Genomic DNA, 124,571 nt, shown 5'->3' on the forward strand with positions numbered 1-124,571 from the left:
CAGAGAAAAAATGTTCCCTGAAAAACATGGCTCTTCACATCCCTTAATATTCTAAATATGGCATGTAACATCATAACAATCGGGACGGATTTGTATGCCACCTGTTCGTGTAGTCCCATATACATATTTTTTGTGTACAGTTTTGTAAAAACTTTACCAAGAATGGGTCAAGTTTCTTATCATTTTGATTATTCCAGAACCTTGTAGTACACACCAATACTTATATGCTAGATGATCAACCTTTTCTGATCGATTCCACAACGTTTCTTTTACAGTGCAATCGCATGACAAGAAATCAACTTTATTTTTAAACCACTCGACTACGACACCTCTACGACAGATAAAATGAAACTTTTCCTATTGCTTCCAGACGGTCCCTTTGTTCTTGTAATGTACAATAACATTCATGTTTTTAATATCATTTATTTTGTAAAAATCACTGTGATATGTGAAAATGTGGAATATAGAACAGTCAACTGTAACAAATACCGAAAGTAAACTAAACATTATCAACCTAAATGTACTGAAGTTCTTAAACTTACCTTCTAGGGGTCTTTCACATGACCAGTGGGTAATATCTGCACTGATACCGTATTTCTGCAGATCAACGATTGGTGGACGAGGTATTTGCACAGCCTCTAACTGGATCTCATCATCCGCGATATCATCGTGAACAGTTGGACAGACGAATTTTGGACAGTCCCCGGATGCTTTTACTTGAGTAACAATAACTTAATGAGACAAAAATTGTACGAGTTATACAGTGTAACACCTATTGGGTAGAGATCTCCCCCAAATGAGCATGATGATGATAATAGTAGTGACAATGATGTTTTAATTTACTTCGATCAAAGCGCGACACCAATGAATATGCAAATTACATTTAAAGGTAAGTCCACCCTGAAATTTAAGGGATAGTTGAGTTCTGTTGCAGAGGGCACTACACAAAATAAATGTGCTGTGAGATAATGAAAAACTGAGGTTCATACAATTTAAATGACAAAAAAGACGGCTGAAATATCCATAAATATAACGATTTATAATACTTGTGTACCACCACAAATATTAGATAATTTGAAAAAGCCGTTGAAAAAACGAAATACGCCTTTTATGTCGTATTTCAATCAATGACAAAGATGGCTTTGTTGGGGCTTTTTTGTGTTTGTTATATTACGCACAACCAGCCGACCCATGTTTTGTTAATTTTGATTAAATAATTATAAACGGTCACCGTATTTTTTTTTTTTTAATGGAGCTGAATTGGAATGATCGTATTAGCTAAATTTCTTACATTTTGGGGTCTAAAATTACCTTTATAGCAATTTTAGTTTCTAAAAGGGCACTAGAAATGTCGTAGATAAGAATAAAGGCAATAACCAATCACTTTAAAGGCATTTGCGGTCTGAAAACAGAACTTAACTATCCCTTTAAGTTGGTTTTAATAAAAGCACGAAAAAACGAATGTCTTAGAAAAATCTGATCAGAAATAGGAAATTCATGAATTTTTGAAGTTGTCATTAATGGAACACACATATGCAACACTTATCTTGTGAGCTCCTCTCCAATTCGCTCTGTACAGAAAATGTCATAAACTTCCTATTTCTTGGTCATGACGGAATAGATTTGTTACATATATATTGGTTTTATAAAAACGTATTCGCGATAATTATATTCAAGATAAATGTATGATTAAAAAATTATCTTTAGTTTTGTATTACAGGACAAATGAGAGGGGACCTTGCAAGATACGTCACATAAATGCCAATAAGTATTTGATTGATCGCACCTTCCAAAATTCAAAACTTTCCCTTTTTTAATCCTTTTTGGCTCAAACTTTCGCTCACCTTTTTTTATTCATTTTTATAATTGTATTAAAACCCACTTAATAACAGGATGGGCTTCCACGTTGAAACATGACTCACATGATAATCTACAGGTAGCTATGAGCGTAATGATGTGACCGACCAACGGTGGGTAAATCTATGCCCAACGCGGACACTGAGCAATTCAACGATATATGTTTACTAGCCAATTATCATACAATTTGCGAAAACGGTAGATATATTGGAGTATCGAAATTAATTCAGTTTCAAATAAAATGGTTCAACGGGTTCTTTCATTTGTTTGTAGCATATGATGCATTTGGATTAATTCAATTCAAATTAACATTTATTTTCTTCCATTTAATTTGACAAGATAGTTGACATCTGTTCAAACAATACAATTTATACGAAGGAACATAACTATAATTTCAGGGCAAAAGAAGGTGACGATATTAGTCAGATCATCCAATCTTTCGGGAACATTATTTCACACCATATGGATGTAACAAGGATTACTGATCAGATGTTTGCATGACACAATAAACCTTTAAGAGCAAATCTATACAGGTCTATAAAAAGCTGACAAAAATCTCACGTCAGTTAGGCTACAAATAAGATCTGACTTTAGAATTATGCTAAGAAGTTGTTAAAGAAATAGCTTGAGCAGTAGTAGTAGCAGTAGTAGAATTAGGAATAGAATTAGTAGCATTATGATTCGTGGAAGTAGTTGGATTAGTAGTAGTAGTAGTAGTAGTAGTAGTAGAGTAGTAGTAGGAGTAGTAGTAGTAGTAGTAGTAGTAATTGAAGTAGTGATTGTAATAGTAGAGGTAGAAGTAGTAATAGTAGAATTTTAAGAGGAATGAATTATATATAATTATTTTGAACTTCCTACTTTGTATATCAATATGACGTCACACAAAATTTAGAGGAATGTGTATAAACTGTTATCATGGTAAGATCATTTTATAATCCATGATACTCCATTGATCTTTCCATAAAACAACTTTGATTATTTCCTTAAATCTTTTGCTAACTTTCTTTCTTCTTTTCATTCTAATCCAAATTGTAACTCTAATGGAACAAAAACAATTAACATTTGTTTAAAAATAGGGGAATGCAGATTATAATTTAATACTGACAGATATCATGAGTAATACTTTAATAACTCTGACTTGAAAGGGAAATAGAAGGAGAGAATGCAAAATGTCTACACTAATTGAGGCGAAAAATATATCTTACCGAAAAATGCAATGCAGATAAACAACATTTTCGTACAGTTAGCCATATTCATTGCGATGAACATTGTGTTTCGTTCTTGGTTCTACTCAGCTCCGAGTCTTTTGAAACATGGAACATATGATTTCCTCACCATGGACTCACGCACGACTGATGGTCTGTTGACCCATATTCATTGAATATCCGAAAATCGATGGTAGAAATGTTACAAAATTAGCTTCATCGCAGAGGATTGGAGAGCTTACAAAAACGAAACATTTGACATGTTTAAGAGAAGGTTTAATTTGTGCTGATAGATCTTCCGTTATCAATTCCGCAGACCAATTACCTTGCTCATTATGTTATCAGACAGTATTATGATTAATGTATGCATGGTTGCCTAGTTATATGGATATATTTTGTCTATTAATCGCTAACGAGATGAGGACAAACAGCATCTAATTGCCCATTCAGGTGAGCTGCGACATTAGGGACTGTAATAGGATGTACATGGCGTTATGTGTGTGGGCGTTCGTGTGTGCGCGTTCGTGCGCGGGTTTGTCTGAGTTTGGAGTGCAAATTTGTCCTTCGTGGAGGTGTTGTAGACAAGTGGATATGTCACTGGAATTTCGAGGACAAGGTCCGTGGTTCGAGTCCCGCCGCGGCACCAATGTCCTTTGACAATGTATTGATCTAGATTTGGCGCACTAGACCCAGGTGAGGGAATTGGGTACCAGGCAGGAATTCATTTCTTGAAATGTTAAAGCGCCGTAATGGCAGCCATGCTAAAGCCGGGGTAATCATTTCCAAAGCTCTTGGGAAGCGCAAAGAGACGTTATCATGCTCTATACAAGAACCGATTACTATTATTATTATTATTACTTCACATCTCACGCCTTGTCTGGAATGCGATTAGGATGGACACTTAAGCCTCCTCGACAAGGAGAGGTCGTTTAACTGTTGTTAAAAGACCCGTTTAGTAATGTATTTCAGTTAATGAAAGTTTTTCTCCTGTGCCCCCTGGTTACCATTTCGTTTACCTCATATGCATAACATGGCATATATGTATAAACGGAATCCACTTTGCATATACATTAGTTGCTACATTAGTTGATACAAGCATCTTACAAGCTTTTATGTTGGAAAGATATAACCTTGTTAGAAAGAAAAGACATAATTAGTAAACAATGCCATTGCCTTGAACTACCTAATGAGTAATCACGATAGGATTTTATAAAGATAAATAAATAAATGAATAAAATAATGAATAAAATAATAGAGCGAATATGAGGCATACCCTAACATAAAACCATCGTTTATGTTTATAACGTGTTAATGATGTTTAAATGAATCTACATCCTAAGACATAAATGTAGTTACTCTGCGAGGTTTATTGTATTCTTGTCATTAATCTACAAGAATTTCTATTTTGGTATTGTAAGCAAATTTTGTGCACACATCTTTGTTAAGTGCCTCGTCACACAATTTGTGTTTACCTCGTACATATATTTATATTTAAATGGTCATAATGCGAATTGCATGCCGAATACGTGTTTTTTGATACTGTCTGTCCTACCTACAACAATTATTGTTTGCAATTCATGCAATGCAGATAAACAACATTTTCGTACAGTTAGCCATATTCATTGCGATGAACATTGTGTTTCGTTCTTGGTTCTACTCAGCTCCGAGTCTTTTGAAACATTGAACATATGATTTCCTCGCCATGGACTCACGCACGAATGATGGTCCGTTGACCCTTATTCATTGAATATCCGAAACTCGATGGTAGAAATGTTAAAAAATTAGCTTCATCACAGAGGATTGAAGAGTTTACAAAAACGAAACAGTTGACATTGGTAAGGGAATATGTAATGTCACGTATGAATAGCATTGATCGAATACAGAGAAATGAATTTGTGCTGATAGATCTTCCGTTATCAATTCTGCAGACCAATTATTTCGCGAATTATGCTATCAGACAAGTCTTTCTATTATGATTAAATGTATACTTAGTTACCTGGTTATGGAAATGTTTTGTTTATTAATCGCTAACGAGATGAGGATAAACAGCATTTAATTGCCCATTTAGGTGAGCTGCGACATTTGGGACTGTAATAGGATGTACATGGCGTTGTTTGTGCGGGCGTCCGTGTGTGCGAGTGCGTGTGCGTGAGCGGGTTTGTATGAGTTTCGCGTGCAAGCTTCTGCCCTTCGTGGAGCTGTTTTCATACAGGGGTAATATTCTACAGCTGATAATTTTAAAGAGCTTTAAACTAATCAGCTTTAGATACAACATTTATTCACACACAGATAATTTCGGTGCGGTCGTTCGAGATTCTCTGCTCTTTAAACGCTCAGTAGGGCCATTGCGCATTTACGAGCAGTGAAATGCGCAATGGCCCTACTGAGTGTTTAAAGATTAGTGCCCGGTATAGTTAGGGACGTATATCCGTTTATCATACGAAATGAGGGTCGCTATCCTCTATTAAATCTCAAGTACCCGCAAAAACGCATTCCGTTTTATCTTGTTACTATGAATGTAAAGATAAATAAATAAATGAATAAAATAATATATAAAATATTATAGCGAATATGAGGCATACCCTGACATAAAACCATCGTTTATTTTAATAACGTGTTAATGAAGTTTAAATGAATCTACATCCTGAGAAAAAAAATAGTTATTATGCGAGGTTTCTTGTATTCTTGTCATTAATCTAAAAGAATATCTATTTTGGTATTGTAATCAAATTTTGTACACAAATCTGTGTTAAGTGCCTTGTCACAAAATGTGTGTTTACCTCTTACGAATAGTTGTATTTAAATAGTTAGAATGCGAATTGCATGCCGAATACGTGTTTTATACTGTCTGTCCTACCTACAACAATTATTGTTTGCAATTCACATTCTGACTATCGAAATAAAATTATCAATTGTCAAAACGCAAATTAGAGTACTATTACTGGGATTAAGGTTTCGCATGTCTGAAATAGACTTTACAACTGTTACATTCGAGAATGTTAAAAATATTGCCCCATGTTAATATATCTTTCACCAAATATATTTGTTACTTTCTATGACTTTCCATTATTGAAAACTCTATTTCGAACTGAGGGATAGTGGATGCCTCGCTTTAATGTAAGGCAGCCGTTTACTTGAATAAAACGCCTTGCTCCAATGTGTACATTCGATCCTCTCTCTCTCTCTCTCCCTTCCTCTCTCTCTCCCTCTCTCTCTCTCTTGTTTCCCAGCAGTTGTACAGTAGGAAATTGTTATTAGTTACATAGATTTTATTACATGTTAACCATTATTTTGTGACAGTCAATTATTTTCGACAATTATGTCTAGTACTGAATTACTGACAGCAATGAAAGAATTCTTAGTTAAACCGATTGCTGAACGTTTAAAACTCATCAGATAATTTAGTAAGTTGGCGATTAGTAAGAATTAGACTTTTTAGGATAATTTATCGTAAAGATCATAATGGTGAGAGCAACCAGTGGCATGAATGGCCTGCCATATACTTAAGGCCAACTTAAAGTCCATCTAAGTCTATGTAAAACTCTCCTCTTGGGTTTTGTTTCCAGTTCAAGATCCCGCAATTTCCAAAACGTTTCCTGACATGTTTTAATTACAGGATAGAGCACGCGATCTTTACTGGGTGTATGCCGATATTTCTTTACAAATCATACAGTGAAGATATATGTTTGGTTACATAATAATTACAGTACCTTAGTGTGAATAGTGATTGGTACCTTTACATCTTAGTAAGATAGCAGGATTAAAGAACAATCATCGTCTGGTTCTGTATTGAACACTTATCCGCGTCATCGCGCATTTAGATGGCTCGTAAAATAAACTTAATGCAATTTCAATAGATTTATCCTTCATCCTAAGAAATACGCGAACATTACGATGACGTTTTACGTAATCCTAACATGATGTCCATGTAACATACAATAGGGTATTCAAAAAAGCACTGAGTTGATTTTTCGAAAATAGTTGCGATCGTGTTTCAACTTCAATACACCAGTTTACGGTTGTGTGCGCCATTTTAAACAAAGCCAATGACCCAGAGGTCATGTATTTAGGCGTAAATTAAGATTGCGCCCATGCAAATTATGATGACATCAATGCCTACGCACTGCGTTGTGCGCGCACATCATCATTTGCATGGGCGCAATTTTATTTTACACATAAATACCACTGACCTCGGGTCATTGGCTTTGTTTCAAAGCCAATGACCCGAGGTCAACTGTCTGCGCATGCGCACTGATACAACTGTAAACTGGTGTATTTGTAAAGAGAGGAAAATAATTTAAGCTCCAACCCCTTCACTCACATTAGACCTCTATCTCTCTCTTTGGGTCGATGTATTTTACAGTTTACCAAACCTCCTCTTCTTTCATCCTTCCTTCTGTCAACCCTTTCTCTGGCATTAACCTATTCCCCCAAGTTATGATTCAACACAGGCGCGTACACAGGGGGGGGGGTTAAACCCCTCCCCCCCCCCCTTTGGTATTTTTTTATTTTATTTATTATTTTTTTTAATTTAAAAATAAAATAAAATAAAATAAATATTTCCCATGGCCGACCTCAAAAAGATGACCTTACCCCCCCCCCCCCCCCCCCAACGGAGCAAAATGTCAAATTTTCAAATTTCGATACCAAAAAAAAAAAAAAAAAAAAGTGTCCTCTAACTCTCTAAATTTTCGGGAGCAAAATATTTTGGGCCAGATTTTAAACCCCCCCCCCCCCTTGAAAAAATCCTGCGTACGCCCCTGATTCCACATCATCATACTGCACAGAGCCATCTATACACATCCTAATCAATGGCACTGGTACTGCACAAAGCCATCTATACACAGAGTTTGGCCACCTTGTTTTCACTGGGTCACAAGGTTGCGTATATTCTTTTGTTTGTACTTGCCCAACAAAGCAGTAATCGCCATATTGTGTAAAACTCGAACCGGGTTGGCTAAACTAATGTGTGGAGGGACCGCAATCTATACACGGAGCTTGGCCAACCCTGTTCGAGTTCGTTACAATATGACGACTATTTCTTTGTTGGGCAAGCACAAAACAAAAGGATATACGCCATGTAAGTGACCCATTGAAACCAAGTTGGCTAAACTCTCTTAAAGAGAAGATTCATTGATTTAAAAAACTAACTTTAATGTCATTATTGCAAAGGTGACACTTTGATTGGCCAAGGTTATCAAAAGCCAATGCTTAGACAACATTCAAAGTAATGATTATTAACAATTACAAAACGCTTAAGGCCCGGTCCCACTGCACTTACGGATGCAAAGAGGATGTAAAACGTAAAAAAAATCTTGCCATCCGTTGGAAAACCGGTGGAAAACGCTATGCATCCGTTGTGTACTCATTGCATACGTGTTTCATACGCTCTATCCATCGAGCATCCGTCCACTGTGATTTCATCCGCGCAAAAAGTTTTGAGCTGCACAAAACTTTTAGAACGGATGAACTTCCACCGTGTACGATGTAAATCCGCGACAAATACGAGCAACAAACGTTCTATGTCCGTTATCATCCGTTAAACGTCCGCTGTATCCTCTCTGCATCCTCTGGGCATCCTCGCAACTCACATCCGCTGCAGCTGAAAATGGAAAGAGGGAGGAAAGATAAGGTACATGGAACGTCTATACATCGTTAGTAGCACGGAAATAGAAAGGATGTAAGCGTATGCATCTCGTATGTAAAGTATTGAAAGCTGTCATCCACTTACATCCGCTTTCATCCGATAGGCTTCCGATGAACATCCGTTTAACATCCCCGCTACATACTACCCACGTCCGTTATTTTCCGTTCTGTTTTCGCAAATTTTTGGAAATTTTGTCCATTTCTGGAGCGGATGAAAACGGATGGAGCCACCCGCGAAATTTTGCTTGTCCGCTGTGTCCTTTATGCATACGTTTTGTGTCCATCGGCCAGTGGGACCGGGCCATTAGATACAGCCCCGACATAGCACCCGAAAAGCTCTCCGGTCGCTGCTGAGATATGACGTCACATGTTTGTGCACAAGCAGACGATGTCCCATGACATCTCACACAATTTAACTGCCTGTTTTGTCATCTTTTCTTCAGTTATTTCTCTTACTTCAATACCCTCAGGCGAAATGTTTAATCTATTGCCTCACTCTAAACCCCGTGCATGGTATTATTTGGGTGAAAAATGCAAGGAAAAAAGAAGGAGAAGGAATCTGTCGCTTGTAAACAAAATAGGACGCCATTGTATTTTCAGCTTCATACACCGCGGCATGTTCGGCGTTTCAAGAGGGAACAAATGACGTCCATGCTATCATTCCGGAGGTTTTTTAATTTGAAAGTGTGGTTTCTTTGATTGTTCATTACCCCCTATCCTGTGTATTTACAAACAAAAGAATTTAGTTTTCAGAATGGGGGTCATATCCCTTTTTGAATGATGTAAAATTCCATCAAATTTATATACACTAAACTCATTATAATTTGAGAAATAAAAGCATTGCAATTATGTTCATTCTTTATGGGGTGTCGTCTGCTTGGGCAGGGTTGGTTCATATTGTGACGGCATTAAAACATCGTTATTTTTCCGGCGAATCTCTCGCATATCCCAGATGCTATAGAGGTTGTTTTATTTGTATTTTTATAAATCACCCGATATGTAGTTGAACTAAAACTTGCACGATGGCCATCTGTTAGCTTACCAGTTTCTAGTAATACGCTATTTGCCATATTTGTGATTTTCTATGAATCCGCACTTTAATCAATGGCACTGGTACTGCATAGGCAACAGCGTCAGCTACGATACAGATCTGAAGTGGTAATTTCATTCAACATTTTACAAATAATGAATTAAACCATGATGTGCTCCATTGGAGAAAAAAAGAGAACATGTGAAACAAGAACAGTATTCTGGATTCTTTTGTTTTTAAATCATTTTATATGGTGTTTGTGTGGAGTGGGTGTGTGAAGTATAGGTCTACAGAAAAAGAGGAAGGACAAAACGATTCAAACGAACAGATGCTCTAATCATAGATATGATGTGCTTCGGCGCGCGCTAGCGAAAAGGCACAAACGTCTCGATTTTTACTCCCATTAAATTTGTGTAATATGTAATGCATTGTGAACCATAATATCGCGATTAAATTAAAATCGATAGATGATTTTATAAAGATTTCCATGGTTACACCGGCTTATAAAAAAGGAGAAAATGGATATATGCAATTCTAGACCAATTCCACTCAGGAATGCCTGACCTTTCAAAAACTCTGTACAGAATAATATACATAAGACTCCTAAATCTTCTGAATAAAAATAACGTAATCTCTCCTTTTCAGTTTGGCTTTCGGCGCAAATATCGTTCATCCCATGCTATACTTACCCTTGTCTAAAAAAAAAAGAAATTATCGACGAATTCAATCCTACTGTGAGTGTTTTTCTGGACCTCCCCAAGGCCTTTGATACCATCATAAAACACTTCTCTACAAATTGAACAATTACGGAATTCGTGGTAGGGCCTTGGAGTGATTCGGAAAACTACCTAACAAACTGGAAGCAATTCGTATGTATAAGTTACCAATGTTCTTCTATGCAAGATGTAGATTGTGGTGTCACATTTTCCATAATTTCCCTATAAACGATATCCAAAACTCCTATGATATCATCTCCTTTCTTTTATTTGCAGATGATTCGAATGTGCTCCTTTCACATCTAGATCCTTATATTTGACCAATACACTAAATATTGAATAAGATGAATTGTAATAATGGATAAGAGCTAATAAGTTATCAGCATATTAAAGTTCTTTAGCAATGTTATAGGTAACTTATCACATACTATTAAACTATAACCTGGCATAGAAGTTGTCATTCAATACAATTTTAAGGTCTGATAATAGACGATAAACTCTCACTGAAAGTTTATATTGGTAAAATTTGCCAAACAATTTCTCGCAATATAACCCCAACCTCCTCCCTGTTAATGCTTTACTCTACATTAAGTTTGCCCAACTTAAATTACGGAATTATTGTTAGGGGTAATACACACAATTATTATCTCCATAGAATACTACTTCTACAAAAGAAAGGTATGCGTGTTATTTGTAACACTTCCTGGAGATCTCATACTGATGTTTTGTTCATCGAAAATTAAATCTTGAAGATAATTATAAACTCGGTGAGTTTATGTACCAGTTAAATAACAATACGCTACCGTCAGTCTTCAATTTAATATTCAACAACGATTAAAATATACACAAATACCCGCCAAATTACCAATGTGACGAATTGAAAAAAATGTAAGTAAATACATTAATGACTAATGATTAAACATTTTGTTTCTTGGGAGGCCTTAAATTTTCATGTACCTGCAGTCGTTCGTAGAGGGCACTACTTCTGTTGTGCAATCGTTAAAAGGACATTGAAATTCTCCTGCTAATGACCATGTTTACTTAATAACTCATTTTTTTTTTTTACTTCAAACGTCATACATAAATATAAATTAAAACAATTGAAATAAAAAAATAATTGAGAGTTCTCTTCTTCACTTTGACAGGATTCAGTTTTATTTCTTCAAATAGTGAATTGAAAATTAAATTGTACAAACAAATGCAATAAAATATATACAAATAAAGCATCATAAATCGCGAATTCAAACTTAAAAATTAAACTAAGTGCAACACATTATTATACAAACAACAGCGGATTGCGCTAAAATGAATATATGTATATTGTGCTATACTGCGTTCCATGGAGCGACTGTTTTTATGTTATTTGATAACATGTTATCAGGGTAGTGAATTTCATCTTGACCGTTTTGCAAATTTAAAAAATGCCGAAGAGACGTGAAATTTTAGTTCCCACTTTGTTACCAACTAATGAAGAAAATGTGTTAATTTTGTAATATATATATATATATATATATATACATACACGTGGGTATGTAAATTAAAAATCTACATAAAAAGAGGAAGAAGAATGAAGAGGAGGAGAAAAGAAAAAAGAGGGGGAAAAGGAGGAAGGGGAGAAAGAGGAGAAGAAGATGACGAAAAAGAAGAAGCGGACGAAAAAAATACAAAGAAGAAGACAAAATAAAAGAGGAAGAAGAAATATAACAATTTACCATTGGGAATACCAGGGGTAATAATAGAAGCCCCAAATCCGTTGTCCCTACTGATGAATTAAAGAGTCAGAGATCCATTGTCTATCAAATTATAAACCTTTTGAGAAAAAAATTGAGAGTTAAACAGCCTGTTTTTTTTTTTGTTTTTTTTTGGAGGGGGGGGTTAAATGTTTCTACATTTGACCCTGGTATAAATCACGGTAACGTTAACCAACAGTTTCGGTATCATTGGTTGTCGGTCTCGTAAGATGTCAGACTGTATATCTCATTATGGCTGTTTGCGCTGGACCTTACAGTGATTTGCGTCACTTGACCATCGGTCGAGGAGCAGAAAGTGTCGAAAGTTGTTACGAAAACGCACATTTGTCGCAGCATATATGAATGGGTTGATGGTCGAGTTGCACCATGCTAAAACCTCTAAAACTTCCCATGTAACAGTTGATATGCAGTCGGTTCCACAGATCGAGAAGACCACGGTCATTACTTTGTAGGGCGTCCAGAACAGAACGAAACACCCTGTGAGGATGCTCAAAACGATAAAAGCTTTAAAATGTTTAGCTAGTCTAATCCTTTCTTTCTTGGCTTGTATGTCCAATCTGATCGTATCAGGGAAGGTCATTTCGATGTCGTCAGGAGCAGTTTCTTCTTTTTTGGACCCCGTATCCTCCGCGTTCTGAATCTCATCGATGGCCGGAGAAGTCTTGTTCTCTGGCTCTTGTTCTCGATTATTCGAACTTTTGGAAAAGCAGCAGGTCCATCTGGAGAGGGGTTTCTCGGTGGTAGTATCGAAGATCGGGGTTGGAATCTTTACGTTGCTATATGGGGAACTTCTGTGGCTCATGCCTCTTTTTGACCTTCTTCGGATATTAACGTATACGAAATAATTCATAATGGTCGTCATAATAAGTAAGGTGTCAAACGAAATAAGATTGATGAACACCGTAGCAATACTGCTATATATGAATTCCATTCTGCATGTTTGATCATAATCAACATTCGATTGTCCGGTCATGGAACTCCAGGCGAACGTTAGAAAGGAAAAGAAGATAATCCCGAGAGTCCAGACGAAGATGAGAATTGGTCCTACACGTTTCTTGGTCTGGTATGTCTTATATTTCAGACCCATACTGACTAGGCAGTATCGGTCCCAGCTGATAAGTCCCATTGTGATAACAGACACCCAGCTTGCCGTATAGTCCAGGACTAGCCATAACTTACAGATGATCTCACCAACGGGCCAAAAGCCCTTGATGAACCTCAAGAGATTGAAGGTTAGACTGAAAGCACCAATCAGAAAATCCGTTATAGCGAGGTTTAAAATGAAGAGATTGCCGACTTTCGTTCGAATACGCGAGTCGCGAATGTAAGCCAAAATCACAAAGACGTTTCCGATGACAGTTATAGTAATGATAAGTGCTTCAATCAGTGAAATTATGGCAGTTACCTCAACTGAGTAGGAAGGTACATTTCCTTCTGACGTGTCAACAACAGATTCATTTGATATTTCCATGATTCACCACACTCTAGGAACGAGAGATATCCTTATAGTATTCAGTACAGCACTGTTCCGCAGGATAATGAAACACATCACACATAGGTGTTTGACCCCCTTAAATCATATCATTTCGCTGTTCAGACCAAAGACTTCCGGTTTTACTCAGTTATATTTTCATCTAGTACGATTGTTTTAAATGATGCACTGGTTTTCAAATGTGAATTAGCGGTTGTTATACTGTCTCTATAGGAAAGATTCACAATCATACGAAGATGTATGTTGGATGATCACTTTACGGATTATGTTGTCCTTGGTATCAGCTGATGGTCTAGCTGGCAAAAGAAAGTGCTTTAAATCACATGATCTGAGACGGTCCTCCGGAAAAGAAGAAACAAAACAGCAACAAGAAATGTTTCGAATCATTAAATTTCCTATTTCACACAAAACAAACTTTAACTCACTGAGAAAGCTATGAATGTTAAGCAAATAAATAATAAAATAAAAATGCTGGTTTAGTCTTTAGTTGTCGTTTTCCAACATTATCCTACCGTTGGCAAAAGCTCCTCGTATAGTTAACGATTTGTTTTTTATTTAGGTTTCATTTTTAGATTATCTTCGGAATATTGATGATCGAAGTAATGACAAAATATCCACATAGAAATTTATTTACAAGATTCTACACACCACATACGCCTCACCCGAACGTTGAGACAACTTCGATTCCACTTCTTTCGTCTGTTGGTGGATCCTGTGAACTGTTTTCGGGTTAATTATCCCTCGTCCTGAAACGTTATTCCTTACACCTTACTGTCACTACGTGTTTGGACAATATCAAAAATCAAAATGAACGAGTCCGGAGAAACATCACGGCTGGCTGTTGTTGTGGCTACTCTCTAGTTGGGTTGCCATTGGTTGCTAATGTGTGCCTATACAAGTGCTACGCAGGCGCGGATTTAGGGGGGGGCCGAGCGGGCCTTGCCCCCCCCCCCCCCCGCCAAAAAGAAGGGAAAGAGAAAGAGGAGAGAAAGGGGGAAAAGAAGTGGAAGAAGAAAAGAAAAGAGGGAAGAAGGAGATCGGAGGGGGGGAGGACTTCCTTCCCAGACTGTTGCCTCCCCCCCCCCAAAAAAAAAAAATTTAAAAATCAAAAATCAAAAAGTAAAGGAGAAGGAAAGAGAGGGAAAGAAAAAAGAGGAAGAATAAAAGAAAAGAAGGGGGATATCAGTTGCAATTTTCCCGCCAACAAGTTGTGGATCGGGGGGGGGGGGGAGGGGGCAAAAGGCCCTTGCTCCCCCCCCCCCCCCCCCGTCCCCGCTAAAAAAAAGAGAGAAGAAATGAAAAGGAAAAGAGGAGAGCTAAAAGGGAACAAAAAGAGGAAGAAGAAAAGAAAAGGGAGAAAAGAAGGGGAGATCAGTTGCGGTTAATCCCGCCAACAATGTGTGGAGCGGGGTGGGGGTCAAAATGACCTTGCCCCCCCCCCCCCCAGGAAACCTAAAAGAGAGAGAGAAAAGGAACGGAATGGAAAGGGAAAGAGGAGAGAAAGGGAAAGAAGAAAAAAAGAGAATGAGGAAAGGTAAGGGATATCAGTTGCAATTTTCCCGCCAACAAGGTGTAGATCGAGGGTGGGGGGGGGGGGGGGGGCTTTGGGGAAATAAAATTCAAACGTGGTTTATTTCTAATTCCATAACGGTGGTTTACAAATAATGCTAAAATGACATAATTTTCCGAGATTTTTCCTCACTTTTAAGTAAATTATACTTTTTTATGCGTTTGTTGGAAAATGACAAATTCCTAAATTTACAGCCAGGCAAGAAAACGCTTCTTGAGATGCCTACATGTCCCGCGGAACGGCGGGGATCGGGATACTCGACCCCATACTCGACCCCCCCCCCCCCCCAACTTTTTTGAAAATATATTAAAGAGAAATAGAAAGAAAGATAGCAAGAAAGAAAAAATAGTTAACTGCCAGTGTCACATTATAATGAGGTATCAAAATATGCTCATCTGACCATGATTAATTGCCGAAAACCCTGAGGGCTCTGCCCCCTGGATTCCATCTAGGGCCATAAGGCGGGCTCTTAGATGCTCATCTGACGGTAATTTAATGCCTAAAACTCCTGATTTCTGGGGGCTCTGCCCCCTGAACCCCACGCCGAATGTTGTCCTGCCAGTGTCACAAAATAACAAGGTATCAAGAAATGCTCATCTGACCGTAATTAAACGCCTTAAACCCCTGAGCTTCAGGGGGCTCTGCCCCCTGGATCCAACCAAGAGCCCTAAGGCGGGCCCCTTGATACTCATCTGACCGTATTTGAGTGCCTAAAACCCTTGAGCTTCCGGGGGCTCCGCCCCCTGAACCCCACGCCAATTAGTGCCCTGCCAGTGTCACAATTAGGTATAAAAATAATGATCACCTGACCGTAATTAAATGGCTTAAACCCCTGAACTTCTTGGCTCTGCCCCTTGGGCCCCATCTAGGGCCCTAAGGCGGACCCCTGGATGCTACTCTGTCCGTAAATTATTGCCTTCAACCCTGAGCTTCCGGGGGCGGACAAGGTATCAACATATGTTCATCTGACCGCAGGCGCGTAGCCAGGGGGGGGGGGGGGAGGGTGAGGTGGTCCCCCCAAAAAAAGAGATGAGTGAAAAGGAAGAGGACGTAGGAAGAAAAGGGAGTAGACAAAGAACATTTTTGAAATTCAGACAGATTTAAGAGTCGAGAACGGTACAACGAATCGTCTTCTTTCTCTAATAATTTAATAAAACGTCAAAGCTTCCGCGCTTCGCGCAGGAAGGTGGGGGTGTAACTTAATTCAGACAAGGATTAAGAGTCGAGAACGGTAAAACGAATCGTATTCTTTCCCTAATGATTATGAAACGTAAAAGCTTCCGCGCTTCGCGTGGGAGGGGAGGGGGGGGGACTGAATTTAGACGAGGATTAAAAGTCATAACGGTACAACGAATCGTCTTCTTTCGCTTATGATTTATTGAAACAAAGGGAAGAGGACGTAGGAAAAAAAGGGAGTAGACAAAGAACATTTTTGAAATTCAGACAGATTTAAGAGTCGAGAACGGTACAACGAATCGTCTTCTTTCTCTAATAATTTAATAAAACGTCAAAGCTTCCGCGCTCCGCGCAGGAAGGTGGGGGTGGAACTTAATTCAGACAAGGATTAAGAGTCAAATGCCACTACTTTTGACAATATCACCTTTTCTTCTAAAAACAGTCTCAATCCAACTGGCTCACAAACTGATGTAAATTGGGCCCATACCTGTAAGTACTTCAGAACTCAAGATAAATTATTTAGCTGCCTTCCTAAAACAGGTATAAAAATATGTCACATTAATATAAATTCAATTGTACCAAAGTTATCTGAACTTAAAATTGTACTTCAAAATAATCCTTTCCATGTTGTTGCTGTCTCTGAAACCAAATGCGATGCTACCATATCTGATTCTGAATTAGACATTAAAAATTACAATATTTTCCGCAAAGACCGCAACCGGCATGGAGGGGGTGTGGCTCTGTACGTGAAAGATGACGTAAGTTGCCAGTATGAAAATAATATTACTTGCGACGATATTGAAGCTCTGTGGGTAAAATTATCGCCAAAACATTCATAAACACTTCTTATATGTGTTATCTACAGACCTCCAAATTCGTCGTCAAGTTACTTTGATTTATTGAACGGAATGTTAAGTCAAGCTGTCACCAATACAGATGTGGAAATTATATTACTCGGAGACTTAAATTGTGATATGTGTCCAAATAACATGGACTCTTTATCACGATCTCTCGAAGAGATGATGTCTGGTTTTCTTTTCGATCAACTGATTGATGTTCCAACACGAGTGACGACAACGTCGCAAACTATTATTGATCTTATATATTCCACTGACGTAGAAAATCACTCCTTGAATGGAGTGCTAAAAACATCATTTAGTGATCATTATATGATTTTCACCGTTTACGGTGATGCTGATATTACTCAAAAAGAAAATATCATAGAATGGAGAGATTTTAAGGGTTTTGAGTTTGCAGAATTCAACTTTTTACTTTCCCAAGTGCATTTTGAAGAAGTATATCAGTGTAAGGATGTAAACTGTGCATGGGATATATGGTACAATCCGATAATGGAAATTGTAAATATGTGTGCACCATACAAAAGAAAACGTCTAAGAAATAATCCATGTCCTTGGGTGACAGGTGACGTCATTAAATTGATGAACACGAGGGACTACCTTCGTGATAAAGCAATACAGCTCTTGTCATCAGATTTTTGGGAACAATATAAAAAATGCAGAAATCTTATCACACGTGAACTAAAAAATCTTAAAAAATCATACATTACTTCATTATTGAACGACAAATCAGGAAACGCAAATGCGTTATGGGATGTTATGCGACGTCTTACTAAGAAAAGTCAGTCTAAAAATATAATATTGAATGTAAACGATGTTGAAATATCAGACTTGAAGGAGGTTGTTGAATATTTTAATACCTATTTTGTTGACTCCGTTTCTGAACTCACTTAAGATTTTGAGCTCGAGACCGAAACTATCAAGAGATGTGAATCACTTGAAGAAAATCTTGAAAAACAAACAAACGGTGATTTACTTTACTTTTCAAATATCTCGATAGATTTCGTCATCAAACAGATAAAATCATATACTTGCAAAAAAGCAACTGGGTATGATGAACTCTACGTTAAAATACTGAAATATATCTGTGATATTCCTCATGTAATGGAAAGTTAAGTATATATACTCAATCTGTCTTTGCATTCTTCAGTATACCCTAATGCTTGGAAGATAGCCCGAGTCCAACCGATTTCCAAAGGAGGGGATACAACCGTAATGAAAAACTACAGACCCGTGTCTATATTGCCGATTTTATCTAAAATAATTGAAAGGGCAGTTTATTTAAATATCTTTGAATATCTGTCTCAGCATAATCTATTTTATAAGAACCAATTTGGATTTCGTCCTAAGCACTCATGTGAAACAGCCCTATTATGCATGGTTAACTAGTGGTCAGACAATGTAGACAAAGGGTATTTGAATGGTGTAGCTTTTATAGATCTCCGACGTGCATTCGATACAGTCAACCACTCTCTCCTCTTAAATAGATTGCATCAATATGGTTGCTCCCCGCATGTAATTAAATGGTTTGAATCATACTTGAAAAATCGCCAACAATTTGTCTCATTAGGGAAAGAAAAATCAACATTTAGAAATATAACAATGGGAGTTCCACAAGGGTCTATCCTGGCCCCGCTCCTTTTTACTCTATTTGTTAATGACCTCCCATGTTCCATCTCAAATGGCATTGTTTATATGTATGCGGATGATACTATTATTTCTGTATGTGGAAAAACTAAGCAAGAGGTAGAACTCAAACTGACAAAAGCTCTTGGTGAACTGAATTCTTGGCTGAATGAAAATAAGTTGATTTTGAATAGTGATAAAACCAAAACGATGCTGCTAGGATCAAAGCAAAAGCTTAGATCATTAGATAACAGTATGCTGTCGATTGAATTAAATAGATTTCAATTGGAATGTGTATATACATATAAATGTTTGGGAGTTATAATTGATAACAGTCTTCCCTTTAAAAAACATATCGAAAGTATTGCTTTAAATGTGAAACAGAAATTAGGCACTATTCGTCGATGTAAACATTATTTTGATAAAGCACAATTGAACAAACTGTACTGGGCTTTTGTAGTGCCCCATTTAATGTATTGTTGTACCGTTTGGTCTTGGAGATCTGAAGCAAACCATAGTAGACTGGAAAGATTACATAAGAGGGCAGCATATATGATATCTCGTTTTTCCTGGGAAACCCCATCTGAACAAGTGTTTGAAATTCTATCCTGGCCGAAAGTAGATCATCTGTTTTGTAGAGCATCTTGTTGCATGATTCACAAATGCTTACATAAAGCTGCACCTAAGGTACTAGGTGATAAGTTTATTTATATTGAAGTGATATCATCTCGAACAACAAGGAGCACAAATAAGATGCTAATAAGGATGCCACATGTTCGTACGACCTTTTATCAGAAGTCATTTCTTGTCACAGGTCCATCAAACTGGAATAAATTACCCGAACGTATTCGATTTATAAAAGATATGAAACCATTTAAACAAGAATTGGCAAAATGGCAAAAGACATCCACGTTTTAATATGATTATGGTTTGATATAACTCTTCTTTATCTCCTCTTTTTATATATTTTATCATATCTTCTTCTTGTTTTCTCTTGTTGGTTTTTTATTGTGGTTGTATGTTTTTTAATAACTTTTTACTGTTTGCTTCAATAGGATATATGGCATTTACATATTTGTATCATATACATTTTACTCATTTCGTTATTCTCTATGTTCAAATCCTTTTTTTATAACCTGGTTTGCAATTTTTGTTCGTTAAAATCGTATTTTGTAACTTTCAATATTTATTTATATTTTTATATTTGTATCATATACATTTTACTCATTTCGTTATTCTCTATGTTCAAATCCTTTTTTATAACCTGGTTTGCAATTTTTGTTCGTTAAAATCGTATTTTGTAACTTTCAATATTTATTAATATTTTTATATTTGTATCATATACATTTTACTCATTTCGTTATTCTCTATGTTCAAATCCTTTTTTATAACCTGGTTTGCAATTTTTGTTCGTTAAAATCGTATTTTGTAACTTTCAATATTTATTTATATTTTTATATTTGTATCATATACATTTTACTCATTTCGTTATTCTTTTTAATCAAATCCTTATTTATAACCTGGTTTGCAATTTCGTGTTTGTTAAAATCGTATTTTGTAATTTTCTATATTTATTTATATTTTGATATGTTGATGAAATGTATATACTTGTCTCTGTCATGAAGGGCCTCAACGAAAACCAGTATTTGTTTGCTGATTGGGCTACCCTTCTTTTTAAAGATGTGTTATAAATAAATAAATAAATAAATAAATAAACGAATCGTCTTCTTTCCCTAATGATTATGAAACGTAAAAGCTTCCGCGCTTCGCGTGGGAGGGGAGGGGGGAACTGAATTTAGACGAGGATTAAAATTCATAACGGTACAACGAATCGTCTTTTTTCGCTAATGATTTATTGAAACATAAAAACTTCCGCGCTTCGCGCGGGAGGGGGAAAATAAATTCACACGAGGCTTTATTTTCGAGAGCGGTACAACGAATCGTCTTCTTTCTCTAATAATTTAATGAAACGTCGAAGCTTCCGCGCTTCGCGCTGGTGGGGAGGGAACTGAATTTAGACAAGGGTTAAGAGTCAAGAACGGTACAACGAATCGTCTTCTTTCTCTAATGATTTAATGAAACGTAAAAGCTTCCGCGCTTCGCGCGGGATGGGGGGGGGGAACATAATTCAGACAAGGATTATTTTTGGGAACGGTACAACGAATCGCCTTCTTTCTTTAATAATTTATTGAAATGTCGAAGCTTCCGCGCTTCGGGGAGGAGGTAGGGGAAAAACTCGCCCCTCCCTGCACCCGCCCCCCCCCCATTACGTCACTGCTGGTCGCCATTGTGTACCAATATTTGGCTCCCATAATTTCAAATTTGGGCCTCCCCCCCCCCCCTAAGAAATCCTGGATCCGCGCCTGGTGCTACGGATGATCTGGAATGGGTGGGTGTCGTTAATGATTGATGAGCCTTAACATGTTTAAGGATATGCTTTATATACGAGATGACAAGATGACCCACAATCAAAAAATATTACGATGAAGAGTCAAAGTAAAGATTGATAAAGAAAACTATTAAACGTCACCTTTTCAAAGGTTGTGTTAGGAAAAAGCGCGTCATGCTAGAAAGTCACAGTTATCTTCAACACTGTTAATAATGATAACACTGACTAAATGTAATTTTGACTTTCTTATTATCTATAAAGGTGTATTTTAGCATATATGGTTTCAACGGTAACTTTTAGTACAAGAAATTATGACTTACTCGCATGAAAATATCAAAGGTAAATTGAAAGAATAATGTAACCTGAGTATAAGTTTGTTTTTTTTAAAATATATATATACAAAGAATCTTAGGTTAACTTGGTATCTTCCTTCAGTAAAAGAACGGGAAATGAAAAATAAGATTTAATCAGAGAGGACTGTTTTCGATCGACTTCTCAATGTTCTACGTTACGTGCCCAACGATTCAAAAATAAAAAGTGACTAAAGTTTCTACGAAAATGCACATTTGTCGCAGCATATATGAATGGGTTGATCGTCGAGTTGCACCAGGCTAAAACCTCTAAAACTTCCCATGTGACAGTTGATATGCAGTCGGTTCCACAGATCGAGAAGATCACAGTCATTACTTTGTAAGGCGTCCAGAACAGAACGAAACACCCTGTGAGGATGCATAAAATAATGGCTGCTTTCCGATGTCCTGCAAGATTCATTCTCTCCTTATTCTCGTCTACGGTTATTTCAATTTTGTTGTGGGACACTATTTCATTTTTACTAATTGTCCTTATTTGTCCATGATTCTCGACATTGTTAGTAGATTCTGGAGGTTGTGACTTTTCATATGTTTTAACATTATATCCACCAGGTAATTCTTTCGTAATATGATTAAGGTTCTGCGTAGAAAACTCTGATCTCATATTCGGGGGAGGTATATGTCTCACTGTAGATCTGCCACGAGATCTTCGTCTTATGTTAATGTAGACGTATAAATTCAATATTATCGCGATTGAAAGTAAAATTGCAAACGAAATCAAGTTGATAAACACGGTATAGTAGACATTAGATAAGAATTCCATCCTGCAGGCTTCAGTATAGTCAACACTATGTTGTCCGGTTATCGGTATCCAAGCAAACGCCAACGAGGAATGTAAACTGATCGCGATTGTCCAAACGAAGATCAGGATCATCCCCACACGCTTTTTAGTCTGGTACGTCTTATACTTTAGACCCATTCTGACCAGACAGTAGCGATCCCAGCTGATTAAGACCATTGTGATCATGGACACCCAGCACACAGTAGAGTCAAAGACACTCCATAGCTTACAGATGACCTCACCATGTGGCCAGAATCCCTTGATAAACCTTGAGAGATTTAAGGTCAGGCTAAAAGCGCCAACCGTAAAATCGGTTATCGCGAGGTTAACGATGAACAGATTACCCACATTCGCCCGAAGATGTGGGTCACGAATATATGCCAGAACCACGAGGATGTTTCCGATGACTGTCACAATGATTATGACTACAACGATCAATGAAATTATGGAGATTGAAGCTAGTGAATATCGGTGTTGATTCTCCTCTGCCGAAATATTGAAAGTAGAACCGTTTAATACTTCCATGTTCGCTACTTTAAACAAACGGGGCTAGCGAAAGAAAATGACAATTACTGTTCAGACGGAGAAGAGTCTATTCTCTTGTCTGTAATAAAATAGCTTCGTGTAAGTATTATGTGGTTCCATTCACAGGTTGGTGATCATATCTGAGTTACAGATGCACACTAACAGTTCCTTAAATTGCAAAAGGCCGTTTCTCTGTTCAGGCTATGTAGCAGCTAATGAGCTCTATATTAACCATTTCATAATTAAAAGTATGACATGCCGAATATTGAATAACTGGTCCAGTTTCTGAAATCGCCTTTGAGAGTTCGCCTTTTGCTGGTGCTGCTGATGCGTTTTGCGGTGATTAGAGCCAGTACTTCTGAGACTCAGGTCCTGTAAAAGAATGTGAAATAAATTGAGAACATAAACATTATCACCATCTCGTATACAGTTTTTAATTGTATTTTGAAATGACATTAAAATGTTTGCTGTCAATACCTTTTTGCGTGCAGTATGAATGACTGAATGCAACTATGTTTGGGCCCCAGTGGTATAGGAGCATCATGATATTTCAATGACACCACATTTATCACTACGGCTGCTCGCTAGAAACTTACTATGAAATGCCTAAAAACACTTAGACTAAGCATCATCAACCATGAGGAAAACATGCTCACCATGCGTAAATTGGCAGAAAACTGATACCTACATGTAAAGTGTAATGCTGGAGATGATGGAGCCTTGAAAAATTAAACAAAGCTATTATCACACTTCCTCAAGATGTCATGATGATCTAGAGGCTGACAGCATTATTAAACCATCCTTTACTTTCTTATCATTTTTTAAAGTATATTTCGCTACCAGAACTACAGATTATTTGCAAACGTCCACTGAGGGTGATTTTAGAAGAACTATTTTTAAAAATCGGCTATTATTTGTTTAAAATTATTTTAAACATCCTTTTCGTTTAAATTAAATATATGTTCGACTCTATCTATACTCACCCGTTTGATGTAGTCTCGTGGAAGAAGTATAATGGAATCACTTGGTGATCACAGCCAGGGCCAGACGAAGCAAATGACTTACATCATTTACATCAAGATCGTGCAGGATCGATGGGAAGCTGGATTTGCTTATGAAATTATGCTTCCCTGATTGATGTTATACGTGATAACATACTAGCTTCCAAGAGCAAATCTCTCCCCGATTTCACTTACCACTCAATCTTCTGGCATGAATAGAAACTATGGTGACTTAGTTCAAACCCATCAAAAAATATCTCAAGTTAGGAAAAAATAATTGGAATTCTGCTGATAATATTTGACAATAGATCACTTATCAGTCATGTGAAAGTGAAACATTTTACTCTATCCTGTTTATAAAGCACGGTGCTATCCACATGAAGACACTCACTCCTCCCCTAAACATAGAAATCTCCAGGGACCTTGGATGCTACGCTCCCTGTTAAGTGTGCACGTTCCCCTTCACTTTGTGACAATCATCAAAACCACTCATTGATGACAAGGCAGTTATTCATCAACCGTTACTTGAATATAATTTATCTTCACCAAAACTGTACTCGACTTTGCCTTTAACCAGCATAGCTACTCAAAGATCAATTACTCTTCACCAATGCCCTATTTGAAACTAAATTAATCCTCCCCAATACTAATTGAATAGTAAAATAAAGCTCTGTCTATTTCCAGGACAATACTAGAAGATATTCTTCAGCCACAACACTACTTATAAGAATATATTAATGATTATGATCAATGGTATATACCCTAACGTGACTTTTTAAAAATTTATTTCCTTGGTTGCCTCTTGGCTGATGTTATTTTCCATAAATTTTCTGCCAGTTTGTCAATAAAACAAACGACATTGTTTGATTAGCACCAATAGCCTTTTCTCGACTAAAATCATTTAAGACGTTGTATAATCTTCAAAGAAAGATATAGTTATTTTCAATTAATGCAAATTCAAAGTGACTAAATATCTATGATGATAAAACAATTATATTAGTAATAATGATGATAATAATGGTTTTAATACTATAGCTTTTCCCGCCCAACTTCGTTAACTTAGCGTCCGAATTAACGTTTGATACGTTTAGTCAAGTTCGTGCGAAATTGAATGACTATTTAGATCAACATTCAAAAAGCTAATTGCGTCATTCAATTTGATTTTGCAGCATGCGATTTCATACTATTGTAATGGAGACGTGCAAAGAGCATTCAAATTCGCCCTGGGCAGACGGTGGTATGTATTCGTGCATTCAATTTCGTGATTAGGCATAAATCATGTGACATGTGTGCATTGCTTTTCATTTGATGTTAATTTATCACTTTTTTAAGCACTAATTTAAGCAAAAGCTATATATAAACAGATTCTGGACAGATGTAGAATTCAGCTTTAATAGACATGGACATGATGGAAACAAAATACAATGATGAATAAAGAAAAAGATGTAACATGAAAAGAAAGAAAGGTTACCTACTCAATCAAGATTGATCAAAACAAACCATTTAAAATAAACTCGTTTGTAATGACAAATATGAACACATGTATAAAAACATGTTTCAACAAAAATAAAGATCGAAAGAAAGAGAAAACATTAAATGCAATATAAATCTATCAGACAAATAAGAAGATTGTATAATGTGAAATCATGTCAGAAAAGATCATAGATCAAAATAATGAAGATGAAAAAGTTATTTTTCGTACAAACATCGAGCCTCAAACAATGATTATAAAGTCTAGTTTAAATGAGAATGACACGATTGCGAAAGAATTTGCCCATAGACGAAAATGAAACCGCCAAAGAATTCCCCTCCCACTCAACATTGGCGATATTGAATGACGCTTATGCGTTTCCAAATTGACTGAACCAATCTTTAATTTGAATGTGCATGTTTAGAAAATTCAGTGACTCGAAACGAAATTGAATGCAACAAGTTTAAAAATGAAACAGGGGAGTAACGAGTGGAGAAAGTTTGCTCGAACACGAATGCACGTTAGTGAAATTGATCACTGCTTTGACGAAATTGGCCGTGAAAACATTACAAAAATCACCTCATTCATGATGAAAAGTAGGAAGATATTCATGTAGAGAGAGACCTTAAGAGAAAACTTAAAATGCGATATAAATATATCAGAAAAATAAGAAGTATAAGGAAAGAGAATAAATAAATGAACCTGAAAAGCTATACTACTAATTATAATAATAATAATTTGTAATTCTGCTTTCATACAAATGAATTCAGTACAAAAGTCAGATATCTCGTAAAACCCCCTAAGTGGTGTTGTTTTGATCAACACAGTCATTGATCTCGAAGAGGAAATAGGAAATGACGTGGTATTACAAAGAAAACGACCATGATTTGATGATTCGACGGATGACTGAACATATTCAAAGGCTTTGCAAACAAACAATTCCAAAACTGTTATGGTTTACAACACAAAAGAAACAAAACAACCGATATCAGCACGAGTTAGCACGAGCTAGCACCCATCTATACAATACGATGGAAATAACAAAAGGGTTTTTCCCATAAAACAATTTAATTTCATTGTTTATTCGAATGGAGTGGGCGGGCGATTCATTGCCATACCATACGAGGTTGTTTGAAAATTGTCGCATTTTAAATGTAATAGTGATCGGGAAGGGATTCGGTACCTTGTGCAGTACACTTTGGATTCATTTGGTACTAAAACATTTTGTCAGCGATCCTTTATCTCAACCTGCATGGATATGATTCTTAATCCGTTTTAAACCAGAACAATTCAACATCTGACATACGACATGGAGGGCGTACATGCATCTGGTGATAACATTTCTTTGGATGGGGAACAGCAACCTTATTCCCCTGCTTCACTTGCCATAATATCACTGATTATGGGGGTCATCATCGCCGTCACAATCATCGGTAACTTTTTCGTGATTTTAGCCTATATCCTCGATCCCCATGTCCGAGCGAACGTAGGCAATCTGCTTATACTAAACCTTGCAGTAACGGACTTTATGGTTGGTGTGTTTAGCCTAACGTTCAACCTCTCGTGGTTAGTAAAGGGTTTCTGGTCTCACGGTGAGATCATCTGTAAGCTGTGGCTAGTCCTGGACTATACTATATGCTGGGTGTCCCAGATCACAATGGTCCTAATCAGCTGGGATCGTTACTGCCTGGTCAGTATGGGTCTCAAGTATAAGACATACCAGACTAAGAAGCGCGTAGGACTCATTCTCGTCTTCGTCTGGACGATCATGCTCATTCTACTCTCTTTGCTCGCTTTTGCTTGGAGTCCCATAACAGGACATTCCAACATTGATTATGATCGAGTCTGCATCATGGAATTCATAGTTCTCCGGTATGCACCTCTAGCCATTAACTTGATTCCGTATGCCATTATGCTTGTTTGTATCGTTACCCTGAATACGTTTGTCTACATCAACATCTACCGGAGATCTAAGGTTAGACAATGTGGTCCAGCAAAGGTTGGTATGGGACATAAAACCCGGAACCTCGACGAAGGTACCATTGGATCTCCTAGCTCCGCATCGTGTGAAGTGCTATCATCAGGTCTACATGAACGCGGCGAAGACAACATAATGAACGCACCTGTCGCACCTACCGAGACTAACCCTGCAGAAGAAGGCCCACTGAAAGTCGTCGACGCAGAAAAAGTACGGATGACTCTCATCAGACATCGTAAAGCAGCCGTCGTTCTGAGCATCCTGACGGGTTGCTTTATCCTCTTCTGGCTGCCTTACATTATCACAACCGTGGTCTACTCCATCTGTGCAATGGAATGCGTGTCGAATGTCATCTGGGAACTCACTGAAGTTCTTGCGTGGTGCAATTCTGCGATTAATCCGTTTATTTACGCTGCCACTAATGTGCCATTTCGTAAAAATTTCCGACGATTTCTACTTCTTGATCGGTGGTCGTGTGGCTCAAAGCATTGTAACGGTGACGTATCCAGAAATTGATAATCGGGGTGGTACCTGAACAGCCTCGCAAATTAAAACACTGACTATAATTATTTAGTAGCCTATTGAGTAGGCCTATATCGTGTGTGCTTTTTCCCGATACGAATTTAAAGAGAAAGAAATTGTCACATTTTGTTTAACGAAGGCATGTTATTTGACATTGGGGAGACCCCACTCAGAGGTCGGAATGACCGCATGCGTGTTGCCAAAATGTCCGGTAAAGGGGTACTTTTCGTGCGACAAAGTCCGGCCCGAGAATTGTAAAAAAAGGGTGTATTTGACTTTTCACCCGGAGATTTCTTTAAAAAGGGGGTGTTTTTCTTTTTTTCTCTCATCTCTTTGGACTCCTGAGAAATTATTCCGAATTTAGGGGGGTATATTGAAAAATTTTCCTGATTTAGGGGGGTCTCCAAGGCAGGAAAAGCCCGCGAAAAGCCCGCGAAAGGGAGGTTCGGAAATGTTGGCAGTCCTCAGATAGGGGGTGCTTTCAAAAAGAGGGTACGAGCATATGCGTACCCTAAATAACACTGAGTGGGGGGGGGGGGGGCGGGAGGACTAGTGATTGAAAATGAGAAATGATCTCTCCGTCACAGTACGAAATTAAATGGGATTGTATATTTAGAAAACTAGTATGGTCTAGTCTTAGTTTAAGATTTTGTTTCCCCCAGACTCTCTCAATGATCAGATGACTGGGAAGAGACTTTTCTTCTTATTTGTGTTCCCATTTTAGCCAGCTTTTTCAACAGGTATTCAAATAGTATAAGCGCATCTGATGTTTGATCGAGGTAATATAATCTAGATTTTTGGATAATAATTGAGCTCACACTACAGACGTTATAGATCTCACCAATGGCGTAATGAGCAAATACAATTTGGGGTCAGAAAACAATCCGCACAACACCATATGGCATAAGGGGCAATTGTTTTTTAAGGGGGGTGAGGATGTTGATAATAATGGTCATGATGTTGGTCTATTGAATGTATAATTTATACCAACAAAGGAGAGAAAAAAGCCCAGAAAATCATGTCATTTCAGTAACATATTTTGTAAATCGCTGGTATCGACTTAGAAATAAATTACGTTTGACTTTTATGGGGCGGTATCTGCCCCCCCCCCCCATTAGTACGCCGATTGATCTCACACAAATAACCATTTATATGATACGATGTTATTTAGGAAACAATTAGAACTGCGACACATTTCATAAACAACATCTAAGAAGATATTCAGTTGATATCATTGACAAATTACGTTGAATGTGATGAATTTGGAGGGGGTGGGGTAAGATATTCCGTGCCTGCTACCTATTGCACAGCTGAAGCGGATATAATTTTCCCATGATATTTTGTTACTCCAAAATTATCAAGGAAAAAAGTCATCAGGATATCATAAAAAGTACAGGTACTCTTTACTTTATTTGGAATTCACAAGCTAGGCACTTACAAACTCTCGCATAAACAATAACATTCCACTTCCCCGTCCTACTTTCATACATATAGGTGTTATTTGTTCGATATTCTCAAATCATGTTTGTGTGTGTGTGTATGTGTGTGTTGGTAGCTGGTTGAATAACGATTTCCATATAGTAGACTTCTAATTAATGAAGCAATAGATTTCATAATTTATGTTATTATTTGATTAATTTATCTCTTTATGTGGAATCGATGATTAAATTTATTGGTTAGTAGGCCTATTGCCATAACAATACATTAAGCAATAGTTCTGATGTTTACGGGTTCAACGCACTTATTTTACTCCCTTCATATTAGCTTCCAAACACAAATGAGATGTATATACCTATTGTGCAGTGCTATATAGCTGGCTTGTATACCGCCAATGTCATTATAATTCATTGACGACTTTTGTTCGCATTTTGTTTGCGTTTTGTTAATGTCATGCTTGCAATTGTTCGCCGTACAGTTCTTTTCCTTATGCGTACACTTAATATGTACTTTTAGTATTGTGGAAACTTAGAGGCAAAGTTAAGTATTGGTATAGAAGGCGCTACACAAAATAATTTTGTTGTTAGATAATGAAAAACTGACTGTCAAATTTGATTTGATTTGATTTTCTTCTGCATTCGTATAAGTACACATTTTTTCGATATCAATAGTAATATAAAATACAATAAGTATTTTTCTGACTGTGAATTATTATGTAAGCAAATATATAACAGTTTTTATTTTCAAAAACGAAATGATAAACTGTCATAAAAACTAAATGTTATCAAACATTATACAACTATTTGCGGGAAAAGGACTGTCATTCCAAGCAGATTGCTTGAAAATTTGACAACCCCAGACAAAACTCATGACATAGATTGACACATTTATTAAGCAGAATGAATATTGACCATACAGGTGAAGATGGTGATGATGATGTTAATGGTATTGTTGATGTTGATGGTATTGTTGATGATGATTGTATTTTTGATGATGATGGTATTGTTGATGATGGTATTGTTGATGGTGATGGTATTTTTGATGATGATGGCATTGTTGATGGTGATGGTATTGTTGATGATGATGGTATTGTTGATGTTGATGGTATTGTTGATGATGATGGTATTGTTGATGATGATGGTATTTTTGATGATGATGGTATTGTTGATGGTGATGGTATTGTTGATGATGATGGTATTGTTGATGATGATGGTATTGTTGATGTTGATGGTATTGTTGATGATGATGGTATTGTTGATGATGGTGGTATTGTTGATGATGATGGTATTGTAATGATGATGCTGCTGATGATGATGATGGTAGTGTTAATGATGATGATGATGATAATGATGATGATGCTGCTGATGATGATGATGATGTTGATGATGATAATGATGATGATGGTGTTGATGATGATGATGAGGATGATGTTGATGATGGTGATGATGATGGTGATGCTGATGATGCTGATGATGATGCTGATGATGGTGATGATGATGGTGATGATGATGATGCTGATGATGATGCTGATAATGGTGATGATGATGGTGATGATGATGATGATGATGCTGATGATGATGATGATGGTGGTGATGATGGTGATGATGATGATGATGATGCTGATGATGATGATGATGGTGGTGATGATGGTGATGATGATGGTAGTGTTGATAATGATGATGATGATGATGCTGATGCTGATGACGATGATGATGATGATTCGAATGAAGGAAGAGATGATATCATGATAAAGATTGAAGACTTGACACATAAATGTTACCTTTGAAGCTTATCTGTACTAGTTTACAGGAAGTATTAGAGCACCCTGTAAGGTTACTGCACAGGTGGTTATTTCATCAACTCAGCTCTAAAAAAATATAAGAAAAAGAGGATCATGGGGGACCAATGGTCACCGATTAGGCATTGTTTTCTATATAGACGGAGCAAGGAGCTACAAGTAGGACGGTGTGGCTTTAATATTTTAAAATACCATCGTTTTTACTTTAGCCTTAAATGAGTAGAAGGAGCAACATGATTGAATAGATTCTGGGAGAGAGTTACATAGGTCTAGGCCTTGAATGTTTTATGGATCTATGAACAATGAGTAATTTTGGGTTGACTTGATGGACAATTGACAAATTACGGGTAGGGTAAGAGAGAATGACTTAATTTATAGTGTAAAAGTTTTGAAATGAAAGAGAGAGCATATCATTTAAATACTATAACATGATCAGTAAACTTTAGCGAATTTATGTCGAATACTGTTACGGTTTTCATTTGGTAAAAACTTGGACTTGTGTGTGCTAAATATTGTGAACCAGTACATATCTATGAAGGGCTTTCTTTTGCGATAAGTAAATAGCGTTGATTTTGCTTTTGGCGGTGGTGGCCCATACTAAATTGCAATATGTTATATACGGTTATATCAATGAATCATAAAGCAAAACAAGCGTAGTACATGGGATACATTTCTTCATGTTATATAATATACCAACATTCCTAGAAGTATAGAGAGCACACAATTTACATGACAAATTCGTCTTTGTTTGATTAAAATCAGCTCAGAGACGGCTGAAATATCCATAAATATATAGCTATTTCTAATATTTGTGGGGCCCCACAAATATTCGATAATTTTTAACCAGCCGTTGAAAGACCAAAACATGCTTACACTTTTCAAAAAGATGTTCTTTAAGTAGTTGTTGATGATCTCTTTATCTAATCATTATTTCAACAAAATATAACATGCACAATTTTATCATTAAAAATGGTTGGTTGAAACCAATGACTTTTTAGAGAATGCTCATGTGGTTTAATGCCCCTTGTTTACAGGCTTATTACTAAGTCGTTTGTAATGTTTGTATACCTTTCGAGCATGGTACAGTTAAAACTATATATGTAATGGTGCAGGTTTTGGATACTAAAGTTCAGTTTGACCAAAACTGTATTCTCTATACCAAAATTAAACTATCCCTTTAATGAACTCATAATAAAGGTATGCACTTAAAGAGGATATACAAACATTTCAAAAAACTTAGTAATAAGCCTGTAAACAAGATGCATTAAACCACATGAGAGCATTCTCTAAATGTTGATATTTGTTAACTAATGTAGATTTTCATTGTTCTTTTATGATTATGTATCTGTTTTTCATTTGCTCTATGTGTCAAATGTATAAAATGTATTTTCTTACCTTGTATATTCTTTTGGTTTTTAATGTGGAAAATAAATGAAATGAAATGAAATGAAATATAGATATAGTGATTATACGAAAGAAGGAGTTGGCTGATGGACGAGAGAGAGATACATTCAAAAAGTAAATGAAGAGACGGAAAAAGCCAGAAGGGAAGAAGAAGATATGGGTAGAGACACAGTTGGAGATATATATATAGAGAGAGAGAGAGAGAGAGAGAGGGGGGGGGGAAGAGAGAGCTAGAGAGAGAGAGAGAGGCTGCACCACAGAACCGACTGCACAAACGCATTTGTTGTTGTTGTTTTTATTGGCGTGTATCATTCATTTATGAATATTTACGCCGAATTCAAATTCAAATATAAAATATACTGTAGTCATTGCTAGACTATTTCAAGGCTTTTGTTTTTTCTCTGTTTTTCAAGACTGGCATAACTAACTGGTTTTAATCATAATGTTATTTTGGTGGTGGTTATTTTTTACCTGACTGCTAAGAAAGCATAAATGCTTGTAAGTAAGAGACGGCCGACGGCTTTAGGTCCTCTCCGAGGGACCTGGTAATGAGGATTAATGCTTTACCAAAGGGCACTAGCGCATCGACTTGGTTTTGAACCCGGGTCACTGGATTACGAGACCCCTGCTCTACCGACTAAGCTATCACGCCTCCTCCTGTTTTCATGTACAAGTACATTGTATTTTCTGTACGATTATAGATGTGTTGACATGTATCCCACATTTGCCCTCCATAATAGAATATCAACCCAGGGTAAAACACCTCCCTGATCAACCCATATCATTTTAGTTATATCGTATTGTACTCTGTTCGGTTCGCTTAGACTCGTTGTTGACAAACCTCTCAAATATTTCTTCTCTGTTTAATTTATTTCGAACTCTTTTCAGTAGAGAGGCCATGATTGTGAAAAGGTGCATCGAACCGTTTCCACCACAATAGAAATCCCCGATACGGTACGCACTTACACAAAGAAGTGGGTGTTGGTGTTCGATAGCGTCATCAGTGGATCCCACATATTGAACTGTTCTTTGTCTATCTGCTGTACGTTTATACAGGAGCTTGTGTTGTACGTTTAAATGCCACGACGAAGTTTTGTTTAAACTCTAATGCGGTGTACATATAATAATTCTACATCGAGTGCACTTGCTGTATTTTCATTCGGTGGGCCTAAATTCCGACGGACTTTTAGACTTATAATTGGAAAAGGGTAAGTTGATATATGTTTTGAAATATTTTGACAAATAGAGAAGTAAAAGTGAAAGTTAATACATATTGTTTAGAAGTGTTTTGCGATTCATATTAGTATAAGAAATACGAAACTATGCAATATCAACATTACTAAGTACTTATCATGGTCACTTGTGTGAATATTGCAAGGGTTCGCATTACGGAAACATGAGGCAAATATGTTTCGGTTGCGTCGGTATAATCAGGGTTAACAGTACTTTACCAACGTTAATATCAGCAGAGTCTCTCTCTCTCTCTCTCTCTCTCTCTCTCTCTCTCTCTCTCTCTCTCTCTCTCTCTCTCTATCTATCTATCTCTCCCTCTGTCTATCTCTCTCTCTCTTTCTCTCTCTATCTCTCTCTCTCTTTCTCTCTCTCTGTATCTATATATCTTTTTATCTCAGATTCTTTTGTTCCTTATATATCTATTTCATCTACGACGTGGTAGTGAACTTAGTAGTCTGCTTCCGAATACTTCGGAAAATAGAACAACTAAGTTGGATTTTTTAAAATAATACCTTTGAAGAGATGAAACTTTAAATATTAACATGTCCATGTACACTCTGCAAAAAAGTAAGTGGACAATAAATGTAATTTAGATTTTCAAACAAATATTTGATATGTACTTGTCTTTCATATATCAAAATAATATACATTAGTTGTCCTTGTAATTGGAATCATGTTTCGCGTATGAGTGAGCTTGTATTGCCATTAAACAATAAATGGGCCTCTGAAAGAAAAGTGCAAATATTGGGCATCTTGCCATTCAAATGAGGATGAGCATTTCCATCGTGTAGAATCACATTACAACAATGAAGGGAAAAAACAAACATTTCGAGAAACGTGAAAGGAGCCCGAGGCATCTTGACCGTGCTTGTCAAAACTATGCAGTCCCGAGATTGCTGATATCTGGAGCTCATTCCTCCTCATAGTTTCTCATCCAGATGCACACATTCATTAACATTTGAATGGCTACTCACCTCTTCTTCTTTTTTTTGGTGCAATTTTCCTAATCAGATCTCCTAAGGGTTAAATGAATATGCTCATTTAAGCGTGAAAGTTCAAATCTTGATTTTCATTAATGTTGTTGGAGTATTAATTTTCCTTTAGTTTGATACATATTTTATTATACTTATTTTGACGGTTTACATGAAAATTCTGGAGGACAAAGAGAGTTAATTGTCAATTACTTTCATTCTACTCTTGTTTTGTTGCTGATACGCCGTCTTTTCTCACTGCCGCGCCCTTTAAGATATTCATTTAAATTCTCATCATATTAATACAGGAATTGAAACATCATGAAGTTCTGGATGACTGTCCTCTCCTTGCTTGTAGCAATCATTCCTAATCTTGTCGCAGCCGATCCATTAGACAATATAAGTAAGTTTGTTCGTGTTTTTTTTTTTACTATATTTTGTTTTGGTTCATCTATTTTATAATATTGATGTATTGATAAATATTTATTTCATTCATCATAAAAAAACATTTGAAAGACAAAACATAGCGTACAAGTTAACGAGAAACATTTACAATAGAATACAACAACAACACAAATGTCATATGAATGTGGAGACAGCTAGGAAAGCCAAATGCTTTATTGGTGCTGCCACCGAAACAATAATACAGTATAATATCGTTGTTTAAAAGGGTGGTATGAAAAGCACTAAATAGAGGGGGATGGGATAGAAACGAAACAAAACTTGACCGTGTACAAATTAAATTCCCTAAGAAGAAACAACTGGAAGACTTGCAGGCGTCGGACTCCCTACTTTCGTATAATGCCGATGCTGATGCTGATGTTGATGATGCATTTCTTATTTAACTTTGGATTGACAAAATATATATCAAATGTTATCAAAGGAAACACGTGAAATAAGAATACTATTTCCGAATATGTCTATAATCTCGATCTACTTGCTGTTGGTATGTTCGGCGATCAATATGAAATATCATTTTATATTAAGTTTAACAATAATAAAGCTAGATAAAAGTTACCAAAATATTCGTACACGAAATGACGTATGTTCTTTTCAATAATAAGTAGGCCCATTATGTGCATTGTTACTGCAATAAAACTATCGACATTTTGAATAATGTAGGAATAGGAGATGAAAACGAAGAAAAGTACTTCAGTAGTAGTTCCTTGTTACACGTAGTATTATACAGCCAAGCCCAATTAATAAAAATATATGAATTAACATACATTTTGTATTTGTATTATACTTTTTTCACAGATGTTGTAGTTTCCTGATTTTTACTCTCCGTAATATAATAACAAACCAAAATAACACAATTTTGGTCCCTTTCCCTTCAATAGCAACTTTATATCTGAAGGAAATGAATGTTAGAGTGCCATAATTTCGTTATTTTATTGTATCATGTTTCTAAGCAATAATACAAATACTTGCATATCAATCTTCAACAATGTTATGAAAAGAATATGTTCTTTTATATTTTTTATATTTAATGACTCTTTAAAATACATGTATGCAATTTATATTTGTTGATGTACATGCGTTTTCTACAACTACTTCTTTTACTTCTTTTCTTCATGTTTCTCCTCTCCGTTTTCCTGACTTTATGTTATATTCTGTTTTCTTATTTTTGCTGCCCAAGCAATCTTATCATTTTAACTATATATATTTCAATATTGACAAATCAATTGTAACTGTATTTAATGTTTTAAATATACAATGAGTGTTTTAATTGTACACATGACCAATTCAGCCATTGGGCTAAGACACATGTTTTTGATAAACCTTGACTTGAATAAAGGAGTTTACAGATAGCACATGGTACAAATGACCCCAAATATCCACAGATCTTTCACACATGGAGAAGTTCCACTTTGAGCATCTTAGAATAATAACTGCCAAAGTCCTAGATGTTATTCATGAATACCTTTTGTTTGCCCTCTTGAAAAGAATACTTCCACCTGCGTATCTTAGAATGTACCGTTGGTGCATAAATGAATAATGTTACATAACTTTCATGAGCGCATATCCAGTATTCATCTCTGGTGGGTTTTACCTTTTTGGTACAAATGACCTTTATCTGCCCATGCGCAGATTGTATCTGTAAACTCCCTCATTGAATTGAATTGAATCACCCTATGCTTGTACCCTTACAGATAAACCAGCACTGGCCCTCATCCTCATCCCAGCATGTCTCATCTTCTTCATGATCTTTATTTACACCTCACCTTCAGATGATGACGAGAACGACAGGGATGATGACATCGAGAACCCGGCCGAACCCGACTACGAAAACACTTTCTTATAAAATTGTACATGGAAACCTGTATTCAAAAAATAATAATGATAAAAAAAAACGCCAAATGAAGACTCAAAAAGAGGTCTTTATCACTTGATCAGCAGGTGGTTATTAAAGACCAGTTTCCATTAACGTACTTATGTTTCAGTAAGAATCGCTCAAAGGATTACAAAAATGAGGTCTTTATACGCAGGTATTACTTCTATACTAGAAAGTAGATTTGACTGTGTATCTTCCCTGTGGTGTAACATCATACTTATAGGCGATAACCTTTGATCTTTAGCGTACATGCTTTCGTAAAAAGGTCTGCATTATCAAGTATATTTTCCTTCAAAAAAGACCCCTTTTGGTGTTTAAAACAAAAAAAGTTACGAAATGGGCTCTCCATGCAACCCTATAATGGCTTATCGAGAAGGCCAACACATCCACAAATAAAGTATTTTCGCAGAACAGAAACATACGCAAACTTCGTGAAAATGATTATTTTCGTGAAATGTCATGCTCTTACCCCCCACCCCCCCCCCCATACCCTCTTTTCAAATACTTCAACATGACCAAAATTACTCCTTTTGAAGAGAGAAAGTTTGAGGCTTCCATCTTTCTTATCATGAACATTGAAGGAAAACAGGTAGAATACAGAGTATGAAATCTGGCCCTATGATGAATACAATAAGTTGTAAATATAGTGCCAATTGTAAATATTTATTCCCTTTTAAAAAATATTATTCTTTGTTAGTACGAATCGAAATTCGTTATGCCAAATATGAAAAAAGAATATTGTGTAGTTTGACATCGCGTCTAATTATGGGACTTCGGACTAGGGTAGGGGTACGGGCGAGACCAAGGATGCCCCTTTAGTATTATCCATTATCTCCTTTCAATAAAGAGCTTTCCTATTTGAAACTAGCATTAACTCAGCCATATAAACCTATTAGCATGATTCCCAGGAAGCATATCAAATTGCCATTCTTTAATATTTTGAAGGTGTATTGTTTTTGGCACAAGCGACTAGTGAACCATTTCCGTATCTTAGCACCACCTACTCCCCCTCCAATCATTAAAAAAAGGGAATATATTCTTTAGGAATTGTATTCTGTATCATAGGCCTAATATGCATACAATGTAAATATTGTGTATATGTGCAGACTTATAGTTTTTTTTATATTTCATACTGTATTTTGTTTCATAATTTGTAATTGAATTAAAAAAAAAGAGAAATGTGATAGCTTTTAAATGTATACAATTGAATGTGAATAACATTAAAGGTTTATGTATATAACGATAAGATGAAATTTGTAGTATGTATCAAATAATTTGTAAAATAGATACAATGCATAATAAGAAGATGAGCAAGGCAACATATGAAGAAACAGCTATAAGAGAGAGAGAGAGAGAGAGAGAGAGAAGGGGGAGAGAGAGAGAGAGAGAGAGAGAGAAGGGGGAGAGAGAGGGGGGGGGGGGGTAGAGAGAGTCTGAGCTTCAAATAAAAGATCAAGAAAAAGAACTGAGATTGACAGATGGAGACAGGCAAGAGGAATTACTTGGAATTTGAAAAAAATGTAAGTTTACTGCTGAAAGATAGATCAATTAAATTAAAGTAAATGAATGTATAAAGATAGTGAAAGGATGAAGGGGAAGATGGAGACAGGAGTGTGAGCGTACATGACAGAGGAACAGAGGGTGGGAGAGGCGACAGGTGGAGAGATGATATAGGACAGAGAGGGAGAGAGAGCTCAGAATGAAAGATTAAGTATAAGAAATAGAGATTGACAGCTGGTAAGAGACATGTAATATAAACAAGAAAAGAGTACAGAGACACAGAGAGAGACAGAGAAAGAGAGAGGGAGAGAGAGAAAAAAAAGGGAAAGGGGAGAAAGATTGAAATAGACACAAGATAACTTGGTTCTTAATTGATAAAGATAAAATATTACAATAGAAAAACTAATCATCAAGCATCAATAATAAAGTGTTAATTTACCAGAGATAAAAATGAGCAAAGGGAATTATTTAGGGTTTTTTTTTTCTAAGGGGGAAAAAACAGATGACAGAAACATCTAAATAAAAACCAGAGGAAATATCAAAGGTCTAACTTATAGTAATATTTTATTTCCGGCACTAATCATATAACATGTCCGGATTCATCATATACAATTGCAATTACATATACAGCATACAATTATTTTTGTCTTCATATTCACATAATTGTGCCATATCGAGAAAAGAGATGGAATTACTGTTTCTATATGGATATATATTCTAAAATTATATACATAATCACCAAAGTAAATGTAAAGAAACAGTACAACATATCTAACATGCACGTGATTTGCATACACTTATGTACATTTGTTACCATCGGTACATGTTTACTTTCTACCTATTTTGTACATAATCATTCGTTCCTTGTTTCAGTAATGTATTTAAAACAAGAAAACACAAATATACTGTGAGTTGGCTTTAATACTGCTCTTAAACAATTAATTTCTGTTGTTGTATAGTTATAATACTAAAGACTACACAATGAGGTGACATCATAAATGTCTTGAACCACATAAACTGTTTTGGATATACATGTACAAAAGTTTCTAAATGTACTTGGAATTCTTTATTGGAAATGAAAGCATCCCATTGTGTACAAATCGCATTGTGGAAGAGTCTTTTCTTTACTTAAAGTTTAACCAGCCTGAATGTTAATTATTTCGTGAAAGAAATGCCACAGTGCAGTACACAATCGGTCAAAGAATTCAACACATTTACCAGAAATGTGCATAAATCTTGACCCCCCCCCCCCTTCTGCTTTATACAAACTCTACCAAAGCTAAAATCTCAGATTTGGTCTTTTACCAGCATTGTTTTGATGTTTGAGCCTAACTTGTGCAATAAATTAAATCTTTACAACTTTAATTTCATACTTGATACATCAACTGATGTTAATGGTCATGCATGAAATATGGCATTCAAAATTCTATCAAAGAAGCTGTGTAATTCTGCAACCACTTCCTGGTTCGTCCATGTACATTTCAGGCATTTATGGAATGCATTGGAGCATTGAATAATACATACATTTCATATCCAACGGCTCGCTGACATTGAAAACTGTCCACATTCCATGAGTTGTTTGTTTCACACCTTCACTTGTGTTCTAAATCCTTTTGATTCCATAACACTTGAAACTACTTAAAAATAGTTTATATTCATATCCTGTTTTCTGCTGGATACGAGCACTGTCACCTTGGCTAAATAAATAAAACAAAGTTCTTGCCAGCAGCAACAAAGTGCTGAAAGGGGAAGTAAATATTACTGCACTTTGTAGAGGTGTTGTGGTTTAGTGCATGGATACATCACCGGACTGTGGATCAATTGATTTGAGGTTTCAAGTCCCACCTTGTCACTGATGACCTGTAGCAAGACATTATTCTAAATTTGCCACTCCCCACCCAGGTGTTGAATGGGTACCAGGTAGGATGCAAACAAAGATGTTGTTGGATTGGCATGTGTGTGCACTTGTAAAATGGCTCCTGTCCAGAATACTCCCCCAGGGAGCGTAGTGTTTGCATGATCATGTGCAGATTGGCAATTTAATCCGACGACCGGGGTAATGAAATATTACAATGTAAAACTCTTAGAAACCTAGTATTAAGCCCAATACAAATGTGACTGTTATCATTATTACTAGACAGATTGAACCAAATAAATATCGTGCTAAAAGCGATAAACAGAAGAAATCATTACTCGTTACTAACAGACTAGCTTTTTAGAGGCCAGGTTAAAATCCTGAAGAAGTGGTTAGAACAAGGCCTTCTGATTTATAGAGTGCTACATGCCAATCTCTTCATCCCCTTCAAAACACCACAGCTCTTCAACTCAAAATTCAAAACATAAAAAAGTCAAACCATTGAAAAGTTAATTACTGTTTCACTTCATTTCTGAATATATTTTCTAGAACACAAATTTGTAATCTGTTGACTACTGAATTATCTCTGTCCCATAATAAATGCAGGATGTAAATGTAATCCTTGTAATTATAAAACAGAATCACTGACAATTCTTAAAAGCATTGTTTAACAATTTTAAATCTGAGATGCATGGCCCTACAAGTTATATGTAATGATGTACTATACAACATGTGAGAAATATGAAAATAAACTGAAACTGAAACTGAAACTGAACTGAAGTTATTAGTGTCTGTGATATGGTGTAATATTGAAACCCTACAAAAACTGCACTTCAAAATGATCATGAAGTGCCTCAAAAAAGTAAAAATCTTTGATTGACCGGTTTTTACCATACTCATTTTCCCCATTAAACTGTAGTGTTATAAAGACCGTTAGGAAAGCAAATTGTGAAATTTCGATTTCCAAACATAAATATCTTGATAATCAGACAGGCGATCGGCATGTAAAAGTCATGGGGTTCCTGATTGACATAAAGGTTTATAATTATCATTGCAGCATGAGCTAAATCCAGGATTTTGTTTCAGAATCTGAGACAAAGATACCCAATCCCTTTTAATAGATGGAGATGCTGACAGTAGGTGATCCATAACTTATTGGACTAAGGTTCAAATTTGACTTAGTCTGTTTTCCTGAATGTTCTATCATCTTCTATTAATAAGAGCATCTCAATACTTAATAACCTGTCAAGTCTCATTAACTTGTCGAGTGGTTTAAGGCGCTTGACTGGAGATGCGAAGGTTGAGGGTTCAAATCCCGAAACGGCACTAATATCCTTTGGCAAGATATAAACCTGCACTTGCTACTCTCCACCCAGGTGTTAAATGGGTACCCGGTAGGATGCGACCGTCATTGTCGGTCAAACAATTTTTGAGCGTCAAGTAACGCCTGGCTTGAATGCTCCCCAGGGAGTGGAGATTGTGCACACATTGTGTGCAGGCAAATATTGAATCCAATGACCGGGGTAATAGTATATTTGTAAAGCGCTTAGAGACATTTGTATTAAGCGCTATATAAAAGCTAAATATTATTATTATTATTATTATTAAAGCAATCATACGGCAAGATTAATGCATCACATCCGATACAAGTAGAACACCACGCATCAATAGTCAGTACTGCAGTCTGTATCATACAATATTTACAAGTGAATTAGATCATGATTTAAATCTTCATTTACAAGTCATATCATACAAGGTCCATGTTTTGGTCTCTGATTCTACAATCTAACTCCCATACACACAACCTGCAGCACAATACTTAAGGAGGTAGGAATCTCTAAGAGAGAACCAAAAATCAAAATTGTACCTATTTTTTTCCAAAATCAAATTGACAAGGATACTGGTTTGTTTTACTCAATTACCATGACAAGACCTTGCCATGTACATGCAGGAAAACCATATGTTTTGTAGAATATGGATCCTGCAAAAATGACTGAACAGAGAAAAGGGTCCAGCCTGAATTCATACAAAAAGGCCGGAAAAATAATGGTAGCCCTGATTTTAATTCCTGGATAACATTTGTACTTCATCCCCTGTAGGGAATATACTGAACAGAGAAACAAATGCGGAAGGCTCGTTGATATATACGGGTTAGACTAAGCACCATACAAGTTCTACATTTTATTAGTGATATCGTTCGTACTTATAAACATGTGTTTAGTACGTCCTGCCCTTTAAATCTGTTACGAAATTGAAAAAACAAACCAATTTTGGTTCTCCTTGTCCTTAACTGTTCACTGATCATATACCTTATCAATATATTTCTCAGGACAATTCAAATTGCATGATGGGCCGTGCAAACTAATCACTTCATCAGAAAATGCTTATTTAAAAGGGAAAAACAGGAAAAATGTATTGGTCATAGCGGACATACAGTGTAAGGAATAAAATAGCAATAGCATGGCATAGTCCATCATTGAATTTACAAAGGGATACAAAATAAGATTTTTTTTGTCATAATCCATGCAGTACATTTGACATAAATATTATTTTATAATATATCTATGTTCGTTAATAATACGTTGTTATTAGATGTGAGTCAGCTGTTTACTTATACAAAATAAAATACTGTCTTCTTTATGATAATAAAACAAAAAGCTAAGGTACATAGCAAAGGGTAAAAAATTAAATAAAGAGCCCCTTATGTAAAGCCAAAGTTAAAAACATGCTTTGCATACGATATAACAGTCATCTTCTTCCACAAACTGACTGTTACCTTTAAAGGACAAATGTAAGTCTTTTAAAATCAGGTTGGTCTAGTAATGAATGTCATACTGGTTTCTTTACAAGTTTGATGAGGCTATGATCAGCGATCAAGACTCTTGAAATCTTTATAAATTCATGGTGTCATTCCTATGATCAGAAATTGAAATCTCTTTTTCTATGATCGGAGAACAAGGTCAATAGATATTCAGAACTACTTTCTGAATCATAAAGTTCATATTCATTCATTGCACCAGGTATCCCACCTTGCAATGGCATGTCAATTACAGGATTTGACGAGACAGGGGTAGTGCTGTAGCTTGGATCCCACAACAGTCTCAAACTCACCCTTCTAAAAAGCTACTGAGCCGAGCCAATAAAAAACCAGACCAGGAGGCAAATCATGTCAGCTCGAGAACAAAGGTCCAGGTGATTTTTTAAGTAGCTCAGTATGATTTTTGTACTCGTAATAAATGTAAGTGAGAGAGATATACCCAAGAGAGCGAGATAAGAGTACTAATATATCTATGGGCCTATGATGCATCATATGATCATACATGGATTAAGCCTATTAAAGACATGGATAGACAGGGTCAGAAAAGGTCTTGGGAATAACCATTCTGATTATTGATCCAGCTGTGTCCCAAATTGATTCACCAGGCCAGTCAAGAACTAGAAATATTACGTTCTTAATCTACCCAGTAAGGATTTTTAAAGATTAGTGCAGGGATGCCATTTAGAATCAATCAGAGGGCCTGAAAATCACATAGAATTGATTATTTTGTACCTAAAAAAGGCTTTTTCTATGGCCTGAAGATAGATTCAAGGGCCTGAATTCAGGCTTTTGTCTGAAACTTGGCATCTTTAGTGAGCTGGACCAGGGGGGCGTTTCACAATACTTGTCATCAGTGACAAATGGCAGTTTGTGTTATAAGCTACTGAAATCCTTGCTTCTGATTGGTTATCAGCAGATTTATCACTGATTTTTGTCATTTGTCATTGAAAAAAGGCTTTGTGAAACAGGTCCCTGAACCGTGATTTGGCTACCTCGCTACAGCACTGGTTAGGGAGTTGTTCACCTTGACATGGGATCCCACACACCTAGTTTGCCGTCCTGGAATACAAGGTTCCTGGTGGGGTAGGGCAGGGTGGGGGACTGACTGCGCTGGGTTGATGATGGGGTCATGGCAGCATCGGCTGGCAAGTCGGGCACTACGGGCAAGTCCTGGAGGAGCAGAATGAACGAGAAATGGGTTAGAAAAGGCAAGTGAGAGAAATGGGGAAGGGGAAGAACAGAAAATAATAAATAATTATAGGCATTTCTATAGAACCGTCTATCTAGAAATTCTATTCCCAGGCGCATTATTACCCCGGCTTTAGCCTAGCTGCCATTACAGCGCTCTAGCATTTCAAGTAATTTATTCCTGCCAGGTACCATACCCATTTACATCACCTGGGTTGAGTGTGGCAAATGTATATCAATGTCTTGCCAAAGGACATTGTCGTGGCGGGACTCGAACCGCTGACCTTGTGATCCACAGACTGGTGACGTTTCCACTCGACCACCAAACCTCTACACTTTTCACCTTTTAAACTTTTTCATTTCTTACCTGTTGCCTAGCAATGAAGTTGAGCAGCTGCAGCGAAAGCTTTCGACTTGAATGAAGTAAGTACTCTAAGCTCTTCTTCTGGCACAGCCGCTTTTCAGCTATCCTCTGGCAAACCTCCTGATTGACGAACTCATCAAAGAGAGGGACACCAAAGCTAAGGTCCAGGAGAGCCCAGTTTGATTCCATCTCTTCTGAAAGGACCCTGTCATTCCCTTCAGGCACCTGAAGAATGAAAATCATAAAAACTATTAGTAATGAAAATAATAACTTTTTAAAAAAAATCTTCTAAAGTCCACTCCAAATTTTATTAAGTTAAACCGAAAATGGAATTTTTTTTTGCCTAATTGATCGTGAGCCACTGAGCAGCGCCAGATCAACGTTGCTCTATCCCTTATTGTTGAGTCATGCATTGATAACCACAACATTGATTGAGGAGATATTAGCAAATACAAAAAATGGTAGGAGAGAACCCCAGGTTGTTGTAATTACATTTGTTTTTCCCCTTCCAGAAATAAAAAATGCTAGATAAAAGAATAATTACATGCTGTACATGACAGTGAAAATTGATATTTGAATCAAAGTTTTGTAGTGACTTTTTTTTTTTCTCAAAAAGTGATAAAAATATAAAACATTTCTTTTAACTAGTAAAAAACTTCAAAGCATGAAACATTATGTTTTCCACAATATTGATATTTGAATCAAAGTTCTGTAGTGACTTTTTTTTCTCTCAAAGAGTGATAAAAACATCAACAATTTCTTTTAACCCGAAAATAACTTCAAAGCATGAAACATAACAAATAAATTAAGATGTTGGGGTTATCAAAGCTGTCTGTTAATAAAATAGACATTTGAACCCTTTGGGTCAACGAGTGAACAGTTAAAATGACGGTTAGCTTGGATGATCCCTTGATTTTGAATACATACCTCTCTCGTTTCCAATGGTAGCTGCATTAAATCTTTAGCCTTCTCTATATCCAGGCTCTCGCTCTCTGCTGCCTGTCCCCCTACTGCTTCCTCCAACCCCGGACTCTCCTCGTCATCCGCTGCCTCGCTGAGCTGCGATGCGGTCAACTGATTCTGAGCATCCTCATCATCCTTGCCTTCAGCCTTGGTCTCTTGGTTGCTAGGTAACGGGGTCGGGGCTGAGAGGCAGCCTGATCTGAGGAGGGTGATGTAGCCACAGGAATGTGTCAGGTCGAGCTCCTCCTCCAGTTTCTTGATTGTTTTGTGAGTGTGCATGGAGCTCCTTGTTAAGTGACCTGCAAAGCCGGGAGAAGAGGAACAAAAATAAATAGTATACAAGTATTGACTGCTTTGAGAGGCCTGGCTGTTTTAATAGGCTCCTCAAGGGGACATTGCATCCTGCCATGACCCTGAGACGCGCAATTCTTACCTTATCCTTTTCTTGAGTAACGATTGGTTAAAACATCACAGAAGATCGGAGACACTTGTCTGTTAATCTTAGCTGGAAAGATGACTGAATATTTCAATCATTTAGGAATCGCAGACAAAAAGCACTGTATGGTATCCGTGCTTGCACAAAGTAACTTTGAACATGTAAACCAATGGGAATCTCATCAAAATTTCACTATTTTCCCGGTACCCGGAATCTTCTGTACTGTGCCCTATAAAGACAAAGTCGAGGGGGATAGTGCAGTCCCAAGATCACCCGGGAGCTATATTTTTAAATGTGACCTGAAAAAGTAGGCAGTCATTATTTATTTTATATACTGCATTCCCCATTTTCAATTCTCAAAAAGAAAAATTTTAACAAAATATGTAGGTCAAAGTGTAATTATTTGTGGAGTTGAATGAAAATTTACCTTTCTAAACTAGAGCATTTATTCATTGCGCCGCAGCGCAGATCCATTGATAACTTTGGGTGCTACCATCGCATCCTTGCATCGTACGCACAAATAGAACTGTACCTGGTCAACAATTTTCGCTATACTGCCGTTTCGACCAATCAGAGGCCTAGGATCATAACATGTGGTATATCATAAATTGTAATAGACATTTGATCATTATCACCTTGCAACCCCTCATTCATATCTCTTCCCATCTTGAAAAATGAAAGAGTACATGTACTTTTCTTGAATTTCTTCTCACATCTCCAGTATCATGTTGGTCGATTCAAGAGGTTCTTTTGAAGTTCTTTGAGACTTTACTGTTAAGAGTTTATAATGTTTAAAGCACTCCAAAAGCAGAGTAGAGAAAGTGTGCCAAGATTACAGCATAGGCTACAGCCATTAGGTCTGTCCATCATAAAATGATGGATAAAATACAACTAAAGCACAAGAGTTACATGTATCTACATGTGTATGTACATACCCTTTCTTGTGCTTTCATCAAGAGGAAATGGAACACATATTGTCTCCCCATCTCTCAACCAGCCGTGTGCCTGGAAAAGAAAGTTAATTTATCATGGTCATCATCTTCCTCGTCCTCCTCATAATCATCATCAACAGTATCATCATAATATTGAAGTTACTACATACTGAAGGAAATTAAATGTAAGTACATCTGTCGACTAGCTTCAACATAAATAGCATTTGCAACCAGTAAAAAGTGTCTCTTTCTCCCTTTCTTCCTCCCACTCTCTCTCTCTCTCTCCCTCTCCCTCTCCCTCCTTCTCTCCCTCCCCCTCTCTCTCTATCTATTTTTCTCTCCCTCCCTCCCTCCTCACTCGCTCTCTCCCAATTTCTCTCCCTCTGTCCTTCCCTCTCTCTCTATCTCTTCCTCTCTCTCTCTCTCTCTCTCCCTCCCTCCTTCTCTCCCTCCCACTCTTTCTCCCTGATAGCTTTCATTCAGTCTGAATCATGTTTGTTGTACCTTAATCATTGTCCTACATGTATATCAACATTTATCAGCAGAAAATTATTGCTTTCGGAGCCCTTGAGAATTGTGGCCCTTTCTTGGGAAGAGATGTGAATTTTAGATGTTTAACCGTTAGTGACCAACATGAGTATATGTTATTATAAGATGATGACATGGATTTTATCAAATGATTGGTTGAAAGCATACACGTGACCAGACATTCATTTTGCCTAACGCCTAATTTGGATAATGACCTGTCAATATCCAATATTAATGACCGGTCATTAGTAAAATCATGTTAAAAAACATCGTTTTATAAAACAAATAAATCATAATCTTATAAAACAAATAATACACATAATTTTGTTCAGGCATTAGTAAAATTACCCACACTCGGTACCTTCAAAACAGTCCAAATACGTTCGGCTACTGCCTCGGGTGTGTTAGACTGTTCCTAAGGTACCTTGTGTGGGTAATTCTTACTAATGCCCTCACTGTTGTGTATTATTTGTATACTAGTTTACATGAAGAAAGGAACAGATGGACGTTTCAGGTTTCAATATAAAGCCTACACAAATAACTAAGATCAAAATTCTTTCTAAATAAAAAAATAAAGAAATTCATAGACTAAATCATTGAATACACTTAAAGGTAAAGACCAGTATTGGAAACGCTCCAATTTCAAAAAATGAAATGGAAGCTCTTATTACCAATCATGTGAAAGAATATGTTTTGAATATTACATGATGTTAAAAATGTTGACGGGAAACCGCCTACTAATTGATATATTTGGTAAATTAGTGTATCTCTTGCCTGTTGAGAGATATGAAATGCATGTGTCGCACACGTGTGTGTAGTCCCATATACATCTCTCTGTGTACAGTGCTTCTACCTTAATGAAGACTTGGCCAAATTTCTTATCATTTTGATGATTCCAGAACCTTGCAGTACATCTATGCTAGATGATCAACCTTTTCTGATCGATTTCACAATGTTTCTTTCACAATGCAATCGCATGACCATAACTGGTCTTTAGCTTTAAGGCTATTAGTTTACATGTACATTAAACATATCAATCAACAGGTAAAGAGCAATAAAAGGAAAGAGCACACTCAATTAGAAACTTAGAAACTTACCTGAATAAGTACAGCAGAGTGAGCGAGGGCGTCGTTTATGGTGAAGAGTGCGTTTGAGGTACTAACCAATCCTGGGTCATGACCCCACGTCGTGATGAGTAACCGGTCATACTCCTACATTCAAGAGGTAGAGAATTGGGAAGAATGGGTGAAAAGTTTATATTTATCAACGGCACTACTACCCGCTATCACTGCCACAATGTTTTTGGGGAAGATGACCTTTCGATCAACATATTCTCCCTTTCCATCATCTGGATCAAACTTCTCGAGTTACAGAACCCAAACTAATCTACGTCAAGACGTCATTGAGTTTCTAGATGTATATGAGCAAGTCGAACTTAGAGATAAGTTCAACTTAGGATCTTTGTGAAAAACCCCCCTGGATGGTTAATCATTTGCTGCCCCATTTGTTACCAATAAACCTCAAATTACATTAGAATTAAAATTTTACTTGATATCTAGCTTGATCCAAGCTCTTGGACAACTATCAACTTAAAAATATAATTATGGTAGTGGGCCCTCTATCATGGGGAATTTGACACCATTCGTTTGTTTACCCAATAACAGGTGTTGTCAATCACCAGGATTAGCCTTCAGTTTTACGACCAGCAGGCCTAATGCAATGTACTGCATTTTCCATCCATCCCCTCATATGGTAAGTCATTATCTTACATTTCCCTCACCCTAAGACTCTCTGAGAGACTAGGGGATATTTCTTGATGGGACCACACGTTTCCTGTGTGCAGACTTGTACGCCCATTAATGGTATTTCCACCAAGTCTGGTGTCAGCGAATAATGAACTTCTGCACAAGGAAACTGACGACCATCTCCCTTTAATATAACCATCAGCTACATTAATCCTGTAGACGTGGTCAATACCATAAGGCATGTCTTCATCAGCTTGAGATTGCTAAATAGCCCGCTATTTCTGATTTGGGAAATAAGCCCAAAGTTACAAATCACGTCTTCATCAGCTCAAGACTCCACCTTGAAACTCACGCTCATGAAATTAGCTCGAGATATTTTGCTAAGCGTTTGCGCATAGTGCGAACCTTCGGGGTGATGAAGACGCACTGGACAAATAGCGGGATATTTTGCAAACTAGCCCAAGATATCCTTGGATGATTATCTCGACCAAATATCCCGCTAATTGCAACTGCGGGCTGATGAAGACGCAAATTAGCTGGATAATTTTACAATCGGGATTGTTAAAATAGCAGGTTATCTGGCAATCTCGAACTGATGAAGTCAGGCCTATATGGGTAAATAGCTTGGACTTGCCTACACTGGAGTGCCTTACCTGAAACATCAGTGGTAGATATCTTAATCTGCTTCCTTTGACTAGAAGCAATGATGAAGGACCACTCTGTACCACGTGATATAGGTAGAGCTTGAACCACACTGAATTCACCTGGAGTAATTAAACACACACAACACAATATAACAAGGACTCTCTGAGAGAGTAGGAGTATTTCTTTATGGGACCACATGAACTACCTCGGAATGGACCTACATGTAAAGCCGTCGGTCCTCTGGTTGCTTACTAACAAGCATTTATGCTTTATTAGCAGTGAGGTAAAATAACCACTACTACTACAATCAATCAATGTAGCCTTTCATTGTCAAAAAGGGAAAATCTTATTCAAATTCAAAGCAGTATTTTTAGTTTGTCATATTAATGCATATTTTACAGTAACGGAATACATCCTATGAAGGCTGATCATTGGACCTACAATGTGTCTTAGATGTCTAACTTCCCTGTCTATCAAATAACCCACATGGCTGTATCGCATAAATATATCTACTCTCTAAGTTATCTTCCCGCCATGCAGACCTGGGCCTGTTGCAAAAAAACTTAGCATTGATGGTAACTTTGCCATCAATGGTAACTACCCTGGAAACCTTGATTTTGATTGGCTGTTGAGCCCTGTAACCGTGTTAGTTGCCATGGATGGCAAAGTTACCATCAATGCTAAGTTTTATGCAACGGGCCCCTGTACTTTCAAACAACGTCACACAGTATGTCCAAAAAATGATACCACAGCAAGTTTTCAGAGAATAAACATTGTCATTCCGTCTGCTAATAAAAGGATATATGTAATGAATAAAGATGAATACCTCTGGTATAGCTGGTCCTATATGTTGTGGGGTACAGCTACTGATTGGTCGGATCTCATTGCTAAGAGGAGCCATCGATACGAGAATACTGGAAACAATATCAAGACACGGAGATATCAAACAGGGAATATATACGTGTACATTATGTTCATGTGCTAAATTCTGTTTTTATTGATAATGTAGACACATGGCATAAATCTAAGCATTAACACTTTAGAAGAAAAAAAACTAAAAAGTATGTACAGTGTAAAAAGCATATAAAAATGTTGTGATAAATTTGAAAGAAGAAAAAAAAATAATGTGGTCAAAGAAACCTGTTAAAGACCGTCAATACTACTGGGCCAGAAGGGATTAGACCACACAGCGAGGTCACTGACAGGTGGCTATCTCAGCTCTCAACTAACATAAGAAAAAGAGGATCATGGGGGACCAACAGGCACCGATTGGGGAAGTTTTCTATATACAGGGAGCAAGTAGCTACAAGTAGGACAGTGGGGCTTTAAAACAAATACAAAATTGCAAGCAAAAAACGTTATTAATGACTGGGTGTTTTTTAATTGCAAAAGACTTGATATGATGTTACATGGTTTTGAACCCAGGACTGCCCGGTTTTGAGACCGCTGCTTTACCACTGAGCCATTGCGCCTCATTTGATAGTCTGCTGGAGATAAAGCTCCACATTATAGGGTGGACAAAAACAGGCAGAATCATAGGTGTAAATGTACATGGGCAATTCCATAAATTAGGGAAACACTTTGTGACATTTTTGGTGTCCCTGTTACATAAGGAACCAACCCCTAGTTGTGGCTCTGAGTAAAGACTTAATTAGTGGAGTGAGATTGTAAAGTGATTTTCAAGCATAATATTGCATCCTCATACCTGGAATCACTTAACAATCATACTCCACAGAGAAATAAGTCTTTACTCAGAGCCACAAACACGTGTTGGTTCCTTATGTAACAAAGTGGGTCCCTAATTTACGGAATTACCCACATCTGTACCACTTACACATGCTCAATACACGATGAACATGACAAACAAAGAAAGAGGACAAAATATACAGTTCCTCATTCTACCCTCAACAATTGCTATGGTAGGCAAAGGAACATCCCTCCACTGCTATTATGTAAAAATGTGTAGAACAGGTGTCACATGCATATTCACCTGTTCTACACATTTTTACATAATAGCAGTGAAGAGATGTTCCTTTGTCTCCCACTGCAATTGTTGAGGGTAGAATGAGGAACTGTATATTTTGTCCTCTTTCTTTGTCCGTCATATTCATAGTGATTGAACCTTCACTTACTCATAGTTCTTCTGCAGTACCCTGGCACATGTAGCTGGTTCTAGCCCCAGTAAACTCTCACATCTCAGCAGGTCTATACCCATACCCTTACTCATACCATCAGGGTCAGGGGATATGTCCTTATTGTATCTGAAAAATGAGGAAAAGAAGGATTTTGATAATGACGTTCAGTATTGACTACACTGCATGGGCCATGGGCACGCCTATAACTTACTTTCTGGGCCCCATTTCACAAAACTTGTCATCAGTGACAAATGATAGTTCATGTTGATAAGCTGGTGAAATCCTTACTTCTGATTGGTCATCACCAGATTTGTCACTGATTTTTGTCATTTTTCATTGAAAATAGGCTTTGTGAAACGGGTCCCTGGTCAGTAGCAAAAGCACAATGCAACACTTCCCATCTTATTCTCATTGTCCTTTATTGTCTTTGATATAAGCTTTGAACACTGCATGAAGGCAAATGAGTATTATAAGGTGATGATGTAGATCCTAATCAAATGATTGGTTGAGAGCGTACACATGACCAGTCATTTATTTAGCCTAACACATAGTATTGATAATGACCAGTCATTAGCAAAATTATGTTATAAAACATAATTTTATCAAACAAATGAAACATAATCTTATAAAACAAATAATGCCCTCAATGCTGTGTATTATTTGTATATCATCAAGAATGGTGAGTCAAACAAAAGGATGTTTTCAAATTGCTAATACATGTACCCTTATTTAATACAACAAATACTGCACGTAAATATACATATTGTACATTACCATCGTCCTAAATCAAATTCATTCAACATCTGCATATGGTGAAAGAAAACTCAAGGAAATTTGGGGTATATTGGTTCATATATTTGTCTCACATTGACCTTCCCTCCCATGTTATGTACTACAATCGCTGCCTGGCATCTGTTGAAGCCCTCGTATGTATCAATTATCAATTCACACAGAAATCGACTAATGTACAGTCAAACCTGCTTAAGCGACCACTTGTAAAGAAAGACCACCTGTCTGTAAAGACCACAATTTTTGTTTCCCCTGAATATAGTCTCTCAATGAAACTGGTACTAAAGGAAACTGTACATAAATACCACCTGTCTATAAAGACCACTTTCATGTTTCCCTTGAGTATTCTTCATATATAGGTTTCTGTATACATACCTTAGGAATGTGATTGTGTTTTTGAGAATGACAGCATGCTCAAAGTAGCGTTGAGCTTCTCCTTCTACCACACTATCCTTTGGAACCTGACAGAAGAAGATATTGAAGGATATGTTACATTACACAATGCACATTCATTGTTCCATACATGCATGTACATTGTACATGTATTAAATGTACTTGGGGAGAAAAATGGACACTTTTGATCATTATTACATGTGTATACATGTATCTGCTAGTTTATCATTTTGTTTTTTAAAACAATAATGTATATATATGTATTTGCTTACTTATGATTCACTGTCAGAAAAATACTTATTGTACTTTATATCATTATTGTTATTGAAAAGTTGTATACTTACATGAATGCAGAAGAAAATAAAATCAAAATCAAAAAAAGAAATGAAATTTGAACAACACAACAGTTTGCAAAAGATGCAAATCTGAAAGACCTCAAATCTACCAGGACTTAAACTAAGCATTTCAGCTGCAATCCTAGAGCAACTCTTGAAGCACCAAAAGTTGATGGAAATGACAGGTATGCTCTCTTTCTCAACATAATTCGGGGAAATCCCATGTAATTCACACTAAATTTTCCACCATAAAAGATTCTAAACAATGACAATTTATTACAAATGATTTCTACTTTACCCGATCTAGCTCAGCCAGAAAGCTGTCCAGCGACTCATCTGAGAGTTTACCAACCTCAAACATGGTGACTGCATGACTCTTTAAACCCTGGAGATAAGTGATCATGAAAAGGAGATGGGAGATCATTTCATGAGGGATACTTGATGACGAAACACAAGACATCAAAATAAAGACTTTGTATGAAACTGAGACTAATACAGGAACAACTGTTGGTTCAGGGATGCAGGGAACTTATCAATATTCTGAAGATCTATGATGGAAGGCTCAGGTCATATCATCCTCTGCAGAACAAAAGTGAACACGTAACTATGTATTTAAAACAATAATGGAAAGTTTTCTCTGGCTATTCATAATCATAACAAAGTAATAATACATTCTTTACAAGCACACAACACATCATAATATTAAACGTCTTCGGTGCTTCTAAGGAGCTTTAGAACAGGACGTACATGTAAATACCAATGCATTTCTTTTTTGTCAACTGTTACCAGGGCCCAGTGGACTTCAGGGCTTGAATCCTAGAATCTACTTATTTCTTCTAGGTAAGGGTGCAAAAAAGGAGATTAATGACTTGCGAAAGGGCAAAGAAGCTGTGCTGGACTCAGACCCAATGCTTGCATCCCTAATCAACTGTTTCGAACATTTGACTTTGACTAAAAAACAATTTTTTTTAGTGTTTTTATTCAATAGAAAAACTTTAACACAACAAAAAGTACAGGTTAGATAGCAGATGAAAACATATATATCTAAAAAGAAATACATCATACAATATATCTGCATATGACTTTGACTAAAATTACGGCTACACCAGAATAAAGAAAAAGGGAATTCTTCTAACCGGAGATAAGTTTCCCATCATGAGGAATGCTGTAAGGGTGGAATCAAAGAGGAATGCTATCCTCTTGGTATGACCTCCCGTCGCTGTGATCGATGATGACGTGACATCTGACTCGTCGACGCTGGCCATGTCGAGGGTGTCTATGGAGCCCTCGTTGGAGGGGGAGTTCTTCTCTGAGTTGCTCGTCTGTGCAGCTCCCCAATCAATCAGGAGAAGATCATCTTGAACTGTGGGCCTGATAATAATATAAAATACAGAGAGAGGGTAAGAGAGAGGGATAGAGAAAATAGTATGACAAAGAGAGGGGGAATGAGAGAGAGAGAGAGAGAGAGAGAGAGAGAGAGGGGGGGGGGGGTGAGAGAGAGGGGGATGAGAGAGAGGGGAAAAGAGTATGACAGAGAGAGAGGGGAATGAGTTTGACAGATAGAGGGGAAAGATAGAAAAAAAAGGATGAGAGAGAGGGGGGATGAGAGAGAGAGGGGGATAAGAGAGAGGGTGGAAGAGGTTGGCAGAGAGAGAGGGTGGAAGAGGTTGGCAGAGAGAGGGGGATGAGAGAGAGGGTGGAAGAGGTTGGCAGAGAGAGGGGGATGAGAGAGAGTGTGGATGAGAGAGCGAGGGGGATAAGAGAGAGAGAGAGAGAGAGAGAGAGAGGGGGAGAGTATGACAGAGAGAGGGGGATGAGAGAGAGGGTGGAAGAGGTTGGCAGAGAGAGGGTGGAAGAGGTTGGCAGAGAGAGGGGGATGAGGGAGAGGGGGAGAGTATGACAGAGAGAGGGGATGAGAGAGAGGGTGGAAGAGGTTGGCGGAGAGATGGGGATGAGAGAGAGGGGGGAAGAGAGAGAGAGGGGGATAAGAGAGAGAGAGGGGGGAGAGTATGACAGAGAGAGGGGGATGAGAGAGAGGGTGGAAGAGGTTGGCAGAGAGAGGGGGGTGAGGGAGAGGGGGAGAGTATGACAGAGAGAAGGGGATGAGAGAGAGGGTGGAAGAGGTTGGCAGAGAGAGGGGGGTGAGAGAGAGGGTGGAAGAGGTTGGCAGAGAGAGGGGATGAGAGAGAGCGGGGATGAGAGAGGGGGATAAGAGAGAGAGAGAGAGAGAGAGGGGGGGAGAGTATGACAGAGAGAGGGGGATGAGAGAGAGGGTGGAAAAGGTTGGCAGAGAGAGGGGGATGAGAGAGAGCGGGGATGAGAGAGGGGGATGAGAGAGAGGGTGGAAGAGGTTGGCAGAGAGAGGGGGATGAGAGAGAGCGGGGATGAGAGAGAGAGAGGGGGATAAGAGAGAGAGAGGGGGGGTAAAGAAAGAGAGAGAGAGAGGGGGAGAGTATGACAGAGAGAGGGGGATGAGAGAGAGGGTGGAAGAGGTTGGCAGAGAGAGGGGGATGAGAGAGAGAGCACATGGGAGGGTAAGTGATTGAGATATAACAGAAAATGTGGATAAAGCAAAAGGGGACAATCATCATGGAGGAAGAACACATACATGGAGAAAGGAGCAGTTAAAAGGACAGGATAACAAAAAAAAACATAGAGCACCACAAGAAAGAGATACCACAACATACAGTATAGTGTAAATAGAGGATGACAAACAGTACAAAATGGAGTGGGGATAGGGAGGGAACAAAGATAATGGTCAATCATCATGGAGAAAACAAGAGAATAAGGGAAGAGAGATATGAAAATGTTTTTTTTTAAACACAATAACTGTCCCTAAATGAGTGCACTTAGATAAAACACTGAATAAATAATTGACATTTAGGCCAAACAATACTGACATAAACATTGACATACTTTTTGGTGCCATTTGCCTGGAGAATGTCTTGCCATGAGGGATGTAAGGCTTCCATGTCTAAGTCTTGACCTTTCCTCCTAGCAAAGCCCAGTCTGCAGTACATTGAGACAGCATTCTTCACCAGGCCTAGGTCAATCTGTAGCACGTTGGAAAGCTGGAAGATCAAAGATAAAGCGGCAAAATGTAAATGAACAATATCAGTTGTTAAACTAACAAATACATAAATAAACTAGGGTAGATATATAATTCTCCAAAGTAGAGTATATGTAGAAAATATATGGGATTAGCTTGTGATAAATAAGACTACAGAATACTGTGGAGTAATAAATACGTATCACAAAAGTTATCAGTAACTGTACATGATATGTGAGAGTACACACTACAGTAACAATTAACATATGAGAGGGAGGGCTAAGAGAAAACAAGTCCCCTGCTAAACTTAATCTACCATCGGCTCTTGTGACAGCACTAGGGTGGAACACGCTTCACACTCGTCGACCAATGCACCCTTCTCTACAAGATCCATCACCGTCTTGTCTCCATACCTGCACCAACTATTGTCATCCCTGCTACATACTTCGGAAGACACGACAACAACCTGAAGTATGTAATTCCTGTTGCAACTATCGACTCCTTCAAGTTCTCATACTACCCAAGAACAATACGGATCTGGAACCATCTGCCAGGCTCAGCAGTCAATGCAACAGGAATAACCAACTTCAAGGAGGCTGATCTAGCCTCCATCAGAATGATGCAGCCCCCTGTTGGTTCTCACATCATATAAGCTTACTAAATACTAGCTTGGTTTTTACTTGCACTGGACTTAGTATATTTTACTGTAAATTAACGAGTGCTTTGTCCACACACTATTCCCGCAATTCATGACACTCCTTGTAGTTACTCGCCTCACCTACCACCCCAGTATAGCTTCCTGAGTGAGCTGCCAAAGGGATTACCCAACCAAGTACCAAGTACCATACTTTTTGACACCCCACACTCCATTGTAAAAATGTGCCCAAATATGTACTTGTGTATCCAAAGCTAAATTTTAGAACTGTTTTTTTTTTCTTTCTTCTGTTGCTTTTAAGACACTCATGTCGCCCCTTTTTCAGACAAGCCCACTCACAACCCCCCCCCCTTCCTCCTCCCCTTTTCTCTTATTTTGCCTTACCTCTGCTACTGTTGTATGTTCATCGATGGAGACAAAGATTTTGTAGAGGAGCTTCTCAAAGTAATCTCCTTGGAGACGATTCATAACAAAGCCTTCGAGAGGAGGTACTGTATGCGATCATGAATTATAAAAGATGAAAAACTATTTGGTAAGAACATCAACAGAAAGTTGAAAATTACAGATTGTGTTTAGCCCTTGTGTTAAGAGTACAAACATTAAATTAAAATATGCTGCACACAATATGGAATTACATAATTTAATGGGTGACATATCAACTATAATTAAATGTACAACTCTTGATGAAGAATGGTGACAAATAGATAAATAACGTGTTAATTAATGTCAATTGTCTTTATGATGGATCAATACTGCAGTTAAACCTGAATATAGAATTTCTTGATGGAATAAAATGCCAACTATCTAAGGAAAGGCGATCTTTTTTTTCAGCTTCTCTTTCTTAGTTTAAAATTAACAACACCACCCAATCGTAAGTGCATCATTTAATGTATTATGATTAACAGTATCCATTTCTAAAGGACAGAATATTACCATGTACATGAATTATGAACGCAATACAATAAATGTTGAATGTATTGAAATCAAGTTTCCACAATACCTGAGATATAGTCATCATCTTCTATTGGTACATCCACATACACAAGACCTTTCAAATACAATTCTGTAAAGAAAAAAAAAGTTAGCAGCAGTGACATCAAACATATAAATAATGAAAAACTAAATTAAAATTCTGATTATTACAAGGGTTATGTTTCATCCATACAATTGAATTACTATCCAACAAAATAATAATAATAATCTGGATTTATATAGCGCTGTACAGATATTATTACCCCAGTCATAGGATTCATTCACGCACAATGTGCACCATCTCCACTCCCAGGGGAGTATTCCTACCATAAAGTCACCGTGACGGCATAGGCAATTACTAATACAAATGTTTTCATCATCCCCCTAGGTCTCCATTTCTCTGTTGGGTATTAGGGTGGCAAATGTAGATCAATGCCTTGCCAAAGGACATTAGTGCCGTGTCAGGGATCGAACAAGAACCTTTGAATTATAAGTCAAGTGCTTAAACCACTCGACTACGACACTTCACAATCTATTCAACTATACAATGTACTTACTATGCACAACATAATAATCCATTGCACCAGCCGGCTGTGAACCTGTATCAATGATACGGTCTATGGCATTCTTCTCAGCTATCGATACAGTCTGGTCAAAGATATGAAGAAAAGAAACGATATAGAGAGTCAATCACAAGGAATGGTGACACAAGTTTATAGAGAAAAGATAGAGCATAGCATTTATTGTGATGAAATATCCATAACATGAAGATACAAATACAATAATAAAAACAGGGAGTTGAAGTCTAGAGCGAGTCTGATACTGGGTTGATGTCTTGAATGTACTCTCTAAAATGTCTATTGAATATCTGTCTGGAATCCAAGAAAAAACTTTTCATAAAAGGTATTAAAACCCTCTACTGGGAGTTGGTCAACCTAGAGTCCTTGACAAAATAAGGTAAATTACAACCAAACTTTTACTTAGTAGTGGGGAGTGAGTCTATCATCTAGAAGGAGTGAAGTTGTGATTAGGAAGACCATGACTTGACCAGTGCATCTCGAACTTAATACTTGGATGTTACATAGTTTTGAAGAAATGTGAAGTTTGTCAACATTTTAACTCCCTGTTATGATTTCCTGCAGAAGCATTAATAAAGTTTTGATAAAGTATTCATGAACAATTTATCATAACATAACACTAACCAAACTCATAACTTTCACCCAGCACCAAACACCATCCCTAGCCTGAACTTTCATTAAAAACCTGTCCTTTCATGTAAAACACTATTCATGTACACCAAACTAAATACGCCTTCTCATCCTTAAAGTGACTACATGTATGTCCTATTTGCAGGCAATAACAATAAAAAGGTTAAATTCCAATTTGATTTGGAGGACAATGCTAATTTAGAAGTTCCCTCAAAACGAAAGGACTTGAAAATGGCTTTTAGTGGGAAAATAAAGACCATTAGTTGGCAAATCGACTTAAGTGATTGCAATCACCTAAGTAATGGTCTGATTTTCAGACCCTTTTACCGAATGGTTGTATGTTTTGTGCTGCACAAGATTCAATCAATTTAATTTTGGCCATTACAAGTAGTGGATTATTGATGTAGACAAATGTACCTGTCTCAGCTCATTCTATGTATGTTATTACCTTATTTTCATCAACTGTACATGTACATGACATATTCATAATCCCTGCAAAGTTCTACAGAATTTGATGTTGGCTGCAACAGGGACATATTATCTTTAAAACTTGGCTTCTTACCCTTATATCATCCTCTGTGATGTAGCCAGCTTGCACCATCCACCATGCTTCCACAGACACATCTTCTATTGGCTTGCCAGGCAGCAGGTCACGAATCGGTTTCCTCCGGAAGAATTTCTGCAAAACAACACAAGCCCAGGTGATTATTTACGTAATGTGTTATAGAGGATGAGACATGCCCTGATTACACATGCTCTGCCAGAAATTACTCTGTGATCAAAACTATTTGATTTCCTTCAACCTTGGACCCAATTTATACTTAACCCTAACTATAAACCTAAACATACTCTAAACAAATAATATCAACAATAAGTCTAACCCGATATCATTGATGAAATGCAGCCAAGAATGAATACGGGATACTTGAAACAAACCCATTGTTGACACTATACATTTACCCAATCAATCTATAATTAATATCAGTAGATCATGAGTTGGTTAAGTGACCGAGATCGGACGAGAGATGCATGACACACACAAACATCATCCGCTGGTATTATACAGTGCTATCTCCTCCTGTAATTCTCCATGTACATCACAAATATTTGGAAAGTCATTTTTTTCTTTTTTTCTGAAACAATGAATGTATAATTTTGGAAGCTTTGTGGCTATAACGGTTTGAATTTTACTTGAATGGAATTAATGTTGACTTTTAGAAGTCCTTTCACCTGTAGTTCTAATTGTATACAAGTAGAAACATGTTTATTGCATTCTAATCAGTCAATCTGTCTGCAGATATTTTAATAATTTCTTCATGTAAATGCTATCAGAACTGGATGCATACAACAAGAAATACACATTGATCACACTTTTGTACTTTATAGGCTTGCATGTCAACAAACTCGGGGACAAACTTGCATACACTTCCATAGACCACATGCACGAAAATGGGGCAAGAGCTGTTACAGTATTCTCTATATTGTGCAACAATAATTATATTGGGTGACACAGATGTTAAAGGAGAACTAACCCCAAAGAATATAGGTATTCTGAAAAACAAGATAAATTCCTGCCTTTTGATGTACAATAAATCTTACAAACGTGTTATCAGTGAACAAATAAACGGGGGCTCGGGGCGAAATAGCCCCCGATATGCCCAAAAGAGCCCCCGAAATGCCCAAAAGAGACCCCATAAATTTACATGGAGTTCTATGGAAAACAACTTTTAGATGTTATTTTCAGGCAGGCAAGCTTGAAAAGTAGCCCCCGAAAAATAAATATTATTTTTTTCCTTACATGTTATTGTACGAGTGTAAGAGATATATAAATGAATATTTCTTAGCATAATGCCTTTTAGCATGACATGGGCGCAGCAATGTTCTTGAAAATGTGACGTACCAGGCGGAATTGTTCATGTATCATGTATCATGCACCAAGCTTTAATTGGAAAGAGTACCTACATGTGCACAATGTATACAGTGGGATCTAACAGAAAACCCTTTCTATGATGGGCTAGTAAACTTCATGTTATAAATGTAACATATGTTTGCACTAAAAAGATTTTTGTTTAAATGCTTAAATCTGAAATAGACTCATTTGTTGTGTATTTGTTCCCATGGATATACATGTATAACTAATGGCATCCTGTAAGTCCCCTTTAATAATTGTCTGTAACTGAGTTTCACAGGTAAAGTCACTTCTGCAGGTACCAGGATTTGACCCAATACATTCAGTACAGTTAACACTGAATATATTTTGAGCAAACGGTACATTTCCAAATCTACCTTACTGCATGAGCATTGAGTAGTATTAGTAATGACGAAGTCATTCATTCTAATGAATTCTAAAGGCAATGTTATTTTCACATTTCCATACCTACATTACTGCACGAGTAGTGAGGAGTATTAGTAATGAGTTAGTCATTCATCTTCAAAATGCAATGTTATTGTTTTCACTGAATTTAAAAGAAGAAAAAATCAAATTGCAAAAAAAAAAGGCAGGAAAGCATAACATTTCCTATTTTTATAACCAAAAATAAAACAAATTTAGTGTGTCTACCGGAAGACCAAATTTGGATAATACACTGTATTTGTAGAAGTAAGAGAGGTATAGAAATGTATGCTTACTTTGTGATTTCCACTACATGTTTGCAAAATTTACACATGCATGTACATCTCTCTTTTTTTCCTTTTTGTTTTGACTATATCAAACACCATATTACAAATACAGGAATGGACGGTCTTACATGCATGTACAAGCAACAACAAAATACTTTTTGTGTGAGTTGTTAGTTTTTTCTTACTTCAGATAGCAGTTAAGCAAGATTAATCTTTAACATCAAAACAAACACCAGATTCTGCAAAGTACAAAATGCTTCGAGCTGGTAAATACAGGTATAGACATTCAATCATCATTGTTTGATTTGTTTCCAATGTGCAATGTATTACTTCCAGTCATTAAATTAGTCACAAAAAAGGAAATTAGTAGCTGCATGGACGAGTATTTGCTCACAAAGAAAACATAACATGTTATAAAATTTTAAAAATTTCATTTGAAAGTCTACAAAAATGTGCACTAAACAGCCAACTGCAATTAATGTACAAACAAAATTAATTCTTGATGTGCAATATTTTATATTTTATAGAGTTAAAACTAAATGTATCTTAGATGTTGATTAATTTGTGCTGAGGGTGCAAAACTTACTTGAATACTACCAGAACGATTAAGGGAAGGCTATATATGAAGTAACAGGAAAATGTAAAACACTTAACGATTATAGTTATTACATTAGTATTACAAATAATGACATGGTATGAAACTTGAATGATCTGTATTTAATCTGAAATAAAATAAAGTTCAAAATAGTGTGCATGAAAACGAACATCTTTTCCATGGATTTTCAAGATGGTAATAATGATCACTTGGATTTAATTGAGAAGTATCAATAACCATGCAAATAATGATCTCAAATACGGAAACCTGAGATTATGAGTTGGACTAAATAGTTGGAACATGAAGCATGATTATATATTGAAACTGTCTCAGCTTCTAAGAAATATTTTTAAAATCAATGAACCAAAACTCATATCTACATGTAAGATGCTCAGTTAGTTTCAATGCTTCCCTTTATGCATTCAAAGACACAGCACTTTCAATCTCAATAAGTCTCAAAACTCAATACAATTTGGCAAAAATTCTGAAATGTGAAAGCCAAAAATTATCTGCAAATTTTACCTTTGAGGACCTGCACTGATTCATGATTTCAATATACTGGTTCCTGCCAATACCAAGTAATCTTAAACCTGAAAGGCAAGAAGAAAAAAAACAGTATGATTTGAAGAAGTTTCATTTTTTACGAAAAACTAAAATTCCTTGGGAAATTGATCGATTATTAACTAGAATTTGCATTGTTTTACATAAGTATTGCAAAAAATGCACATAAAAATAACTGAAAAGACAATGTGACTCATCTTTCTACACCTCAGAACTGAAATGCATTTGACTTTGAGGTATCCTGCTTTCAATTGTAACTTTTAATGCAACATGCCCCAATTACCTAAAATTACCCGTAACATTGTGTCTGTGTATTTTAATATTAAAGATATATTGTGTGCAGTGCACGTACAAAAAAAGAGAACATTCCGAATGAAGAAGAGTCTTCCAAAGGACAAACATGGATTACTTCATCCATCTCCCATTAACTCCATGAATGCTGAATTATTTAATCCCTAGATGCTTACTACAGGAATCATCAGGTTTCCAAAGGAAATGGGTTAACTTACAATCAGCAGCTGTGAAGTTGGGCAGTGAGTCGTAGCTCTTTTCGCTGGACATGATATCATGCATCATGCTCAGATAGTAAGAGAAGGGCGTTATCCTCAGCCCTTTGACGGTGATGTCTGATAGGTGATAGGGGTATAACATCAAGTGATCTCGGCTGTACTTGAGCAGGTCTTCATAGTACTTGCGATCATCCTTCTTAACTTGCCGTACTGGGTGCAAAAAAAGGAAAATACCAGTAAAACCAAATTTTTAAAATAAAATAAATTATATACATGTAAATAATAAGTCAAATGATGGAAAGAGAGGGAATGCTTTGTCTTCTATTTAAAGTTCAGGCTTAGTACTATGTAACAAGTTTCATAGCTCTTTCAAGTGCAATGGGGCAATTGTATAAGATGAAAAAAGCAAAGCGCTTAGAGACATTGTAAATAAAAAAGGCTAAGCGCTTTGAGACATTGTAAATGTAATAAGCGCCGAAGCAGAATGTTATTATAATTTATTATCAAAACAGGAAAAAAAAGCAATTAATGAAGAATGATATTGATAACCAACCATCAAATTGATACATGATCTGCATTAGTAATTGCAATGTTGTTTTAAAGCCATAATAAAATGAGATTCATGTCTTACGTTTACTTTTCTGACAATGGTTTAAATATTTACAATAAAACTTGTTTTGTTTGTTCTTGTTTTGTTTTTGTTTTTATAAGGTTTTTTGCAATTTGGGGGGTTTGGTCTGAAGAGCGCTGTCTTCAATGAACAACAAAATAAAACACTTTTCTTCTTATTCTTATAAAGTCTGCAAGTACTTACTGAGATTGCCTTTGAAACGAAGCTGGTTTTTGATGCTGTAGCCGGATACACATTTCTCATACTCCTTAGGGGAATGACCCAGTAACTGCAATGAGCATAAGAAAGGATATTGCCAATAATCAGTAAAAATTTAAATGGGACAATAACAAAAATGTTTTAATAACAAAAGAAGGTCATGATGGTTAAGCTGAACTTCTTGAAGCAAGAAAAAGCCTAACTCCAGGGACCCCCCCCCCCCTACTCATCTGACATCGAGCGAATCACTGCTTTGCATCTGCACTGACTTTCATTTCTGCATTTCTTCCTTGGCCTCCAACTTCCAGCAATTCACTGCTTAGCCCTGTAGCGCCACCCTTCTTCACTTCTCTTCTCGTCCGAGAGCATCAATATCTTCAAGAGCCTTCGCGTCAACATCGCGTTCTTCACGGCTTTTTAGCCACGAGTCGCGTCTCCGCCTTCAAGCCTCTGCATCATCGAGAAAGCCCCTTTTTTGCTCATCCACCATCATCATTTCCATTGGCATTGGACTTTCTATGTCATTTCTACTTTGTAGTGTACTGTAGTAGACCCCAACTAAGCTTAATTTATTCACTGCATTTATTCGTGTACCAATTTATCTTTGTAAAAACTGACATGTCAATATTGCACAGTGCAATATCCTTGATTCTCATGCATGTCATTTCTGATACATTCATTTGCCTGACTATACACTTGCTGTATTTATACCTCAATAAAATAACGCAAAGGGAATCAATTTATCATCATGTGATGATGCGTTTTATTTAATTGTCTAGATCTAGACTAGCAACCTTGCAAGTTGCATCCTCATCGTAGATCTAGAGTAAAGGAGCCCGTTTTCGGCCACTTAAGACAAAATCCTATTTTTAGGACCCTTTACTTCCTATTTATTATCATTTTTTGTTCAAATCATGAAGCAAATATTATTATTATTTAAACAAACAAGAATCCCAGAAAAAAATCACGAATTGCCATGACAATATTCATTTCAATTTTCACTGTTTCGGAGTCAGTTTTCGGCATAGCGTACCAGTTTTCGGCCGCATGTACAAAGTCAATAGGAAGCGCGAACACGCGCCGTGCGTTTCCGCGCTGATCTATAGCACTAGTGGGCGGAGCAGATTTCCCACGCCGGAGCTCCCCGGAGCTCGCCAGGCCGAAAACTAATACTGTGGTGATCGGATATTGGAATCTGAATTAGACAGAGATATCGTGTGTGCGTTGCGGTGTGCGGCTGCATTGATTTAATACATGCGATGAGATACTTTTGAGCTTGCGACTAGCACAAAATTGGGCTCTAAATCTGAAAAATACTTGAAATAAAGCTCATTTTATGGTACCCATATTTCTTACAGTAATACAGACACGCGTAAGATACTCAATTTTTCAGATTCGAGTAGCGGGACCGCCGATTACATCGCTAAAATGTGATATTTTAGGATATATTTTTCATTGCAAATGTGGTTCTTCAGTGACACTGGCATGGTATGGTATGTGTGGGATATGTGTTATGCTATTATGCGATGTATTTTAGAGTGATTTTACCTAGACCGAAAGCTTCAGTCTCTATACCGTCGGTTGTTCCACTGAGACTACGTCTGGCTCCACTAGACCTCCGGTTATAGAGACTGAACGATCGCCTATGCCAGCCTATGTTGACGATATCACGGCTATATTTTAGCCGTTAGGCCCCTCCCACAAACATGAACAAACTTGCCACGGCCGTATTGTTATGCTCCCAAAATCCCCCAAAATGTCATTTTACCTCGTGCATATCCAATTTTACATTAGGCGTAGGCTATAATACATCGGTTCCACTTACTAACTTGATTGAAATAATCCGTTTAATGGTCCCTTTTAAGGAAATTATGGGTCAAAATCGACATCCATGTTGAAAATCTTGCAAGCCGTGTTAAACTCTCGCTGCCGTCAATCTCATCCCTTCTAGTCTACGCCGAAGGCAAAATGACTATGAAGGAAAAACTGTGCGCCATCTACACGTTCGTAATGGCGTTATCACAGTTTTTCCTTCATAATCATTTTTGCCTTCGGCGTAGACTAGAAGGGATGAGATTGACGGCAGCGAGAGTTTAACACGGCTTGCAAGATTTTCAACATGGATGTCGATTTTGACCCATAATTTCCTTAAAAGGGACCATTAAACGGATTATTTCAATCAAGTTAGTAAGTGGAACCGATGTATTATAGCCTACGCCTAATGTAAAATTGGATATGCACGAGGTAAAATGACATTTTGGGGGATTTTGGGAGCATAACAATACGGCCGTGGCAAGTTTGTTCATGTTTGTGGGAGGGGCCTTACGGCTAAAATCTAGCCGTGATATCTTCAACATAGGCTGGCATAGGCGATCGTTCAGTCTCTATAACCGGAGGTCTCGTGGAGCCAGACGTAGTCTCAGTGGAACAACCGACGGTATAGAGACTGAAGCTTTCGGTCTAGATTTTACCTTGCATCCAACCAATCGGCCGAAAACTGGAGCTGGCCGATTACCGGCTCCTTTACTCTACTTCTCTAGCTAATAGAGTTACGTTGTGTGATCAATGAACATGCTTGACAATCACATTCACAACACTACCTCACATGGTAATTCTATAACTGCACTGTTAGTACTGTGCAATGTTGCATGTTGGTGCATGGTGATCGATGGTGAAACTGAAGCCCGGAAAGATACATTGGAAAGCAAACATATAATTCAACGTGTGGGACTCCAATAATAAGAAAGATGGACTGACCTGCTTAATGTTTGCCGGAAGTTTCCCCCAAGGGTAGTTGTTTCTGATGTGAAATTCTACTTCTGAATTCATCGCTGTAATCTTTCATAACATATTGTGACTTTTAATAAACAAAAGTGACACATTTGGTTAAAAAGATGGTTTTAATCAGCTAAATACTTATGATGTCGTACGGATTGAGTATTGCTGAATTTATGTCAATATGTGAAAATAATGATTAATACATTTTAGGTAACATTTCTCTATCATTTTGATAAAATTTCAATTGAAATTTTTTATTTTAGAGTTAAATTAATTTTTTTTTAACGGAATATTAGATTAATGATTTTGTTAAACTTAAAATTATTAAACATATAATTAAAAGTATGGACAACTTATTGAGCTTAATAGTTCGTTGACCTGTTTGTTTTACCTCTGTTTTCATGTAACGGGCAAAAATCTAAATCCAAGCGGGCCTTTCAAATTAATAGGAGTTCCAGCTCATCTTTCCAGCTTGAATTCCAGCTTGAATCTTTCATGTCTTTGGAGAATTACATTGACAGTAAGGATTCAAAATTGGTCATTTCGCCGATTTCGGGTTGCTGTGCAGTTCGAGAAAGTATATGCACAGTTGAAATCACGAATTTTATCCTGAATATCACATATTATGGTGTAACCTGCTACTGAATTTAATGATTATAATTTAGTCAACAGTCAACACGTTTAAAGTTGAATGCGAAATGGAAACGGAAGAAGTTGAGCCAGCGCCAGGCGAAAACAAGAACAAAATGGGGAAGGAAGAGGAGGACCCGGAGGAGGATCATGAATCGCCTTTTAAAAATTGCACATTCAACGTTTTTGATGCAGTCTTTGTACTGATTTCAATGGGACTTCTCGTTGCTGATCTTGTTACAGGTGAGTTTATTAGACTTATTTTTAAATGCTTTAAAAAATTAGGGTGGGGGAGGGGGGGGGGGGGTAAGAGAAAGACAAAGAGCACTTTCATTGGGCCGGGGGGGGGGGGTGGGGCTGAGGGGGTTTAAGTTTTTTGGTTTATAAATGGTAAAATTAATGTTATCATACTCATTCTCATAGTCTAGATCTATTACCAAAACCAGTTTTATTTGATGGGGGGGGGGGGGGGGGTTGGGCCAATCATTTCCCAATTTGTCATTTATTTATTTTCCACTGATTTTCTCTATTTTCCCCAATTTTCTCACTCAAAAGGGGAAATGTTGTTAGATGTCATCCTCCCCCTCCCCCCCCCCCCCCCCTCCCCCTTTTGAATCCTCTTTCTTTCGTTTTTAACTCAAGGGGGGGGCGTGGTTGAGGGGTGGGAACCTTTTTTTTTTAGTGCTCACTATCACCCCTGAGTAAGTAAAAGGGATTAAATGATATATCCCTAATTTTTCTTGAAATGTAATTCTTTACATTCATTGTTAAATTTGTTGTTATTGTTCCCCATCCAGACATGATCGTGACATGCAAGTATTTCACAGGAGGAGACATGACCTGGGGCGCCCTCACTCTAGGCTTCATCCTGGTGCCCTCGATCATCCTCCAAGTCTTCAGCATCAGATGGTACCTGGTAGACGATGAAATGTCCGCTCTGAAGTGGATCACACATATCTGTCAAGCAGGACCCTTGCACAGGTACTACCCTTTCATCGCCTTAGCCCTTAGGCTCAGGCTTTTTAGAATTTGAATGTACAAAATATAATTGTTTTAATATATATTTCAATCACTTATTCAGGGTCTATTGGTACCTCCTCCTTGATTATCCTCCTCCTCCTCCTCCTCCTCCTCCTCCTCCTCCTCCTCCTCCTCCTCCTCCTCCACTCCCCATCCCTCCCACTTCTTCTTCTCTTTCTCCCTCTCTCTTCTTACTTTGATTTCCAAGTATATGCTTCTTTTTTTCTACTTTCTTCTTCCTTCTTTCTTTGTTCTATTTTATTTTTACTTTCTTCTTTTGTTTTTTCATTCAAAAAAAGAATATTTGTGAGCAGAACACTATTTTATTTTTCCACTGATTTTCTTGCTTGACCTTTCTCCCCATCCCATATGATATCCCCATGCAGGTATGTGAATCTGTTTGTTACTGGTATGGAAGCAAGGAGAACCAGGGATGCCCTGGACTTTGAGCGTCTATTCAATCAGCAGAGTGACGTCTGCATGCTGAGGCTGTTTGAGTCCTTCATGGAGTCCGCACCACAGGTCGTTCTGCAGCTCTACATCATGGTGGCAACTAATGATGAGAACTTCTGGACAGGTATTAAAGCCCCACTGTACTTCTTGTAGCTACTTGCTCTTTCTATATAGAAAGCATTGCCTCAGCGGTGCCCATTGGCCCCAATGATCCTCTCTTTCTTATGTTAATTGAGAGCCGAGTTGATGAGATAGCCACCTGTCAGTGACCTCGCTGGGCGGTCTAATCCAGACGGGCTTTAAGGCATCAAAGATCTGCCTCTTATAAATACTGTCTGTCACTTCGTTCGTTCGTTCGTGTCTCCTTAGATCAAGATTAATGTAATCTTGATCTTCGGAGTAGATGCTACAACCGGCCGTGTCAGACACGTTGCCCCGGGGTGCGAGATAGGACTCTTGTAGTGTGCCCCCATTTAAAACAATTATACAATTACAGTTAACATTACATTTAATTAATAGTATGAAACTATTAAAATTACTCTCATGTTACGGGAAAAAATATTGCATATATATATATTATGAATCAATTGATTTGGTCGATCCAGTTCGATGGCACAAACACGGCACTACTGGTCTTGGACAGAGATCCTAATCACTTAATGTTGGATTAATCACTTAAACCAACATTGTCTAACTCTATCTCTCCCTCTATCTCTCCCCCCCCCCTCTCTCTCTCCCTCTCTCTCCCTCTCTCTTTCTTTCTCTCCCCTCCCACCACTTTTCTGCCCCCCCCCCCTTCTTACTACCTCAACCCTCATATTCTCTTTATCTCCACATACAATCTATAGATACTGTCACTTTATCCAACATTGTCTTACTCTTTCTCTCCCTCTATCTCTCTATATATCTCTATCTCTCTCTAAACCCCCCCCCCCTTCTTGTTACCTCAACTCTTATATTCTCTCTATCTCTACATACAATCTCAACAATATTTTTGTCCTTGCTTATTCAATATTGTATCTACATTTACATTTATGCTGATCAATTTTGCTAAGGAGTGGGACTTTGAAAGTAAAATGACAAAATCAACTGAAAAGGTTCACCTTACTAGTGGGTGAACAGATTATTTCCTGGATTATTTAAGGGAAGACTTAAAATAATGGTTTGCTTGTGCTAGACAGCAAAGAAGAGTATGACAAATTGTTGAATGGCACCAACTCTCCCCCCCCCCCCTTTCCCACCCCTTACCCTACCCCTCACTTTAATAGTTAAAAGGTTTACTTAATTAATTTCTTCTTTCATTATTATTATTTTGTTTTCTTCCATCAGGTACCTCAGCTGCCGTGTCTCTCTTCTCCCTGTGCTGGGCCCTAGGGGCGTATAGTCGAGCTCACCGTAAGGTCCGCCGTGACAAGAAGGTTGTGTCTTGGCCAGGGCTGGTCCTTCAGACTCTCTGGAGGATCGGGATGATCTCATCTAGAGTCATGGCGCTCGTCCTCTTTGCTTCAGTCTTCAAGGCTTACATCTTTCTAGCTGTCGGTAAGACAATGAAACCTTAGGAAACGTTCACAGATTTCATAAAGCCTTAACAAAAAAAAAGGTGATATTGCCCTTTGCGGCCGACCCCAAAATCTTGACATCTTGACTTTTGGAGACAAAAATTATTAAAGCATTCAAAACAGGGGGAAATATCAGCCCAAAAGGGAGAAGAAAAAAAAGGGAAAAAAGATTTTTTGGCACCTAAAGGGTAATACAACATTTTTAAATTTTTTATAAGCCTAATCATAACACTTCTTGACATTATTCTTCCCTGTGAGATACACATGTAATAATGACGTGTTGAAAAGTTTGAGGTTTTCAAGGCAATACCAGCCAGAGTTATATCTCGGGCTTAATCTGCCTAATACAATGGGTTAACACTTTTCAGTCTGGGAATGATGAGATTCAGTTTAACTACTCAATGATAACTTTCTGAGTAATGTTTAAGGGATCGTTTAACAATGTTGAATCTGAGATACACGGCCCTATGTGTTATCAGTGTCTGTGATATGGTGTATTATTGAAGCCCTAAAAAATAGTGCTTCAAAATGATCAAGAATTGCCTCAAAAAAGTAAAAATCTTTGAGTGACCGGTTTTACCATACTTGTTTTCCCCATTAGACGGTAGTGTTATGAAAACCGTTTGACAAACGGTTTTCAAAATTTGTAATTCCAACCATAAATATCATGATAATCAGACAGCCTATCGGCTTGTAAAAATCAAGGGGTTCCTGCCTGACCTATATAAAGGTTAATAATTATCATTGCAGCATGAGCTAAATCCAGAATTTTTATTCAGAATCTGAGACAAAGTTACCGGATCCCTTTAAAGTGGCATGTTCCCCGTATTCCAGAGGGCGTTCAAAATACGTACCCGCTGGCGGACGGTGCTAGCTGCCTATTGACACCAACATAATACGGCTCTTACGCAGATGGCATGTTCCGAATGCCCGCACAATGCCGATTATCGCATACATGTACCGAAGTAATACCAATCGCAGTTTGGTTCTAAGATTCGGCTGCTGTTTCCGCCCACTTTCGTGACGTCAGGATCGGCAGCGATCAGCTGGCTTGACGAAGGCAGGCCAGGCCGCGCGTACTTTGATTGACAGCTGTATGCAAATTAGAAGTCGATCTTCGGAACCAAGATGGCGATGACTAGAGCAGCGATAACTACAAGGGCGGGAACGTGCCCCTTTAACAGGACCTAGAAAGATAACAAATAAATTCTTGAAATCACATTTAGTTATGAGCCCACATGTTGGTTGTGACTACCAGCTTGTTTTCCTTGTATTTCTTTGGTCTGTACTCAGCCATATTTACTTTTTCTTCCAAAATCATTTTGCAAAATCTGTTTCATCCTTTGTTATGTTTGAATGTTCAGTGTACATATGCAACTCTACACAAGTTTCATTTGATTCAGTGAGAACTTTTTGTCTGTTATTAATACACAGATACAGTCAAACCTGTCTACAGCGACCGCCCAAGGGAAACACAAAAAGTGGTCTTTGAAGACAAGTTCTTACTGTTCTTTTAATACATTTTTCAACGAGAAATCATTTTTAAGGGAAACAAAAAATGCGCTTGTTGTAGACAGGTGGTCACTAAAGCAGGCTTGCCTGTATCAAGATTGCACTCAATGTGCTATCAAAGTATTGTGTTGTATGTTATTCACTTTGTCTATGTCTTCTGTCAATGTGCAATCAAAGTGTACAATGTTATGTTGTACAGTATGTCAATCACTTTGTCTATGTCTTGTGTGCACACAGGTATTCATTGGATAGGGATGATGGTGTGGGTGCATCTCCAGAAGACGGACTTCTGCACCCATCCTCTGGAGGAGCGTCTCTTCAACTGTGTGGTGGCAGTCATCTACATCTTCTGCTTCTTCAACCTCAAGGAGGGGAAGTCCCGCAAGAGAGTCCTGGTCTTCTATTCCATCATGTTTGTTGAGAACACGGTCTTGCTTCTGGTCTGGTACAGTTACAGGACCATCGGAGAGTGGTATAATGTCGCTGGATTCACCATCGTCTTTGGAGGCTATGGTATTGGTAAGTTGAATTTGATGGTTCTTTTTTACCCAGTGAAGGATTTGGTGATTGAAGGATAGCATTTTATCCGAGGACCCCATTGCATTGAATAGATATTGACCCAGGACCTTCCAGTAAAAAAAATCTTCTTTGTTTCCATTCCCCTTACCCTTCCTTCTTCTTCTTCTTCTTCTTCTTCTTCTTCTTCTCCTTCTCCTTCTCCTTCTCCTTCTTCTTCTTCTTCTTCTTCTCCTCCTCCTTCTCCTTCATTTTCTACTTCCTTTTCCCTTCTCCTCCTTCTTCTTCTCCTCCTTCTCCTTCCTTTTCTCCTCCCTTTTCTCCTCTCTCCCCTTCTCCTCCTCGTTCTTCTCCTTCTCTTTCTCCTCCTCCTTCTTCAAGGAAACACTCATAAACAGAATGAAAGCATTACATTACATGTTAACAGAGTCATCTGACCAGTGTGAAAGCTTTCTTTGCAATGGATAAATTTTGTTTAGTTTTCTTTGTAAAGCACTCCAAAAAACTCATCTTTCTCTAGTGCTACTTTTCATTACTCATTTTTTTTGTAGTGCTATCACTTTTGTTTTGATGTACATGTATAAATAGATGAGTGATTGATGTGTGGTTGTGTGTGGGTTCATTGTGTACATTCATTTGTTATTGATGTAGTTTAAGTCTTGTATACATGACATGTTCAAGTAGATCTTATGTCAATTTTATAATTGGTATATCCATCACTTGTTTTGGTCTACACAATAGAAAGTTTTTTCTTAAAGAAAAAATTGAATGTAAGTACTTTCCCGAATGAAGACAAAAAAAAATTGAAAAGTTATAACTCACACATTAGTCAGTTATACATGAAAAGGAATGTTTCCCCCTCAAAAATGATTCATAAGCAACTTAAGTGTGGTGAATAGAATTTTAGAATTCTGTTTATCTACAAGTGTACATGTACATGTACCTATTTTTGTGTAATATGGTACCATTTTTTTGTTGTAGGTGTTGTTAGCATGATTCTGTACTACCGCTACCTCCATCCTCGAAACGACTTCACCCTTTGCGGGCCCAAGCCCGAGAAAGAGCCTTCCCGATCTCTGAACACCACTCCATCCATGTCACCTGCATCCAGTCCCGCAGCCCTCTTCTCCCCAGAACTATATCGACACGGACACTCCCCTTCTCCAAAACAGCAGCGACGCTCTGACGTGAATCACAATGACAATGCAGCCAGTCCTCTTGCTCGACCTCTGTCACAGACTAGCATTCACCTTGATGATGACTTTGATAAGGAGCATGGTGTACCCCAGAGGTCAGGAAAGGTCAAAGGTCAGGGCCATAAGGTTGGACGGGGAGATTCCATCGTTAGGAAGAGTAAAAGCGAGAGCTGCGTGAGCTTCAATGAAAACGAGACCATTTCACCAAAGGTGCATCTTGATAAAAGTACTGCAGGGAATAGTTCTGTTTTGATGAACGCTTCCCTAATGGCGTCGTTCAGGTGTGAGATATCAGGGTTTGGGACGGATCTTGTCCAAAAGTTTGATGACTGGAGAGATCATTCCCGCCTGACCAACCATTCAGTAATGAGTGCTGGTGGGAAATCAGGCAACCTGACTCGATCACTCGGTAGTATGCTTGACCAGAGTCATGTCCCAAGTCCAGCAGCAGCACACTGCATTGACTCAGCTGATGCTGCAAGGACTCCCTTCTCTCCGGACCTCCAGCAGATGCCCGAGATTGCAGACTCACCCAACCAGATCATGACAGCATACGAAGCCCAGCAGATCTACGACAGCATCTTGGGCATCCACCACCCCCGCAGGAACTCCAAAAGGAAACTCAAGTTTGATGATGATCCGGGTAAGGCCTCTGGAAGAACCAGATCCAAGTCTGGTAATGCAGTTGTACATGGTAAACCAGCTCAGAAAGAGACTGGTAACAGATCTGGCGATGGTGGTTTTGGGAATGGGGGACCTCAAAGGGTTGTTGTGACAAGAAAATATGTTAAAGATGGGTGTTGTGTTGGACGTATTGGTACATCTGGACAATTGTTGGATCAAAGTAAACAATCACATCACCCTGTACCCAATCTTGGTACCAAGAATAGAGATAAGTGCAGCGAAGGAAGTCACAAGATATTGACACATCCAGCTAACAATGCCGTGGTAGAAACTAAAACTAAAGAGATCTATCCAGATAATGGTAAAAAGATTGAAACTGAAACTACAAATTTCCAAGCTGTTAAAGTTGATATGCCTATAGATCTTGAGGGGGCGAAACCACTTCAGGGCAGTAAGGACAACCATGATTTAGGACATGTCATAAATGAAAAGCAGAAAGGCATTCAAAACCAAAACAAGCCATCAATTTTGATTGTCGATGTAAACAGTGCTCGAGCTGAGCACGAGACACAGATCGGCATTGCCGCTCCAAGGCTGCGTGCCGCGCTGTCAAGGGATCTATTCAAAGCGAAAGAGAGAGTAATTTCAAGGAGTAGTCACATTACAAATAAGGCTGACGTGCATAATGAAGGCTGTGACAAGCCTGTGTCTGTATTAGGATGCAAATCAGATAATGTAAAAGGGATTGTTGCTTATCATGATGAATTCCCCATTGTTGTAGGTCGCCCTGCAGAGTATAATGAAGAGATCGCTATAGATGCAAGCAAGTCAGAACCAAATGCGCATGCTCAATCGACGAAAGATTTGCAATGCGCTACTACTGTTCTGAATAGCAATGACAAAACAAAGCAGGGTCACAATATCTATGTCAAACATAGTGGCAAACTTTCTTCAGGGTTGGAAGACTCCCGCATTACCGAGCGAGAAGAAGAAGATAACAGAGATCCCTGTGAAAATAGCAATGCCAAAGCACAGCGCAATAGCCCCACAAAGGCTGGTAAACTACTCGGTTCCCTGTCCCCCAAAGCAGCCATATTTAGTACATCCCAAGGTAGATTCAATGGGAGTCATAGTCCTCTGATCGGAGGAGAGAGGGACCCTGGTGGTAGCAGGCATAAGTACCATGGCAGAAGTCCTGCGGGGAAAACAGCTCTCAAGAGAGTCCGCAGTCTGAAAGGGAGTGTCCCATTGGATAGTCTGTCCCTCCCTCAGGGATCTAGCCCTGCAAGAGATGATTCAGGTAAGGGTCACTCTGAACATGAGAGGACCCCCATAGCAAACTTGAAGGGTAAAATAAAAAGGGCTCTGAGCATTAAGGCCAAGATACCTTACGAAGGTGAAGTACATGTAGATTCCTCCCCCTCAATTAAAAGTCACTTAGATCACGATCCTCGAAGAAATGACAATCACAAGACTGAAAAAGCTCTGAATACCATATCAAGTCCCCAAGTAAACGTTGACAAGGCTTCAGAACTTGTTATGAGAGAAAGACCTGTGCTAGTAGAAAACCAACAAAGTGCACCAAAGAGTGCATTTTCACCTCAAAAGTTTGAAGCTATCTCACAAAGCAATAAAATTAATCCCCCACAGAAGACTGGTGTCGAACCCTACTCACTGCCTACAACCACATTGTCAAGTCCCAGAGGTGAGGAGAATAGAGGTTTTGCACCAGTCTCTGGGAATATGATTATGAACACTTCCCCTCAAAAGAATACCGAAAATACAAAAAAGTATTCAGGTAGTCCTCAGAAGACTGGTAAAGAACACCTGTCACTGTCTAAAGGTACTAGAGTGCGCACACCTGGGAAAGAGAATAGGGGTTTTCAACCAGGCACTGTGAAGGGCACAGTAAGTAGACAAACAAACAATAAACTAGGGAGTCCCACTGGCAAGAAACCTCCAAGAAGATCCCTGAACAGGATCCCAACAAATTTGGTAGCAGATAATGTGGCCCGTTTTGACAGTCCTAGCAAATAGGATCCAGAATATATTGGTGGTGGTGGTGGTCATTTACCCGGCTGCTAAGAAAGCATAAATGCTTGTAAGTAAGCAACCAGACAGCCTAGGCTTTAGGTCCTCTCCGACGGACCTGGTAATGAGGATTAATGCCTTACCAAAAGGGACTAGAGCATCGCCTTTAATGTATTACAAAAATGTATTTTGTACTCATTTAATTTTTAAGAAAATATCTTATACAAATATATATTTTTTTAATTATAATTTTGTTCTTGTTCTTGTTCTTTTTTTTAATGTTTTGTTGTTCTTGTTCTTTTATTCTATTATGCATATACATGTAACATGGTAGTAAGATATCAGGTGTTTTTATTCATGGCTGAATTTTATAACATTTTGTAAATTTTGATATTGAAATTATATCATATAATATGATGAAAAAACTTTTTATATTTATACAACTTTTTTATATATATATATATATCTGCAACCTCATAAGCCTGATATTTTGACTCTTTCTTCACTCATGTTTTCGTTTTTAAGTTTGTTATATTTCAAATTTATCAGACTACATAGGAGAAGAGTAGCACTCTGGTTTGATCAGTACATGTCATGTACAGTGTCATGAAGACATTTTTCAAAATTATCATGAAACTATCAATGTTCCTTCAAGGAATGCTATCCTGAACGAAATAATTATGCCAAAGCACTGTCAAATCATCTGAACTAATGATTTTTACTTTTATATATTTATCTATTTTTCTCTAAAATTAGGAAATTACTTGTATTTTTTATTTCTACAGAAATGTCTGGCTTTTAATTTGATACTGTAGATGTAAGCAGGAATGAAATACTTGTATACTTGTATCTCTTTGTCTATTGCAATCATCTGATCTAATGATATTACTTTTATACATGTATGTATTTCTTTGTCTATTGTGATTATAATACAATTATATATATTTGTTATCTGTACAGAATAGTGTGGCTTGTTAAACATGCATAGTTGTATATTCTGCTTGTGAATTGGGGTTCAATATTATGGGTTAAAGTATTACCGGTTCGTTCGTTCATGTCTCCTTAGATCAAGATTAGTGTATCTTGATCTTCGTGAACTGGTAACATTGTTGAAGATTATCTTTAATTGTAAATCTAGCATTGAAGTCACTACCTTACGACAATTTTCTCCCATCTGAACAATGTTACCAAGTCCCTTTAATTGAGCTTTGTAATTTAGAATGATTTCATTTTGATTAATGTTTACAATTTAAGTTTACATGCATATCCTTCTGCAGAATACATCGTTTTGCAAAATACATCGTTTTGCAATTTTGGATAGTTGACTGCCAGCCCAAAATTATTAAAATGGTTATGTAATGTTTTAAAGCCGTTGTCCTAGAGTGACATGAAGCCATATTTGAAAATGTGATACCTTGAAAAGAATTAAAGCTGACTATTATTATCTGTAATATATGTATTTACAACTCGAGCACAAATAACCCTACAAATGTACTTACCTGGGTATTGTCCTGAGACCTATCATCTCCTTGTACATGTTGGCTCAGTGGTGGCTCAGTGGTTAGAGTGCCTGCCTCATGAATGGGAGGTCGTGGGTTCAAACCCCGGCCGAGTCGTACCAAAGACTTATACCAATGGGACCTTCTGCCTTCTAGCTAGGCGCTCAGCATATTAGATTGGAGAAGGGTAGTAATGACATATTATGTTATGAAGGGCCCGCTGGAAGAACAGTTTTATAACTGAAGAGGCTACCCTGGGTAAATAAAACGTTATTATTATTATTATTATTATGTTTATTATTTACCTGATTTTTTTGTTGTCAATTAAGGCTGATCATTTATTATCTGTAATATACAACTCTAGCACAAATAACATGTACTTACTTGGGCATAGTTCTTAGACCTATCATCTCCTTGTACATGTTTATCATTTACCTGATTTTGTTATCTTATTTTGGTCAGATCGCACTGCAGTTGTTAAATTTATTAGTCTAATATTCACTTAGTAAATATATATGGACTGTGACTGACATATGATGGTGTTTTTTTTTTTTTTTTAAGAGTTATTGTTAATTAATTTAAAAACAAAATTTAATTTGAAGCATCTGCAAATAGTGGAGAAGTCGGTTGACAAAGTTACATACATGTATTACATATTTGTCTTATGTATGAAAATAATGATATTAGTACAAATATAATCATATTATGCATGTCGCGTATCTTATGAACAAATATAGAAGTACAGTTTTACTTGAAATTCTGACTGCATGATAAGCTGTCGTAAGCTGTATAGAGCTAAATCTGAGGTCATCTAATGCCTTACTTTTAAATTCATATTTATTTCGTATACATGCATATAAAGTAAAGTTTATATACAACTTTAACCTAGTTAACTCGTGTATTTTGCTTTAATACACTGCATAAAATGTATTCAACTTCTAAATCTCTGGAATAAATCAGTAACAGGGCATCCTAATATATTTGTTTGTTTTGTTTATGATTACCAGGATGTTTTTTTTTTTCTATTTGCATGTGATCTGGTATAAGTAAAGAGTGTTAACAGAATAATGTTAAAAGAAATTTAAAGAGTTTTGAGAGTTATGATATATAATGCAAAATGATCATGTCGCTTTGGGTGAGAAAACGAGATTGAAGAAGCTAAAGGTACACACGAGAGAGAGAGAGAGAGAGAGAGGGGGGGGGGGGGGAGGCTCATGGCTTCGGACGTGCAAGTGGTTTCAGAGAGTGGGACATCATATGGGAATTACAACAGAGTGCATGCTCTGTGGGAAATGAGCATTGCAAAAAGTTATTATCTAGTCTAAAAATAGCGCAAATTTACTCCACTTTGTGAAAAAAGAATGCCCCTTAGTCTCAAATTTAAGACAAAAATTATCGGCACTATTGAAATACGCGATGATGTTTTGATATAAACTTCCCATGTTATTAATAGATCACGTGTTTTGTCATTTCATAATAATATTAATAAATCTGTTTACACATCGAAACCTCATAAGCGTTACTAGCTTCAGTGCCGTTCTAATCCCTGAGGGCCCTGCAATTATCACTACTCTAGCAATCGGCAGGTACCCATCTACACCTGGGTGCAGAGTGACAAATGTGGATTAATGTATTGTCAAAGGGCGTATAGTGCCGGGCTGGGATTCGAACCCTCAACCCTTGGGGATTGAGAGTAAAACTGATTAAACCACGACACTTTAAACAGATAGACTTCAATTTCTGAATGCATGGGGAATACCAAGCAATTGACACGAGCATAAACTTTTTCTAACAGTCCTGGTATCGATAAAAACATTGAAAGGTCCAATAGCTCTTTGTGCAACAATTGTTTTCGATCCTGCCAATGGCTTGAGATGACATAAATTGCGACATGCTGAAAATGAAACAATTTGAGGAAGGTGGTTGGTTAACGATATGGTATAGGAGCTCTGTGGTATAACGATTATTTACTTTATTTTCATAACAAATGCTAGGTGTTCATGTGCGTGGATCCTCGAATATTGAATAATGTAACTTTAGTTATTAATTCTTTAAAATGCAACTTGTGCCGATAATAAACAGGATAGTCGTATCCAAACTTCGGGAGCGAGGGGAAACATTATACCTGCCCCCCCCCCCGTTAACTGTGAAAATAATTTTGCTCAAGATTGTTTACCCCCCCCCCCCCCCCCCCCCCCTCCCCCCTTCCCATAACATTGTCTGATTTGTAGATGTAATGATGTCTTTTTTCCCGCGAATGAAATAAAATTGACATTGAATTGAATTTTAGTTTAGTTCTTAAGCAAAACATGTCCCTTCCATCCAGTGGCGGATCCAGGGGGGGGGGGTGCAAATTGAAAAATTTCGAGGACCAAAAAAAAATTGCCCCCCCCCCCCCCCCCCCACTGAGCGACATTTCGGCCGGCGCGATTTTCAAATTTTCGGGAGCAAAAAAAAAAAAAAGTTGGGCCCCCTCCCCTAAGAAATCCTGGATCCGCGCCTGCTTCCATCATTAAAAAAATTGCCCCTTTTCCGTACGCCCTGTCGACGCCTTTGTAGACTATAAAGAAGGAGGAAGACTTTCGATCGTAGTCTGTTTTGATAGTTATCTTTTTATAATATATGCATATGCATGTCTACATTGCTTTCACTTTCTTACCAGGCGCCGTAAACGATATACGCTGTCGATTTCTCGTCTCCGATTAATTTTGTCTTTCTCTGAAATTGCTTCCTCATTTCACACCGAGTATTGACTCAATAGAGTCGCATCTCACTGAGACGTAAATGAAGGCATGCTCAGCCAGTACTGTTTGTGATTTTACCTTCTTGAATGAAACTACATTAGAGGGGAAACTTTCTCAACTCGCTTTTGATTCCGTAATTGATATTACCACCATGCATAGGAAAGGTAACGAATTAACCTTTTTGGTTCCTGGTACACATAATTATGAGATCGCATCGACGACAGTATCATAGCTTCTCACGATATCGTTGGCAAGAGAATTGAGGGAAAGACGACAGAACCATTATTGACACGATGGAGATCATTTGCAGGAAGGATTTAGTTTACACGGAGGCATAATGATTGAAACATGTCTGGAATAGAGAACGACTTCTACTCTGTACTTCTGTAGATTGCACAAGATCATTTTGGCGCGAATAACCAGTAATGACCGTGGTATTCGACAGACGTTAGCTTTACCACGGTTTCACTTTTTCGGCATATGGATTATGGGACTTTGCCATGGATTTGCATTGAGTCGAACATTGATTGAGATGCATGGTCTCAAAAAAATAAGAAACAACGATACCAACAATAGATGGAAGATCATTCGCTTGCTCCTATAATGTGAGGGGGGAATGCTGTCTCACTTTTATAGAGAAGGTTCGAGGAGATTCATACAACAATAACAGCAAATGAAAGAATTAAGACATGCTGACCTAATATGAAATTATCAACTATATCATTCAATTGAATTGAACATACGGCATTCGTAACTGTGAAATAGGCCTTTGGACAATCATTGAACCAGAACACATATTATAGGAGAATAACTACTTCGCTTCAAACTTTGTACATGAATTATCATCGAATATAATGGCAATGATGGATAGGCGGACGTTGTACGGTACGTCCCAGCGTTCAACCACCATCTCGAAGTCGCCAGAGAAAGAAGCGACGGTTACTGAACTTACCTGGGTCGACACAACGCATAAAATTAGCGAAATTGTCTCACGAAGCCCGCCACTTCTACCCATCTTGATCAAATGCGCTGCGCTGTCGTCGGATCCGTACATCGCCGCAAAGATCCAAACGGGCGACATCATGAAACTCAGCAGACTTAATACCGTCGACATCGTCCAGGCAACCGTCGAGTTCAAATCCGTCGCCGCGCAACATTTGAAGGAGTTAGACGACTACAACGGAGTCCAGCTGCCGTCGTATCTCGCCATTCCTAAGTCGATGGAGTCCATAACGTTCGAGGTCGTACGCGGAAGCGTTCGCTACAGTACGCCGTTGGGTCTCCACGAGGGACTGTCGCCGTTTTCATCGAAAACTTCAACCTTGAAAGCGAATCAGAATTCAGTTCGGTTTAAGACCGTGCTGGCTTTGTCGAAGCAGCTACCGAGGTTTGTCAAGGTGATCAAAACGTCAAAGCAGATTCGACATAATACAAAGATCGTTGACGGACACGTACTCGAGATCATGGGCGTGCACACACCGTGGGCGACTCGAGATAAATTTCTAAGGTAAGCATTTTACATTATGATGTCATAGTGTTAAACTGATTTTCTGATAGAGGATAATGCATTTGTTATAAAAATGTTTGCCAGTTTGTGAATCATTATAGACGTTCTCAAGATCACGGTTGCACACTACGCCTTAATTGGCAACTCGATATAAATTCATCGGGTAAATATTATCAGGGTCGGATCCAGGGGGAGCGAAGGAGGCTCACGCCAAATCCCCTTTTGTTTTACCTTCTACACACAAAATGTTCACAAAAAAGTTTAGTTTACTCGTTGAAAATGCATCAGAATGCGCCGTAGAGCATCTTAAAGTTCAAAACTTTCAGAGGGCATTAAGCGGGCCCCGAACCCCACGCCGTATAAAGGCTTCACGCTTCTCGCTCAAAATGTATACGTTTCACTCCCCCGCCCCCTTTTTGGAAAAATCATGGATCCGACCTTGATTATTATCACATTGTCAGACTATAATTGTTTGCCACCATCATCATGATCGCAATGTTGGCACAATGTCGGTACCTGTTTTAATTTAGTTTAATTATATTATCATTCGTGCTGAGGCATTGTTTATTTGTATTTATTAGTGAATTTGTTCTCTTTTTCTGTCTACCAAGCTATATGGTAATTCAAAACTATACTTTGGATATTTTATCTATCTTTCATGTAAATTGTTCTTTTGAATATATATAAACTATGATGCTTGTAATTTAACTACCAATTTTGCTTTTGTTGCGACACATTACTTTTTTTTAATGAATACCATTTTGAATAAATATTTATCAAATGCTAAGAACAATCTACCGACTAATGGAAAGGAATTTGGAAGGAATGAAATGTTTGTCAACTTTGGGTTCATTCAAACGTTTGACAATGGCATTTCCTCTAAAGAAAATCTCATCAATGGTAGACTTGCATTGAAATAAATGAAAAGATAGGACTTGTAAGCCTAAGTTCAATGAAAAGGGGAAAATAAAGATGTTTTTTGATAGCAATGTGGTATATTCTTTTTTTGGGTGGGGTATATGCAATTGCGAACAATAGCCAGTTCATGTATCAACAGATAATTGTCACACCAGAAGTCCTTGCAAGTAAAGCCCCAAAATGAGAATTATTTTCTAATTGTTGTAACATTTCCCTTTTTGTAATTAACGTATTAAGCCTCCTATCATAATGTTCTCTCTTTTCGTATGTCTGTAAGTATTTCTTGTTTATGCGCTTTTTATATAACGAAACTGCGCTTTTTAAATGTAACATAGTATAACAAGAGGCCAATCAAATTAGGTCGCTGCTGCTGCAAAAAAAAAGTATCTAAACACTTCTTAACGCCTGTAACTGTTATGGAATATAAAAAGTAATAGTATGTTGTTGTTTTTCTTTGGTAATATCGGCGTTTCGTTGTTTTTTAGAATATTTACGCCTTTCACTTTCTTTCATGGAAGTGTGCACTATAGCTTATATAGAAAAGGCGACATTGCATGGCGCAAAAGCAATTAGATCTAAAGCCAGACTGACCCTACCAGAATTAAAAAAAAAAAAAAAATATATATATATATATATATATATATATATATATATATATATATATATGTGCTCAAAAATTATAATAAAACATTAATTATTATCTTTAAAAAAAAATGCAATTTATATATTGTTATACATTCTGTCATTTCGGAATTTGCATTACTAGAAATAGATTTTAATGGCAGGAAATATAAATGGTAGCACTCTCATTCTCTCTCTCTCTCTCTCTCTCTCTCCTCTCTTCCTCTTTCCTTCTCTTTCTCAATCTCTCTCTCTCTCTCCCTCTCTCCCTCTTTCTCTTTCTTTCTCAATCTCTCTCTCTCTCTTTCTCTATCTCTCTCTCTCTCTCCCACTCTCTCTCCATCCCTCTCTCTCTCTCTCTTTCTCTTTCTCTCCTCGTAATACAGTTGTCGTATTGATCAGCCAGATGGTCAGGTATGCAAGCTAGATCTGAAATGGAGAGGAACATTCGACACCATCCCCGACACCAAACGATACAACATACAGGTAAATTGATTATGTCAATATTTAATGAAAATTTTGATCCTTCATAATTTAGTTTACTTTTTTCCGATGATTCAAGCACGGCATCTTATGATAACTTCTATATATGAAATGTGCTTTAACGATGTGTTTATTTGTCATGATTTTGTTTAAATATCAAGATATGTCTTTTTTTAATACAATATAGCATCGAGTCCTGGGCTAGCTTTTCTACAGTATATGTGCCAACTTAATTGGGCATCTTATACAAAGAAAATTGTAAAAATCATACAGTATTAGTCCATGAGACTTCAAATAGGATAAGGCTTGTAATATATAACATATATTTTACTTTCAAACAAATCTGGGTGTGATCAGTAATTTCGATGGATTGTATTCGATTTTTTTCAACCTTAATATACAAAAGGCTTAGTCCTGCTTTACACATTTGATTAACCTTTGTATTATTTATTGCAAATATGGAAATACATATTCGGACTTTATATTTTTATAACCATGTTTTCAAACTATCGATTCAAACTGAAATTGAATTGAAACGAATTGAAATAGAAATTGAATTTCTTTTGTTCATTTCTTGATATTTGCAGGATCTTCTGCGCGTCTACCGTTTTCCAATCACCGTGCGAGTACGGGACTTTAGCCCAACAGAATGGATCCCTCAACATACTTCATCTCAGCTCAAAGCCATCAAAACTCTCGACCTCAACCTCACTATCGAGAAAGAAGAGACCGTGGAATTCGCCATGGCTATCAGTCAGACACCGCCGTCGTCGATGGCCGGTGCTTGTCAGGATCCGCACGATTTCAAGCTACTGGTCCTGTCGAAGAACATCGACGTCGATTTCGTAACCTCGTCGGATATGACGATGAACCCGAAAGTTTACGCTGAGGTCATGAACCGGATGGGAGGCATTGGAGACTCAATGATCTCCACCGTGTCGAAGGCAAGTTTTGTTTTTTGTTTGTTCGTATGTTTATATGTATGTTTATTTGTTTGCCAATGTGTATATTTGTGTTTGGTTTTTTTCTTTCTAATGTTGTCTGTCTGTTTGTATGCCTGTTTTATGTACGTATATTTGTATCATTGTTTGTCTTTTTTGTTGTGTGATTGATTGATTGATTGATTGACCGATCCATTGATTCGTTTATTCATTCCTTCTTTTTTTTTGTCTTCATTTATTAACTGAAAATTTCTTCGATTGTTGCCTATTTTAAATTTGTAATCTAAACTGGGATGGTGTGCGATAATCTTCGGGTGTAGCATGAGCATGTTTGATCAAATGTCGAATAAGAAAGAGAATTTGTAATTAGTTTCTTGTATCCGAGGGTCAAAGTGTATTAATTTCACCAAAATTAAGACCGGAAACGACTGGATTTTGACTAAAATAACATTTTTGATTGAGTAAGGTATGAAATCAATAATTTAAAAAAAAAATTGTTTACGGCCACAAATGGATATATTGTCAAAATCGACATAAAATTTAGTTTTACATTGCAGGACATCTATTTGAACGAGTATGGATCGCCAATGGCGGTTGCGGTACCGTATTTACAACTCCAACCAAAAGTGTATGGCACACCAGTACGAGGTAAATTGAATACGACTATATCTCAAAGTTATGTTGCTATTCAACACATGACTGTATTCTGTGTTTTGACATCAAAGAGAGAGGGTGGTGTATGTTCTGAACAGTGGCGTAGCGTATGGTCGGTGATTGGTGGAGGGGTGGGGGAGGCCCTGGTGGTGTTCCATCAAGCCTTTTTTTTTTAATTTTTTTTTTTAATCGAAATTAATTAAAGATGATGAAACACCCCCCCCCCCCTGGTAAAAAAAAATTATGTTCATCGATCTGTGGCTATTTTATAAATTATGATTAAACCATAAGGATAAGACCATAAGGATATTTAGGAACCTCGTTGCCCATATATGGAAGTATCCGGACACTTTGCTGTCTGAAATCATCATGTTGCGAGCGAGGAATTAAAATACGTTTTTTTATCTTTGAAATTAGTTTCTGAGATTTTTTTCACGAAATTGACATTGTTCCATTACATTTTTCTCGCGGCACCCCTGAGGATGGCTTGCGGCACCCCAGTTATAAAATGTTGGATTGGGGCCCTAAATTACTTTCTTCCTTTCCGTTAGCGTTATTCGATGGGTGCATTGAATAATGTTAATGTTAATATTCTGGATTTAAATGGCGTCTATACATCTAAGATGTATAGATGTGACTTACAGATGTGCTACACATGTACAGTGGCGGATCCAGGGGGGGTTGGGGGGGTTGCAACCCCCCCCCCCTTGGGCGGCCCCCCCCAAAAAAAAAAAAAAAAAAGGAAAAAAAAGAAAAAAAGAAAGAAAGAAAAAAGAACGCACGCTGGAGAGAAACCCTTTCAAGTGCAAATATTGTGAGAAGATATTTAACTCATCAGGTAACTTAACCAAACACATGATAACTCTGGATATAACTGTGTATTTAACTGTTACTTGATTTAAAAAGACGTTATCATGCACTGCTTTTTATGGTCTCCATTGTGTTAATAGATGCCAGGAAAACATCACTTACGGGGTTCAAATAAACACCCAAAAAAAATCGGTTCGCCGCTTCGCGGCTCGTGGACGATGCTCCGCATCGTCATTATTTTGGTCAACCCCCCCCCTTAGCAAAAAGCTAGATCCGCCCCTGATGTAGTATTACCCGGTCATCGGATTCAGACTTTCCTGCATGCACTATTATGTGCACCTTCTCCACATCCCTGAAAGCATTCCAGTCAGACGCCCTTTTACAGACGCTCACAATGCTAAACAAAATTACATATGCCCCCAATCCCAGATACACTCCATTGGTAAGTGATACAAATAATTGTTACCCCAACAAAAATCCACCGGGGAAAAATGAAACCATATCGACTGGTATTCAACGAGTTAACCATTTATTTTATTCATCAACATAGTGTATTGTTCACTAAAAGATTCTTCTTTTATTTTACAGAGTTGTCAAAAGGCTTTTTACGGTCAAAACAAGTCAGGCAATTTCAAAGGTCACTCAGTTCTTGCCTCCCAGGTTAAGTGCAAAGATAATCCTGTTATTGTATTCACCTGGCATTGCTCTGTCAAGTCAACAAAATTCATTAGATTTAGTTACCGCAGAATAAAAAGTCACCCCGATGAATGTTCGTTACTATAATTAACTACTCAGCTCTAGTACTATTCAGAAAATTTAGTCCCGAGTCTAACATTACAACTAATCAGGAGCGGAATATGAGGGCCGGTTGGGTGGTTGAGTGGACCGGTCGCACTAAACCAATTCCCTATAGCTCAATTTCAGCCAACGTAATTGTGGATTAAAAAGCTTTCCCTCTCTTTCTCCATCTCTCTCTCTCTCTCTCTCTCTCTCTCTCCCCCCCCCCCCTCCCCCCCTCCCTCTCTCTCTCTCTCTTCTCTCTCCTTTCTCTACCTTTCTCTCTCTCTTTCTCTCTCTCACTCTTATTCCAACTCACGTTGTCTGTTTTTTCCCTTTATCTTTCTCCTTTTTTTTGTTGAAATTTCCCGTTCTAAGGCATTCGATTATAGGACAAGTTATCATGACTCCGCCACTATTTGTCATTTATTCTTAAAATGAATTTGGGCAAAAGGAAACTTATTTTCTCTCAGGCTTAATGCCTAATCAAGCTCAATAGATTTTTTTTGATCAGTCAATTCATCATTTTGCTCAATAGTCGGCTTGACCTTTAATTAAAATTCTGATTTTGGTTCGTCTATTCTAATTTTATTTTAGATTTTGATCTAAGTTTGATCTCAAATGCAAACGTCTACTTTCAAAATAATAGAGGCGGTTCAAAAATGTGCTCACGTAAAAGGAAAAAGAAATGTTTTCTCTCAGTTTCCGTGAATCCTTTAGCGTACATTTTTAGCGTATTGTCTCATTCATAATTATTTTATACTTTCAATAGGAAGTCTAAACTGATATATCATTCTTGTCCCAAATCTCATCTTACATACATGATCAACGACAGGAAATGTCAAATTTCTGCTTCTGTTACGTATTTTCTCAGACTTTTATTTCCTTCACTTAACAAATAGATTTAACTCTCAGTTTTGTTTCCTTTATAATGATCGGATATCCTTTGAATATTTTTGATGTTGCTGCAACGTGTGACATTGCATAAGATATTGAAAGAACGACGAACTTTGTTGGTTTTCTTTGGGGGGGATGTCATATCATTGTCAATGTATTGTATTTGATTATATTTTATAAATTAAATTTGTTTCTATATTGGCTGCTAGTTTATTTGTATTTGTTTAATCAATAAACCACTTCAATCAAATGTGTGGCAGTCGGTTTACTTAAAAAATACGGGTTCAGGAATAAAGAATAAGGGACCACGATAACGGGTTGTCAGTCATGGGTGTTTCGGCACGATATCAAAAGCAATTAGAACCTAATTTTCTTCATTTTATCACTATTATAGGCTTTTTGCATAGCCTAACGAAGAACTATGACGACTAGATTGAAAAATATACCGTTACGAGGTAGGGGGTGTATCCTCGTCATCCGGGTAAGGGGGGGGGTGAATGTTCATCTGTATTTCAAAACAGATTGCCGTCGTCTTCATGGTCTTTTCCCGTTGTGAACAAGAGACGACTCCTGAGGACAATTGAGAAAAAACAATAATTAAAAAAAAAATTAACTCCATTAACAGAAAGCATTTCATGTTAGATGTAGGAAATAGAATAGTAAACCATCGAAGTGTATCATTAATAAAACTGAATTATGAAATATAGTTAGAATGTAGTAAAATAGTTGATAATAAAACAATAAGCAGGCACTAAAGTTAAGCGCAATTATGATATAAGCATCTAGACTCCTGAACTATACCATGAACTGTTTAAACAAAACAAGGATTCTTCTTCTATTTCACTTATACAGTGTGAGTCAAAAAAAAGTTTACACCTAGAAAATTGCTAATTATTAAAAAAAAAAAAATCATCGATGAACATTAAATTGTTATATGTCTTGTGAAAGAGTGTTTTATCCCAAATCATTTGGTACCATTTTTGTGTAGAATGTGTTCACGCTTCGTTGAACAGGAGACATTGTTTGCGAGAGTGCAAAAATCGACTTGCGCCAAAGTTGCTTATGTGATGTTTGAATAAAACAATTGGATTTGGATATTAATTCGGTCTTTGCAGATATAAATAACATCCCTAACAAAATTAATCATGCCACACATATCAAATATCAACGAACGAATTTGTGCGCGTGTGTGTGGGTGTGTGTGACTTTGCCCTTTGCAAAAAACATAGGCAATGCATTTCATTTGATACATTCAATTCATTCTCTCACTCCGCTAATCCCAACATTATAGGCCTACATACTGTAGGCATCACTTTGGCGCAAGTCAATTTTTGCACTCTCGCAAACAATGCCTCCTGTTCATCCAAGCGTGAACACATACCACACAAAAATGGTACCAATGATTTTTAAAATAATTAGCAATTTTCTAGGTGTAAACTTTTTTTGACTCACACGGTAGAAGGGTTGACCTTCAAATGAAAGAATAGAACAACCCAGTAGACCGAAATGCGAAGAGACCGACATGTCATTTTATGAGTTGCCCGTTTCGTAAAGGCTCGATCGTTCAGATTATGACGTGGCAAAAGCGCAACGATTTTTTTTTTAATGTAAAAGTGTTACACGTTTTAAGTTTCTGTAATAATATATTTTTAAAGCGCTTAGAGACATTTGTGATAAGCGCTATATAAAAGCTAAATATTATTATTATTATTATTATTTATAACACAGAGCTCAGTGAATACGCGTGCACGTCCTTTGTTTCTCGCAGTTGCTAATAATCATTATTAATGTAGTAATTTCATACTTCACTGTCTGTTTTGTTTGATTAGCACCGTCCCGTCCGCCTGGTCTAGATGAGAAATCTAATCACCGATCTTCTTGTCATCACTACATTGACCTTGATGTACTGTCTGAAGAAGGTATAACGAATCAGGGGCGGATTAAGGAACCGCCCCCACCCCCGTCAATTTTGTTTTAAACCCCACTCGTACAGTGCTCACAACAAAGTACACCACGGAAAGATGTGCTCCCTCATAAAAAGGTCGCCTTTAAAATCTGCACCCCTTATTTTTTTTAAACTTTATCCAAGAATTATCTGCATTGTTGCTCTTTCCCATTTACCTCTTAAAGTCCCTACCGACCCTGATTTACACCCCCCCCCCCCCGCCCTTCTTTTAAAGTTATGACAACACACAGGGTAGCGTGTTGGAGAACGTTGCATGAACATGAATTTATAGAACATTTGGGTCAGTGTGGTGTAGATATATAATTTAAAAAATAAATCATTGAAAGTTAATATGTTCTGATATGTCGTAGTTTAGCGGATACGTCACTTGACTGTGGGTCACATGGTTCGCGGTTCGAGTCCCACAGCGACACTCATGTCCTTTGTCAAAACATTAATATACTCTTGCCACTCTCCACCCAGGTGAAGTAAATTATTACCTGGTAGGAAGAAATTCACTGAATGCTTTAGCGCATTATTATGGCAGCCCAGCTAGAGCCGAGGTAGTATTATGTGATACCTTGTATAAGGCGCAGAATAGTATATTCATATAGTAGTTGTGCTATATAGATGGACCTTATATTATCTAACTGCCTGTGTTTTCTTCCTAATTGAGAAAACAATGATTATGTTGCTCTCCTTATTTGCTTAATATATAATGTCAAGAACCCCCAACCTCAGGGGGGGGGGGGGGGGGGGGGGGGGGGGGGGGGGTAAGAGGACACTTTTTTTTTTTTTTTTTGGTCTCGAAATTTGGAAATTTGACATTTTGCTCCGTTGGGGGGGGGGGTAAGGTCACCTTTTTTAGGTCGGCCATGGGAATAATTTTTTTTTTTTTTTTTTTTTTTTTTAATAATTAAAAAAAAAAAAAATCCAAAAGGGGGGGGGGGGGTTTTAGGTTTTTTTTAGGGGGTTTACACACAAAAAATTTCCAAAGGGGGGGGGGTTTAACCCCCCAAACCCCCCCCCCCCCCCCCCCCCCCCCCCCCCCCCCCCCCCTGCGTACGCGCCTGCATGTCTGTATGATTACTGCTTAGAAACCCCATCTCATACATGTATATCCAGTCGATTGAACAAGGGAAATGTACCGTTCATGATATAATCAGTAATATGTGTCACTATGAGTTAACTAATGGGTTCAATTGGGTTGTGTTCTCATAACTCGTTGGTTAACCAAAGGCATTATCCCTGTTTGTATTTTCTGTTCATTCTCTTCTCTATTACCTATAGGAGCCGTGGCTGACCACGATGCTATTTCTGAGCACATCCCTGAAATAGAAGAAGAGGACCCGTACGAGCCTCTTAGTGCAATACAGAAAAATGCAGGTGAGAGATAAGATAACATAATATCACTGCTGTGGAGTAGCGGAATAGTGATATCCGAGCGTATATACTATTGGGTAGAAGTCAGCTTCCTTGTGAAGTTGGAAGAAAAGGAGAAACGGAAAGGTAAAAGTTTGAAATAAATAGGATAAAAACTAAGAAAGTTGATAGTGTTTGAAATTTGAAATCACTAAAGCCATTTGAAAATCTCATATAGGCAATTTTGTTACTGGATTGCGACGTATAGTCGCGGATAAATCTCCCGTTTGTCGTCAACAAAAAACAAATTAATTTCTTCCTTTCTCTAAGGCGCCTTCACCTTTTGGGCACTTCTCAAAATGTACTGTGGATATATAGCATATAATTAAATATTCTCTAAAAAGAAAAGAAACTCCCGTGTCATTGATTTTTGAAAGGTTGTGTCATGTTGTGTGTTGGAAGATATAAGAAAGTTGTGCGGCACTTCGTCATAATGGCATTACTGATTCAGCCAATTTGATGTTCCCATACATTTAGTCTATTCATAGCCGCTTTTATTACTTTATGTCCAATTTCGTTCAAACTGTTACCAGTCAGCTTCTCCGATTTTCGACTTTCTTTTAGACTAGTTTGCTTTTAAGAATTGATTGCCCTATAAATGGACAATTGAGATAAATATGTTATTTGTAATAAATTAGTTTCCGTTTCGTTATGCTGGAGGAGCATGGTTTTTGTTATATATGCTGGAAAAGTGTGAAACCTTCCCTCTCATCTCAAGTACCATTTGTCCATTGCAGGAGGGATTGAGAAATGTGCTTCAATCGTGAGCGCAGTTATTGTGTCTTTAATTGATGGCAGTGTCTCGTTAATGGTTTCGCTACAGCGAATAAACAACACATTATTTTGAGATAATGGTGAAGAGGGGATATTTCTGTACATGAATTGATTGATACTTCCTGGATGACTAGAATATTGTCATGTCTTATTATGAAAGTTCGTTTACAATAAATGTACAATCAGGATTCTAAATCAATCAACTTTCTGATATTATCAGAAGGAAACAAGAAAAGTCCGATCTATGTATTGTACTGGTCGCATGATGGCTATCGACTTTCACAATGAAACGCTATGGAATTCTGGGTCAGACCGACTACCGAAGAGAACGGCAAAACAAAGACATTCATTATATACTACAGGGTTTTATTCAATTCCAAAGGATCCACGGGACCAACAAAGCAAATAAATACATGCCGAAATGTAGAAAACTTTTATCACATAGGTTGTAGTCTCGTAGGGTTTGTCAATCTAGTGATTTCTCAAAAACATTCTTGAATATTCCACATCACTGTTCCATTTTACTAACAGAGAGGGAGAGATGTGAGAATCTACTGAGAGGGGAGGGGCTAGTGGATGACAGCCAATCACAGGAGGATGAGGTAAGTGACGTCATCTAATTCATTTGTGTAGGATTATTTTGAGACAAAAAAACGTTTCGCAGGAAATGAAAAGATAAACGCGATATTTAAAAAAGTCATAATTATAATTTATTCTGAGTATAAATACGGGTTAAAGAGCAAAAATTTCCGGACATTATCTATTGATCCTCTATATAAAAAAAGAAAGGTATGATGGAATAATACAAACCTAGAAGCCCTGCACCTTTGGCCCAAAATCGACTCGTGGAGTGCACATAATTATAAATCTCTAATGCCTCCTGTAAGATAATAATGTATATAGTATAAACTTGTAGCCGTATTATAATGGTAGTTTATCAATATGAATCGTTGAATTGTTTTCACTGCCGTATCCTAAACATGTGTTAAGTGTTAGTGTTAAGCAATTGGAGTTTGTGTAAATGATTAATTTACCTCAATACCTAAGCAATATTATGAAACAGTTTTCACTATTCTCCATTATGCTGTTGATAAATTGATGAACAAAGAAACCCCCACTGTACGCATATATCATTCATATAGAAGTTAAAAGTGATTGTGATACCAACAACAATACCACATACATGAAAAATACAATATCATTGAATATTGTGCTGGAGTACCTAATCGGTATGCAAATATCGTTTACTCGACGACCCCAGTCTTATAAATTACTAATCAATTTTACGTACCTGTAATGTTTACCTTTGTAGTCTAGCACCGACTACACCATTCTCAGAGCACCATCAGCCCTAGGCATATTCCCGTCTAACTTCGGGCGGCTTCGTCAGGTTATGACAGATACCACATCATACTACCAAGTACCAAAGAACAGTGCTGATGATGATATTTACATTGTTGAGGACCATGAGGAGTACGCTGGGCATCGTTTCGAAGACGAAGAGTTGGACACACCGGGCACGGCAGGTGAAATATCATAATACTATGGCCACTGCTTAATCAATATTAACAAAAACACATACCTGACAACTAACCCCCAAACAACTACCCCCCAAACAACTACCCCCAGGAAAGTTGTCCAGTAGGTAGTTGTCCTCGAAGATGGTTGTCGTAGGGGTAGTTGTCGTAGGGTTAGTTGTCCGACGGTAGTTATCCGGGGGTAGTCGTCCTAGAGGGTGGTTGTCCGAGGGGGTAGTTGATTGGGGTGGTTATCCGGGGGAAGGATGTCCAGGGGGTATGGTGTCCTAAAACCGCCCCTTTCACCTCTGATAATATTGCCCTATTCACATATGAGAGGTGCCTCTTTTAGTTTTACTAAGACAAGTGCCCTTTTTCCTCTGTACGAAGTGCCCCTTTCTTTCGTTATGAGATTATGCTTATAACCCCATCACGGTTGTATTTTCCTCTTTATAAGAATATTTTCGCTCTAAGATTTTCGTTTGTAGGTGCCCTTTTTACCCGGTGCCCCTCCCCCACCCACTTTGGAAGTCGCTCGGCCGCCCCTGCGTCATCATCTTCTTTTTTTCTTTTTCTTCTTATAAGACCATTATTGTCAGTCATTATAAAAACGATTATTATTTTCTATGCCGTACTTACAACTTTAGGCCGATATGAATTTTGTTTTAGGCAAAACGAAATATAATAGAAGATGTTATTCAATTATTATGTAATGGAACGTTTAAATGCTTAACCCGAATGTTTTTTTTTTTCTTCAAATTTTAAATTCCATTAGGAAACTTCCAGGGAAGAAAGACTCTCGGAAGTCGTTGTTCTGACTCGCTTCCTCGCGATGCACCGCCTCCTATTCCAAACCGCTCGTCACTTCGTCATAAAACACTCGACCGAACCGAGTCGACCCCAACACATGCGAGAGGACTTCCACAGAACACCACTCATACTCTAGGTCCTTCAATGAAGATTGGGTCGACACCCCCTGCTGCTTCGGCAGCCCCTGGTCTTTCATATCGGAAATCGTTAGCCGGACACAAGTTATTTGCTGACAACAAGATGTCTTCGATGTTACTTGAAATGCGCGCTCGACAAAGTAAGGTGATCGAAGCTGCTCGGGATGAGTCGGAAACCGTCGCAGCGATTCCCGAAGTGCAGCCGATCGATGACATACCCCCACCACTTCCTCCTCCTCGAGAAACAATTGATGAATGTTATGATGACGTCGTATTACCACCACCACCACCACCACTCCCCGCAGGGTCACCGCCGCTACCATCGCTATCTCGCGAAGACGATCTGTCGAATTACGCCAGATTCCCCGTCGCTGACTTTCCTCCGCCTCTCCCAGAGAGGTCGCCCTCACTCGCTTCCTTGTCGTCGCTGGCATCGATGACATCGGCTTCGGCAGCTTCTCTGGACTCCGCCACCTCAATGAAGTCGGCGGCATCAATAACATCTATTGATAGTGTTACCAGTTTATCGTCGACTGTATCAGCGCCAGAAAGTAAGTGGTGATATTTCCTCTTCTAATAATTATATCAACATCTTCGATGCAGATACTGTACCATTAACCAAGGCTTAACAAGCTTAATATAAAATAAGAGTTTATAGATTTCGTTGTCTCATGCGCTATTGTGCATATACTTCAACCGGCATGTCCAGGCATGGGTTGTGATGAGAGGATATAGAACATAGGGACTAGATTTATGAAAGATATTGACTAAGGAGATTTGGTTTTGAAAAATATAGAAACAATGTTAACAATTAAATGTTGTATGATTCCATCTGAAACATAGTCAGTGATGAATTAATAATGATTCTCAGTTAAAATCGTTTTTAATGTTTATTGTTTGGCTTTAAACTAGGGGCATTTCTTGTACAAAAATGCTTTTGATCACATATAGTTAATGAATCAGTTTGGAAACCCACAGAAGTAGTCAACTTCTAAATGCCTAAAAATTAATTACATCTCCCTCTCTCTCTCTCTCTTTCTCAAAGACCACTGTTTCCAGGACAGTCTTAAAACGTTGAAACCGAATATGAACGGCAATTTCTTTCCAACATTACCTTACAAACGTCCGGCAACACGGGTAGGGAGTAGTACGTTAGGACGTTCTCAATCGTGCTCTCCACACACTCTTCGGAACCACGCGGCTGCCAATCGAGAATTACCACCACTTCCGATTCCCGAGCAGCGATCCGAAGTGCCGTCGATCACCGACTATACATTCTCAGAACCGACGCCGACATCCAGACGACCTCGCCCGTCTAGTAGCGGGAACATCCTAGACGAGGGTCGGGATGCTCCGCCTCGGCGCTCAACAGACCGTGCCTTGTCCATGGAGAACTTGCTTCATCATGATGGAGGTAGGTAGAAGATGGTTTGAAATCTGTAACACGTACCCACCTCAAGGTCTTTGCTTTATGAAATCGTACCTGGAATCGTATTTCCCTTCTTCATTTGTTTTCCCATTATCATATGACAATCCTTCGGAAATATACTCCAGATTTTGTACACACTACTGAACATTGTATTTTGTTAAAGACTGTTAAACGTTAAAAGACGGAATGAAATACGTATAGATGTTTCGCAAATTGAAATTAATGCCGTAACTGATTTTCCTCGTGACTTGGTTTTGTTCTCCCCTAGACAACGACGGCAAACAGAGCGTTCCTCCAACTCCTCCTCGTACGTCCTCAAAACCATTTGTAACATCTAAAGGTCGTCGAAGCTACTTCGCTCCAAACCGCGGTAGGCCTAAGACGCCGAACCCCTGTGGACAAATCCCCGTCGCCAACATCTCACCTAGGCCTTCACCACTAGACAGCATGCTACTCTCCCTTACGAAGTCACGTGATGGGGCCCTACCAAGACCACCTGATGTATCCACTACGTGGCACGTGACTTCACCAGAATCTAGCGACGATGCTGACGATGACGATGATTACGAGCACCCACAAATGGGATACGATGACGCTCGATCTTACATATCGGAAAGAGTCGGAAGAAATGTGAGTAAATGTCTGTCTTTCACAAAATCTGTAATAACTAAGAAAGTGTGTCATATTATAACAAATTAATGGGCTACGGCCATGGCATGCACCTTCTTATTTAGGCCTACTTTATGCTATCAGTAATATAAAGTCATGTCAGTCTGTATCATGTTCAACAAAAACATCTCGCTTACATATTCAAAAGCAAAGTCCAATCCCTTTACATTGTACAGAATAATCAAGTCGTGAGGGAGACAATCAGGCCAGTTAATATCAGAGATGAATCCACCTAAGGATTTTAATAAATGAAATTACTTAGGCTGATTCAAAAATACATGAAGTCAAGTAAAAATTGATATGTATTTATTTTTTTATTTTCTTTGATAGACACCGACGCCTCCAACCGTACCGAAACGATTTATCCCAAAAAAGTCCGCCAGCCTTCCGCGCAACGGTATCAAGTCAATCAAAGACATTCCTGTTGATATTGCTACCCTGAGCTGCGACCAGATCGCCAAGGCACTTGGGCTTCTGAACATCCGTGAAGACATCATCGAGAACCTGAGATCGGTGCAGATGAACGGTGAGCTCCTCCAGTCTATGTCTGAGGAGATCCTTCGGACGGAGTTCCAGATGTCACAGTTCCACGCCATCAAAGTCATCAAGTTCGTCAACGGCTGGCGACCCTAAAGGATTCTACATCATTAGAAGGCAATAGGAAAGTTCGTCAACGGCTGGCGACCCTAACATATTCTACGTCATTAGAAAGCAATCGGAAAGTTCGTCAACGGCTGGCGACCTTAACAGATTCTACGACATTAGAGAGAAATAGGAACGTTCGTCAACGGCTGGCGACCTTAACAGATTCCACGACATTAGAAAGCAATAGGAACGTACGTTAACGGCTGGCGACCCTAACAGATTCTACGATATTAGAAAGAAATAGGAAAGTTCGTCAACGGCTGGCAATCCTTAACATCTTTTACGTCATTAGAAGGCAATAGGAAACTTTTTTACTAACATCTGGGCCCGTCTTATAAAGAGTTACGATCGATCCAAATCAATCGTACGTCCTCCAATCAATCGCAAGCGTGCAGTCTAATATCTCTTATATACATAGTTGCGATTGATATCAACCGCAAATAAGTTTCGATTGATATCAACTCTTTGTAAGACATGAACCTGTTTACCTACCCCACATTAGAGGAGCCGGATGTAGTCTCCAAGGAACAACTATCGATACAACTAAATGGACTGAAGCATTATGCCTCTAAACCATATGCTCCAGCGATAATAACTACGTGTTCAATAACACTACACATTATGCTCCAGCGATAATAACTCCGTGTTCGATAACAACACTTCACACAACACTACACATAACAATATGCATAACACTATGCTTAACACTACACTTAACACTACACATAACCCAAAACACAATTACCGCACTAAACGTAAACCGAAACCTAACCATAATCTTTTACGAAATAAATAATTGAATGAATTGTCGAAACGTATGTCGGAGATACGCCTAGAAGAAAATACTTTAAGATTTCCACGAGCCTTCTCTCTTTCACCACCGTGTAATGTTCCAGAAAAATCAATAGTCAAGAAGCATCGATGACTTTCACCAGTGCACTGTTATTGGCAGTGACTGCCGTTACAATTCTTTTAAAGGGAAAGTCCACCCCAAAAATAATTTTGTTTCGATAGAGGCAGAATAATAAGAAAATCAGGTGAGTCAAAGTTTGAACAAATTATGAATGAAAATAAGAAAGTTATGAATTATTGAAGTTGTGATCAATCAAATACAAATTGGCAACTCTGTGACTTATTATACGAGCTCTCCTTCATTTGCTTTGTGCATAATATTCCATAAAATCATGTTTTCTTCGTTATTGATGACGGAATATATATTTGTTCCTTGCAGGGGGAGTATAGAAACATATTTGCAATTATTATATTTAGGGTGCATGTATGGTTGAAATTTTTCTTGAGGGAAAATGAAAATTTTAGATTTTTTTAGTACTGAGCAAATGGAAGTTGAGCTCGCATGATACGTCATAGAGTTGCCAATTTGTGTTTGATTGATCACAACTTCAAAAATCCTAACTTCCTTATTTTTAATCGGAATTTGCTCAAACTTTCACTGACTTGTTTCTCTCATTTTTCTACTCTTATTAAAACTAACTTAATTTCAGGGTGGACTTTCCCTTTAACCGTTTATCGTTTTTGATTGTAATTTATTTATTTATACTGTATACATGTGTATATACATACATTCATAGATACATGTATATATAATTATATATATCTTTTCCCACCTTTTTTTTAGAGGGGGAGGGGCAGTTTAATGTCGTTTGGAAGTATATGATATTGAGATAAGCATGAATTGACCAGGATGAGTTATCATGGCGCCCCTATATTGCTCTGAGAAACATCCATATACCATCACTTTATGTACGTGTATACCAACAAAAAGTACCAAAGAGATTCAAGGCATCTCTCCCTTTTTACGCACATGTATTTAACGTTTTCTATTTCATTCGAATATATCACGAACACAAATGTGCACAATGTGCTTAGATGTTTTTCAACCAGAAAATTGACATGTTATGTATGAAAATCAACATGTAAATTGTCTACAAACTTAGAAATGTATTTGAGACTCGTGATTTCATGGTTGTACTGCGTATGAATATTTATTTTTTTGAATTAGAAATAACAAGAATGAGAATTTTCTATCTTTTTTAACATGTGATAATGATCGTAATAAAGGGCAATCATTATGGCTTATGATGTTAATGTTGATGATTATCTTAGCATGCTTTATAATGAATTGTTTTATTACGATCTATGTGGTGCTGCTTGTAGTCTTTTCCACATAGTCTGTTGGTCGCTAGCTTTTTATAATGATCAATGTATATGATCATACATGTAGCTGAAATCGTTCAGCATCGAGGGTGAGAATATAATTATAAGAATACGATCTGCAAAATTATTGATAACGACGAGTCGACGACGATGATCATGATGAAGAGGATGATGTTGGCGATGTTGGTGATAATGATGATGGTGGTGATGATTACGACTAGAATGTTGATGGCAATGGTAGCGAGCATAATCAAATATGGTAAGGTGATAATGATGTCGATAATGTTGGAGATGATTATAATGGTAATAATGATCTTGATCGTGATGATAACGAGACAAAGAAGATGATGATGAAATGCAGTAGATTTTTTCACAGCATGCAATGTCACTTCATGCAATGTAAAGATACCATACATGAATTATGCTGAATATTAAGCCTGATGTATTATTTGTTTTGTACTGACGTCCATGCTATACATCATAATTGTCTGCATAAACAGATATAATTGGAAATTATATTCAAATGTAAAACTTAAATGTTACACTTTTAGTCTAAAGGCATTTTTTTTTCAAGAAAATGTAAACTTTGCGCTAATGCACACAAACTACAAGTATCGTATATTACGAAATAACTTTTACTAATATATTGTTAGCTTGATACAATTGTTTGATATTATAACTATAATATGAACACGATTCTATGCATTTAGGCCGCACCTACAGTATACACAATGATTAATGGTATACCATCACACAACCTTCAACGTAAAAAAAAGTCGCTAAAAATACTTTACTTATAAATTTCGCTAAAGGCGAGGTGACTCTGACTCAGTGGTATAGGGAAGCGGCCTATTGATCATGGTTTCGGGTTCAAAACTAAGTGGAGGACTCTTAGGTCGATGCGGTAGGACCCTAATAGGCACAATTACAAGGACTCCTTCGGATAGGACGTAAATGAGAAGGTCGAATGTTTGCTTGTTTTAGCATATACACTCTCTTACTTAGCTTGTATGTAAGATATCTAGCAAGTGCAATGTTTCTTAAAGTGACTCGGTAACATTGTTGAAGGTTGATAAAAAAAAATTGCTTAATTTTTGTATAAAATGTTATTTACTATATTCCTTCTACTATACTAACCCTCTGACATGCAAAAAAATCCTGAACAAATTCTCAAACCACAAAGATATCTATGGTTTTCTTTGAAGGCGTCGATGTGAGGCACCCTCTAACAGTGATTAACAGTAAATTCTCCCAACCATTTTTGAATTTTCCCAACCATTTTCCATGAGAAAAATACATAAAACAGGCTATAAAAATCTGTCAACACTTAACTGTTTGGAATGGAATGTAGAGCCATTTTATTGGTTTGTGAAGATTTACATTCACCTAAAATGTAATTAAATTGTCCTTGTCTTGATGCTGAACAGGCTTTGATAAGTAGCAGAATAGAAGTAGAATAATATAGTTGGGAGAATTAAGGAATCGATCAGATCAGTTTTTTCCCAATTTGTACCATGAATAATGATCCGTATTCACTCAAATTTTCAGATTATCTTTAATTGTACATCTAGCATTGAAGTCACTACCTTAGCACCACTATCTCTCATCTGAACAATGTTACAAAGTCCCCTTAAACGGCTATTTAGAGAGTGGTAATGATCGCATGGTAACATGGTTATACCAGGGCATGTGAGTTAAAGTCTCACCTCCCTGGTTATACATTAATTACATCCGACAGATTCTTGATCCGTCTAAAAATTGAAATATGTTTTTTTTTTTTTTTTCAATGTAGCTCTTTGAGAAAACACCAAAGCCAAGACTTTGAATAATCATTACTGTACGTAATAACAATAATGGTCATAATAACAATGTTATAACAGGCGCATGATCTTCCAATTTGCAAGACACAATACACGTCGTAAGACACACAAAACAAGCTCGTTTCTATACTATTTTGTTAAACTGAGTATAATTATGAATAGCGTGAGTGGGACAAATTATAAGAGTCTGTGACGGGAGGGATGGGCACATTAATAGAGAGAGAGAGAGAGAGAGAGAGAGGTGATGAATTGTTGGGTGGAGTCGTCTCATCGAGGGAGCAAGAAAGATACCGTATCAGGACAATTACCCCCCCCCCCCCCCCTGGGCAATCATCCCCGGAAATTTACCCCCCGGAAAACTACCACTCGGTAAATTATCTCCCCCCCCCCCCCCCAGGACAATTACCCCCGGAAAATTAGCTGATTCGTTAAACATAATCATATGGCTTGGCATTCACACATATCTATAAGTAAAACAATAATGAACTATATATCTTGAGAAATTACAACATATTTTATTTATGTTTTTTTAGGGGGAAAGGGAAATGTCTTTAGGTTCTGAAAGGTTTGTTTTTTTGATTGATTTTATTTCTGCGTTCAAATACAAGGTTAAAGTCACAAAAGGTTATGAAGAAAATGAAAAAAAAGTTAGTCAAAATTCCTTTTTACACTGTAAATTACATTTTGTTGTTAACTGAAGTGGCACATGTAATAGAAAATGTAATTTGACTGACATTGATTGGCCGTCCATTTATGGTTGGCATGGCAACCAGAATTTTTTTCTGTAGAATTTGATTGAAAGGTGTATGGTGTACATAGAGATATATATCTCTATGATGGTGTATCATCATCATTTTTAATATTTTCTGCGGCCGATCTTCTGGTGAGCCCTCTACCTTTCATATCTTTACAGTGTTTACTCAAGTGACTAATTCCCATGACGTCAGTATCTCTGACTCAAAGATTGTCAATGATTTGATAGAAATAGATCATATTAGTCGGAATACTAACTGAGAAAGTAATCATACAGTAACCAGGTGTTATTGAAGAGGGAGAAACCTGTTCCATTTCGGCGTGATTTATTCGAAAATTCGGCTTTGAACATGGGAGGTTCACACAGCGTCTTCACCGAGGCGGAACTAGACGACTATCAGGCAAGTGACCTATCATGTACCCGAGAGGGTCGGGTGTGTTTGTTGTTGATACCCGTTGATAACCGACGCTGCGCGCTAGCTGGGACGGGATAGATAAGTCACACTCCCTAATGTTGTAAATCTAGTGTGGGTTAAACATATTGTTTACGCTGTGATTATTAATAATTAAGCTTGTTGCGTTGTTACTTAAATATTTGTAAGATATTATTGTAATTGTTTATTTAATGTACAGTTAGCCCAGACTAGCTAGTCTACATGAAGTATTTTATAATTGTGATGATTTCTTTGGAGAGCACCATGAACATGATAAAATACCTGGCAGATACATGTACCAGAGCTTGATAAATAATCATATTCGTTATTAATTACAAGTTACAACAAATAATTTTGAATGCTGGCTAGGAAATATGCACCAGCTTAGACAGGGGATTTAAGTTATTTGTTGACGAAAATGATGATTATTACCTAAGTGATAGATCATAGAACTTAGAAGTTTACTTTAGTTGGAGAAAAAATAGAAACCAATTTGGAAGACTTTTTCCACTTTACTTTTGTAGTGATAGTGTATTGAAATGAAAATGAACAAAATAAATTGAGAACATACAAACTATTTAAGCAGAGTATACAAACAAAAAATGTGTCAAAACTAGTTGGAGAAGGAGTTATTTTTACTTGCACAATGATTGAATAAACACTTTTTACTACTCAATTCTAAAAACCGTATGGGACCTCTTTTTTGGAGGCTCACACAATGCAGCATGGCACACTCGTTCATGTCACAGCACTACACAACACTATGAAAATACTTTACCCAGAGGACTGTACTTGCACTGGAAGAAGAATAATAAATATTTATTAACTGTTAAAAACCTCAATTTACATACAAAAAAATATTTAGTTCACACATGTAAACTACCAATATAAACTGGAAGACATAGACCTCTAGACTTCCAGAAAAAATACCTCCACATTAACATGTAAGAAATTATAATGACTGTAACTTGGGGAGGAGTAGGGATGAATTTCAAACCATAATTGTACTGTATAAGGCTGAAACGGGGTATTTCTCGATTAAATGGCTGAATTATCTGGAAGACATTCTGTACAGTCAGTAGACGTCCAGAAAAAATACCTTCACATTTAAGAACTTGTAATGACTATCTTGGGAAGGTTTGGGGATGAATTTCAAATCATAATGGATTGTACTATATATAACTATAAGGCTGAAAAGGGGTATTTCTCAATGAAATGGCTGAAATATCTTGACAGTTTAAAGATCTTAGCGGCAATGAAGAGAAATTTGTAAGCATTATGAAACTTGAGAATGAAAATATAATTTATCAATTCTGTAAATATACTAATTAAAACAACAATAAGTACTTGAGGGGAATTTTAACATCCCACCCATGTAAATGTATGCCATATTAATAAAATTACAAAAGTAAAATATCATTATATAGACCTAAATAGAACATCAATATCAAAATTATCATTATCATTTGTTATGTGTCTTTATTGTCAAAGTAACGTACATGTAGGCTGGTACAACATGTACATGTACGTGTCATATAATTATTTTTGATAGTATCATTTACCACTGTACATGTACAAGCTACAGTGTTGATTGTTAATTTGTGATTACAATTACTAGCAAAACTATACCACTTGTTGATTTGTCTTGTTTATATTTGTTTCATTTATGTATTTTGAAACAAAATGTTCATATGAATGAAGTGAATTAATAAAATTCAAATTCAACAAGCAGAATTACAAGTACACTTTGATTTAATTAAAGACTTTAGAGTATAATATTTCTGATTAACTGTTACGATATCATAATTTTAAAGAGAAGGTTGAGTTCTGGGAAGAGGTGAAAAATAATTTGTGAGCATTACTCATTCTTATTATGCAAGTGTGGAAGAACATCAGTTAAGACATGTTCCCTGAAAAGCATGGCTCTTCAAATGCTTTCACATTCTAAATATGCATGTAACATCGTAAAAATTGGGGGACCGGCTTTTTACGCCACATGTTCGTGTAGTCCCATATACATCTTTCTGTGCAAGTGTTTGTAACTTTACCAAGACTTGGCCACATTTCTTATCATTTTGATGATTCCAGAACCTTGCAATACACACAAATTCTTATATGCTAGATGATCAACCTTTTCTGGTCGGTTCCACACCGTTTCTTTCACAATGCAATCGCATGACCAGAACTCAACTTCATTTTTAATAGACTAAGAAATAATAATTTATTTTACCTTTTTCAACAATCATTTTGAACATCTACATGTACATGATTTTATCTAGACCGGAGGGGATCGGAGGTGTCAAAAATGTCAAAATCACAAAAAATCATGACATTATTGTTGTTGTTACAGTATCACTATTATTACTTATTTATTTATTTTCTTATATTCTTTCTTATCAGGAGTTGACATTCTTCAGCAAGAAAGAAATTCTTCAGTAAGTTTATAAATAGTTTTCTGTTTTCATTTTGGGGTTAAAGTTTTCAGTTAATATATTTGTGCCCAAGTCTTCAATAAATACTACACAGTACTGTAAGCGCAGTAGTCTTTACATGTATGAGTAATAATTTAGTAATGAAAAAAAATATGTTGAAAAACTTATGTAAACAAATCTTGCTGTGTAGTATGAAAGTGTTAAATGGTCATTGTGTTTCATACAATACAACAGCAAGCACATTGGTCAGTTTATCTGGAGTCAGGAGTCGCACTGGACCTAAATACATGTACATCAGTCGGTCCACTGTACAAACATAACCTTTGGAAAGCACACACTTGGTCTTTCGATTTGTCAAGTTTCTGAATTTTGTGCATTAGGTGTTTCCCCGATTTGTTACCTGGGTAGTGCACTGTTTGTATAGACTCTAGATGTATCAACATATTTTATTTACCTGAATAGATTTCCTATATCCTGAATTCATAGAAAGATAAAATGTACTACATGTAAGTTTAATATTTAGACTTTGTCAACATTTGCTGACAAAAGAATGTGGTCAATTGCCCTGTTTTACAGAGATATCTGAAATGAGGAATAGCATGTGCAGCCTTTTAATGCACATGTTCATCAGCTTTGTTAATAGCACATACAATGACAATACAATAAATATTATACAAGGGCCTTAAAGGGATCCGGTAACTTTGTCTCAGATTCTGAAAACATATTCTGGATTTAGCTCATGATGCAATGATAATTATAAACCTTTAGGTCAGTCAGGAACCCCGTGACTTTTACAAGCCGATCGCCTGTCTGATTATCAAGATATTTATGATTGGAATTACACATTTTGAAAACCGTTCGCCTGACGGTTTTCATAACACTACAGTCTATTGGGGAAAACGAGTATGGTAAAACCGGTCACTCAAAGATTTTTACTTTTTTGAGGCACTTCTTGATCATTTTGAAGCGCGAATTTTTTAGGGCTTCAATATTACATCATATCACAGACACTGATAACATGTAGGGCCGTGTATCTCAGATTTAACATTGTTAAACGATCCCTTTAAGATGATAATTTTATTGTGTTTAAAGTGCTGGGAATGTAATTTTCAAAACATACTTGGAAACCTTTGATAAATGTGTGACCTTTTTGTTTTTCTTTAAACAAAAAATATTATTTTGTTGTTTGGTTTAGCTGGTTAACCCTCCTTTAAAAAAAAAAATGCCCATCATAATTAAATTGTCCATGGGGTTCCAGCCTCGATATATTACATGTAAACCTATGATTATTTGATGTCATTCAAAGTGAGTCATATGTCACTGTCAGCACCTCAATCTCAATAAACAGTGTAAATATCCTTCATATTGATCAAATTATATACCGGTAATGTACATGTACACTTGACTGATATCATGGCAGCTTATGATTATCTTCTCCTTTTTTTGTTGTTTTTGTCTTGCAGTGTGCACAAGAGGTTTCATTTGTTAGATCCAGAGGCCGTGAGGAGAGATAAGAATGCATGTCTTCCTATGGACACAATTCTGGAGCTGCCTGAATTAAAGGTAAGCTTCGACATTGCATTCCACAATTTCATTATTTTCATCCATTAAAATAACTTTTTTTTTTAATTCTTCAAATAAGGTAAAGTGAGGGAAGAAATACATGGGAGCAGAGAGTGGAACCACTCTACATGTATGTACAGGTACATGTAGGAAGCTACATTCCAAAAGATAACATTGGTAATTTCTTGGTTCATCTCTCCAGGTTTTCACAACAGGTGAATCCTTTCAAGGATCATTTCTGCAAAGAATTTCTTTCACCAAGATGGAAGATGTTCTTCATGCAGGCTATGTTAAGTGGAAAACACTCTGTCCCTAGGGTAGGACGTTAAATGGAGGCCCTGTGTAGAGGAGAGTCACTACCTTTGCACGTTAAGAACCCACTGCACTATTTGTATAAGAGTAGGGGGAAACCCGGTGTAGTGGTTCACCTGCACACACCCCAGTATACCAGTATACCCAGATGGACGTTGTGGAAGATTAGCCCTGTGCTAAACTTGTTATTCAATAAAGTCTACTACTATTACTACTACTACTACCTCATACAGCACAATTGTAAACCTCGAAAAAGCCCCCAAATTGAAAAAAAGACTTCAAATTAACACTAAATCTGGATCAAGTACAACTTCTTTTTGATCCCTCCATGTTTTCACAGTTGAATCCCTTTCCTTCGTATCTGCAAAGAATTCTCTTCTACCAAGATTAGAGATATCCTTAATATAGCACAATTGTAAATCTTGAAAAAGCTCCCAAAATGAAAAAAGTATTTTATGTTAACACTGAATTCGGATCAAGTACAACTTCAATTCAATTCAATTCAATTCATATTTATTTCATTTCCAACAGAAAGATTAACAAATGTATTACATATATATTTTTACAGAAAGTGAACAAAAATGTTTCACCCCTCCCTTTCTTATGTTCCTAGGTGAATCCCTTCAAGGATCGTATCTGCAAGGTATTCTCTTCCACAGACGATGGGTCACTGACCTTTGAAGACTTCCTCGACATGATGTCAGTCTTCAGTGACTCCGCCCCTAAGAGCATGAAAGCAGAATATGCCTTTAGAATCTATGGTATGTAAATGTATCTACATGTAGTCAGCGTAAACTGTATTTAAAGCTGGTCTCTTAAATGTATCAATGTGAACTGTGACATATTACCAGGCTACAGTATCTGTATACATGTTGAAAATGTGCAATGCTCGTCAATTTATGCTAATGAACCTGCATCACAGATTTCATTGGATCCAATATACACAGACCAATTTTATTACCGAGTTATTTTCAATTCTACTGTTATTTTTAATTTTATAATGATAATATTAATTCATTTAATTTATACTAGCATATAATATAACAAACTAATGTACCATATATTGATTTCTGTATGCGCATTGCAATTGGTTTAATGTTGTTGATGATGAACACTGATACATGTACAATGTTGATGTTTGGAATGTCTAGAGGATGAACGCTGTAGGTCTTACATGTACATGTAATTGAGGATACATGTATCAAGTTCATCTAAAGTGAAAGATGCATGTACATGTACATGTTTATGTATGTAGTATGCTGAAGGTAAGGTGAACAACATTTCAAGAAATTTGAGTTGAAAAACCTTCACGATTGTCTCCAACAGTACATACCTAATGATATACTATTAGGAGTACACTAATTGTTAACATTTGACACTATTCTTTGAAAACATTGGAAACTATTTTTTGAAAACAGTGTTGTAAATTTGTTTTAAGCTTTGAAACACTGTATACAGGTAGCTTGATTTAAAATTGAATAAAAACAGTAACAAATGCTAGGAATAATTTCATATTCCTCTTTTCTTTCTGTTCCTCTTAGATTTTGATGAGGATGATTTTGTGAGCAGCGCAGACCTTCGTGAGATGGTGAACAGACTGACTGGTGAGCAGCAGATAACAGATGATGACATGCAGCACCTCATTAACAATGTGAGTATACTAATAGAAATCTAACAATGTTCAGAAATGCAGAGCTGCCAACTAATAAGGATTTCCCGTAATTGGTACAGAAATTACCGATCATTACAGAATGTTGTCTCAAATTACGGATTAAAAGAAAAAAGCCATTTATGGAACTCTCGCTGAGAAAGACGGAAAAGTATCAAGTATTCTCTTAATAGAAGCCATTTTTCATGGAAAACTGTTGTGATGACCTGAAAATCAATATTTAACAACTTTGTGTGAGTAAAATCAGCAAAAATTTCAGATAATCATGCGTCCGCACAGTGTTTGCGTTCCTATTTTTTAAAGATTCATAGCGGCGCATAGGAAATTACTGATTTATACCCAAAATTACTGATTTTGAGCCTTGTGATTACTGATTTTCTGTTCTGGAGGTTGGCAGCTCTGGAAATGGTGTATATTCAGTTGTCACTGATGATAATTGTGTTACGCAGCTAATAGAGAAATGTTTTTTTTTAGAAAAATGTCAGGTTTTCCTCAAACAAGCTCATATTAAGATACCATTGAATGAGGGAGGAGCTTCAAGTTCAGACTTTTATTTATTTTTTTTTTTTTTCATTTGAAAATATCAGAAGTGTTGTGAATTCAGTGGCCCCTGTTTAAGATTATGATAATTTATGGATTCAAAAATATTTAAATAGTTGGGTTTGCTACAAACATGTCAGGTGATCTTTGCACTGATGTTAAATAATGATGGAAAGAGATAGAAAACTAAAGTTACAAACTTCCTGTTTTACATATTCGGAACTTTGTTGTTATTAAGAATTATAGGGCATGCACTATATAATCTACCTCTAACCGTGTTAGTTTTTACTTCAATGTGATTGCTAGGTGCCTTGTCTGTTCCAGACATTGGCATTCAAGGCTTCCCATCTACTTCTATCTCTGGTTCTTTGTAATGTGATGTTACTACTGTTACCAGTCATTCCAATGAACTTATCAGTGTAGTTGATGCACTGTCTCCCTAAAAAGTTGCTGTTAGTGTCCTGTTTCCTGTGCCTTCTCTTCTCATAGTACATGTTTGCCCAACAAATTGAAGTAATTTTTTCCTCATGATGTCATTACTTATTGTTATTTTCTATTTAGATCTTTGAGGAAGCTGATCTTGATGACGATGATGCTCTGTCTTTCGCCGAGTTTGAACATGTCATCTCCAAAGCACCTGACTTCATGAAGTAAGTTTAAAGGGAAAGCCAACCTTATTTGCTAACTACTCTAGAGGAAAGCAGAGAAGTGGACTGGTGAAAGTTTGAATGAAAGCAGACAAAAGATGAGAAAGTTATGAATTTCCAAAAGTTGGTGTAGGCTCTTCAAATTGGCTTAATCGGTACTGTCTCTGTGATGTAGTAGAGGACAACTTTCCCATTTGTTCAAACAAACAAAAAGGGTTTCTAAAATGTCAATTTTCAAAATGTATCGCTCGGGATGGTCTTTCTTCAGTAGGCGCGATAGCAGTCAGTAGATTAGTGGTCTCATAATCCGGTGACCCGGGTTCGAAACCAAGGCGATGCGCTAGTGCCCTTTGGTAAGGCATTAATCCTCACTACCAGGTCCCTCGGAGAGGACCTTAAGCTGTCGGCCATCTGGTTGCTTACTTAAAAGCATTTATGCTTTATTAGCAGTCAGGTAAAATAACATCACATCAAACCTTCTCTTTTTGTTATCCATAATCCATTTACTATTTTAGGTAGTGCCCCAAGAGAGAAGGGCCGTAGGAGAAAAACAAAAAAATTACTGCTATTTGTACATGACAAACGGAAAAGCTGTCCGCGACTATGTCGCAATCTACTGACCAAACTGCCAATTTGAGATTTACATAGACTTAGTGATTTATAACTTTCCTATTATTGGTTTGATTTGCTTCAAACTTTTGCCATTCTGTATATCTAATTTGTATGCTTTCATACAAATGAACTTATCACAATGGTTGGATTGCCCTTTAACTGGGCCTTGATACTCCTTCATCCCTGAGTCATTAATATGCTTCAAAAGAATCGCAACAGTACGATTTATTAAAGTAATTAAAATGACACAAGGTGAAGTGCTCTTGACATTTCTTGGCTCAGTGCAGTATATCTGGGTTTTTTGTATACACCTTCATGACATTGATTGTTTCCTCTTGTGTCTTATCATTCAGTTTTAATATTATAAGCGTAAGTATTATTTTCCTCCTTTAATAACTTTATGGTATATTCTTGGTTAATATTGTCCCTTTGAGCTTCAGGAAATTAAAAAATGTTAATAACAAAACAACTGTAGAAGATAAATATTAAACAAATGTATGCAAATTGTGTTAGTTGATTACTTTACTTGGTATGTTGATTATCTATTTGCTAGAAACTTCCTTTTTACCACCCCTTAAATATTAGAAATCATTATTTAATTATTTTCTTCTCTCCTGTTTCTGTTTCCTTTATCTTCCAGCACCTTCCGCATCCGCCTGTAAACAGTCTCAACAGAGCTCTTTGCCCATTGCATGTCTGCTGCCCTCTACTGCCAGTTTTTTTCCCAGAGACCATAGTTGAGCAAGGAAGCAAAATGTGCACTTGGTTTGTGACTACTATACGTTACCTTCACATAAACTGAAACCTTGATGAGGAATATGTTGCTTACATACATAGGGGGTGTTGGGGGGGGGGGGGGTTGTGAGAATACTGCTATGTTGGGCATACTTTATACAAATATAGGTTACTTTTTCTCAATGAATTGTGTGTAACAATACATCTAGGACAAGATTTGTTTCAGAAGTCATTTTTTTAATCATTTGCTGATTTCTAAGAATGATTGCTGGTTTGTAAATAATTCATTTTCTTTCCTCAATGGTAGTTGTTAATGCCATTCCTAAGAGATGCTCACAATTTCTTTTTGGTACATTTACTCTGGTGATTCACATTGACTTTACCCCACCCTTCTGTTATGATGCAAGCTTTCATGACTTCATAGCCTAGAGTCTTACGCATCTTTTGATACCAAATTTATAAAATATTGAGCAACGGGTACAGCGCAGCTTCAAGATTAGTAACGATGTGGAAATTTCTTTATATGTACTGTACACAATGCAGAACTGCCAATTTGTGAATAGTGACTATTAGTCACTTGGCAATAAATCAAAAACCAATCGAGATATGAAACTTCATGGGCGTATTTCCAATGAGATACTCTATCTGTATGTCAAGTTTCAGAATTTGTTGTCACTCCATAGCTGACAATCCACTCTTCTCAGCTGAGGGAGCACCAAAATAACCCAGCCTTTTTAGGGTTAATATGTAAGATATAAATGTACATGTCCAGTCATTGCTGAGGTCAATGGTGTTGTAACTCTATACCTATCCTATGATTCAAAATGTATGCTACTAGAGGGTAGCAGACAAAATTTGTTGATAGTTCTGCTTTAAAAAAAAATATGTCTGTTAGTGTTGAACTAATGTATTCATTTAAGATTTTTAATATTTATTTTCTTCTTTTTTTTAAAGTAAGAATAGGAAGAGCCTGTCTATTTCTTGTATCTAATTATGCATGCTTTGGTTATGTGCGTGTGATGATGTTCTGTCTTTCAAATTTGAAAAAAAATTAACTTGTCTATATCAAATACAATGAATATAAGGAAGTGTACAAATGTATATAATATATATAAAATCTAATATTTCCTGCCCATCCCAATCTATTTCTTTTTCATTAATTTATCAAAATCCTTATGTACCTCCCTATAGAAAGAAAGAGTAATGCCTTAATGGGAAGTGTGTAGATACGAAGCTTTTAAATCTGTACTCTACTGAGAATGCTAGTGATATTTTCAAAGAAATGTTGCAGTACATGGTGTAAATAATGGGTCAACCAGAAAAAGAAGGAAAAAAAAAGAGATATATTGTTTAGACTTCTCTTGATAATGAATGTTCAAACTATGCATAGAAATGAATAAAGAAACAAAACTATGAATGAAATGATTACTAATGGGGAAGTTCAGTTAATTTCCCAGAGCTTGGACAGATTAAGTGCCTTTTAACCTGTTGACTTCTGAGTTGTATATGTCCCATAGGCTGAACACAGGGACCACCAGGTTCCAGTAAGTAAATAGTTAATGGGAGCTCATGGTGCAAGTGACTTTAATTCCCACCATTTCTTATCAAATCTTCCTTTCATGTTGTTTGTGGGATTTACCCTCCACCAAATGTTAAACAAGTATTATGTACATACAAGCTTTACTTCTACTTGTTCAAGTTGTTGATCCTTCATTTACTAACAGCGGCTGTATATAAGTAGAATATAGATTTTGGAGTGTTACATGATTCAAATACCTTCTATTCTGCCATCATGTTTCTTCATGAAAACAGATTTTTAAAGATGAAACAAATATCTGCCTCTCTGTAGATATGTCAGATGCGTGTGATTTTTACTATTTCATAGTCATTTGTTAATAACTTTGAACACGATCACAAATTTTTTTTTAAATCAACATAGGGCAATTTCAATTGCCTTGAGCGCTTGAAATGTGAGAACATTACAAGGAAGTATGACGTCATCGGAATATGAATATGATTCTCTAATAGAATATATTGTACTTTTGAGTGGTATAATTCGTCCCTATTTTCACGAAGTGACGGTAGTGAATGATAATCCCATACAATTTGCGTCGGATTTTCCTCACTACCGTCACTTGGTGAAAACAGGAACGAATTGCCCAAGTTGATTTCTTTGAAAGTTGTTGCAATTGCGTTTTTGACAATTAAAATAATTTCTTCTATTTTGAGCTAAATGCAAGATTGTAGTGATTGTTCATTTCTTTGTGCTGTGTAAACAAATAGTGAGCCTTTACAGTGAGTGTAAAGTTTTTAGATAGAATACACTACACATGTTTTGTTAGTTAAAAGACTCGTAAATGAAGTCAACTACATGATTACTGCTAACCTCGATTAATAGAATAAAAGATGAGGAATACAGTGCGTCCCAGAAAAAACGAAACTGAGAATTATCGATGTTTTATCATAACTTAATCAAAAGTATAATTGATAAATGACACATATTTGGAAAGCTTAGATCCTCCTCTTTCATTTGATGCAACTCATAATGATGCATATTTCACGCATGAGTGATTAAAATGAATTTGAAGAGAGGAAACCAAAAAGTCATTTGGCGGACGGTTTCTGAATTTCAAAGAGAAAATCACATTTCTAGAAAGTTGAGTTTCTGCCCTTTCATATGACACCTCAATCAGGAAAAATGAGCTAGAAATGACAAGGTTCTGTTTGTAACAACCCAGTTGGTGTAAACAGCCCCCACTGAACAACATCTCCTTTTTAAACAACCGTTTTAAAACAACACCGGTTGTTTAAATTGTGATTTTAAACAAGTTGTTCAGAATGTTGGTCAACTAAGTGTTTAAACTTTAAACAACTCGAGATGCTTAACATTTTAGACAACTCTCAGATCAGGTCACCCGTTAATCCGAGGTTGTTTAAACTTTTAAACAACTTGTTCACAAAAATGTTAACTGTGTAGGTTCACTTTTCAACTTATGATCGTCAAAAAGGTAGAACAAAACATTTGCTATAAACAGTCTCAATTACATCGTTCTTCAAGAATCATCAGCAATCCAAGTCATCATAGGCGCCGGAAGTGGGGGGGGGGGAACGTATTTCTGCCCCCCAAAACGCCCCCCTTCCCCTCCAATAAATAAGCAGTAAATGAGTAAAGATGGTTTGTATTTTTTAACCAAAAGAACACAACTCTAATAAAAACCTGAATTAAATCACATATAAAATTTCATTCTAAAAAAAAGGAAAGTTAACATGAATTAAATTTCCTAAACATTGCGCATGCCACCTATATTTATCAATGGAGGTCTTTATAATAGCGATACGCGCATATTTCATTTCATTTAATTTCTTTATTGTGTCCATATAGGATAATTGTTTATATGCACATGAACAATCTTGCTTCAACATATGAACATAGAAACAACATATAATTGACATTCATAGGGCCCTGTTTTAATATACATTTGATATAATATACATGATCATGATAAAAATACATATAAATACTCTTTCTTCTTCTTCTTCGTAGACATATTGTGAGAGAATGGGAAAGCGTGTCTCTTTTTTGTTATGGGGGTGACAAGACATGAGCCCCTGAACGCTGGCGTACTGATGGGGGAGGGGGGTATTTCTTATTCGATAGCAGTAATTTACAAATGTTGCTGAATTGACATGATTTTCTGGTATTTTTTGTAAGTTATACGTTTTTATGCGTTCTTTGGAAAATTAGATATTCCCAAATGTACAGTCGGGCGAAACATATGCTTATTTAGAAGCCTTTATGTTATGGTCTGCAAAACGGCTGGGCTCGGGGGATCGAGCCCCCCTTACTTTTTGAAAAAGTATGTTACAGACAAAAAGAAAGAAAGAGAGAAAAAATAAGTGACCTGTCCATGTCACAAATGAGGTATCAAAATATGCCGATCTGACCGTAATAAAATGCCTAAAACTCCCGGAGCTTACGGGGGCTCCGCCCCCTGGACCCCACCAAGGGCCCTAAGGCGGGCCCCAGGATGCTCATCTGACCGTAATTAAATACCTTAAACCCCTGAGCTTCAGGGGGCTCTGTTCCTGGACCACATCAACGGCCTTAAAAAGGGCCCCTGGATGCTCATCTGACCGTAATTAATACCTTAAACCCCTGAGCTTCCGGGGGCTTTGCCCCCTGGACCCCACCAAGGGCCCTAAGGTGGGCCCCTGGATGCTCATCTGACCGTAATTAAATACCTTAAACCCCTGAGCTTCCGGGGGATCTGCCCCTTGAACCCCTGCTGAGGCTCAGGCCCTGGACCCCACGCCAATTTACGCTCTACCACTTTGAAAAAACGTTCCGCGGGGCCTGCATGTAACGTATAAGAGTGGTGGTGATGCAGATTTGTCTTCTCCCCCCCCCCCACTTCCAAACGTTTTTGCTCATTACGTCACTGCCCCTGGAAGGTGAGCCCCCTGGAGTGTTTGCCCCCCCCCCCCCTCCAATCCGAAACTGCTTCCGGCGCACCTGCAAGTCATGTTCGTAGCCTTATTGACATGATTTAAGATCTCTCCTCTTCCAATTTCATACCGTTTTTCTCGAGGTTGTTGTACTGATCACCCTTCCTTTTTTTGTTCTGAAAGAAACAAATGTTTAAACAAAAATACTATGAATCATGGAGAATATTGATTTTGATGATTACAGGCCTTATTGAAAGAAAGTTAACTGTGGTATTTAAGACACATGCATCTTCCATCAGATAGTCCCTGCTTTTGATATGGTTTTTATTGGAAACAAAGAATGATTACTATTTTGAAAGCAGGATGACCATATAGAGGACTTTAACTCCGCTTCGTTGACAATCAGTCGTAGACGAAAGACTTCATGCATAGCTGATTGTCACCGAAATGGAGTCAATTCTGCTTCTTGCTACGACAGGCAGCCAGTGAAAACGAATTCGTTTGATAAAATTATGGAGATGCAAGCACTACTTTAAACAAACAGAACTTTGTCATTCCTTGCTCATTTTTCCTGATTGAGGTGTCATATGAAAGGGCAGAAACTCAACTTTTTACAAATGTGATTTTCTCTTGAAAATTCAGATACCGTCCGCCAAATGACTTTTTGGTTTCCTCTCTTCAAATTCGTTTTAATTACTCATGCGTGAAATATGCATCATATGAGTTGCATCAAATGAAAGAGGAGGATCCAAGCTTTCCAAATATGTGTCATTTATCAATTATACTTTTGATTAAGTTATGATAAAACATCGATAATTCTCGGTTTCGTTTTTTTCTGGGACGCACTGTACAAGTTGAAGAGAGTAAGAGGGAGAAGTTAGGGAGCAAGAACGAGAAGAGAGACGAAAAGACTAGATACAAATTGGAGTGAAGGAGAACAAGAAAAAGGTGACAAGATGCTACTTAGACATGGAGAGAAACGAATTAACACAATCAGAGAGAGAACAGTGGGCACTGATAGATGGAGGAAATATCCTAGGGGGGAGATGAGCAAGAGAAAGATCGATAAAAGCGTAACTCGTAAATATGAACACCGATTTATACTTGTTCAGGTGTACCCAGTATATTTGTACTGACTATCTTTATTTGATGTTGACATCGATCTAGTCTGTTAGACGCACATCACATGTGTTTTAACAAACTCTGTTTCCACTGTTCCCATAACGTTAGCTCTTTCGTACATGGTCTGTCTCTAAAAAATATACGAACTAAAGGCTCGTTCAGATATGACGCGTCAAAATGGCGGCGTTTTGGTGGTAAATATTTATGATGACGCAAAGCGTTATATGCGCAAACCATTTGTTCTTGCTGTTCATTTACACTTTAAAAATAAAAGAATCGCGGCGGTTTATATCTAAACGAGCCAAATTGTGTTAACCCGCAGTGACTCAAGTGAGAACTCCTCTGTTGACGATGATGTAGGCTCTACCTACAAGAAAAGCTTCATTAATAAAAGCAGGGGGACACATCTGCGATTGAGTATTTATGTGAAGAAATAGATCGCTGCCGTTTCTATTCCATTTCGCTGCAACGTAAGGTAACAATGTTTAGAATTTTAGGCGTGTCTATTGTCAGGATATCCTTGTTGGTTTTTCTAGTGGCCTTCATGTGCCTCACTGGGAACTATTTAATCCACCGAAGGCTGTTCATGCACCCATGGATCCATTCAGCAGCATCCCTCGCCAAAGACACACGGGGGACAAACGGGAAGATCCGAGAGGGCGAATCCTTGAACGCGAGGATAGAAACTTCGCGGGGAGACGATGGGAAAACGAATCGGAAATCTTCGGAAGTCTTCGTGGTTATCCTCGCACAATGGCGTTTCGGTTCGTCAATCATCGGAGAACTCTTTAATCAGAACCCGAACATGTTCTATGTTTATGAGCCGCTCTGGGTATTCTCCAGAGAGGCTATGCTTCCGAATCACAAACTGACGGATATCTACGACTATCAAGTACCTCCCAAGGAAAACTTCAAGCGCGTCTTACGAGGGATACCACGGTGTGATTTCAGTGAGGACTTTGTGACGGTAATGAATACATCTGGTGGAAAGTTGAGGAACAAACTGATTTGTGAGAATACCGTCGACGTAGACAACTGCAATATGTCTAATTCCTACTGGTTGGATTCGGTGTGCAAGCGAAGTGGCGGTCGTGCCGCTACGAAGTTGATTCGCGCAGACCTTAACACCATCAAATCCCTGATCGTCGACGACAACATCAACGTGAAGGTAGTCAACCTTGTCCGCGACCCACGGGGAGCAGCTGCCTCAAGGGTTCATTACGACCTGGTCCTTAATCACAGATCCTTAGACCTTGTTGCGCTCAGTGATCAGATCCCGAAGAAGGGCCGGTTGGAGCCGCTGGGGTACCTGAACAACACACGTCCAGCTGCAGAATCACTCCCTGCCATGTGCGATATGATGCGAGCCAACTTCCGAAAAGCATCGAACCTTCCATCGTGGTTATCGAATCGATATAAGCTCATCCGCTTTGAAGATTTCGCGGAAAACCCAGTTAATGTTACCCATGAGATATATGACTTCGTAGGGCTTCCTCTGCCGACGACTGTTCGGGACTGGGTGGCCGAACACACGAATGTCTCACACGACCAGCCGGAGGAGTCGGTCATGTTTAGCAGTAGGAGGAACGCGAAGGACGTTGCGAGGCGATGGATGACGGATCTCACCGCCCTTGAGATAAGACAAGTGGAAGCCATTTGCCATGAAGCCATGCAGCTTCTAGGATATGAAGCCTATGATGAGATGAGGAAATCAACGGATGGGTTAACTTAAAAATAAAATGGAATATTAAGAGACTTAGTTGAAATTCATTGGAAGTTTGTGAAATTGTCTTCACTTTGCGATACGTTTGTTCACATATGTAAATATGTTAAGATTATAAAAGGAGTAATATTTAAATTTCATGTTTATAATCCCGTATCAGCACCTGGAATTCCTAAGATATAGAATGATTTAAAAAAAAGTAGTGATGGCTCGTATTTTCCATTTCAGAATTCCCCAAGAAATAATTAAGATCAGCCTGCCTTTTATTACGGCGACAAAAGGTACGACAACCATGACACAATTCAATAACTCTTGGAGCGTGATACAACACACAATTATCATGGACTAGACAAAAATTCTATGTGTATGTTTATTCAGTGCTTTTTTATTTCGCATAAACGTCTCAAAGTTATATAAAAGTCTTCCATTTATAATAATGATACAAAATAATATAACCTTTTATTTACTTAGGGTAGCCACTTCAGTTATGAAACTCCTCTTCCAGTGGGCCCTGCATAACATAACATAATACCATTCTCCAATCTAATATACTGAGCGTCTAGCTAGAAGGCAGAAGGTCCCATTGTTATAATTATTTGGTATGACTCGGCTGGGGTTCGAACCCACGACCTCCCGTTCATGAGGCGGGCGCTCTAACCACTGAGCCACCATGCCCGGTGCTTATGCATAATGTGATATCAATATCAATTGATACAGTAATTTAGCATACATCCCTCCGAGACAGTCCTTTACCATTGTAAGGGTTGACTCAACAACCTTTGATTCAGAGCGTTAACAAATAAACTAGAAGCTTGAACGAAAAGGACAAAAGTTACTGCTCACACTGTGTCTGTGTTTTGTTGCATTGATGACCCAAGAAATAAATAAGATCAGCCTGCCTTTTATTACGGCGATAAAAGGTACCACAACCATTACACAAGTCAATAACTCTTGGAGCGTGATACAACACAAACTTATCATGGACTAGACAAAATTATATATGTATGTTTATGTGTATTCAGTGCTCAAAGTTATATAAAAGTCTTCCATTTATAATAATAATACAAAATAATATAACCTTTTATTTACCCAGGGTAGACAATTCTTTTATGAAACTGCTCTTCCAGCGGGCCCTGCATAATAAAAAACATGTTAGATGCTGCTTGTAAGTGTCGGCTTGCATGGTGATGTAGATATACAGTAGGCTTGCGGGTGCACCATGTGAGAGAGAGAGAGAGAGAGAGAGAGAGAGAGAGAGAGAGAGAGAGAGAGAGAGAGAGAGGTTGAGGAGTCCTGGAAAGGACTCTGACTCGGTAATCTTTCTTAGGGGAGTGTAGTCCTGAAAAGGACTGTTTATTATCTTTCTTAGCTTATAGTTCTAAGGAGAACTATAGCGCTTGGAGAGGATGAACATGTTATTACTCACCCTTCTCCAATCTAATAAGCTGAGCGTCTAGCTAGAAGGCGGAAGGTCCCATTGTTATAATTATTTGGTATGACTCGGCCGGGGTTCGAACTCACGACCTCCCGTTCAAGAGGCGGGCGCTCTAACCACTGAGCCACCGTGCCCGGTGCTTATGCATAATGTGATATCAATATCAATTGATACAGTAATTTAGCATACATTCCTCCGAGACAGTCCTTTACGATTGTAAGGGTTGACTCAACAACCTTTGATTCAGAGCGTTAACAAATAAACCAGAAGCTTGAACGAAAAGGACAAAAGTTACTGCTCACACTGTGTCTGTGTTTTGTTGCATTGATGACCCAAGAAATAAATAAGATCAGCCTGCCTTTTATTACGGCGATAAAAGGTACGACAACCATTACACAAGTCAATAACTCTTGGAGCGTGATGCGACACAAAATAATCATGGACTAGAACAAATTATATGTGTATGTTTATGTTTATTCAGTGCTTTTTTATCTCGCATGATCGTCTCAAAGTTATATAAAAGTCTTCCATTTATAATAATAATAATACAAATACAAAATAATATAACCTTTTATTTACCCAGTGTAGCCACTTCAGTTATGAAACTGCTCTTCCAGCGGGCCCTGCATAACAAACATGTTATTATTAATCCTTCTCCAATCTAATATGCTGAGCGTCTAGCTAGAAGGCGGAAGGTCCCATTGTTATAAGTATATGGTATGACTCGGCCGGGGTTCGAACCCACGACCTCCCGTTCATGAGGCATGCGCTCTAACCACTGAGCCACCATGCCCAGTGCTTATGCATAATGTGGTCAGTAATTTAGCATACATCCTTTCGAGACAGTCCTTTCACATTGTAAGGGTTGACTCAACAACCTTTGATTCAGAGCGTTAACAAATAAACTAGAAGCTTGAACGAAAAAGAAAAAAGTTTCTGCTCGCACTGTGTCCGTGTTTTGTTGCATGACCATATTTCGTTTAACACCGTTACTTTTAAAAAAGGAAAATATAAGCTTTTAATATCCTTAAAGTGAACTGGCAATACGTTGATAGCATCAAAATCATTCTTCTTCGATCATGATTTGTCATTTTACGACTTTCTGACAAAGTTCATACTCATGTTTTATATTGTTTTGGGAGAAATATTTTTTTGTTGTTAAAATATTGGAGTACTAAAATACAAATATCAATATTTCCAATTTGATGAAGAACATGTGATGAACTTAAAGCCCGACTGTCCTACTTGTAGCTACTTAATCCCTCTATATAGAAAACTTCCCCAATCGGTGCCTGTTGGTCCCCCATGATCCTCTTTTTCTTATGTTATATGAGAGCTGAGTTTAATGAGATAGCCACCTGTCAGTGACCTCATTGTGTGGTTTAATCCCTTCTAGTCCAGTAGTATTGACGGTCTTTAAAGGGTTGGAATAATGAGAACGAGCAAGACAAAGACAAAGACATAATTATGTTAACTCTTTACTTTACAATATTATTTCCTTTTCACGACTATTAATGTAAGTCTGTTTGTATTGGATGGAATGAAATCATCGTTTGAAGAGTAAGTCTAAAAACACTAGAGACAAATATTTGCATTCATACAAAGGTAGAACACGTTAGGGTATTAACGACAACATCTGGTTCAATATTCCAATAACAAATATTCCAAAATAAAATATTCCAATATCGATTATTTCAATAACCAATAATCAAATATCAAATACTCAACTCAGCGAGCAGTGCATGTATCTTTAAACAAGCATATTAAGTAAACTTTTCTCTTCATTTTGGTCTTTCCAAAACCGCACTCACAGTGTGAACAATTCTTATGAACTACACGTATGATAATACCAAAGAGATGTATAGTATCTCTTTGATAATATTAGTAATAACACGAGTTATAGTGATGATGATAATAATAATAATATAACAATAATAGTAATGACAATAATATATCTTATAATGCGAAATGCCGTCTCTAAACGCTTTACAGACGTTATCACCCCTGTCATCGGATTTATTCACGCACAATGTGCACCATCTCCACTCTCTTGGGAGTATTCCTACCATATGGTCACCGTGAGGGCATATTTCAATAACTAAAACAGAGACTTTTTTAATCCTACCCGGTCGTCTTTTTCTCTTGGGTATGGAGTGGCAAATGTAGACTAATGCCTTTCCAAATGGCATTCGTAACGTGTCAGTCCTCAAACCCACAACATTTGCATATCAAGTGAAGTGGTTAAACCATCTGACTACCGACGACACCTTGTTTCCATACATTTCCTTTAAAGGCAGGGTACACGAATTTACGTTTACTGCCACCTGCTGCTCACAAAGTCTCAATGTGGCAACACACATGTCCCACAATGCAAATCCACGACGAGCGAGTGATGATGCTTTGGTACAGGAACCGGAAATCGCTCTAAATACGCCTTCACCGAAAGAAGGCTCAATTTGAAATACATTACAGCAGTGATAGCGATGGCGGTAAATAATGTAAGAATGTAATCGCGAGACCAGTTCTCCTCTCTTTCATCAATGCATCATGTCCAGTGGTTAGTTCAGTTTTTTTTAGTCATATTTGCATTGTGTATGATACAAGAGATTGTAATTTGCATTATCGTAAAACAGCTATCAAACCAGGGGCGCAGACTTGGCAAGGACATGATATTTTCTTGCCCTGGCTCCATTTCATCTACTCTTTTATTTCCCTTTTTTCTCTTGTATTCAGTTTCTTCGTTACAAAGTAATTAGATGACCGGTATTAATATATCCTTATCGATTGTACACATTAAAAACAAAGAAACAAATACATAATTGAAGAAAGATTTAAAACAAATATTGTTCATTCATCATGGTCAACCGCTCGGCATGTTTTGACTGGGAGTAGTTTGTGCATGCCTAGAAGTCATGACGTCTTTGTATGAAGGTAATTCATAGCCAGTAACCATGGTAACGCTTTCCCATGGAGAAGAATTTCGCGGGGTAAAAAGGTTAATATCTTCATAACATGGGGGTGGTGCTTGTGGAATGTATTTCATATGATCCACTGTATTTGGGTGACCAGGAGCATAGTTGGCCTGCGAAGATAGAAAAAAAAATGATTAACCACTTCTAAATGTTCGTACAAACATGACGCGGTAAATTAAACCGCCAAAAAAAGAACCGCCAATAAATATTTTATGTCTTCGTGTAATGAGATGGCAACAACTCGTATTTACTTAGCTCTGTGTTCAATACAAGATACATACATGTGAAGCGTATTAGAGTGGTGAAGTGTGACGTCATCAAAAATCTTTATTTTTAGAATTTCTAAAAAATTATTTGTATATTCTGAAAGAGCATCAAAAGTAATTTCCGAATGTCGAAAACCAATTGAATATATTGAGTATTGGCTGAGATAACATTAGGAACCAGAGCACTGTAACACTGAGTTCCCATAGGACATTTATTCAAATGGTCATATTTCAGCCAGTACTTAACATATTCAATAGTTTTTTGACATTCGGACATTATTTTTGATGCACTTTTGGAAAATAAAGAAACAATTTAGAACTTCTACAAATAGATTTGTATGATGTCACAGCTTCGGTACCCTACACACGTCATCATAATATAAAGCCGCGTTTTTTCTCTCTATCCAATTAAGTGACGGTAATGAGGAAAATCGTCACGCAAAGTGTATGCGATTTTCCTCATCACCGTCACTTCGTGAAAATAAAGACGAATTTAATTCGTCTCTAGTTCGAATAACGACAAAACCGATGTGTAAATGTTTTATTTTCATAAACATAAAACAGACTTACTAAGTTTTGCTTTCAACAGGATTGAATATTATGTGTGTGTATTTTTGGTATAAGTCTTTATA

At 37.4% G+C, this 124,571-nt stretch overlaps 7 protein-coding genes, 1 long non-coding RNA gene and 2 other non-coding genes across 11 annotated transcripts; 7 read left to right on the forward strand and 3 right to left on the reverse strand.

The window, feature by feature from the left end:
* Positions 1–26,866: 26,866 nt before the first annotated feature.
* LOC582169 (octopamine receptor-like) lies at positions 26,867–28,716 on the forward strand. The gene is made up of 2 exons (XM_011683430.2): positions 26,867–27,822; positions 28,689–28,716. The coding sequence occupies exons 1-2, from the start codon at positions 26,867–26,869 to the stop codon at positions 28,714–28,716; spliced, it is 984 nt and encodes a 327-aa protein (XP_011681732.2).
* A 4,921-nt stretch (positions 28,717–33,637) lies between these two features.
* Positions 33,638–38,395, forward strand: LOC588339. Its single transcript, XR_143712.3, has 3 exons — positions 33,638–33,811; positions 35,116–35,210; positions 36,961–38,395. It is a non-coding gene; the product is annotated as an uncharacterized LOC588339 (long non-coding RNA).
* A 3,612-nt stretch (positions 38,396–42,007) lies between these two features.
* On the reverse strand, positions 42,008–67,722 carry LOC588308 (protein FAM91A1). Of its 2 annotated transcripts, XM_003729246.3 has the most exons (21): positions 67,523–67,722; positions 64,751–64,835; positions 63,937–64,146; positions 63,389–63,456; positions 62,858–62,887; positions 60,215–60,331; positions 59,002–59,092; positions 58,473–58,535; positions 57,857–57,963; positions 56,685–56,839; positions 54,905–55,139; positions 54,067–54,153; positions 53,416–53,501; positions 52,249–52,377; positions 50,943–51,030; positions 50,125–50,235; positions 48,824–48,937; positions 47,202–47,271; positions 45,795–46,129; positions 44,871–45,092; positions 42,008–44,485 (listed from the first exon to the last, which is right to left on the reverse strand). In XM_003729246.3, the coding sequence occupies exons 1-21, from the start codon at positions 67,592–67,594 to the stop codon at positions 44,336–44,338; spliced, it is 2,625 nt and encodes an 874-aa protein (XP_003729294.2). In that variant the 5' UTR covers positions 67,595–67,722; the 3' UTR covers positions 42,008–44,335. The 2 variants fall into 2 exon arrangements, with proteins under 2 accessions (XP_003729294.2, XP_793091.4); XM_787998.5 differs by lacking the exon at positions 62,858–62,887.
* Positions 67,723–68,031: 309 nt separating this feature from the next.
* On the forward strand, positions 68,032–78,728 carry LOC590700. The gene is made up of 6 exons (XM_030982671.1): positions 68,032–68,416; positions 68,971–69,154; positions 69,580–69,770; positions 70,976–71,185; positions 72,955–73,236; positions 74,215–78,728. Exons 1-6 carry the CDS (start codon positions 68,242–68,244, stop codon positions 77,088–77,090), a joined length of 3,918 nt encoding a protein of 1,305 aa, XP_030838531.1. The 5' UTR covers positions 68,032–68,241; the 3' UTR covers positions 77,091–78,728.
* Positions 78,729–81,198: 2,470 nt separating this feature from the next.
* Positions 81,199–86,269, forward strand: LOC115923349. The gene is made up of 4 exons (XM_030983806.1): positions 81,199–82,834; positions 84,760–84,859; positions 85,444–85,800; positions 86,264–86,269. The coding sequence occupies exons 1-4, from the start codon at positions 82,182–82,184 to the stop codon at positions 86,267–86,269; spliced, it is 1,116 nt and encodes a 371-aa protein (XP_030839666.1). The 5' UTR covers positions 81,199–82,181.
* A 66-nt stretch (positions 86,270–86,335) lies between these two features.
* LOC574949 (SH3 domain-containing protein C23A1.17) lies at positions 86,336–99,272 on the forward strand. The gene is made up of 9 exons (XM_030982672.1): positions 86,336–86,445; positions 90,765–90,854; positions 92,171–92,266; positions 93,608–93,678; positions 94,389–94,602; positions 95,369–96,091; positions 96,586–96,954; positions 97,238–97,599; positions 97,969–99,272. The coding sequence occupies exons 1-9, from the start codon at positions 86,385–86,387 to the stop codon at positions 98,269–98,271; spliced, it is 2,289 nt and encodes a 762-aa protein (XP_030838532.1). The 5' UTR covers positions 86,336–86,384; the 3' UTR covers positions 98,272–99,272.
* A 3,915-nt stretch (positions 99,273–103,187) lies between these two features.
* Positions 103,188–112,086, forward strand: LOC756594 (calcium and integrin-binding family member 2). The gene is made up of 7 exons (XM_003729245.3): positions 103,188–103,432; positions 105,866–105,900; positions 107,361–107,460; positions 108,386–108,533; positions 109,314–109,423; positions 110,543–110,631; positions 111,881–112,086. Exons 1-7 carry the CDS (start codon positions 103,382–103,384, stop codon positions 111,900–111,902), a joined length of 555 nt encoding a protein of 184 aa, XP_003729293.1. The 5' UTR covers positions 103,188–103,381; the 3' UTR covers positions 111,903–112,086.
* Positions 112,087–117,979: 5,893 nt separating this feature from the next.
* On the forward strand, positions 117,980–119,275 carry LOC579907 (carbohydrate sulfotransferase 2-like). The gene has a single exon (XM_779999.3). It carries the CDS (start codon positions 118,025–118,027, stop codon positions 119,273–119,275), a length of 1,251 nt encoding a protein of 416 aa, XP_785092.3. The 5' UTR covers positions 117,980–118,024.
* Positions 119,276–119,868: 593 nt separating this feature from the next.
* Positions 119,869–119,941, reverse strand: TRNAM-CAU. Its single transcript has one exon. It is a non-coding gene; the product is annotated as a tRNA-Met (tRNA).
* An 821-nt stretch (positions 119,942–120,762) lies between these two features.
* TRNAK-CUU lies at positions 120,763–120,835 on the reverse strand. Its single transcript has one exon. It is a non-coding gene; the product is annotated as a tRNA-Lys (tRNA).
* Between the last annotated feature and the right edge of the window lie 3,736 nt (positions 120,836–124,571).

The sequence above is a fragment of the Strongylocentrotus purpuratus genome, unplaced genomic scaffold, assembly GCF_000002235.5.
Source record: "Strongylocentrotus purpuratus isolate Spur 01 unplaced genomic scaffold, Spur_5.0 spur5_scaffold_13, whole genome shotgun sequence".
In the NCBI taxonomy this organism is placed as follows: Eukaryota; Metazoa; Echinodermata; class Echinoidea; order Camarodonta; family Strongylocentrotidae; genus Strongylocentrotus; species Strongylocentrotus purpuratus.

Coding starts and splice junctions, on each gene's coding strand:
- LOC582169 (XM_011683430.2), top strand. CDS start 26,867: ATGGGGGTCATCATCGCCGTCACAATCATCGGTAACTTTTTCGTGATT. Junction 27,823..28,688: donor CTCACTGAAGTTCTTGCGTG/GTGCAATTCTGC, acceptor TTCCCATTTTAG/CCAGCTTTTTCAACAGGTAT.
- LOC588308 (XM_003729246.3), bottom strand. CDS start 67,594: ATGAATTCAGAAGTAGAATTTCACATCAGAAACAACTACCCTTGGGGG. Junction 64,147..64,750: donor TCGTTTCAAAGGCAATCTCA/GTAAGTACTTGC, acceptor TTTTGCACCCAG/TACGGCAAGTTAAGAAGGAT. Junction 60,332..62,857: donor ATCGTTCTGGTAGTATTCAA/GTAAGTTTTGCA, acceptor GTTGTTTTGCAG/AAATTCTTCCGGAGGAAACC.
- LOC590700 (XM_030982671.1), top strand. CDS start 68,242: ATGGAAACGGAAGAAGTTGAGCCAGCGCCAGGCGAAAACAAGAACAAA. Junction 68,417..68,970: donor CGTTGCTGATCTTGTTACAG/GTGAGTTTATTA, acceptor TTCCCCATCCAG/ACATGATCGTGACATGCAAG. Junction 71,186..72,954: donor TTACATCTTTCTAGCTGTCG/GTAAGACAATGA, acceptor GTGTGCACACAG/GTATTCATTGGATAGGGATG.
- LOC115923349 (XM_030983806.1), top strand. CDS start 82,182: ATGGCAATGATGGATAGGCGGACGTTGTACGGTACGTCCCAGCGTTCA. Junction 82,835..84,759: donor ACTCGAGATAAATTTCTAAG/GTAAGCATTTTA, acceptor CTCGTAATACAG/TTGTCGTATTGATCAGCCAG. Junction 84,860..85,443: donor CCAAACGATACAACATACAG/GTAAATTGATTA, acceptor TGATATTTGCAG/GATCTTCTGCGCGTCTACCG.
- LOC574949 (XM_030982672.1), top strand. CDS start 86,385: ATGGCGGTTGCGGTACCGTATTTACAACTCCAACCAAAAGTGTATGGC. Junction 86,446..90,764: donor GTATGGCACACCAGTACGAG/GTAAATTGAATA, acceptor TTGTTTGATTAG/CACCGTCCCGTCCGCCTGGT. Junction 93,679..94,388: donor GCCAATCACAGGAGGATGAG/GTAAGTGACGTC, acceptor TTACCTTTGTAG/TCTAGCACCGACTACACCAT.
- LOC756594 (XM_003729245.3), top strand. CDS start 103,382: ATGGGAGGTTCACACAGCGTCTTCACCGAGGCGGAACTAGACGACTAT. Junction 105,901..107,360: donor AGCAAGAAAGAAATTCTTCA/GTAAGTTTATAA, acceptor TTTGTCTTGCAG/TGTGCACAAGAGGTTTCATT. Junction 107,461..108,385: donor TGGAGCTGCCTGAATTAAAG/GTAAGCTTCGAC, acceptor TTATGTTCCTAG/GTGAATCCCTTCAAGGATCG.
- LOC579907 (XM_779999.3), top strand. CDS start 118,025: ATGTTTAGAATTTTAGGCGTGTCTATTGTCAGGATATCCTTGTTGGTT.